Here is a 144,179-nt window from a genome sequence, read left to right on the forward strand (position 1 = left end):
ATCAGTATCAGCATCACTTAGGGAGCTCTGAATGTATAGATGTTGGCCACACCTCCATAGATTTTTTTGCAATTGGTTTGAGGTAGGTTCCAGACAGTGTTGGTCTATATAAAACCTCCCAGGAGATTGCAGTGTGCATCCAGGATTGAGAGCTGATAATGTAGAGAATCTGAATATTATTTTAATAAGGTTAATATCGTAACTATAAAATTCTGTATCCTGTAGAGGATAACTTTTTAAAAGAATACCCACAAATTATTTATAAAAATTGCTCATAAAACCACAAAGAATCTTTAGTAAAATCTATGATGTAAAAAAGGTGTAGTGTATATTGTTAAATAATTTTAACATATATAACATTGGAAATAAAATAAAAAATATGTTTCAACAACTCGACTCAAAGCAAAAATTGAAAGTATTATTTAATACAATGTTTAGAAAAGAGATAAATTATAATTATTAATCATATAATATTGATTAATGATTATAATTATTATGAGCACATATAGAATATATGGCTAACATATATCTCTAACAGAGAAAAAATAATACTAAGTTATTTCATTACTAAATAAGATAGAGAATGGAGAGGAAAGAAAGCATCTGGCTCGTGATTTATTCACTCCATTTAGTGGAGAGACGCACCCAGAGGGGGGAAAAAGGCAATTTATCTGGTTAATCTCTTAAACTAGACCTCTGAGTAAACAGACTAATATTTGCAAGGAGAACCTTATCTATAGAATTCCCCTTAGGAGAATGCCACCAGCTAAAGTGTTACTCAGAGTAAATAAAGACAAAATCTATGGAGATATGTGCATGGCTCACTGGAAAAATGGCTTATAAACTAATATAATTCTCTGGGTATAAAACAGAGATTTTGCCTAATTTAAATGCTCCCCCTGCTATTTGAAGTAATTTGTGAACTCTGTTGAAAGATATCACCTATTTTTAGGACCAGAAAGTGTATGTTTGACATGAGAAGAAAGTGTGTGAGAAATTGTCCTTAATATCTCAGACCTTGGGGTGCCTGGGTGGCTCAGTTGGTTGAGCGTCCGACTTTGGCTCAGGTCATGATCTCACGGCTCATGAGTTCGAGCCCCCAGTCAGGCTCTGTGCTGACACCTCGGAGCCTGGAACCTGCTTCTGATTCTGTGTCTCCCTCTCTCTCTGCCCCTCCTCCACTCATGCTCTGTCTCTGTCTCTCTCTCTCTCAAAAATAAATAAACATTAAAAAAGTTAAAAAAAAAATCTCAGACCATTGTCTGAGTCCTTTGGAGTCCTATATCCTTAAAATTGCTAGTAAAGCTTAATCCTGAGCAAGATTTTTGATCTGGGTACATCAGATATGACAATCCAATTATTAGTATTAGCTCAGAAAATAAATGAAGAGAAAATAAATGAACTATTATTATTTTCAAGTTAATAGAAATAGAATAATGTATTAAGTTTAAGGAAAGTGAGAAAAGAAAACTAATGTTGAAAATTTCTAATATTTGTGAATAAGAAATAAATATTAGGGGTGCCTGGGTGGCTCAGTTGGTTAAATGTCTGGCTCTTGATTTGGCTCAGGTCATGATCCCAAGATCATGGGATTGAGCTCTGTGTCGGGCTCCATGCTGAGTGTGGAGCTTGCTTAGGATTCTCCATCTCTCTCTCTGTCCCTCTCCCCCTGCGTCTCTCCCCTGCTTGCATGCTCTCTCTCTCTAAAAACATTCATCCATTCATCCATCCATTCATTCATTCATTCTATATTTAAATAAGAAAAAGAAAACAAAAATTAGTTGCACTGATAAATCCAAGAGCTATTCTCTGAGGAAAATTATTAAAGTAATGAGTGATCTACTTACTGACTCAAAGGGATCACTGTGGAATTATTTTTCTGTGTAGTTCCTTTATCTCCGCCCTTCAGATTTCAGCTGCCTCAGTTTGCCCAAGCTGTGATCTCTCTCTGCTCAACTCAGCTAGTCATGCTCTGCTTGGCTTCTCCATCTCTGCATTAGGATCTAGAAAGTCCCTCCATGCAGTAAGCTGGGCTATCTTGGGACTGGCCTCCTGTGCTTCCTTTTTCTCCCAGCACTAAGTACTTCTGTCCAATGTCCGAAAACAGAGGTTTCATTTGCTTTTCCAATTTCATAGTTGTTTATGATGGGAAGATGGGTCTAGTACCATTTACTTATTCATGGCATGAGAAAGTATATTAAAAGCAAGGATAACATAAAGAAGGGAGCAGGAAAAAAAAAGATCTTTTGGAAAAAAAAAGGAAAAAAAGCAAAAAAGAAAAAACCCTCAAATCCAGTAATGAGTAGAAGTATAAAATCACACATTCTAATGCAAATAAAGGAGTAAAAAATGCCCTCAAAAACAAAAAAAAAAAAAATAGGATTTAGAAATTCAACTCAAGGGACACATGCACTCCTATGTTAATAGCAGCATTATTGACAATAGCCAAACTATGGAAGCAGCTCAAGTGGCTATTAATAGATGAATGGACAAAGATGTGATAAACCTATATAATGGGATATTTTTCACCCATAAAAAAGAATGAAATCTTGCCATTTGCATCAACATGGAGAGAGCTAGAGAGTCTAATACAAAGTGACATAAGTCAGTCAGAGAAAGACAAATACCATATGATTTCACTCATGTGGAATTTAAGAAACAAAACAAAGGAAAAAAAGAGACAAACCAAGAAACAGTGTTAACTATAGAAAACAAACTGATGGTTACCAGAAAGGAGCTGGGGGGAGGGATGGGGGGTACGGGGGGTGGGGAGGGGGGGAATTAACGAGTACACTTACGATAAAAATAAAATAAAATGAAAAAATTCAACTGAAAATACATTGCAAAAATTAATAAAAAAGATAATCTACCACTTAGTCTCTTAAAAAAACAGAAAAGAGAATTTGAAAAATAGAGGAAGATATAATAGCTGATATATGAAAAATCTTTTAATTATATATTTTTACAGTTCTGTATTTATTTAAAATGTGGATAAAATTAATTTCTACAAAAATACAAATTTCCAAAATTAACCCAAGAAAGGGTAGAAATACAAAAGTAACAACCTTGGAAGATACTGCAAACATTATAAAATTTTTTAAAAAAACCAGAAAAGCCTATGTTCTTATCCCTTCCGTTTCCTTAACATCATAATCTCAGATTATTTTGTAGACAACTTCATTCAAACCTACAAAAGAACTCCAAATTTTAATCAATAGTTCAAATGAATAGGGAAAAAAATGAAAACTCAAGAACTTATTTTTGCAAAGCTAGTAAATATCCAATCATGGTTGATCAATAGAGTAAAATGACTAAGCTATCCAAAATTCATGAAACAGAATAAATGTAAAGGTTTAGTTGGGAAATTTTACAAAACAACAACAGGGTACTGACTAAAATTCTTAAAGTATATATTAATTCTATAATAAAAAATACTCCATATAAATAATGTTAGAATATACAAACTCATTAATGCATCAAACTTGTGTATCTTGAAAGAGACCTAAAAATACTTGTAGAAATAAATTAAGAGTGACATTTTTTAAACAGAAAAGAACGAATTATTCAAAACTGGTTTGAGACTAGGTAACACAAAATAGGTACAAAAATCTCATCTCACCTCATACTTTACAATAAATTCCTAATGGCTTAAAGATTATATTAAAATGGAGTTTTTGAAGCTCTAGGAGAAACAGAGGAGAATATGTATATAATTTTTCAGGCATCTGATAATCCTCACATATTAGAGACATACCTTGGCTCTCTTGTTTGTAAAACTCGGTTTAGGGATGGCAGTCTTGGAAACTGACAAATATTTACAGAAACTGAGTTAAAAGGATTTCCCTTTGTGAATAAAGCACAGGATGTATTTAGGACTTAGACTTTTCTCAAACCTTATCCTAAAGAGCAAGTTTTCAACCAGAGGGGTACTGATTATTCAAGAAGTGGTGAAAACTACTAAATAGCTTAGTTCTGGGTCAGGTCTCTTTGTATTGCAAGGGTCTTTAACCTAACACACTACCAATGGATATTTCTTTACCTGTCAAGTGCTGATGCCAAGGTCAACTGATGAATAGCATTGGGGTGGGGGGAATGGGTAACACCCAACACCTTAGAAAGTTGCTTTTGGTGAAGTCAGTTTTGATACATGTGCAATTTTTCAATGATCAAAAAGAGAAATGGCAGATGTTCCGTAACTGCTTGAAGCTTTTAGTGTTTCTGGAGGCATGTTTAATGACTTCATCAATTTAAGTGGTGAAATACATTATTAATAAATTTTCAAAAATATTAATATGTACAAGGAATACATAAACAGAGGTTATAGGCAAAATTTAAAATAACCAAATTGGGCTCAAAAAGGGTACATCCCTATAAGTTACCAATACATTTTTTAAAGTAATTTCTTCTAATATTCAAGTAGTTTTCGTGCTATATAAAATTGCCTTTTCACACATGATATCTTATTATTAAATAATTTCCTATTTGACATTAATCAGTGATAGCTCTTTTTCTTGATAGATACTGTCCAGATTTATACCACAATTAATGAAACATATACTCTGCTCTCAGTGGCTCTTCAAAGGGGCACATGGTCAATTCATTTTAAAGAAATATTATACAAAATAAAACCACATGTGGATAAGAATTAAATGAGCTTTAGTCTTCTCACATACTGTGTTTATTTAATTAGTGAAGAGAGATACATATTATTATTTTTCATGCTTTAATTATCAGTCTCTTCTTTCTAGGATTAATCCTTAATGAAAAACTTATGAAAGAGATAATTTTGAAATACATGGTGAACTCATTTATTTTGTCTTTGAATACAGATGAGGTCAAAACTCATCCTGTATTCTGGAAATTTTGTTTATCAACATCTTCCTGTGTGTTCCTTGCTGTTCAGGTCTATTGCCTATCAGTAATAAAGTTATTGTGCACTAAACAGACTTAAGGCTTTTTGTTTCCTTAGCTCTGAAAATAAACAGTGATTTTCTTTTTTCTCCTCAAGAAACATGCTTGCCACAAGATAACAGTTTTACAATGTAAGAAATAAAATCATTAATTGCTTCCTACCTCCCGTCTTTGTAACAGGTACAAGGGAAAGAGATATTTGAAAACAAGGCAAAAAGAAAGTCCTCCAATGCAGAGTAAGATCAAGTTCAACTGACTAGGGTGTCTCCCACTTGTTTTCTATAAAAGTATTTTCCCTTCCAAACTTATCAAGAAATGCATCCCCCTAAAAATCTATCTCCTACTTATGTCAGACTCAATGTATTTTTTGCAGTGAGAGATGTTGGAAAAATTGAAAGTCAGAATTAAAAGGAAGGAAGGAGGGAAATTAATATTTTTCCTTTAGGATCATTCATAAAATCTTTGCTTCTTAGCAGAATTATAAAAAAACAGTTTTGTTTCACAGAATAGGAATTCAATATCAACTTATGTTGAATGCCTTAAAAACAACAGAGAGGACAAAACCATCTATCACGTATAACCCGTAATAAAACTTTTAAAGTAATAAGAAGAGCATCTGCTCAGGTAGTCATCTGAATGGGAGCTGAAAAATAAAGAGAAACTTGAACCAATCACTAAATAAATAAGACTAATGCTTGCACATCAACTTTTTAAGTAACCAAATGCCACTTAAACCATGTCTCTGGAAAATTGCTTCAGAATTAAAATCCGTGAATCCAAACAAGCAAGAAATCAGAAAGCCTGGACCATCTGAAAATGGTATAATTTTAATACTACTACACTATAATAAAAAGTTCCACAAAAGAACCATAAGTAAGGCCCTTCATGACACTCAAGTCATTTTATATCATGCAGTGTGCATTATACTCTCGAAACATTGTTCTTGAGAGTACAGAACCTCAGCTTCTATTGAGGGGAGTTTGGTGATAATTAAAACAATCATTTCTGTCCTTACATTTTGATTTAGCAATCCCACATCTAAGTATTTATACCAAAATATGCTGGAAAATCTATGAAAAGAATCATGCTCAAGTATTTTATTTTGCTATTATTCATAAGAGTGGAAGATTGGAAACAACTCAAATGTGCATGAAATGGACAATGAACAAATTAATGTACATTAATACAGTGAAACACTATGCAACAGGAATGAAATATACAGAAATGAAGATCTCCATGCACAAGGTGATCTCCATTATATACTGTTAATTGAAAAGAGCAAAGCATAGAATAGCATATGAAATATGCTACCTTTGGTGAAAGAAAGAAGTTATATATAAATGCATATAAGCATATTTTTACAAAAATGAGCACTAAGAGCATGAACCAAAAGTTAGTATGGATGTTAACCTATAGAGAATAGGAGGAAACATAGTAGAAGGAATAAGTAAAAAAGTAAGATTGAACAACAACAAACTTGTTACATAGTTTTGCATTCCTAAGTGTTTTAAAACACCTAAAATACTAAAAATTAGGAATTTAGGATCTAAAAATTAAAAACCAAACCGAAGATCTTAATTGTAATAAACCACACAGGGATAAGAATTAAAAAATAATAATTTTAGAATACATTATTTTGACTGTATAGACTTAGTGGAAAATGTTTAAAGGACAAATAGAACTACAAAGAAATCTTGGACTTTAGTCAGTAGTCTAATGCAGAGTAGCAATATTGATATTATAATTTTGAAACTTCTTTATATACATATAGATTAATGCAAATAATTTTTGTTGTTGAGAAACAAAATTCAGCTTAGAAGAAAAGTGATACAATTGTAAAATCCAAATGTTGAACAAAAGTATGACAATATTAAATTTGAATTGGAAATATTAAGTATGAACTCTTGATATTTTTTATTTCTCAAGAATACTTAGGACAGCTAGCTATTGCAATAGCAATGAGCACATATAGTGCCCGGACTGTGGTCTTTAATTACCATGAGAAGCCAGAGACCCTTGGAATAATTCTTGGAATGTTTCCACATCTGGTTGAAAAATGCACAAGGTGAGCTTGAAATATCTAATTGTAACAGAAAACAAGAAAACTATCAAAGAAAAATGGATTCTGTCAAAGGCATGCAGGAACAAACATAGAGGGAATGTCTTGGCCAAGTTTGAGACAATTTGCACATAAAAAGAATGATGAATGCAATTAATTGTAATAGATTGAATATATAAAAATTCATGTGTTCCTAATGTTACTTCAGGGGGCAGGGAAGACAAAATTGAAAACAAAACCACCAAGGACACAGCTGGAAGCAAGTAGGTGATCAGCCCCTTTATCAGAAAATTGACAAAAGTAAAAGTTTAAATATTTATTCTGCCTTTTCATTACCAACTGTATTTCTTAGGAACCAAAAGCCAATGAGGGACTCTGTGTATGTTGGGGTGGGGGGTGGTGGTAGGGTAATGTGGAAAGAATTAAAAGAAAAATTAGAAAATACTAGTTTTCAACTACTCATGAAATAACTGATTCAAATGATCATTATCAACAGATGAAAAAATATGAAAAATTGATAGTGAACCTCATAATATTGGGATCAGTGTACTGCCACCTGAATCCACTGATCAATCTTAGCATTACGCAAAGTGGGGACAACAGATATTTCTTTTCTCTTTATAGGAGACAACATGAATTCATAACATCAGTTTTGAAACATTATTGACAAAAAAAAAAAGGAAGCGGATCTAATCTTGATTCTATCATTAACTGCTATGTGTAGGAAATTTAAAGAACAGAAACAAATTAAACCACAATGAAGTTAATGGACAAATCTAAATAGCAGACACTCAAATAGGGAAACTGATTCAGCTTCTGTGAAGAGACAGTAACATGGCTAGTGGGAGAAGGGAAGAGGCAGGAACCAGCTTTTGATTATGACATGTGAACACTATTTTCATCTTGATTGGAACCAACAAAATTTCCTATTAAAAAAAACAATTATGGAAATATAAGCATGAATTACACATTAATGTTAAGAAATTAAGACTTTTTTTATGTTCAACAATGGCATTGTGATTATGAAAGAAAATGTCCTCATGGATGCATACTGAAGAATTTATGGGAGAAATGTCATGAAGTCTGTACTTTTAAATACTCTAGCAAAGAATGAAAGAAAAAAGACAAATGAAGCAAATATGGGAAAATCTTGATAATTGTTGAATCTGAGTGATGGATTCATAGGAATTAGTTGTACTAATCTATCTTTGTGTTTGTTTTTAAGATTTCATAGCAATTTAAGTTGCAAAAACATTAAAAATCAATGCAACTAATTCATTTTTAAAATGTTGCCATTGATTGGGTATGGTTAGATAAATTAATGAAAGATCTGGAAAATAGTGATGCTCATATTTTGGGCTCAGTTACTGTGCCATTCTTTGTTCCAGGTGAAGTGAAAGCAAAAATGTAGATCTCATTTAGTAAGCATATACATGGAAGTCTGTGTTCAAAATTTCTCACAAGACAGAGACTGTCAGAATTTCAAGCAAATTGGTTCATCTTATACATTAAATACTAATATGGACAAATAAATATGCAAAAAAATGGACTACCCAAAGAATCACATGATAGAGGTAAAAAAATTTTTAAGTTTTATTTTTGAAAAACTTTCTGCCTTTCTGATTAGTAATTAATGTACCAACATAGAAAAACTGAATGTTATCCCAGTATTACCTTAAAAGAATCATGAATTTAAAGCTATAACAACTTAAAAAAAAACACTTATTGGGTGTCTACACTGTCTCAGGGACTGTTATCAGCCTAGGAAATACATAGATAAGTATTTTGTGGTGTCTACACCAGAGAAGCTAGTAATTTGATGGGGAGCATAGAGATCTGAGCATTTAAGATGTACAAACTGAGTCTGGACTAATGAAGAATAGATGGACAACTTAAAGAGACCTGGTGAGTGTATTCCCAGGAGGAAAAAATGTGTGAATAAAGAAATGCATAAAGTGAAGCTCCAAATAGGAATTTATGAAGTTATAGGAAAAGGTCAGTGTGGCCAGAGCCATAAGGCAAGTGTCAAGTGGATTTTACTTTGAAAGAAAAGACAGCATCAAATGATTAGAAAAGAAATGTGAGTTTGTGAAATAATGTGATCACAGATAATGATACCAAACAACCTAAATTCATTGACCAAAAAGAACAAAAAGGCAAAACACACATGAGTTAGGTACATAGTAATACATTATTGAAGAAAATAAAACCATGTTAAAGTCAAATGGCTTTTTACAATTTTTTCTATTAAATTCCAAACATTACATAAGTTTATTGGTTTGTGTATTCAGAATACATACTTTGTGTTATAAAATATGGAACTTAGATACTCAGAAAAAGTATGCCACTGCCTAAATAGTCACATGATGGCTGGGGTGGAGGTGTTTTGTAGTTTTAGTACTTCCTGATCAACCACCTAAGTACTAAACTCCCTATTTTGAAAATCATATGTTTGTAGATGTGTTTATAAAAATGAATGAATAGGTATTGTACTTCATTGTTTTTGAAATTTTTGCGTGTTGTATAACCTTTGAGCACATTTAAGAAACCATCATATTTTAATGAAATTCTAGGGTGTATAAATTTTACAAAGTTAAAAATCCTATCATCCTATAAATGTCTAACCTTTCTCACACATTTAAGATAAGTTTATCTTTGCATAAAATAGATTTTCTTAAGTTGTTTCCACCTCCACTAATAATTAATTGGACATTTCCTCAATTTTGCAACTGTGGGCTACTTAAGACTGTACATTTCTATACTCACATAAAAAGCTTAGGACATAAGAGTTGTCACAGCACTGAAAATAGTTATTAAATCTCGGAAGGCAATGTTCCAGAAGTTGGTTTTCTAACCAAAGCTGACATACAAAAATATTAACTGATATGATAACACTATCAATTTCTTCAAAATACCAGTATGGGATTTTTAACATGGAAGCATAGTTAGGAAAAAGGTAGAAAATCAAGAAGCAAGAAATTAGGTATTTTTTACAGCATGAAAAACATTTTTAAGTAAGGATCTCATAAGGTATATTTTTATTATATTTAATCTTTTATCCATTTCATATTGATTGTAACCTTTTAAAGATGACAAATTCACACTGAGTATAAATTTCTCAAATTCTAGTCCTATTCACAGAAGGCATTCAAGCAATGGATTACTTGGCCTAAGTCTCAATAAGTTAACTATAAAATCATATTGATAACTAATGTTTTCTACTTAACTCAAATATTCTTAACATTCAGTCCACAAAGAGTACAGTAGTTGAACATGTATTCCTTTGTTTTTTTTTTTTTAATTTTTAAAATGTTTTTATTTATTTTTGAGACAGAGAGAGACAGAGCATGAGCAGGGGAGGGGCAGAAAGAGAGGGAGACACAGAATCCAAAGTAGGCTCCAGCCTCTGAGCTGTCAGCACAGAGCCTGACGCAGGGCTTGAACCCATGGACTCGGAGATCATGACCTGAGCTGAAGTCGGATGCTTAACTGACTGAGCCACCCAGGCAACCCAAACATGTATTCCTTTGAATGAAAGGATTTAGCAGGTATATTTAGCAGCCTTAATATAGAAAGAATAGCTATACATTAAAAAAAAAAAAAAACTCATTGGGTTGGTTGGCATCAAAAACTGAGAAGAACATTATTGTAAAAGATGAAGTTAATGGCTTAGAGGAATTCAGTTGAGGGAGAAGATGGAGAAGCAAATTAACATGTAATAAAATTAAGACACTCAGGATCAAATGAATTTTGTTGTTTTTATTTTATTTTTGCTATGACTATATAGGCTTGCTTTCAACATTTTACACAGAATTGTCAGTAAAAGTTTTAGTGCTTTAATATAAAAAGCCTGTGGTCTAAGATAAACCATATATTGGTGATAAAATAGTGAGCGAATTTCCAAATGAACCTAATGTTAACTATGAGATAATATGTTTTGCTGCATGCAAAGGCATTTACAGGTTTAATATATTTGTTGTTGGATGTCAATCTTGTGAAATCGATCATTGTAAATTATCTCACAAATGTACCTGCAATTCAATGGCAAGCCTCAAATGCAAAACTAGCAAGTTTTATTCAACAAAAGTAACAAAGAAATTTATCTTATCATTGCTCAGGAAGGATTCTCAAAGAATATTTAAGGATGTCCAGCTATGATAACCAATACTCATTACACTGAGCTTCCAGTGCCTCTATACAGTGCCAAGTGGACTCAATAAAGACTACTTACTTTTTTTAATATTTTATCTTGAGAAATACACAGAGAGTGAGCGAGGGGGTGAGGCAGAGAGAGAGAGAGGAAAAAAGAGAATCCCAAGCAGGCTCCACACTGTCAGCACAGAGTCTGATGCGAGGTTCAATCCCACAAAACTGTGAGATCATGACGTCAGCCAAAATCAGGAGTCAGATGGTTAACTGACTGAGCCATTCAGGTGCCGCAATAAAGACTAGTTATTAAAAAGATTTTTAAAAACTTGCTAGATGCTGCTCTTGCTTATTGTAAAACGGTTTCTTCAGTCTGACAATTCACAGTTCTCTTCAATGTAAGTTTCTGGAACATCACTACATCCTGACAGAGAGGAACAATTTTCATACTCTCATGAAAATAAGAAAAAGGAGTTCTATTTCTAGTTTTCATCTGTAGACTTCCATTAGCAACAAATCTTTTAATGGTGAATAAAGAGTATAAGGATATTCATGGTACCTTGAAATGATACATGTATGGTTCTTTGATTTCTGGGGAATTTAAGCTAAAAATTTCCTCAGAAAAGAGGAAAACGGCCTCCCCTGAAAATGGAATGACTCCCTTCCTTCCCCTCCACCCCAGGCTTCAATGCCTATTCATTTTGCCTACTTATCAAACATCTCAAAGGCCTCATCAATATTCTTCAACAACATTCCTGAAGGAAGCCACTTCTGTTATGAAAATAGAAATTTCTTGGTGAGAGGAATCCTTTCACAGTGTATACAAATATCAAATGTCTTGATATACACTTTAAATACCTTACAATGTTATTAATACCTCACTAATTCCAGACTTTTGGGGAAGATGATGGAGGAGGACACTATCTCTTCCCACAGATATAACTGGATAATGCCCACACCAGTGTAAATAACTCAGAAAACCATCCAAAGACTGGTAGAACAGACTCTCCACAGCAAATTGTAAAGCAGAGGCCACGTCAAAGTGGGTAGGAAGGGCAGAGACTTGGTCAGTAGCTAGATGGACCAGCAGGACTATCTGTAGGAGGTAGGAACTTCATAGTGGCGAGAGAGGAAAGAAACAGACCTGCACCGGAAGATAAATCTCCATAACATTTGGCTTTAAAAACCAGAAGGACCCAACAATCAGTGTGGCTTAATACCTATATGTGGGGAATAAGCTTAGAAATTCCCTGGGCTTACACCAATGGGTTAACAAGGCATAAAAAATTACAAAGCCATAGGATGCCCACACCCAAGTTTGGGTAAACAAGATTAGGCAAATAAGTATACAGAAGATGGGGCAGAAGGCCCAGTATAGAGAGAGTGGGGCAAAGGCCCCAATATAGAACATAGGGATATGAAATAAACAAGATTAGGTATTCAGGGTGGAAGCATCCCCCAATTTAGTACTATAGCAGAATACTGCTTTTATGGAAGGAAGGACCAAGTTAGGTAAACAGGTAAATAGGGCTATAAGACCACTGTGCTGTGGGTGAAGCTGCCCAGAGTGGAGATGATTAACAAAAGAAAGGTGCCCTGTTAACCCGGAGGTCATGTGTCCTATCTGTCTCATCACTTAGGCTAGCTAAGATAAACAGATGTGGTGGCCTCATGTCTACCATAAACAACATCCCCCCCCACCCCCAACCTGCTGCCTGGCTCCAGGATTTTGTTTTTTATTAACCCAAACCCCTAACCCCAAATATCTTCAAGACCCCCTTTCCCTCATGTCCGTGAGTTAATGTTCACAGATTTATTGTCTCTTTGTGCACATCCACCACCATGTTTGTAAGCCTTCTGATGCTAATAAAAATGGGGCAAGGACACTTATTTGGAACTCTTGTCTTTTCCCAGACATTAGCCATCTCACACATTTTAATTGTGCATCCGCTTTCTTGCTAGACAAGAAAGAACTTTAGACTTAGAGTCTATGACACCTATAACTTTAAAAATTAGCAGACCTGGCTCTGGAAGAGCCAGAGAAAGTCAGGAAAATGAGTCTCTGCCCTTAAAGAGAGAGTACAACGGTCTCACTGACATACACCATAAAAGTAGCAGTTTGAAAAATACCTGGGCTATAGAGGAAGGTTTGTTTACTAATCTAGATCTTGTGCTGGAGAAGCAGGGGTCCTTGGGAGACTTCTCCAAGAATGAAAGAGCTGGCAGGGCCATTTCTCTTCCCTGCCCCTGAGCCTAGATACATGGACACCTGTGGGAGCCAGCACAGCTCCAACATTTGCTACCTAAATTGTTAATACCATGCCCTGCCCCTGTGTTTTCCTGTGGACATGCCCCCCCCCCCAGCCAGACTTTGGCTCTAGGTCCCCTCCAACAACAGACCCGTACAAACCTTGCTAACACTGCCAGCATCTCCCCAGGTTCTCCTGGGGATCTAACCCTTTCAATATACTCTTGGATAGAGCCTATCCAAAGTGGTACCATAACCAGGCAGGGCACAAGCAGGTGCAATAGGAACCAGCACCACTCCCAAATGACTCTTGCCCCAGGGAGAGTGTTAGATAACCACATGTACCAGTCCTACTGCAGCCCCAGCAGTGTGGTGGTGGCAGACATAGGGTATGACTGCAGGGCTCAACCACCAAAGCTTCTCAGGACAACACAGGGCAAGTGTTCAATGGTTTGTTGCTACCACATCTCTGGCAAATGCCTGGTCTGATTCACTTCGAGCCCAACATGGCCCCAGACTGGCCCACTAACAACACAGAGACTAAACTCTGGCCACAACAGGAAAAGGGAACCATTGCAGACAACTGGAATGAAGGCAAACATGGCTCAGCCATAACAGTAGAGCATGTGCAACATACATAGGATATACCCTTGAAGAACTAGGTTCTGGTGAATATGGGACATTTAATTTCAGGGCACCACAGGACCTCTTCTTCAAAAGGCCACTATTTTCAATACCAGAAGACATAGCTGACTTTCCTAACACATAGAAACATACCCAGAGGGTTAGACAAAATTAAGGAGACAGAGGAATATGTCCCAAATTAAAGAACAGGACAAAATCACAGCAAGAGACCTAAGTAAAAACAGAGGTAAGTAATATACCTGATAGAGAATTTAAAGTAGTGATTACAAAGATATACCCAGACCTGAAAAAAGAGTGAAGGACATGAGTGAGACCCTTAACAAAGAGATAGAAAATATTAAAAAGAATTAGAGATGAAGACACAATAATTAAAATTAAAAATACACTAAATGGAAAAAATAGTAGACTATAGTAGAGGAAGCAGAAGAATGTATTAGTGATCTAGAGGACAAAGTAATGGAAAGCAGTCAAGCTTAACAACAGAAAAAAGTAATAGTAAATGAAAATAGACTTAGGGAACTCAACAACAACACCAAGTGTAAAAACATTGGTATTATATGGATCCCAGAAGGAGAAGAGAGAGAAAAAGGGACAGAAAATTTGTCTGAAGAAACAACAGCTAGAAACCTCCTAGAAACAGTAATCTAGATCCAGGAGGCACAGAGAGCCCCCAAGAAAATCAAGCCAAGGAGATCCACACCAAGACACATAGCAATTAAAATAGCAGAAAGTAGTGATAAAGAAAAAAAATTAAATCAGTGGGATATAAGACAACAGTTACATACAGATTCCCCTAAGGCTATCAGCTCATTTTTCAGCAGGAACTTTGCCACCAAAAGGGAGTGGCATGATATATTCAAAGTGCTGAAAGAAAAAAAAAAAAACCTGCAGACACAAATACTCTATCCAGTAAAGCTATTATTCACAATAGAAGGAGAGATAAAGAGTTTCTCAGGCAAACAAAAATTAAAGGAATTCATGATCACAAAACCAGCCCTACAGGAAATGTCAAAGGGGATCTTTGAGTGGAAAGAAATAACATAAGATGAAGTAAAAATAGGAGGAAGCATAAAAACAGTAATATTAAGTATGTCTATAAAAATCAGTCAAAAAGATTCACAGAATAAAAGGATGTAACTTATGACATCATCTACCTAAAACATGGGGGCAGGGAGAGGAAGGAGCAAAGAATGGGTTCAAACTTAAGCAATCATCAACTTAATATAGACTGCTACATGTACAAGATGCTATATAGAAACCTAATAGTAACCACAAATAAAAAACCAGTAACAGATATACAAAAAATAAGGAGGAAGGAATTCAAGGATATCATTAAACAAAATTAGCAAATCGTGGGACAAGAGAGCAAGAGAATAGAGGAACAGAGAACTACAGAAGCAACTATAAACAAGTAACAAAATGGCAATAGGAACATACCTATCAATAATTACTTTGATTGTAAATGGACTAAATTCCACAATTAAAAGACCCCAAGGTGACCAAATGAATAAAAAAGCAAGACCCATTTATATGCTGCCTACAAGAAAGTCATTTCAGACCGAAAGACACATGTAGATTGAAAGCAAAAGGATAGAAAAGCATTTATCACAAAAATGGAAAGTGAAAAGAAAACTGAGGTGGCAATACTTTTATCAGACAAAATAGACTTTAAAACAAAGACTGTAACAAGAGACAAAGAAGGACACTATATAATCATAAAGGTAACAATCCAGCAAGAAAATCTAACAATTTTAACTAGGCACCCAATATGAGAGCTCACAAATACATAAAGCATCTATTAACAAACATAAAGGAAGTAATCAATAGTAATAACAAAAATAGTAGGGGACACTTATCTCAATAGATACATCATCAAAACAAAAATCAACAAGGTAACAGTAGCTTTAAATGACACATTGGACCAGAAGGATCCATCAGATATATTCAGAACATTCCATCCTAAAACAGTACAATACGCATTTTTTTTCAAGTGCACACAGAAGAGTCTCCAGAATAAATCACATATTAGGCCACAAAATAAGTATCAACAAATTCAAAAAGATTGAAGTCATATTGTGCATCATTTCTAACACACTATGAAACTAGAAATCAATCACAAGAAAATAACACAAATACATGGAGGTTAAATAACATGGTATTAAGCAATGAATGGTCAACAAAGAAATCAAAGAGAAAATAAAAAAAATACATGGAAATAAATGAAAATTAAAACACAACAGTCCAAAATCTTTGGGATCCAGGAAAAGTGGTTCTAAGATGGAAATTTGTAGCAATACAGGCCTGCCTTAAGGAATAAGAAAAATCTCAAATAAAACATCTAACCTTACACCTAAAGGAGTTGGAAAAAGAAGAAGAAGAAAAAAAAAACAGTGAAAGGAATGAAATAACAAAGATTAGAGCAGAAACAAAGTAGAAACAACAACAAAAACAAAACAAAACAAACACAACAGAAATGACCAGGGAAACCAGGAGCTCATTCTTTAAATACACCAACAAAATTGATAAACCTTTATCCAGACTCACTCCCTCCCCCGTAAAGGGAGAGAGAGAGAGAGAGAGAGAGAGAGAGAGGGGGGACTCAAACAAAATCAGTAATAAAAGAGGAAAAATAACAAGCGACACCAACAGAAATACAAAGGATTACAAGAAGAAATGGATAAATTGCTAGAAACACATAACTTCCCAAAACCAAATCAGGAAGAAATAGAAAATTTGAACAGACCAAATCCTGGCAAGGAAATTGAATCAACAAACAAAAAATTCCCAACAGAAAGTCTAGGACCAATAGCTTCAGAAGGGAACTCTATGAAACATTTAAAGAAGAGTTAATGCCTATTCTCAAACTATTCCAATAAATAGAAGAGGAAGGAATGCTTCCAAATTCATTCTATGAGGCTAGTATTACCCTGATAACAAAATCAGGTAAAGATACTACAGAAAAAGAGAACTACATACAGGTCACTATCTCTGAGGTACACAGATATAAAAATTCCTAACAAAATATTAGAAAACTGAATCCATTAATACATTAAAAAATCATTCACCATGACCAAATGGAATTTACTGCTGGAATGCAAAGGTGGTTCAATATTCACAGATCAATCAATGTGATCACATCAATGAGAGAAAGGATAAAAACCATAGAATCATTTCAATAGATGCAGAAAAAGCATTTTACACAGTGCAATGTCCATTTGTGATAAAAAACCCTCAACAAACAAAAAAGGTTTAGAGGGAACATACCTCAACATAATGAAGACCAAAGATGAAAAACCCAAAGTGAACATCATACTCAATGGGAAAAACTGAGTTTTCTCCCTAAGGTCAAGAAGAAGACAAGGATGTCCACTCTCACCACTTTTATTCAACATAGTACTGAAATTCCTAGCCACAGCAATCAGACAAGAAAAAAGAATAAAAAATCATGTAAATTGGTAAGGAAGAAGAAAAACTTACTATTTGCAAATGACATGAGACTATATACAGAAAATACTCAAGAATTCAAGAAAATACTAGAACTGATATATGAATTCAGTGAATTCAGTAAGTTCACAGGATACATACAGAAATCATTGCATTTCTGTACATTAATAATGAAATAGTGGAAAGAGATATTAAGAAAACAATCCCATTTACAACTGCACCAAAAATAATAAAACACTTAGGAATAAATTTAACCAAAGAGGTGAAAGACCTATACTCTAAAAACCATAATACATTGATGAAATAAACTGAATATGACACAAATGGAAAGACATATCATAATTATGAGTGGAAGAACAAATATTGTTAAAATGTTCATCCTACCCAAAGCAGTCTACAGCTTTAATGCAATGCCTATTAAAATATCAACAGCATTTTTCCATAAAACTAGAATAATCCTAAAATTGGCATAGAACCAAAAAAGACTCAAAATAACCAAAGAAGAACAAATCAGAAGACATCACAATCCCAGATTTCAAGATATGCTACAAAGTTTTAGTAATCAAAACAGTATGGCACTGGCATTAAAACACATACATTAATGGAACAGAATAGAGAGCCCAGAAATAAACCCATAATTTATATGGTGAGTTAATCTTTGACAAAGGAGGCCAGAGTATGCAATGGGAGAAAGGCAATCTCTTCAACAAATGGTGCTGGGAAAACTGGACAGCTACATGCAAAAAAAAAAAAAGAAGAAGAAGAAGAAGATGATGAAGGAGGAGAAGGAGGAGGAGGGGAAGGAGAAGAAGAAGAAGAAAAGAAAAAAGAAAATGGACCATATTCTTACACAGTACACAAAAATAAACTCAAAATGGATTAAGGACTTAAATGTGAGACCTGAAATAATAAAAACCTCTGAAGAGAGCACAAAGAGTCAATTTCTCTGACATGGGTATAGCAATATTTTTCTAGATATGTTTCCTGAAGAAAGGGAAACAAAAGCATAAATAAACTATTGGGACTACATCAAAATAAAAATCTTTTCATACCAAAGAAAACAATCCACAAAACTAAAAGACAGCCTACTGTAATAGTAAATGACTTAGCCAATAAAGAGTTAATATCCAAAATATATGAAGCATTTATACAACTCACCACCAAAAAAGGAAATAATCCAATTAAAAAATGGGCAGAAGACATGAACAGACATTTCTCCTAAGACCTCCAGAAAGCCAACCGACACATGAAAAGATGTTCAATATCACTCATCATGAGGGAAATGCAAACCAAGACTAAAATGAAGTAGCACCTCACACCTGTCAGAATGGCTAAAATGAAAAACACAAGAAACAAGTGTTGGAGAAGATGTGGACAAAAATCAACTTTTGTGTATTGCTGTAAACTGGTGTAGCCACTGTGGAAAACAGTGTAGATGTTCTTCAAAAAAGTAAAAGTAGAATTACCATATGATCTACTAATTCCATTATTAGGTATGTACCTAAAGAATACAAAAACACTAACTAAAAAAGATATAAGTGCTGTATGTTTATCGAAATATTATTTACAATAGCTACATTATGAAAGCAGCCCAGGTGACCATCAATAGATGAATGGATAAAGAAGAAGTGGTAAAGATATACAATATTACTCAGCCATAAAAAAGAATGAAATCTTATCATTTGCAACAACACGGGAGGAGCCACAGAGAATAATGCTAAGCAAAATAAATCTGTTAGAGAAAGACATACCATGTGATTTCACTTGTTTGTGGACTTTAAGAAACAAAAGAAATGAACAAGGGAAAAAAAAAAGACAAACCACAAAACAGACTCTTAACTATAGAGAACAGACTGATGGTTACCAGAGGGGAGGTGGATGGGAGATGGGTGAAATAGGTGAAGGAGATTAAGAGTACATTTATCATGAGGAGCACTGAGTAATGTATGTAAGCACTGAATCAGTATATTGTGCACTTGAAAATAATATAACATTGTATGTTAACTATACTGGAACTTAAAAAAACACCTCAATCAACCTGGGAAAATTAAAAATTATATTTGGTTTTTAAAAATACATATAAACATAAGATTTTCTTTCTCCCACAAAAACATAAAATATATGTGTGTGTGGATACGTATGTATAATTCTGTATATATCTTATTAGTGTAGCAAATATTACCTTTCAATTCATTGTCTTTTGTACTTTCCCTTAAAATTTAAGCTGATTTCAACAGAAGATATATTTCAGATTTGGAATGAGTATTGAACTCTACTACTACTGTGAGTTCTTTCACCTACGTTCCACTTGAAAAGCAGCCTTGGCAAAAGCATGCATATTCATACAATGACTTAGTCTAGGTGTGTGTGTGTGTGTGTGTGTGTGTGTGTGCGCGTGCACGTGTGTGCACGTGTTTGTAGTTAGACTTAAACTTTCTATTTCCCTAATGTGTAAATCTCAAAAAGTAAGGGAAATAATAAATATGACTCTCCCTTGGTATGCTTGGTAATGTAAATATTAAAAAATAATTATAGTAACACAGTAATGAAAGACATCTTCTTCGATCAACATGGTGACATACTCTGTCTGGGTGTTCGACACTGTTCATTTCTCCATGTGGCTTCCATTGGGAACTGGTGCCCCTGGAAGTCAGTAAGAGTCTTCTCTGGCTGAGATCATGTTCCTCTGACATTTCAAATGGTCATCTAAAATGGCTGTGTGTTGGGCTGGCCAGGTGACTCTTGGTATGCAACCTCTTTTAGCCTATTACAAGCTAATTTTAACTAATGGGCTTTCATATCAATCTGCCCTTCTAGGCTGCCTTCTCTTCCCACCCTCCTGCACACCTCGCACCCTGAATTCGTCATCAAAGCCAAATAGTTAAAAAGATTATGATACTACTTGAAACTACTTACATTTTAATTTTGTATAAAACTTTTATGGACAACCTAACAGCCCAACTTGGCTCCTGACAGTATCATAATAATGTACAATATAGCTAAAAAGGAATTCCATTTTTTTTCTAATTGGCCTTCATAGGAAAATGAGGTAAGGCTTTCAACCCACTATATTATTCAGTGATGATAGTATGCATTCTCTAAATTTATTACTCTTGGCTGATCTATAGTTTTAAACATAAAATAAATGTTAGAATCTGAATTCAAAAAGCAGTAAATAAAACTGTCTTTATCAACTGTGGCTATAAAGAAAATTCCATTTTCATAATTCACTAACATTGACTATATATCAAATTTATTTTGATCAAAAGTTTAACAAATAAAGTGAGAGAAACATGTCTAACTAAAATAGCATTCAGTACACTAAGTTCAGGACCATGTGGGGGCAAGTAATCACATATTTTTGGTTAATTACTTCACACGTATTCCTGTTTTTAACACTTCTGCAGCCAATTAGACAATACTACTAAATGTGTTATGAAAGTTATGTCAAAGATCACATGTTCCATTTAGTTTTTGCACTACTGAAATGTTTTTTAAAGATAAGCAAATGTAGTAAGAGTAAAATCAGATGCAGAAAAGCAAATTTTTAATTTGACCAATGCCTTCACCCTTTTTTGAAATTATTATTTCAACAATTAGAGATACTTCCTATCTTATAGTCCAACATTTTCTCAACCTTCACATACTTTAAATTACTGCATCCTCTTACAAAATTGTCTTTTTTCCCTCTTGAGGCTTTTAGTACGCTCCCTTAATAATGATGATGATGCGACAATAGTAATAACAAAAACTATAAAGAATATTTATTGAGCATTCGCTATGTATAATGCATTGTGTTAGGAGCTTTACACAAATTGTCTTTTGTAAAATCTTTACATCCCTATAGAATTATAATTAACCCCATTCTACACATGAAGAAACAGATCCAGCAGTTAAGTAACCTGACAAATGTAGGTTTATGAATTCATACAGAGACACCTGGCTTTAGTGCCACACACCTAGCATTTTAAAACAAGTCAGGTATTATTCCTGCTCAGAACCTTTTACCAGTTTCTCATCATGCTTAGAAAATCCAGGCTCTTGCCATGTACTACAAGCTTTATGATCTCAACAAAATAAGCTTTATGTGTTATGATCTTAAGCCTTGTTTCCGACTGTACCTCCTCCAATCTCTCAATCACTCTCGTGCAAGCTACACTGGTTTCCTTGATTCTACCAACATGTGAAGCATACTCTGACCTCCGGACCTTTGTATTGCTGTTACTTTTGTCTGAAACATTTGCCCTCATAAATTTGCTTGGCTTACTTCCTTACCTCATTCAAGTCTCTATTGAAATGACATACAGAGAGGAATTCCCTCAATACCCCAACTAAAATGCTACTTCACTCCTACTCTTTACCTTTAGTTTTCTTTTTTGGACTTCCTCTCTGTCATCATGCTACATGACAGTATATATATTGTTTTTCTTTCCCACAACAGTGGACGCTCCAAGAAGGCAGAGACTTTGTTCTGTTCGCTGCTGTATCTTTGACACCTGGTGTAGTACATGGCACATGGTGGGTTGTCAACTAACTGTGGAAGGAAGCAAGCGAGCAAGCAAGCAGGAAGAGAGGAAATAAGTTAGGGATCACAAGCAGGATATAACTTTGTACCCAACTCAAAGCAATGAATCAAATTCCTCAGAAAATAAAGCACGCGCGTACACACACGCGCACACACACACAATCAAGAAACCAAAAACAGCAACAAAAACCATGACTGTAATCTTAAGAAAAAAAAAAAAACAATCCAAGGAAGAAACTTTCTCAAAGCACATGATTATTGCTTATTATTATGTATACATTCATAACACCACATCTGGGTTAAAGTAAAAAAATATGAGATTTATAGTTATTTAATTTCATAAACCTAAGAAATTGTTGTCTGGGAATTGTTAATTTAATTGTCTTTTGAAATTGATTGTAATTCTACTCTAAGGTTGCATATATATGATGCTAGATGTTTACTTGGAAACCATAATACTTAATCACTATCCAGAGGTTTTCAAAGAAATGCCCCAGATGGTAGACAGTGTGTCTGAAAGATCCAGTTTGGGAAATTTCAGAATTTTTATTAAGCTAAAACTTCTATCCAATGCATAAAAACAAGTAAGAATGAATAGTATTCTGTTTTCATTTTTCCACCTGATCTTGCTTCTTTCTAGCTGGCACCACCCTAAATCAACCTTCTCATGTTCCATTTGTAATATTGTGATAAATATTCTCTCAACCATTCACACTATCATCTCTAATCAACTCTTCAAACTAGCTCCAAATGGAAGATACACTGTCTTTCTAAATCCTCAGACTTTCCATTGTGTACAGCATAAATTACAAATTATTTAAAATTATTTAAACCAACTTTAAAGGCTCTAAAAATTGGATATTACCATGCCTATAAAATGTTATCTCTCAGAATCTCCCCAGAGAAGAAGCAGATGTATTCATTGTTCCATATAACCTGAACTTAACTCTTAGGTTAGGTTAAAGTATGCTGCCCCCTAAACCTCAATACCTTATCATGGAGCAGCTGTGTCTATATTCCACCATATCTTTCTTCTGAAACCAAGGTTTCTAGAACTGTCCTAAACATTTCAGGGTGGGTCTGCATAGGTCACAGGGTCAAGCCTGCTGACAATAAGAAGTGGAAGTATCCCAGTGAGAGGCAGTGAATAATTTGAACAAGAATACAGTCTAGCATAAAGAGAAAGTCATTGTTACTTTTCTAAAGAGATAAAACAAATTACTCAAAAGACACATAAAATTCTCAGGTGTATTGTTCCTGAGACACAGCCCTTTTAAGACAAGAAACAAATTCCCATCTTCTTGGCGATTTCTATAGTTCCCTGACTTTTCTTCCTACCTACCCTGTAACACCTAACACTGTGTTTTCCACATAGCATGTACTGAAAACCTGTGTCTAAACTGGAGTGACTTTACCTATTAGCTTGTGGTAAGATACTGTGTTTGAAAAGTATATTCTTGGTGAGTTAATTTTTTCCTTCCTTCCTTCCTTCCTTCCTTCCTTCCTTCCTTCCTTCCTTCCCTTCCCTTCCCTTCCCTTCCCTTCCCTTCCCTTCCCTTCCCTTCCTTCTCTCCTTCCTTCTTCCTTTCCTTTCCTTTCCACCGTATCATTTTTCCCCAAAATGAAAATTACCTTTAGAAGTCAATAAGAAAAAAAAAGACACACATCATAAATGAAAACAAATGGCCACGGAGTTCACTGAAAATAAACACAGAATGCTAATAAACATGAAAATATGCTCAACTACTATTTTAAACAAATTCAAAACAAATTGGGAAAGTTTCTACCTTTAAAGTTATCAAAAATATAAAAATTTTATAAGGCCAGTATTAGGCAGGACACAGGTATGTGTGCACTATTGAAGGCAATATAAATTGCTGTAACCATTTTAGAAGTATCTTGGCAATATCTATCAAACATTTTAACAGATATATATTTAACTCAGGGCTCCATAGCTAGTAAGATGACTGTGCAATATGGTTGACAAGTGATCCCAAAACAAATAAACATAATGTTTATGTTAGCACAGTTTATAGATATAAAAAACCAGGACTACCTAAATGTCCATAATGGGTAAAAATTAGAAACGACCTAAATGACCATCAATAGGGATATACCATACAATAACAAAGTGTGCATTTAAAAAATACCCATTACCTCCCTATGCACATGTATTTAAAGATTTCTAAGATACAATGAAGTGAAAAAACAATCCATACACAAACATAGACATATATAATGGAATATGCATAAAATTATTTGCTGGCTTTATATATATGAGAAGTTGTGACACCAGGGGTTACCTTTGGAGACAGGTGATGGTACAACATTTTTACATGTTATTTGTGTATTTCTGTTGCTTAAACTTTTGATTTAAAAATTTTTTACTGTTTATTATTGAGAGACAGAGAAAGAGCATTAGCATGGGAGGGGCAGAGAGAAGGGGAGACACAGAATCTGAAGCAGGCTTCAGGCTCTGAGCTGTCAGCACAGAACCTGATGCGGGGCCCGAACTCACAAACCACAAGATCATGATCTGTGCCGAACTCAGACGCTTAACTGACTGAGCCACCCAGGTGCTCCTGTTGTTTAAACTTTTAAAGAACTAGTTTGATTTAAAAATATGTCACCAGACAGAAGGGAGGTGGGTGAGGGGATACGGATTAAGGACTGCACTTGTGATGAGCACTGGGTGTTGTATGTAAGTGATGAATCACAAAATTCTACACCTGAAATTAATATTACCCTTAACTAATGGGAATTTAAATAAAAACTTGGAAAAATAAAAATAAGTAAATATCATCAGATATTATTTGTGTGTAGGATTTATAGGCCATTATCACATCTTTTTTTACTGTTGTTAAGTCTTTAAAAAGTTAGTGTTATAAATATAGAAATAGATTTATTGTTTTGTTTATTTGTAAATATATCCTTGTAAAAAAAACCCAGGCAACAGAGAACAAAAAACAATGAAAAAGAAAATAAAACTAGCATAGAATCCCACTACCAGGATTACAGTCTTTTGAAAGTATAGAATATACAGAAGAAGAGTATCAATTACAGGTTAATCATGCAAGGTAGTAGTGACAGGAACCGATGACCAGTGTATCCCTGACTATAGAATATATGCACCTGTACTTCTGGCTTACCTGATCCATGTGTGTGTGTGTGTGTGTGTGTCTATATATATATATATATATATATATAGACACACATACATACATACATACAGTGATGGGAGGTGATGGGAGAAAGTTTGCTCAATATTATCAGGTGGCCTTGCTTAAAATACCTAAATCTGAGGTTCAGATTTTATGTACTCTTGCCAATGGCTTATAAGAAAATCATAAAAGATTATACTTATGGATAGTACTCAGGGATGACAGTAAGTGTGGGCAGCCACCTCTTGAACTAACTGAAAATAAGTTAGGAAAGTCTGTTCTGCCCCAACGTTTCACCTAAGAACATTCAATCCAGCTGTTATCTGTCATTAGGACTATAAAATAGATTTATCATTTCTTTCCAAAGAATCACTGAAGATATATGAAAAGAAATGGTAAGCTAAGGGGAGGTTAATATAGGCATGGAAGATTTTTTGGTGCACTTTTGGTGATGGTATTTCTGTTTCCATCCATTATTACAGAAAGCATTTGATTTCTTTCTGACAAACGAATTCACTTTATTGTAATTATGACTAATCCTTATTGCATATACCTTTTCATTTTCTCACTTTTATTGATGTTCCTGTGTCTGAAGTAGGAGAACTATGCAAATTTTAGGTTAAGCCCTGCAGTGTGCTGACAGTGAACTCATTGAGCCTAATGCTTTGCCAAATAAAAATGATGAAGAGAAATATACTGCATTCAGATTGGTGGGAGTACAGCCAGGCCCACCCACTGGGTAAATGTGACCACCACCTGAAATCCAGGGAATTCTGATGAATAAAGATAATTATGAGTAATTCTGCACACCTTGCCTAGTTTGGAGCATATGGCAGTGGTCGTGCATTGCCAAGAAAATACTGTTTCTGCCTGCATAAATTCTGATGTTTCACTCAGAAGCTTTACCTACATGTGACACAGAAACATAAGAAGGAGTTAGATGCACAAAGCTGACAGAGTCTCCTATAAGAGTTGTTATTCTAAACAAACTCATCAGGAGTTGCATGGAATTAAAATGTATTCTGATGCTGGAACTACAAAAGTAGTTCAAATATGTACACTATTTCTAAAGACTATGCTTTTGCGTACACAAATGTGAAACACTGATGACCAGCAGGAATCAATTGCTTGACTTTCTTCCATTAAATTATTGGAGAATTTTTTCAAAAGTTTATGTTTTTCTGACTAATTATTACTCATTTTTTCCCCTCAGTATAGGTTTCTTCCTGCTGTTAGGAAATACTCATTTTGGGGAGATAAATTAACTCTTTCATTTTACCTATACAGAACAATGAAGTAAATAAAATATACACTCACTTGCTCCCCTGTATTCTCTGCTCAAATCCTCCCTATGTGCACCTAATGCCCTCAAACTACTCCATACTCTACTAGCTTCAACTAGCAATAGTGCATTCTGGCAGTGCCTCATGAGCCCCAACTTTTCCAATCACTTGTGCCTTATCAAAACATTACTGTTTTCTGTCTCAATTCCTTAAGACTCCCCTTCATTAAAGAGATAGAGGGCTCATTTTATCCAGTAATGATAAAATTGTGAAAGATTTAACCTCTTATTCCTCTCTGTTAGGCTGTTACTGTTCCAGTAATGCTATATAACAAACTACTCCCTGAACTCATTGGCTTATAATAGTGAGCATTCATTTTTCTTACAAATCTGAGGATCAGCTGAGGTGTTTTGCTTCAGGGTAGACTGGACTTGGCTCTGCATTCTGGGAGGGTTTAGATCTGCTTCACCTAACTTACTCTGGGATGGTAGCTTTCAGGGACATGCACTTCTCATGACAATCAGAGGACCACAAGATATGAAGTCAAAATTGTGCAAATACATTTAAGGCCTCTGCACACATCATGTCCACAAGTATTTCTTTAGCAAAAGAAGTTGTATTGCCAGTATGGCAGGGGTACTGAAATATGCTCCATGCATTAGAGTGCACTGCTAGGTCCCGGGGGAAAATAGTGAATTGACAATCTACATAGCTTCCAAGGAAACATATTTTCTCTTTACTGGGAATTTACTTGAGATAATACTGTACCTTAAGTGAAAGTAGAACTTGTATTGATGCAAAATGATATTATTGTAATTTAAGAGACAGTTGAAGAAATGTAATATCCTATGAATCACATCCAGTAGATGTTCTTCTATCGACTATATAATGGAATAAAATCTAACACGGTGCTAGGCAGTTTTAAGGGCTTTATCTCATTTAATTACTAAAATAACCTCATATATTAACAACTCTTCTAATTCCATTTGACAAGTTAGAGAACTGAGGCACAGAGGTTTACCAGTTTGCCTAAGGTCACATATTAGTAAGGTTTGTACTCTAGCTCTGGACACTATGCTTCTAACTGAGAGACGAAATCTGCAAATAGACAATGAGACCATATATAAAAATAGAACTCTGACCCACAACTTGTAGCAACCTGTCCAGGAAGCCAACCTATTATCTACAATAACCAGACTAGGAAGCTAGCTTGCTATAAAGGACATCTATAGGAAGTCACAGTACTATCTTGAGTAGCAATCCAGGAAGCCAAATAATAACCCCTGCAACAATTGACCCCAAAAGGCTATGATTTGACAGCTTTCCAAATATTTATTCCAACTGCAAGCTGAGAACCATCCAGAGAAGGCCAAGCATGTACATAACCAATCACATAGAATGCCCTGTTTCTAGTTAGTACACTCACAGCATCCCCAATTGCAACAACCTCCAATCAAGGCATACATGAAGCCTTCCTATTTTATCACCATAAAACTTTGCCATCTCTCTGCCTGCCTTTGAGTCTCTGCCAAAACATAAGTGATGGTGGCTGACTCCCTTGCTATGGCAAACTCTGAATTAACAACTTCGGCTTTTCTCATTTGTTTAGTTTTTATTTATTTCCACATAGCCAGAACAATATCCATTATAGCTAATGTAATTGAATTTGTGCATATCTAACATAGATTCTAAGACTGTAGCTAAAACTGCTGAAAGGCCAATAATCAACTCATTTCATCACTTCATTTTCGTAATATGGCCCCACTAGTATTTGATATTTAGAGGATTTCATAGATCTATAGAAAGTCCAAGTTAATGATAATCACAATAACAGTAGTAACAAAGTATAAGTCAATGGTAAGAACAATAGTAATAATAAAAATAAATGTGTTATTAAGTACTTATAAACACCACACACATTATTAAAAACAGTATTTAGATTAGTTTGTTGCATGCTCAAATTAATCATATGAGCTGATTACTGGCATATTTCATTTTACCAGAAAACAGAGAGAAGAAACTTGCCAAATATCCACGTTGTTTACATATTATACAAACATCATTTAATTTTGCCAGCTTACCTCCAAACTTTAATTGCATTTATATTTAGTTCAATACATGGCACACAGTGGGAATTCAACTTAATAGAGAATAGATTAATTAGATAATAACCAAGATTCAGTAAAACCTACACTAACCCTAAAGACCTATTCACCAAATTTTTTGGAACTTCCTTAGGTTTTCCTCAGCAGCTTTTTTTTCTACGTGAAAAAATACATATGGATAAAATAACTACATTTCCCATTTAGATAAGAGTATCTTAAGAGCATACTATCATTTTTGCTTTTTCTCAAGGTTTTAAGTGTGTGCATGCTGTGAACACTCAGACAATGCTGGAGAGAAGCAGACACTGTGCTACCCACTTACCTATGTGCCTGGTGAATCTACTGTCAACTGTTGATGGCAGTAACTGGCCCCTAACATCACCACATCCAAAGGTCTATAATTTCCCTATTAAGCAGCCATCAGATACTGGCTGAGTACTATGTATGTGAAAAATTATGGTTAGGCAGTGACTTCCTGACAACCAGGTCTCATGAGAATACTCTCAGCAAAGAAATGTTGGAAATAACCTGTTTTTCAATTCTTTAGCGGGACAGTTAAGGGGGTTGTAAACTTGATGTACATATGAGTAGAAGGCCTAATCCATTTTCTTCAAAACACTTGAGATCCTTATAAAATGACAATGAAATTACAATACAATGAAATACAATACAATGAATTACAACTTAAAATACATTTCACTGATAAATACCAAAGCATGACATAAAGAATGTATTCAAGTAAAAAATGTTTAAAGATAAAAAATATATATCTGCAAAAATTAAGATATTGGCAATTATGAAAAATGACTATGGGTTTAACTAAAGGCAAGGAAGAAGAGAACATTCCAGTTGTGGGGACTAGTGTGGCCAAAGACAGTAGTAGGAAAAAGAGACACGTGTAGGCATGCATGAGTAGATCAGTCCACTAGGAAAAAAAAGTGTTCATGTGAGGAAATAGTGGCCCTCATTTCTGTCATGCCTTTAATGTCCATGAAGAATGTCTGACATTTAGTGGAACATTGAAGACTAACAGGAAATAACACAAGTGCTTATTTTGCAACCAGAAGTTCCCAATGGCAATTCTACAATTTACATTTTTAGAGAATGAGTTATGACTATATGCCATTTTTCTTCATATGTGGTATCTGTTCATGTGACAACACGACATTTTATAAATAACACATTGTACCATCCTGTACTCTTCCAAAGGAAATATGCCTGCTGTCCACCCCACTTCTTCCTTGATATCTCACTGTTTTACCCCTCAATAAATTATGCACTATTCCAAGGAATTATACTCACAGTTTTTTGTCTTTTCCTTAAAAAGGCCATGAAAAAGTGAAATCTGTCTAGTAGACCGTTGAACTCCCAGGCCTCTATTCTGAAGTCTCATGGGTGAGCTCACAGTCCATATTATCATAGAACCTGGGAGGATTTTTTTCACTTATTTGTTAACACACTGAAATTATCCCTTTATTAGTCTCTTCCCATCCCCACCTTTTTTTTCTACTTGGGTTATGATATGTCTCACAGCAAGCATCACCCTATTATTATCTCCAGTTTTGTTGTCTGGATTTATTTTCAGTCCCTGGCAGGGTATATGAATATCCATGAGATGTTTCCATAGACCTGGCAGTGGACTACTCAAGTGCTTCCCTCTGGGAACAAACACTGGAGACGAAGGCTAGGAGTGTCCTCCTCCATTCATACAGCCTGTATGGCAGAATGGCCTGAGAGATAATTTGGGGGCCAGTTTATCATGGCCTGTAAAGAGTTTTACCCAGTAATTGTTTTTATCTGCCTTTTTTCACAAGACCTTGTGTTAGGTACTAGACAAAGATACTGTACTTGCCATCAAAACCTTAAAGTCTAACATAAAATCAGATCCTAATTGTATCAGAGGGTGATAGATTTTCTAAGAAAAGTACAGAGAAGGGGCAATGGGAGTTCAAAGAAGAGGATTACTTCTTACTTGTGAAGGGTCAATCATGCTTTCTGGAAAAAAAAAATGCAGTAATTTATTTCTGTCCTAATAGTTAGGCAGGGAGCACATGACAATAAACCTCTATATCTAGGCACTTAGAGCTATAGAGAATTGGTCAGTATCATCATTCAAACTTTATTTTCTCCTTCCTAGGAGCCGTTCTGTTTAAGTTCACTGCACCTGATCCCAAGGAGCTCAAGCAATGTAAAATAGCCTGCTTGATTAAGTTAATTTCAAGGTTTCATTTCTGATATATTGCCTACAACCATTTTATTCATTGTGATAACTGCATAAAAATAACCTAAAAAAATAGTTGAGTAAGTAATAGTGCCAAAAGTTCCTTTCCACTACAACATTCTAGTTCTCTCATTTCATCATAAATCTTAAATTTGCCTTAAGACACTAACAGCACTTTAGTGAGCATGAAATGTGATTATAATTGTGAAAGTAACTGGAAAAGAAAACATCGGCTTGCTAGATACGTTATTCTAAAAAAGAAATGCATAGGGATGAGGGAATCTCCAATATGGAAATGAAAAGATTCTGAGGATATGAAATTCATTATCTAGTTGCTGAACTTTTTTTCTTTTGTTACTTCTGTGTTGCATTAAACTGTATGCCTCTATTATGAGATAGCCTGTACTTTTCCATTTCAAATTTTTTAATACATGCAAAGTAATTAACCTTATAATAGCTCTAATATTAGATGTCCAAACTGCCCTTTTTCTTATTATTCATTTTAATTTGTTCAACATGTACTGGGAAACTGACAATAAGGAGTCCAAATTATTATTTAAATAGACTACCATCTGCGCAGAAGAGAGAACTGTCTTGATATGCAATAAAACACTATAATTTTTTAAATGTATGTGTATTGCTGAGTGGTAGAATACCTGTAGTTCACCCATTATGATCATTTTTTTTAAAGTTTATTTATCTATTTTGAGAAAAGAGAGAGTGCGAGCAGTGGGGGCAGAGAGAGAGAGAGGGAGAGAGAGAAACCCAAACAGGCTCCATGCTGTTAGTGCAGAGCCCCACACAAGGCTCAAACCCATGAACTGTGAGATCATGACCTGGGCCAAAATCAAGAGTTGAGGTTCAACCAGTTGAGCCACCCAGGCGCCCCATCATGATCATGTTAAACAAAAGTGTACTATCATTATTTTGTACACTATAAAAAATATCACCCAATACACAAAATTTATTTTTTTCTTTTCTTCTAGCACTACAGAGATATAATTGACATGTAACATTGTGTAAGTTAAGGTTTCCAATAGTTGATTTACTTATTTATTGCAAAATAATTACCACCATGGTATTAGCTAACACCTGCATCATGTGACATAATTACCATTTCTTTTTTTTGCAGTGAGAACATTTAAAATCCACTTAGCAACTTTCAAGTATATAATACAGTATTACTAACTGTAATCACCATGCTGTACATTAGATCCCCAGAACTTACTCAACTGTAAATGCATACTTTTTTTTTAATGTTTATTTACTTTTGAGACAGAGACAGAATGCGAGTGGGTTAGGGGCAGAGAGAGAGGTAGACACAGATCTGAAGCAGGTGAGGCACACGGGCACTTGTACCCCAATGTTTATAGCAGCACTTTCAACAATAGCCAAATAATGGAAAGAGCCTAATGTCCATCAAATGACGAATGGATAAAGAAATTGTGGTTTATATACACAATGGAATACTATGTGGCAATGAGAAAGAATGAAATATGGCCTTTCGTAGCAACGTGGATGGAACTGGAGAGTGTTAATGCTAAGTGAAATAAGTCATAGAGAGAAAGACAGATACCATATGTTTTCACTCTTATGTGGATCCTGAGAAACTTAACAGAAGACCATGGGGGAGGGGAAGGAAAAAAAAAAAAGGTTAGAGAGGGAGGGAGCCAAAACATAAGAGACTCTTAAAAACTGAGAACAAACTGCGGGTTGATGGGGGGTGGGAGGGACGCGAGGGTGGGTGAGGGGTACTGAGGAGGGCACCTGTGGGAATGAACACTGGGTGTTGTATGGAAACCAATTTGACAATAAATTTCATATTTAAAAAAACCCAAACAGATCTGAAGCAGGATCCAGGCTCCAAGCTGTCTGCACAGAGCCCAATGCGGGGGCTTGAACTCATGAGCTGTGAGATCATGACCTGAGCTGAACTTGGCTGCTCAACTGACTGAGCCACCCAGGTGCCCCTTAATTTTTTTTTTTTTTTTTGAAATGCATACTCTTTGACCTATGTGTCCTTTTCCCCCCTCATCTGACAGCTCCTGGTGACTACTTGTCTCTGTTCCTCTGAGTTTTGCTTTTTTAGATTCCACATATAAGTGACATTATGCATATTTGCCTTTCTCTGTGTGACTTATTTCACTTAACATAATAACTTTAGGATCCATCCATATTGTCACAGCAGGATGTCCTTTCTCATAGCTCAATAATATTCCATTTACATATGAGAGTTCAGTTATCCCTTGAATAATCTGTTTTCATTTCCTTTGAATATATACCCAGAAGTGGGATTGATGGATCATACAGTAATTCTGTTTTTAATATCTTGAGGAACCACCATACCATTTTCCATAGTGGCTGTACCAACTTACATTCCCACCAACAGTACTATATAAATATGCTCTTTCCTCCTCAAACCTCTAGTTATTAATTTTAGCATCCATTGATGATTGTTGCCTGAATCATCAGTTTTTACTATTTGAATCATCAGTATTTACTATGATGGTGGCCAAGTGGTGCATTTCTTCTCTATTTATCAATTGGCATTTTATTTAAAAAAGAGTTTTTTCATTTATCTATGTATAATTTTTTTAAAGAATCAGTTCTTTTTAAATATTTATTTTGAGAGAGAGAGAGAGAGAGAGAGAGAGAGAGAGAGAGAGAGAGAGAGAGAAAGCGTGAGCAAGCACACAAACAGGGGAGAGGCAGAGAAAGAGGGAGAGATAGAGTCCCAAGCAGGCTCTGGGCTGTCAGCACAGATCCTGATGCGGAACTCGAACACATGAGCTGTGAGATCATGACCTCAGCCAAAATCAAGAGTTGCATGCTTAACTGACTGAGCCACCCAGGTACCCCTATAAAATTTTTTCAGTTTGGATTCATGGACTCATTTTAGTTAGGTAAGTTCTATTTTGTGTGATCACAGAAATGTACCATTCAGATCTTTAACAAGAATCTGTTCTGAGGATGTGGGTGTCTGACAGCTTCCAGTTGCTGCCCCTGAAGACCTGCCCACTGTATGTTCTGCCAAAGCCTTCCTTCCATAGGGCTGCTCCTGGTCAGTGCTGGGCATAGGTACTATAGTTGGGGCGTTTATGCCCAATACTAAATTCTCTAAGTATGCAGTCTTCTTCTGGGCTGGACGTGAGCTGGACAAGACTTTCTCAGAGCTGCACTGCAGTATGAGACTTTCCATCCACCTCCCTTCCATCTCCCCTTCACAGGAGTCAGTTTTTCACTGCATGTGGGGTTCTCCCTGCCTACTTCTGCTCTGTCTCTTCTTTAACCTTCCTAGGTACTTCCCCTAACAAACTATTGCACTTTTAATTCTGTATTACTGTTTCTCAGAAGACATATTCTTTTACTGTCATTATTTATTCTGGTGTTTGAATAATCCCAGATTTGGCCAGTAGGAGATATTTCAAGCTGGCTTCTACATTCTCTTTTCTTTATCTTTTTATTTAGAAAGAATTTCAGATTCACACAGAAGCTCAAAATATAATATAGACAGTTCGTGCGCTAGAGCCTTCACTCAGCTTCCTTCAAGGATAACATATTCCATAACCATAATACAATTATCAAAATCATAATAGTGGTAATGGCATACTAAATATACTGCACCCCTTCTTCAGATTTTACTTGTTTTCCCACGCATTTATGTGTATGTGTGCGAGGGTGAAGGATTCTATGAAATATAGATTTGTTTAATCACTACCGCAATATGGATCCAGAACTGTCTGATCAGCTTAAAGAAACTCCCTTGGGCTATTCTTTTGCAGTTCTAGTATCCTTCCAACAACCCTGACCTCTGGAAACCATTGATATTTTCTCCATCACTGTAATGTTGCCATTTTGAAAATGTTACATAAATTGAATTACATAGTATGTAACCTTTTGAAATTTGATTTTTCTTTCATTCCTTTAATGCCAATGAGATCCATCTAAGTAGTTGCATATATCAACCGTTCTTTCCTCTTAATTGTTGAGTAGTATTCCATGGGATGGATATGCCACATTTTGTTTATCCATTCACCCATTGGAGGGCATTCATGCTGTTTCTGCTTCGGGACTATTTCAAATAAAGCTTCTAAGAACATTTACTTGCAGGTTTTTGGAATGTGATCTTACGTTTTCAGTGTTGAGTAAATACCAAGGAATTATATGGTAATATGACAAGCATATGTTTAACTTTATAAGGAAGTATAAATATATATTTCACCATCTTTCAATTTTTTTAGCCCTTTTCTCATTTATTTGGAAGAGCACTTCATATATTCTGTATTCCAGTCATTTGATAATTAGGTTTTGCAAATAGCTTCTTCTAACTGGTTACCTTTTTTTTTTTTTTTAACTTGTTAAATGGTGTATTTGGGTGGACTAAAATAATTAATCTACTTACACTCACCACTTTTTAATTATGTTTTATCTTTTCTGTGTCTTGGTGAAGAAATTCTTCTCACAAAGGTATTTCCTTAAGTTATATTCTAACATTCACATTTAGGTTATACAATCACTTTAAACTGATTCTTGTTATTATATGAACAAATTCTATTTTACCTGTATGTCTTATATTATTCTACAACAATTTTCAAAATCCTTTCTCCAATTAACTGTGATACCACTTATTTCATAGGTCAATTTTTCATATATGTGAGACTTATGTTTTTGGGCTTTCTATTCTATTTGTTTATTAATCTACTCTTCTATCAATGACCCCCCTCTTCATTAAAATGGGTTTATAATAAGATTTATTAAAAAACAAGTCCTCCTACTCTGTTCTTCTTCAGGAATGTCTTGTTATTCTTGAATTTTTTTCATATTAATTCTAGAATCAGCTTGTTCAATTTCATTAAAATCCCTGTCAGGATTTCTTTGGATTTTTATTGAACATATAGATTACTTTAATGAGAATTGCTATTTCTATGATATTGAAACTATTAATGGACATGATATTTCTTTTTTATGTAGGTCATCTTTAATGTCTTTCAATAAAGTTTTATGATTTTCTCCATAAAAATCATGAGCATCTTTATTTATACTTATTGTTATAATTCTTTTATATTTGGTGCTGCTAACAATGATAGATATGCTTCTAATGTTTAGATTATTATGATTTGCTGTAGGGTTTGTAAATACACTTTACTAGGAAAAGAAAATTTCTCTTGGTAGCTTCTTTAATTTTTTCTTTTCTACTCATGAATTGGTGTTAAATTCTATAGAATGCTTTTTTTTTTTTAGCAAATATTGAGATGATCATGTGTATTTTCTCTTTTAATCTGTTTATATGGTAAATTACATTAAAAGATCCTTAAAGCTAAATTCAACTCTTCATTCCCAGGATAAAACAAACATAGTTTTAAAATGTATTCCTAGATATAGGAGCTAATATTTTGTTTAGGAGTTTTGCTTCAATATTCATGAGTGATATTGGCCTAAATTTTCCTTTTTAGTAAGTTCTTTTCTGTTTTGGTTTCAATGTCATATTAGCCTCATATAAAATTAAATTCTCCTTCTTTCTATTCTCAGCCTGAGTCAGCCTCAGTGTGACTACACTTTACACAGGTTTATTCTTCAGTATTGGCCCCTGTCCTTCCTTTTTCTAAAGCAATTGCTTTAGAAAGGTACAACTGTAAATTCTTTCCCTACCCCTTTGAGCTGTAAATTCTCTGCAACCCAAAAATGTCTTTTTCAAGAACCAGAGAGCTATCTCTTTGAAATAAAATAAATAATAAACTTATATCGATACTTCTTTAGTCATCAATTTTCAACATTTATAGTTAATCTATGCAAACTCCCCAGTACCATTTACTCATATCACTTTTCTGGTCTTCTCAAAAAATTGTATCAATTTTGGAGAGGTAAAATTTATGAAACTCTTGTTAATATGGCCAAACATCAAGTTATCTCCATATTCTGCTACTTCTCTCTCTCTCTCTTTTTTCTTTCGGATCATATCTCTAGAGTCTTCCAACCTTGTGTTCCTTCTTGTCTGGTTGCTTTTTAGGTCTGATGCACAAGTGGTATCCTGGGTGGGTCTTCTCTTTCCCTTCATCTGGAGAATTCCTCTCGCCAGTCCTCTACATCAGGGACCCTGGTTCTTAGGACCTGTACTTTCTCTTCCTTGACTTGCAATAGCTCTGCCAAAGGCATAGCCACAACTTCAATTAGGAAAATTTTATTTTATCTTCCATAATTTCTCTAAGGAAATGTTCTTGAAACAAAGAGGAAACTAATTCCAATATTGCCTATTGATCTATGAAATAAGCTTAGAGGGAATTTCATTTGCATATCTTACTTAGGGGCTCTGCCACTATATATCAGCTCATTAGCCATCCATTGCTTCCCTCTGCCCAGGACATGTGTATTACAGACTGGGTTTAAATTGATCATTTCCTTCTTCAACTCACTCCAGTTCTAATATTAATCACAATTAGAACCATCATATTGTGAAATTATAAAAACAAAGTGAAGGGAGTCAATATTTAGTGAATATCCACTATGACCCACTCTACTAGGTACTTTACATCCACTATAAATGATTATATTATCAAACAATCCTACTAAGTAGGTATTATTTTAGGGGCACCTGGGTCACTCACTCAGTTGAACATCTGACTCTTGATTTTGGCTTAGGTTATGATCCAGGGTCATGGAATCAAGCCTCTCATTGGACTCCATACTGAGCGTGGAGCCTGCTTAAGATTCTTTCTCTTTCCCTCTCATCACCCCTCCCTTTACCCCTTCCCCACATACATGTGCATGCTCACTCTCTCTCTCTCTAAAAGTAGGATTACTCTAATTCTCTAATTTTTCTAACTAGAAACTATGGGCATAAGGAACAGGGTCTTACAGATAGCAAGTTGTGGTCCAAATATTACAATATGTTTCTATTACTTTAAAGCCCATGTTTTATCCTTTTCATAGCCTTGCATCAAGGTCAGCTTGAAGTAAAAGACTTTAATTTCCTGAGTAACCTCTTGAGGTCTGACTAATTTTACAATCTGCTCATGACTTCTTATGGGAGAACTCTGTACCCTATGAATGAAATGAACCTTAATTTCCTTGCCTGAGCAAATGGAAAAGTTATAATTCAGTTTGTAAAGACTACAAGAGAACTCAAGAAAAATCTCTGACAAATACACCCCCCCCCCACACACACACCAACTTATCCCACAAAGTGATTTATTATAGTAGATTTGAATGGGATCTTCTTTCTGTTCTAAGGGCAGAAACAAAGCCACATGGTAGATTCTGGCTGTTGTAGATTAGACATGGTAGGTTAGACTTATGTTCTCTTCTTGTCTTGTGTTTACATCATGAAAAATATCAATAATCAATCTTCAAGTTATTATAAAAATTTCAGTGAGTTAGGTAGGAGTCAAAAAAGAAAAATCCTAAAAGTATTAGTGCTGTCTATAAGTATTGTTAGATTAATATATACTAATGCTTATTTTCCCAAGGCTTTCATTGATAAGTAAATATATTAAAATATACATATATGTTTATTAGCAAAAATAATTATTTTTAAAGCATAAATGATTTTATTAGTGAACTTACTCCTCAGTTTCTGGAAAGGCCAAGAAACACATTACTAAATAAGCATTCTCTTTTCATTCAAATCTCTCCCCTAATGCCCTATACTTCTTTGGCAATGAAATTGCTGGTCCTTCAACAAGTTCAATAAGACAATTAACTGGGCCCACTTCTCCTACTAAATAATAATTTTATTTAAGTTTTTTAATGTTTCTTTTTGAGAGACAGAGAGAGACACAGTGTGAGCAGGGGAGGGGAATAGAGAGAGAGGGAGACACAAAATCCCAAGCAGGCTACAGGCTCCAAGCTGTTGGCACAGAGCCCCATGCAGGGCACGAACCCAGGAACCACAAGACCATGACCTGAGCCAAAGGTGGAGGCTTAACCAACTGAGCCACCCAGGCACCCCTAACTAATAATTTTCTCAGAGATGAGTGAATTAAAAATGAGAAACTAAGTTGACTACCCACATTTGGTTTTAGTTTTTGGTGGAGAAATAAGAAATATCTAAATGGCCTTTTGACCTACCTCCTCTTTATTTAGGTAACAAAATCAAATTGTCTAGGTTGTGACGCATCACCTAAAAAATGCACATCAAGTTCATATTGTTTAACTATGAAGGAAAGGAAAACACAGACACACACACAAATGCACAGATGTGCAGACACACACACACACCGAGGATTTAAGTCAACTGAAACTTGTAAAGTCAAAAATATATTTTAACAGAATTTTTCATAAGATGGAGATTATATTTACAGGAAGTACAGATGTTTACTCAATTTAGTAAGAACAATCATTCTATAGTTTTGCTACTATTGTCTTAAAATTTCATAATTTTTAAACATTCTATTAGTGTCCCTGTATTTGATAATCTAATCTCAATTTTTCTAAGAATAAAATGTTCTTTTTACTCAAAAGTGGAAGTAAATAGAGATATATATACCTCACATTCAATTTATCTTTATTAAAAGATATTAATTTTTAAGATATGACTATGACTTTGGCCACTAAGAAATGTTACATTTATGTCCTGCTTTAAATCTTCAATCAATCTCTCCCATCTGTCAAATTTTTATAGCTACTAAAAGATAAAGGCTCTGTTGCTATGGTAATTATTCTATTACCTAGGTGACAGTGTTCCAATGATGTCATTGTTAGTGATCTAGCTCATAAAACATTTTTTAGTTTTAGTATAGTTACACAAGGGGGAACATTACCAATGATACAAAATCAAGAGGGTCAGAAGAATGCTGCTCTTCTTAATAAACAGGGTGCTCACAAATGAAAATTAGAAGGTGAACGCTCAAATGAATTTCTCCAATTATCTCTGCTTTTAGTTGGGTCAATGCCCTCATCAGCATTTTACAAAGCTGAATGAAAAAGAAGAGTTTGTGTGTAGAGAAAGATAAAAAGAAAGCAAGGTGTTCTAGGGGAAGAATTGTGGAAATGGCATCCATTGAAAAAATGTATTTCCTTAACTCTTTTCAGTTGAATCTCAGGCTTGATCATTGGCAAGGGGAAAAAATGCTGTGTGCTTTCATTTTAGTGCCATAATCTACTCCTTAACCAGAGACCTGTGTACAAAGAAATGCAGAGAAAGGTATAAAGGAGGAATTGGAAACAGGAAATTAGGTGGAGAAGATAGTAAAAAAGATCAGAAACTGAGTTGTCGGTCACTATTCAGATTATGATAAAAGAGGAATTAGGGGGGAAAAAGGTAGCAAGAAGGGTGGATAAGACTTTGAAAAGTTTGTCCAACTTCAGTTGGACTTGTTAAGAGGTGACTTCCCTGTGCTGATGCTATCTCCTTCTTATTTAAAAGACTTTCAGATGTTGGCAAAGACATAAAGCATGCCACTCTCCAATATTACCTAACAGATGACAGGGAAAGTATCCTTTGAGTTCAGAGGATTCTATAGGCATCCACGCTCTAATGACTCCGGATGAATTATTACCCATCAAAGAAAAATGAAACCAACATCTCCTTTATAAAGGTAGTAAAGCCAATTCTTGAAAATCCTTTTTTCTCTTTTCCTCTTATCATGTCTTCTACATATTTGCCTACCCTATTCTCTCATACTGTAAGACTTGAATTAAGCTTGAAGAGAATGAAGAAATCCTAGTAGTCTATTTTATAGGTAAGGCAAAGGTTCAGAGAGTTTCATTGACTGATGCAATGATAGAAACTCAGAGTTGGAAGAAAAGTGTATAGTATTTGGTGGACTCATACCAATTCAATTCCTGAATGCTTGCCAACATCCTCTAGACTCTTGTTTTGACACCTCAATGTAGAAGAATTCACTACAGCTGGAGGCAGTCCATTCCATTTTGGCCAAGTTGACATAATTCATTGAGGGCAAAATATTACATAAGCCTGTGAAAACTTCATCTGTTAGTCTCCCCTACTGCTAAAATTTTTTAGCAGGAGCATAAAGAGAGCAAAACTATTTCCAAACCTCATGTGGCAGAACTCCAGACATCATGGTATTTGGGCTGGTGTTGGGAGGATGGGTTTGGGGGAGAGCAAATGCTCCTGCAGACCCCACAAATCACACAACTATGGGTTACTGCCCTCCTTATTTATGTGTAAGGCCAGTTTAGGGTTTTCGTTTCCCTTGGGATGTACACTCTGTGTACATATGCATTTTCTGGCAACAGTATGAATCAGGCAGAATAACCTAATGATAAACCACAAGCTCAACCAGGGAAGCAACAGCTGCTGAGACATCACCTCACTTTGTGAAAATTGGTAATGGACCTATTAATTGTGGTATTTTAGGCAACTCCCAGAGCAAACATAAAGCCATTCCACAATTAATAATTTGTCTTTATTCAATTAACAGTTTCATGTGTCTTGTTCTTAGTATGTATTACAACTTGACATTGCACCTAGGAGAGAGTTTTTACAAGAAAATGTGGTATGTGAATAATATTACCCCGTTGGTTTTAGATTCTAACAGGTTTCTTTCTCTCCCCTAAGGGATGGGGAAGGAAATACCAAAGGCTGGAATGTAAATGTCTAAAACCCAAAATAACTTGTCAGATTAAACCACCAACATCATAAATCAAGCTCATTAACAGCAACTGATAAAGCTTATCTGCCTCACATCACCAGGGAGGCACTTGCTAGCAGGGCCTTTGCAGAGAGAATTTTCAGTAGATATCATCATTAGAGCTCAGTGAAATAGCCATCTACAGGAACAGCTTGCAGCACTAGCTTCCATATCATAATTACAGAAATGATTACAGTAGCAAATATTAAAAACTGTGCAGTTATGCATAATTTCTACAACATGCAATCTAATTTACCAGCAGTAAAAACAGTAATAAAAGCATTGCCCGGTGATGGGACAAAGCAATTTTCAGTCAAGATGCCTAAAAATAACATACGTTTTCTTGGAGCTGGATTCATTGTTAACATGGTATGCTTAGCATCCTGCTTGAGGGCGCTTAATCAAGACCAGGGCAGTAACCATGTTAACTAATGCATGATACTAATAGACTTTTCATACAAAATAGTAAGAATTCTGGCTTCCATGGATAGCTACAGTTTTGGTAAAGGCTATCCATAGAGGGTAATAAAGTCTCAGAAGGAAGGGGCCCCTTCCTTTATCCACTTACATCAACATTCCTTATTCCTTTGAACCCCCATTTCCCTCCCTGGAGCTTCATGCTTCTTTTAGCATTCACCTGTCTCTCTTCTTATCCTACTTATTTGTATCCATATCAATATCCTTGTTAATTTAAGCTCTTAGATGGAAGAGACTATAACTGATTCATATTCTTAATCTTTTCCTCCCCAGGGAATCCATCCCTGTGCTAAGCACAAAGTAAATGATACACAAGTTTGTCAAATTAAATTGATGGACTTGAGGTGTAAAGTTGTACAATATAAATCCAACATCACTCAGAAACGTCACAGTAAAGAAAACATAATCTGCTATATCTGAGCCCTGGCAGGATTAAGTTTGCTCATTTAAAGCAATAATTTTCAACCCTGGCTGTAAGGCTTTAAGAAAAACCTAGTTGCTAGGTACTACTCCAGAACATTTTAAAATCAGAATTTCCAACAGTAGGATCTGGGCATAGGGATTTTTAAATATGCCCAAGAAGGAGCCAGGGTTGAGTCTCGCTGATTTAAAAGGTATGAGTAAACACACACTGAATGTAAACATGGAAAATATTTGATTCACTAAATGTAAAGAACTAGTTTCCTTTGCTGTGTGTCTTTGGGCATATGCTTCATACTCAGGGCTACATTTGGTTCCTCTATAAAATGAATGGAGTTAATGATACATAAAGTAATCCCTGAATTACTTTTCATAACCAAACTGCATAAGTACAAAACAATGCCAACACCAGCACCACCAGGTCAGTGAGTCAGTTATGAGTCAACTCCCAATAGTGGAGAATGGAAGTTCATATACTTTAAAAATTCTCTAAGTCATAACTTCTCTTTGGACAAGGATGATAGGAGGATGACCTTTCTGGTTTGTTCTTAGAATACAAGATAAGCAATGGAAAACTGTTTTCAAAAAGCAGGGTCATCAAGATCTTGATTGTTAAATATCATTCTCCAACACAAGGAACCAGAACTCCTTGGAGAAATGACTAATTGTAGGGCAGGGGAAGAGATTATACAAGCTGAGCTTGGAACATCCTGTAGGGTCATACAGTAATGAAAGTGTTAAAAAAAGCAAAATGATTTGGGCATGCTAAAGGGAACAGGAGCCCACAGAAAGAATTCCGAACGGCCAAACATGAAACAATTTGATGAACAAAATAAGACGGTATTAGATTAAAACCTGAAGTATAAGGTAGATATCCATGAGTCCATATGGATATAAATGTTTGAATAAATAAATAAATGGGGGCAGAGAAACAAATCCTCCTTAGAGAAGAATTCCAAATAGTGTACACAGATATCTCCTACTCCAGGAGGTGAGGCATGTTCCTTACGTTGGATGTGAGCTATACTTAGCAACTTCTTCCAAAGAACAGAGTATGGAAAGGAAGAATAATCACTTTACAGTGGAAAATCATGGCAGATACTACCTTAAAAGTGATTATGGTTAACATCATCAGTGAGAGGTCATGTTGCTATCACAAATTCCCTGATAGGATACCACAATTCCACTTCACTTCTATGGTCTTTATTTCTCCCAAACCCATAACCCCAAAGTGATCATGAGAAAAACAGACAAACCCAAGCTGAAGAACATTGTATAGAATACCTGAACAATACTCCTCAAATGCTCAAGATCATGCAAACTGAGAATGACTGAGCAACTGTCAGAGTAGGGAAGGCATGATGATTAAATACAGTGGTATCTTGAATTGTACCCAAGAACAGAAAACAGACATTTGTGGAAAAACTAGTGAGTTTAGTTTAGTAAAGTCTGTAGTCAAGTTAATAGCAACATGCCAATGTTAATTTCTTACTTTTTACAAATATAAAATATAAAAATGAACATTAGGGAAACTGGATGATGGATACATGGGAACTCTCTGTGCTATCTTTGTATACCTAAAAATATTCTTAACTTTATTACAAATTGTACATAGAAAGCACATATAGGCATGAAAAGAAATATAATTATAAAAATTTCTTATCTTTTGATTAAACATATTTAAAATGTTCTCAGACATAAAAAACTTTGCTGTTTCCCTGTTTGGTCAATAATGAAAAATACATTTAATATATTATGTATTCAACTTTAGTAATTTGCATTTCTCATTAAATCAGTCTGGACTTAAAATCTCCAGACAGAATTAGCAAAATGTACATTGTACTTGACATGGTATCAGAATGCCTTCCTGCACTACTTACCAGGAAGCTTTAACGGAAAGCACATTTCCTCATGTGAAAAATAAACCATGTCAGGTACATCTAATCAAGGGCCCAGAGGAGTATCAACTTTTTTTTTCTTTAATTTTTTTAATGTTTATTTATTTTTGAGAGAAAGAGACAGAGTGAGAGTGGGGGAGGGACAGAGAGAGAGAGGGAGATACAGAATCTGAAGCAGGCTCCAGGCTCTGAGCTGTCAGCACAGAGCCTGATGTGGGCCTCGAACTCACAAACTGTAAGATCATGACCTGAGTTGAAGTTGGGTACTTACCCAAATGAGCCATTCAGGCTCCCCAAGGAGTGTCAGTTCTGAATGAACTCGCTGTATGGCTGCAATGTGATGTGAACACTTCATAATGACTCACACAGTGTATTTTTCTTGGGGCCTAAATTTTATTCAAGAGCAGAACAGCACTCTTGCTTACTAGTGAATGTTTAGCATCCTTTTGCTGTTTAATTTACAAAGTTAAAATTTCTCCAAGCGATAAGGAAATCTGTTAGCCAAAGATGTGATGTTTAAATAAATACAAATTAGAAATTCCAGTTGCTGATTTTTGCTGGTTTTACTTACTAAATGTTTTTGGGATGTGGCCTTTCCACTCATTTTATTCGTTTAGTCTCAAGTCTTTTAATGGGTCTCTGTTTCTCTGCAGTATTCTGCTTCTTCCCCATCTCCAGTACATCCATTTCATTCTACCCAGAGTGGTCCATTCTAAGTTGCAGATATGACTTTACCACTTCCCTCAGTAAAACCCTCTCATAGTTACCTGATTATTATATGTTAAGTTCAAACTTCTCATCATGGCACACCAACTGTCCAGCGCATGGCCACAACTAATCTTCTAGAAGCTGTGCAAAGGAAGGTGTATACTTTCCCATTAGAAGAAGTTATGCTCTAATATTACTGAAGTAGTTATTTTCTATGCACACCCTACAGCTATATGCTTTAGTGGCTTCCCTCTTGTGGTTCCTTTTTCCCCCTTCTTTAAATGGTAAATCTCTCATTATATTTCAGTAGTCATTGGAGGTGTCCTCTCCTCTATGAGGTTTTCCTTAATAATAATTTTCCAATCGTCTTCATTCCCCTGAAAACAAGCACTGTCTCAGTGTTCTGTTTCTATGTCACTTGATATACCACTATCCTAACAGCCACCGAACCCCCTTTGCCCTGCACTGTACAAGTGTCTTGCTTTCCACTAGCTGTAAGCATCCTTCTTACTCATCTTTGTGTCCTGGGGAAAAGCAAAGGGCTTGTATACAGAGGACACTAAAAATGTTACTGAGCAGCTATAAACAGAAATTCCTGCTCATTTAAATTAAAATAAATATCCCTCAAGGGACTAATTATGGAGTCACAGTATATCTGCAGGGCTAGATTTCTGCATTACCTCTCTTCACACACCCCCTCTCTGTAATCAACAAGGGTTCCAACCTGTATTACCTGCCAGCTTTTTCCACTTAGTGTCAATCTCACATTTGTATTTCTACACGGCTGAGAGGTGTCTTTAAAAAGATCCATTTTTATAATTCTTTTTCTGCTTCTTTCACCATGCTCTTGTAAATGAGATCTTCATTTGTCTATATGCTAGGTTCTATCTTGTGAGCTCAGCATACAAAATCAAGTAAGATAAATTCCTGACCTCAGGGAGCTTATAGTTTGATAATGAATTACATGGAGGGAGTTAAGCACCAGATGCCACTGGAGAAGAGGGACAGAAATCCTAAATCAAGGAAGGTTTTTTCAAGAAGATGGTGCTTAAGCCAGGATTTGAAGGATAAATGGAAGGTACTAGCTGAGGAAGGAGGTGAATGGCATCACAGGAGAAAAGAAAAACAGCTGGGAAGGGGCTCCAAGGGAAGGGGTGGTGGCCAGAGGTAGCTCAATATGTTTGCAGATTTTTTTTTTAATTTTTTTTTTACGTTTATTTTTGAGACAGAGAGAGACAGAGCATGAACGGGGGAGGGGCAGAGAGAGAGGGAGACACAGAATCGGAGGAAGCAGGCTCCAGGCTCTGAGCCATCAGCCCAGAGCCCGACGCGGGGCTCAAACTCACGGTCTGTGAGTTCATGACCTGAGCTGAAGTCGGACACTTAACTGACTGAGCCACCCAGGCGCCCCTGTTTGCAGATCTTAAACCAGTTGATATACATGGGATGAGGATGCATATGAGATGGTGCAAGGAGATTAGTGCAGAGGTAAACTCTGAAAGCCCTGTGACTAAGATTAGGTATTTGAATTTGAAGCTTGCAGAAACCAGAGAAAACTAAAGAACTGCAATCACATTTATGTATTATAAAGGTCTCTGCAGATCCTGAGTTGGGCGGGGGGAGGTGGAGAGGAGAGGAGTAGGCATAGAGAAGACAAGTTATATGGCAGCTACAGTTATTCAGTAAAGACACTAAAAGCATGAGTAAAAAAAAAAATGGTAAAGGGTGTAGAAAGTAGGGAAAAGGTGAAATTTAGAGCATGTGGTCACTAGGGGGTGAGCAAATGGGAGGTGTCCAAGATGACTCTCAGGTTTCAGATGTGGACAGTGGGGTCAATTGGTGTTCTTATTTCCAAAGACAGGGAACAAAGGAGGAGGAACAGGTCTGAGGAAAAAGATAACATCAGGCTTTAAACATGTTTGTATTAAGTGTACATTTATCTTGATGAGCACTGAGTGATATATAGAACTGTTGAATCACTATATTATAAACCTGAAACTAACACTGTATGTTAACTACACTGGAAGTTAAAAAAAATGTTTGGATTAAGATCCATCTGGGCATTCAAGCAGAAAAAGCAGTTGGATACTTTCTAGGTTTAGTCAAGTGGTCCAATTAAAAATAACTCATTGAGAAGCTATGCATTTAGGTAAGACCACCCCCTACCCAACAGTGGAGAGGAAAAAACAAAAAAGGGAAGGAGAGCTAAGGATGTAGACCTGATGAACACCAAGATTTAAGGAAAGAGAACAGAGTGTGGTGAGAAGGCAAAAACAGAGAAAACCAGGACATAGTAAATTAGGATCCAAAATGTAAATATAAATAGCAGTTTTGAAAATGGAAGATGTGTAGCCAACAGTGTCAGAGATCACAGAAAAGTTAAATGAGTAAAGGCTAAAACTATTCTCCAGTGACATAATATTTTAACCATTTATTGGTTTGTATAAAAAAATAGTAAGCATTATTCAAATTTTGAGATTGGCTTTTATCTGATATGTATAATGGTGTTTATGACTAAAAAGGAATTAATGTCATTACTTTTCTCAACTCACTATAATCTAGACACCTAGCCATACCTTAGAGTTCCCAGTGTTGGTATGTGAGAAATCACTTAATTCCAAATCCCAGTTCCTATGTATTATGTATCAAAAAAATGCCTTCCTAGAGAGACTGACAGAGGGGTTTATTACAGTTCAAATCATCCTAACCTTAAGATATCCCCCTCTTTTTTTATAACCACATTTCAGTCAGGAAATCTGTATTTTAGACCTAAAGATGTTACTAACTAATTGTGTGCACTAGGGAAATCACTTATACTCTGCACATTTTTATTCATAGGTAAATTTATAAGATTGGGGTCTTCAGTTATGGATAGATTGAGATAAATCATGGTCTGGGAGAGCTAACACATGCTTCTATACTGAACTTTCACTGGGTACATATATCCTTTCTTAGAGTTGCCTTTATACTTTTGGTATGAGTGGGCCTTTTGCCAACACAGTTTACAATGTCTGACTCCTAAATGCTGGTTTCATCTTTGCTTCACTCCTCCTACTCTATGTGTTAGTCAGAGTTCCTTCTTCCTCTGTACTTCCAAAACATATTTCATAAACATCTATTATAGCATTTAACACATTTTACCCTAATTACAAGATGACGTGGTCCTTGGGACACAGAGTTTAATTATATTTAATGAACATCCCAAACATACAGACTGTGTCTGACACCAACTATTATTTGATAAATGTATAAGAATTCTTCAAGCAAAGGAACCAGATAGATCATGGTGTCTTCAGCTGGAAGAGAAGTGGCTAGCTTAGTTCATCCTGAACTCTGAATGAAACTGAAAGTCTACATATGTGTCACAGTGTACAGAATGGCAAGATCTCATGTGGCTCAGGACTCTACAAATGGCTTCCAGAGAAGCTTCATTGGGAAGTTCTATTTAATTAAATGGTGAGGCAGGATCACCAACAATGAAATCCTAGAGGACAGCCAGTCTATCCACTTTGAAGCAATACTTACTGAAGCATAACTCTTCTGGGTAGGGCAGATGGGGAGATGGATGATAACAGAATACCTAAACAACTGCTGGGTGACAGGCTCAAAGGCAGCAGGAAGGATGCTTTATTAAGTGCCTGCCACAGCACAATTACAAACAGGGCAGAATGACTGTGCATACAAAGAGCAATGACAGCAAGCTGGCTTACCTAGGGAAGGTCTGAAAGGCACCAAGAAAAAGCCCAAAACGAGATCTACCAGGCTAAACAAAGGCAGCCTTGACATGCACATGCTATTTTGAGATCATTCTTTTCTTGATCATTGCTACAAGACCCTAGGTGGTAGATGGATACCTACTTGTATCAATGCATTGTGCATTGTTGTGTGTATATCAGGCTGCTAATAAATGTTTATGCATGATGATATACTTATCTGTTTTATAACCCCCATATAAATAGATAATAAACTTTATAGTGTTATTTTCATATGAACAATGGCATACTGAATAGATATGCCATGTGAAATGTAAACTGTGAAACAGATTTAAGAAATATATTACAACCTTCCAATTCTTGATTATTTCATCAATTAGAATTTTATTTACCAATAAACTGAAATAATATGAACTCACTTCTCATAAATATTCTCATATATGTCAGGTATATTTTGGCTATAATTGGAAATCTAGTTACAAGGACTTAGTTCTTTAGATAATTATTTGTAATTAAATATCACTCCCACTATAAATGAATTCTGGTTAATCAAAATATTAGTCAATCTTCCTTTTATTTATTTTTTTAGCGTTCATTCATTCTTGAAAGACAGGGAGACAGAGCATGAGTGGGGGAGGGACAGAGAGAGAGACACACACAGAATCCGAAGCAGGCTCCAGCCTCTGAGCCCTTAGGACAGAGCCTGACGCGGGGCTAGACCCACAAACCGTGAGATCATGACCTCAGCCAAAGTCAGACACCCAACCAACTGAGCCACCAAGGCATCCCTCAATCTTCCTTTTAGAGAGAATTTATAATGATGATAATGGAAACATCTTTAAAATACTAATTATAATTATAACAATAAGATCAATACAGAAATAAACACAGTCAAATCACTTAATAGATCTTGAGCATCTGCCATAGCCAAAAGACTGCACAAATGCAGGAAAAATGTAAAAATATCAATACATGACCTCAATGTTTAGTAGGGAAGAAAAAGCTGGAGTTACAAATAACAGTGATACAAGGTAGAATGAGGTACACGTGATAAGAGCTATGACAGTGTGCTAAGTTAATAGTGTATCAAGTTACAGTGACTATGTGAAGTAGTATAATTAGGAATTAGGTAACCATTCCTAGTTAAGCATTTGTTTCCAAAGCAATACACAAGACTGTGGGATGAGACTTGAAAATATGAGACTTATTCTCATCCTTCAGAGACAAATTTATCTTGCAAGTCCCATTTTAATAAATAGAATCCCCAGGAAGTAGTCTTGATGCTCTAAAATTCTGGAAAATAGTAGACAGATGCTCTGTTTAGAATCTAAGCAATATTTATTGAATATTACTTAACCCAGGAATTATACTAATTTCCAGAGTATTAACTCTGAATCTCACCCCATATAAAGTAGTTTAGCAGAAAAAATGAATAAAATGCCATTTAACACAGGAAGTAACAAATTTGTAAAACTTGATACCCTGACTAGCTATGAAATGAAAATATTAATAAATATAAAAAGGGACTTGACCTAATATACTAGAGCAGAATACTGTACCAGCATATGGCAAAAGAATAAGATTTCGCTCAGGGATCACTGCTTATCATTATCTCCCCTTTCTTTGTATCTCAAACCACACTTTGTGAAGGAAAATACCACCCAGTGCTAATACACCTGCTCTTTGATTCTAAGGATCCAGGGAAGTTCAGCATTAAAAATCAAATAGGCAACATTTCCTTTTTGTTATTTTCAAAGAAAGGGTGACAATTCTACCTCTTCCTAAGAGCTCCTCAGCTGCAGATAAAGACCGTTTCAGACCAGGGGATAATAATTACCACTTCTAATCTTTTGACAGCCCAGCCTGCAGCTAAAATGACTGGCAGAACTCACTTTTTGGCTGCAAGGTAGGAGGTTCTCATACCAGTCTATACTCAAGCTGTTCTACATGACAACCCAAGGTCTGGAAGCAACCTGGAAACTATATTCAATAAGGCAGATGTTTTTCTATCTGATCTGAAACACTCAAAATCTTCAAAATACTATGAAATTAACAAAGTTTTCCCCCATCTTCCCATGTCAGGATCATTTTGTAGACTTGCTGTAAATACTGGTTCCTAGGTTCCATCTGATTTCTACTAAATCAGGCATTCTAAAGGGGGAGACCAGGAAGTTGAAATTAATCTGCTTCATATGTACAAATTTGGGACTCACGCATCTAAGTTGGGGGATGTGCCGTGGAAAGATCAAAAACATCCAGAAAATAATTGGAAAATTCAAATAGTGTTGTCAACTAAGAATGTCAAAAATCATATGCCAATAGCAAGCAGTTATCATTTCTTGAGTATTACTATATGTACAACATTGTTCATATAGAAATGACCCTCTAATTACATTGCAGATAAACTAAATTGGAAAGGGCTCCTTAAGAGACTCATGCTTATGAAATAGAAACACTGCCACAATGAAGGAACATAATAGATGGTTTCCACACATAAATATGGTTAATTACTGCATCAGAGCCTTGGAGCCTGTGAGGATGAAAAGAAAATCTAACAATAATCCAGGATTTCACACAAGCTGCCTTCTGACACAACCAGAGCTCACCTGCCAGGCCCCATCTCTGTCTCCTCAAGATATTACTTTTATATCTATTCTGAAATCATCACCTTCTACAAGTGGCATCTGACTATTGCCTGCTGGGATTTTGTGGTCGATTCATAAAGAGTATATGGAGAACTGTATTGTAAAACTTATAGGGTTTATAAGCTACTTTTGAAAAGTAAGAAATTCAGACTATTTCAAACTATCCAGGAATAAATTTCCCTTATGATACTCTGAGAAACAGGGAATGGAAACAAGTGAACATCTCATCACATCTCAGCAAAGCTCCACAAGGTAAATGCTTTCTGTACAACACCATTGTGAGAAGACCCTGTGCACATGAACTTGTCCTTAAATTTAGGATCTGAAAAGGGGTAAATGATATACTTAGGTAGGACTAGCTATAAAAATGAGACAGAATAGGGGCGCATGGGTGGCTCAGTCGGTTAAGCATCCGACTTCAGCTCAGGTCATGATTTCATGGTCCATGAGTTCGAGCCCCGTGTTGGGCTCTGTGCTGACATCTCAGAGCCTGCAGCCTGTTTCAGATTCTGTGTCTCCCTCTTTCTCTCTCCTTCCCCACTCGTGCTCTGTCTCTCTCTTCTCAAAAATAAATAAACGTTAAAAAAAGAATTAAAAAAATGAGACAGAATACATTCACCCTGAAATTTCAAATAAACACTGCATACATATATTTTTGTTCTTCATAAGGAATAAAGAGAAAAAGGAAAACAGCAACATGGAAAATGTAAAATATTTTATAATAAAAAATGAAGGAAGTTGTATAGGATAAGCATACTGGAGAACATGATCTACAAGAAACCAAAGACAATTTTATATATGCTTTGCATTCTTAATGAAATTTAGGAAAAAATTCAGTCTAGTAAATAATACACAAAATCTTACATTAAGAGGTTTTCAGAATTAAGAAAATAATGCAGGAAAGCCAAAAGCACCAAAGGAGACTTAAAACTCTGTATTGTGTATATTACAAAGAAATTTCTTTATTAGAGAAACTTAAATCAATAAGGAAAAATTTAATCTTTCAATAGTGAAAGAAAACTTGAGAAATGTACTGTTGTGGGTCACCTCAGTCTTTGAGAGATCAATTATGCCAAAGATAAATAAGAAAAAGATAAGTACAAGGTATAATGAGAAGCTTTACCTTGCTGCATTATCATGATATGCTGTAGACTAGGAGTCAGAAAAATAAGTCCAAATCGGGTTTGACACCTATTTTTATAAATAAGGTTTTATTAAAACAGAGGTTCACTTATTCATTTAACTGTTATCTATGGCTGCATGTATAATACACTAGCAGAGCTGAGTAGTTGTGATACAGACCATATGGACCACAAAGCCTAAAATATTTACTATCTAGGGGCACCTGGGTGGCTCAGTCGGTTAAGCGCGGACTTCAGCTCAGGTTATGACCTCACGGCTCATGAGTTGGAGCCCTGCTTCAGGCTCCGTGCTGACAGCTCAGATCCTGGAGCCCGCTTCAGATTCTCTCTCTCTGTCTCTCTGTCTCTGTCTCTCTCTCCCTTCCTCCCTCCCTCTTCGGCTCATGCTCTGTTTTGCTCTCTCAGAAATAAACATTAAAAAGAATTAAAATATTTACTATTTCTTCACAGAAAATGCTTGCTGACCCCTCCCCTATACCACTGGATAAATAGAAATGTTAGTGAAGTAGCAGATCCTGAGTTTTCCTAACTTTTAGATGTCACTCTGTCATATACGTGTCTTACAAAAGCATTGAAGGTGTTTATTACCCACTGCCACCAAATCTAATCAGCATATCACCAATATGGTGGTGAGAAAAATGTCCTTCTGGATATTAACAAAGATCCTGTTGAAATTGACCATCACATAGAGTGGGAGAGTTGGCATAGTTCTGAGGTAAAAAAATAAATAAATAAAGATAAATTGCTGTTTATGCCAGTTAAAAGACTGTTTCAGGTAGGTTTTTTTTCTAATTGGTATAGAGGATATGTGCATTTGACAGATGAAAAAGGCAGCTTCAATTGGTGACACTTTTAAATTAAGTTTATGATAACCTATTGTGACTCTTCTATACTAGTCAAATGGGCATATTCAATGAAGCTGTTTGAGGAATCACTGCCATCTGCATCGTATTTGATGAAAATTCTTCCTGGGATATAAATAGTTCTGATGTAAAAAGAGATTATTGTGATGGATTACTTCCAGAGGATGATGTCAGCAAGATGGTGATGAAGAAAGCCCCAGACCCTCCTTCCACCCACAGAAATACAGACTTAACAATACATGGACTAATTCCCTGGAGAAATGGAGAAAACATGTTAAGAAGCTCCTGTAACCCAGGTGAGCATGAAACCGGAGACATCAAAGCATGGTGATCTGCAAGAAAATTCCTAGTACCTGGTTCTACCCTGAAGATGGAAAGAGAAGACTAAAACATGTACCCAATATTTTGACCTGTGTGGAGGCAGGGAGGGGGCTACCCAAAGTACTGGCTTCTGTACTGCCTGAATCTAAGCACTGACAGGACAGAAAGTCATGTTGGGGGCTACTAAGAATAAAGTTGATGGTTTGGATTAGCACTCATTTACTAGCCATAATCTTAGCGTAGAATGAAAAGAAGAAAACTCCTGCTTCTTCCTGGGAAATGAAGGGCTTGAAACATGAGTCCAACATTCTATCTTTACAAGGAGCTTGCCAAGGGACTGGTTTCTGTCATGACTGTTTCAGAGCACTAAGGGGACCCTACATACTCTAGATGCCTGGGAGCCACTGAGAAAGAAATCTGGGAGAATTGATGCTGCTCAAATGTTCCTAAATCAACAAACTTGAAAACACCAACAAGGCATATTCTAAAAAGGTAATTGACAAGGTAATCCCATTACAATAGCATCAAAAATAATAAAATACCTAGGAGTGAACTTATGAAGGAGATGAGAGACTTATACACTGAAAACTATAAAATGTTGCTCAAATTGAAGAAGACACAAATAAATAGAAATACATCCTGTGTTCATGGATTCGAAGACTAAATATTGCTAAAAATATCCATAGTACTCAGACTGATATATAGGTTCAATGTAAGCTCTATCAAATCCCAATGGCATTTTTGAAGAAATAGAAAAAATGATCCTAAAGTTCATATAGAAACACAAAACACCTTGAATATCCAAAACAATACTGGAAAAGAAAAAAAGCTGGAAGCCTCATGCTTCTTGACTGAAAAACATATTACAGAGTTACAATAATCAAAACCATATTGTACTGATATAAAATGGACACATAAACTGATGGAAAAGAATAGTGATCCCCAAAACAACCCCACTCATATATAGTCAAATGCTGTTTAACAGGACAGAACACTGGGGAAATAATAGTGTCTTCAATAAATGGTGCTGGAAAAATTAAGTATCTACATGCAAGAGCACAAAATTGGGGCCTAACCTTACAACATACATAAAATTCAACTCAATATAAATTAAAGAGTTAACATAAGACCTGAAACTATAAAACTACTACGAGAAAACATAGAAAATAAGCTTCATAATATTGGTTTGGCAAGATTTCTTCAATAGGACACCAAAAGCACAGGTAACAAAAATAAAAATAGACAAATGGGACTACATCGAACCAAAAAAGCTTTTGTACAGCAAAGGAAATAATCAAAAGAGTGAATGGCAACCTGTGGAATGGGAGAAAATATCCACAATACATATATCTGATAATGGGTTAATATTCAAAATATCTAAGGAACTCCCACAAGTCAATAGCAAAATAATAGTTTTCTTTACTTAAAAATAAGCAAAGGACTTGAATAGACATTTCTCTAAAGAAAACAAACAAAAAAGAACAACAGCTATATAAAAAGATGCTGAATATCACTAATCATCAGGGAAGTGCAAATCGAAACTACAAAGAGATATTATCTCAATGAGATATTATTAAAAAAACAGAAAATAACAAACATTAGTAAGGATGTGGAGAAATCAGAACTCTTGAGTACTGTTGGTAGGAATTTATAATGGTGTAGCCACTATGGAAAATAGTCTGGAAATTCCTCCAATAATTCAAAACAGAGAGGTACTATATGATCCAGCAATTGCATTTGTTGGCATTTGTCCAAACAAACTGAAATCAAGATCTTGAAGAGATATTTGCACTCATATTAATTGCAGCATTATTCACAATAGCAAAAGGGTGGAAACACCTAAATGTCCATCAAAATAAAAGAATAAACAGATTACACACACACACACACACACACACACACACACACACACACAAATGGGTTATTATTGTGTCTTGTAAAAGAAGGAAATCCTGTCATAAGCTACAACATGGGGAAACCATGAGGACATTATACTAAGTGAAGTCAGTCACAGGAGGACATACTATGCATAATTGTACTTATACAAATATCTAAAATAATCAAACTCATAGGAGCAGAAAGTAGAATGGTGGTTGCCAGGGACTGGAGGTGGAGGGGAAACAGAATTGCTCTTCAGTGGATATAGAGTGTTAGTCATGCAAAATGAAAAAGTTCTAGGGGGTAGGGGGACTGGGTGTCTTAGTTGCTTAAGCATCTGACTCGATCTTGGCTCAGGTCTTGATCTCAAGCCCCGTGAGTGTGGAGCCTACTTAAAAAAAATGTTCTGGAGTTTTGCTTTATAACAATGTGCATACAGTTAGCAATGCTATAATGTGCACTTAAAATTTTGTTGAGAAGGGAATTCATGTTACGTGTTTTTTACCACAATTTTTTTTTAAGTGGATCTCACAGTTCCCAGTTCTGCTGAATATTGTCACTGGTTACCTGTGGGGAGCTGCATGGTGTGATATGAGGGGGGAATCAAGACTATAGTGAAAGGTATTTTTATTTTTACTCTCTATATAATGATGTTTTCTTAAATATGCAAAAATAATCATGTATCTGTTCATGTATTATTTTGTAATGTGTAAATAAAAGAAAATGGATCTCAGTTTAAAGAAAAAGAGAGGTGTATTACTTCCAGAGTATTTTACTTGCCCCTTCTAGGATAGTAGACTTTATTCTTTGGGTGAGTGAGATAATGTAAGGATCCTCCTCATGGATGAGTATGTTTTGGATGTATCCAGAAATTGAGGAAATGACCCTTAGGTGCTTTTGCACACTCACTGGGTCCACTGTATAATGGTTTTAGGCCAAAATTTTGCTTATCTCACTTCCATAAATGTCCTCTCTGTGGGTAGGCCAGAAAATATTTCACTTTTCCAAGGTTTATCTCAGTTCGAAATTACCATCTATCCTGGAAAAGTCTGTTTCCCTCTTTCTGGGATATAGTCAGTGTGATGAATAATTGCAGATGAATAATTAGCAGAAGAATAGAAAGAAAATTACTGGCTATACCTATGGAAACAAGATCAGGCTGCCTCTTTGGGTACAACATTCCAGGTATACAAATTGGCTCAGGTTTGAAAATTGGATGAGAGGCTATGAAAGCAAAACTATAGAACAAAACTGTTCTCTTTCCACCAGAGTTATATTTTTTGTTTATATGAATCATGCAGGATTACATTTGTTAATTTTCTAGTGTTAAACCAGTTTTCATTACTAGAATAAACTCAACTTGGTCATATATTATTAGACTTCTCATATCTTAGAACTATTTTCTTCTATGTTCACAAGTGAAATTGGTATGTCATTTTTTTTTTGTTGTTGTTCACAAAATGTTCTTCTTAGGTTTGGTACCGAGGTAATACCAGCTTCATTATATGAATAGAGTAATTTCCTCTTTTCTTCCAGGAGAGATTGCATAGATTTTTTTTTCTTTAAATATTTTGACAGAACTCTGGGGAATTTACCTCTGGCTTAACTTTTCTGTGCACAAATATTTTTGACTAATTCAATTTTTCTAATATCTATAGGTCTATGAAGCTTTCTGTTTTTTGAATTACTATCAGTGATGTTAATTTTTATAAGAATTTGGTCCATTGCATTTGAGTTTGAAATTTACTGGAATGACATTTTTCATAACATGCTCTTATTACTGCTTCATATGTGCAACATCTGTTGTCTAAATATTAACTTCTGATTTTTGGTCTTGTCTTCTGTGTTTTAATTCAATTTTACCAGAGGTTTGTCATTATTATAAGTCATTTATAAGATACAATTTTGACTTATGTATTTAATATATGTCTCTTATTGTTTTTATTATTTCCTTTGTTCTACTTTCTCTGTATTTATTTTGGATGTCTGAACAGTTATTGGGAAAGATATAAATACCTCTATTTTTAACTATTCTATTGCTAACATTTACAAATTTGTGTAATACAGATGGTACCCAGAAGAGCAATGCTAAAAGAAAAAAAAATACCAAGCAATCCAAAATGTGTGGCTGTCTTTTTGTGATTGTTGGAAATCAGCAAGGGGAGGCAAGCTGCAGGGTAGCAGACCTTTGTTATACAGACAAATGTTTCATTACACTGCTGCTTAAGATACTTTGAAAAGCAGACTTGAAAAATTATAGACCTGCAAGTTATAGAGCTTATAACTGTAGAATTGACGTGAAAACCTCAGAATATAGGTCTGTTAGTTTCTTTTTGTTGATTTTTTTAAAGTTCTACCAGTGACAGTACAACGTAGGCTAGTTAGAACAGGTTTCTCTGAAAAGGTAGAGTTTGTAGCAGATAAGACTGTAGCCTCATGTTTTGCCAAGCAGTTCCTACCAAGAGTTTTCAGCCAGACAATGAAAACGAGCTCAGGGGCAAAATTGAGATTCAGATGTGGAGCGCTGAGTCCATTCAAGTTTGAGAGAAAAAAAAGCCAGTAAATTAAAGACCAGTATGTTTAAGTATAAAAAATATCTTTTTATGACATTTTTACTTATGATTACCTGCAGACAGAATTGACTAGAAGCCTACTAAAAATTGTATTTCCAAAGAAACAAACCACCTACAGAAGCTTATTATTTTCCTAACCTTAAAGCAAAACCCTATCTCGAACCTGCAATCATGATGTGGACTAAACTAGCTTCTAAAAAAATACTTTTCAATATTTTCATTATGAAGGGTAAGGACAAGGAAAGTGTCATAAAGGACTAAACCAAGGACCATAATCACAAATATCCAGAGGGCATTATAATGAGCTACTTGGGTTATCCAAGGAACTTAATTCAGTACAAGACAGATTTTTCTCCACTTTTGCCCAGTGAGATTTGATGGTTGTGATCATTCAGTAACTGCTATGAATTTCCCATGCTTTCTTTAAAAAAAAAAACAGTTTTAATCAGTTTTAAATTCTTGTTTCACCATTTTATATTGGCATAGAGGAGAGAAAAAGACATTTCCTTTATGTTTTAATATCCTAAGCATGATGAGCCACATCAAGAAGAATGGTCTCCTTTGGGATATTCACTCCCCCTAAAAGGGAAACAATTCCAAAGTTGCATCCAGGTCAAAGTCCATCTCTGGGTAGGTAATATTTGGCCCTCTCCATCAGGTCTTGATGTGGCTCCTTGTGTTGTGGTTTGATGTGTAGGAAGAAAGGAATTGAACCTATAGGGGAGAGACAAGTGGTGGGCAACTTGGTTTTTTGTGGGGGTTTTGTTGTTGCTGTTGGTGTGTGTGTGTGTGTGTGTGTGTGTGTGTGTGTGTGTGTGTGTGTTTAGGGGAGAGACAAGATTGAGAGCAGATCATCACATACCCATTCTACCCTTCTTCTATAGAACTTGAATGAGGCATATGGCCGCACAGCTATAAAGACAATTTCTAGTCTCCCCTGCATCAAATGTGCCTGTGTCCTCACCAATGGATTACAAGTTGAGGTAATCAGAACTTCTTTTAAAAGAAGCATCATGCCTGCCCCTTTCCCTTTTCCATTACCTTTTCCTTCTGGTTGGCTGAATGTAAATGGCTTAGCAAGAGCTGAAGAGAAGTTATGTAATATTGGCAGATATATAATGACCTAAATAAAGGGTCTTGGTCTTTGCTACAATGAAACCACCATATAAGCCCTAGGCCATTTATTTTTTGGATTACTATGTAAGAGATATACAAACTTTTACTTGGGTCTATATTATCAGAAATGAATTTATTCAGTGACTAGTATAATGCTAATGGCAGTAATTATGATGTCTGTGTTTATGTGACTAAAATGTTTACCATTCTTTCTTGCACACATTTAGCATCTTTTTGTTTAAATTTAGAACAGCACTGGAAGCTGGTGATGAAGAGGAGCCCTTCTCCCTTTTGATGTGAAACAGATACAATGTCAAAAAAAAAAAAAAGACACCACACAAACAAACAAAAAAAAAAACAAACCAAAAACCAAGATTACTCCTTATAGAAACTGATCTGTCCACTGCATTTCTTTCCCTGGCATTAATAGTTCACCAATATTATTTGAGGCTATGTTTCAGTGGTTATTGTAGTTATTGTTTTCTCCCTTATCTCCCTGAATTTAGTAAAATCTTTGCTCTACATGGTACTGATATGATAAATCACATTATACTCAAGCTCTCTGGAAATGAAACGGCTTGCCTTTAAGATATCAAATTCTACAGCAAAGCCCTTCCCCCATCTACCACTAACCTTTTGGCTTTCCTCAGTCTTTGACTAGTTGGAAATAATATTTCTCTGGTGCTGACACTGCAGAGGATACAGAAATTCAAACTGCATGAAGGTTGATAAAAATGAATTTTATCAGGAAAGTGAGAAAGTGTTCATATAAATGAACTTTAGATAGCTATAGAGAGATAATCTGGATATTTAGCTGAGAGATGAATACTTAGATTACTATACTAGAGCAGAAGAAAATTCATTTTTTCTTCTTGGATTTTGTATTACATGTTGAATTTCAAAACTCTTGACCTCCAAAGAACTTCCAAATGCATCTTAATACCTCATGATTTTATTTGGCTTATTTTCTACTTCCAAGAACATTTGTACTCTTTAGGAAGATAAAAAACTGAGTTACAAGGCATGTACAAGGTCATATTTTGAGCCACTAGTGGAACTTGGACTGAATTTTTGAACACTTTCTCAAACCAGTTGAACTCAATTTTCACTGCATTGTACATGCCAAAAATTTTTCGATACTGTATAGGAAAAATTATTTTTCTTATCTTGTTTTTAGTTGGTGTGTTTCCCCCCACCCCTACACAGTCTAACCTTTGGCATCCCATTTCTTGCCCTTAGGTTGTATGTGTGCACTACACAGCTTATCACATTTAAGGTACATGCACATGGTGAGTTCAAATCACTGAAGCTTACTGAGCATGTCAGTGTGAAATGCTGCAAAAGAGGAAAGACAGCAAGAGATTATTCCTGATGCTGGTGAGCCCAGATGTGTCCTCTAGATGTCCTACAGATGTTACCTAATAACTTTAAGAGGCTATTTGTAGTGATAACTGTGATAAATTAAATGTGATCAATTAATATTTTGATCAATTCTATTTAAATGAAATGAAAACTCATTTTATAGCCAATCATCCTGGTACAGATCGGATGGTATTAAGGCATTAATTCTCTTTTTTTGAGCAGTTAGCAACACACCTGCCATTTCCTTGCTATCATACTTTTCCAGCATTTGGCTACTCTTAACAAAAAGCATAAAAGGCTTCTCTATTCTTTCCCAAATTAAACCTTCCTTCTTCATACGTCAAAGAAAAGAGAGTTCAAATTCTTTTCCAGCTCTTTTTTATTAATGCTTGAGCAAAGATATATGTTTTCACAAGCACCAGTTAAACCAGAAAGAGAAGAATTTCCCAGTGATTCAGTGGATCCATCAATCAATGCTGTAAACTTTTTCAAATTTATGGTATGTTAAATTACAATTATAATTATTATTAAAGAAGGCTCTCTGAGACCAAATTTTTGCTTTATTCATTATCTATCCTTGTCTCTCCCACAACCATTCACCCACTATTTAGAAGACCTACTTCTATGCTCCTCTGCTCTATTTGTAACTAATAATAATTAATTATAAAATATTTTGCTACTAATGAGCTAAATCAAACTCATCACTTCCTCTTTCCTGAATCTAGCTTGCTTGTATTTAAATTACTCTCTTGCTGCCTTTCAAATCACTTGAGGCTGGAAAACTTTTCAATGTTCTATATGCATTTATAATATATATGTGTACAAATGACTAATACATGTAATACATATGTATGATACATATGTAATACAGATGTAATATATATAGGTATGCTTCTATCCCTCCCCTCCCCCTCTCTACTCTTTGTTCTGGTATTATACTAATTTTATGAAATTCTTTATCTTCCTTGTTTGTTGAGGTACCTTAATTTGGGGGGGGGGCTTTGTTATGCTTACACTGTGCAAAGCTATAGTTAAAAATATGTAAACATCCTGCATGATTGAAATACACAAGGTTCAACTCCTTGTTTTTCCTCCTCTTACAAAGATAACTATTGATAAGGCCCTGTAAATCCTTAATTTAATTCCTTTCCCCGTTGGAACTTCCATACCCTTACTTCCATCCCTATTGGGATTTCCTTTGTTTTTTTTGTTTTTTTTTTTTTTTCCTGTTGGGACTTCCAAATTATTTTGCTCACCTCTGATTTCTCCCCTACTCTAGTCCATCATCCAAGTCCTTAAAAGTGATTTCTAAATATAGATTTGATCATGTTACTACCCTACTCAAACCCAGCCTTACCGTGTTATTCAAAGTCCATGATGATTTGATGGCAGCCTACCTTATCAGCCTCATCCTTGCCACTTTCATCTGTTAGGTTTGCATTGTGCAAACTTCTCCATTTGTAGGGCACTTTTCTTCAAAAAGAAAATCTGTTTGGGAGCCTATTGAACTAATGAGGAACCAATAGGAACAAAACCCAATAAGTTTTTATTCTAAAACTAATAAATTGATGCCTCTGGTTTCTCTTCAAATCGCATAAATCTTTCGCCTTTTACTAAAACTAATAAATTGACACTTTCCTCCTCTTATCAGTGCCTATTTAAAAAATAAAATAAATATGAGAAGTATGCTGAATTTTAGGATACTCCAGTACTATAAACTTGACTTGGACAGGATTTTCTAGATCAACTATTTAAAATACTATAGATATACATAAAGATAATTATTTCCATCTTGAAAATTGTGTTCAACAATGTGTTGGTTTTTAATTCTATTTTAAAATTATAAGAAAATTGCCCATGTTAGATGCTATTATTCAAGGAACCATACATGTGTGCATGCACGTGCACAAACACACACACACACATACACACACACACATTTATCAATGCTTTGTTTCCCCAATTACTTCCAAAGTTATTCAACTGTGACTACATTAGATTAGACAATTAACTTGCAAATACCTCATTTGGCACAAATGCTTTAAGAATATTATTATTCAGAGCTATTTTTGTTTCTCTATTTCTCTAGAGTTTGGAATTACCCATAGCTTTAAAATTACTAGGTTTTTGGATACATTTTGAATTTAAAAGCCACCTGTAATATTGCGTTAGTCCCCTTTGTTTCCCAGTGTCACGTAGAAAAAGGTGCTCAAATGACACTTCTGGAAGGCAAGTGAATTCACTGTAATGCAGACATATACCAACAAATCAGCTTTCCATTAAATGACTGTTTACTGTATTTAAGGCAATAAGAATGGTAGAAAGAACAATGTTGCCAACCAGGTACCAAATCCATGTTGTCTAGAGAAAAGTAGACTCATACATATGCAAAGAACAGATAGCACATGCCATGTAAATGACAAAATTACTTACACATGAACACTACGATAATAATGGTAATAAAAATGATGATTAATATTTATTGAGCATTTACTATATGCTAGGATCTGTGCTAAACTCTTCCAGACATTTTATCATTGAATCTTCACAAAAATTCTATAAGGCATGAACTAGTACTATACATTTTACAGAATGAGAAGGATTTAAAGAGTTTTATATACACTTAGTTTTACCCAAATGGTAAGGGGTAGAAGTAGAACAGGTTTTTCTGAGTTTATAACTTTCTAATACTCTAAAATGGACAGTTTACCCTGTTAGGGGCATCACTAAGATGGTAGAATTAAATGATGAATAAAATCCAATATATTCCCTAAAAAATAGAATTTAAAAATATTTTCTATGTTACAGCACAATGAAGACAAAATTCTGTAATTGAGCTCATAGGAAGACATAGATTTCCCCAGGAATTAGAGTTCACCTCTGGATAGAATTAGCAGCAGCCAAGCATATTTCTACAATGTTTTGAAGCTTTGATATATTGAGCTATCTACAGCATAAACATTGGTAAATTTAGTGTGGCATATGCTGGATATTTCAAGTTTTAAAATTCCAGCCTAGATGATTTAACAGGATTAAAAAAACCACTGTTCTCTAATATTGCAGAAGTTACCATGGTATATTTCAAGTCACAGTTTCAAAACAGCATCAGCATACATGATCATATTACTAATTGAGTCCATAGCAAATATGGAAACAGGTGCACACATAAAGATCTACTTTGATAATTGAAATTTATTTTGAATAAGCAGTAAACAATATATCTTAAGTTGTCATTACTAAGACATTCAAATGAAAGGAGATTCATGAATGATTATGCAAATTTCAAAGCCACATTCAAAATGCAGCTTAACAGCAATGTGCAAAACATAAAAAGATTCTGTTTCTTGTTTTGTTAGCTGACTTGATCTACTTATATTTCAGAAATCTGATATTTAAAGAGGAAGAAATTGTCAATTTAGTTGTCATTGGCACAGATATAGCTATGGGAAATCCCTATAAGTATTTTTAGTCAATTAGGATTGGCCAGGAAGTTTGAAAATTCATTATACAAACAGAACAATTCATAGGGGGAAAAAAAAAACAAAGAAAATGGATTTTCAAACAATGAAACAGTATATAAATTAAAGTGATAAAACAAAGGAAGATGAGATTCATTCATTCATTAACCATTCACTCAATAGGTTTTTATTAAGAATTTACTGTGCAATTTGTGGCACCTGGGTGGCTCAGTTGGTTAAGCACCGGACTTTTACCCAGGTCATGATCTCATGGTTCATGAGTTTCAGCCTCGCTTCTCAGCACAGAGCCTGCTTCAGATCCTCTGTCCACTACCCCCTCTGGCCCTCCCCTGCTCTCTCTCCCCCCTCCTTTTTCTCTCTCTCAAAAATAGACATTTTATAAAAGAAAATGTTACTGTGCAAGATATATCAATAGACAATGACCTCTGCCCTCATGGCACTTTCTAATGAGAAGTACAGAAATGATAAGACTAATAGTCCAATTCATTTTTAACTATAGCTATGATAAATGCTCAAAGGGGACATTAGCATGAACTCCAAGCATAATAAAAGAGCTTGAATTAGTGAAGGACAGAAGAAAAGGGAGATGTGGCAGGCACACCAAGATAAATTCATTAATGAAGCAGCATTTGGGGCTGAGATCTGAACTAACTAGGTCAACCAACTAGCAAAGGAAATAAAAAAAAAATCAGATAATTTTGTGTTGTGATTGTTCAGCATTTATGTGAATTTCTCTATCAAAACTTTTCATAGTATAGTAAGGTAGTTCTTGCAGAACTGAGTGTGATTTATGTTAGAGTAATGTTCAAGAAATATGCTTTATTTGGAAGCGAAAGTACATGATGGTTAAGTTTACTCTAGAATCACACAGCCACAATTTGACTCCTTGCTCCACACTTCCTTCTACTCTTTGTGAAATTGGGCAAGTTTCTTCAGCTTTCCAAGTAATAAATAGCTAAAAAATTGGGATAATAACATTGCCTTTATTATAGTCTTGATATGGGGTTTCCCTGAGATGATAAACATCCACCATATCCCTGGTACAAAGTAATTATTCAATATATCCTAGCTATTATTATAAGCAGAAAAAAGATTGAAAATAAATGTCAAAGAGGACTTATAAGATTACAGGCGTTATTCCATAAGTAACAGGAAGCCATTGAAGTTTTCTGAAAAATTACTTAAGCATACACATTAAATTGTTAGTGACAATCTATAGCTTATATAGTGTTTCCAAACTCATTATTTAATTTAATGCTCATTAATCTTGAAGTGATGATATTTTGATTGACATTTTACAGTTTAACAAACTAGAACTTAAAGCACTTAAATGACTTGCCCGAAAGCTCATAAGGACTTAATAGCTATGATTGACGACTTCAAGCCAAGAATAGTGTAAGTTTTACCATGACACAGCTGGCAGATGATTTTAAAAGACACTGTAAACAGGTTACACAGAAAAACCAAGGGACACCATTATTTTGGTTATTCTGAACTGGACGTGGAAAACTTTTATTTTTTGGAATGTTGTTGGGAAGAACATAGATATCTGATAAATGTTTAAGAATCTGAAAACTTTGATGTTGGCCCCATCTTTGTCACTTCACTTTGCAACAAGTCACAAATCATTTAACCTCTGTTGTTGTAGGGTCCCTCATTTAAGAAAAGAAAAAAAAATCATCCCATTTCTTGGGATTTCCTAATGGCTCAAATGAGACACACTCCTCCCCCCAAATGCCCCAACAAACAAAACAGAAAAATCAAAGGAAAAACATACATGTATTGCCACTTTAATAACAAAGGTCTCTATTCTTACCTTGAACTTAAAGTCTCAGAGGAAAAGTAAAGTCAGAGTCACTGAAATGCAAAGACATAGTGGCCACTCTGGTTGTTTTCCATTTCCTTACACTGCCCACCAGAAATTTTTGGGTGCTCTGTCTCTTCTAGTTTCAACTGTGAACATGCAGACTTGTCTTAGTTTGCTATATATGTCATATGTACTGAGGGACATTTTTCCAAGTCTACCTCTCTATCCAGATGTTAACGAATTGTTGCCTTTATGGCTTTGCTTTCTTTGTCCCATCGTGCTTCAAGACATATAATTTTTTAATTTTTATTTATTTTTGAGACAGAGAGAGAGACAGAGCATGAGTGGGGGAGAGGCAGAAAGAGGGAGACACAGAATCCGAAGCAAGCTCTGGGCTCTGAGCTGTCAGCACAGAGCCTGACGTGGGGCTCGAACTCACGAACCGTGAGATCATGACCTGAGCTGAAGTCAGATGCTTAACCGACTGAACAACCCAGGTGCCCCGTGGCATATAATCTTCTTTTATAAAGAAGGAAGAGTAAAAGTCAAAGATCCTGATGTAGTCTTCTCATCTTTTATTGTTCTCAAGGTCTCTGAGGCAGTTTTTTACGGAGGCAAAGGGGTTGGAACTTCCTACTCATTCTCTTCTTTTTCTATTCTGACCTTATAGTCTCTTCCTCTTCTAATTATCCCCAACTGAATTTTATACCTTATTACATCTTATAGAAAATTTGAAGATTTCTGAAAATGTCCTTAGATATAATTCCATGCATACTAGAAATTTCCTTAGTGAAACTCATGTTTTTGGAGAGTTTAATATGGTAACATATTGTAAAACTTTATAAAACTACCACTTAAAAAATTGGACTCTCACCTACAGAACTTTTGTAAAAGCTAGTATCTGAAATAATCTAATTGCTTGAAAGAATAACTTCCATTAAGAATTCCCCCTTTCCTAGAGTAGATACTCGGATATAGTCCTACACATGGTTGTAAGAAACTAATGTAAAGATTTTTCATGTAACAAGAGGTTTGCAGAGTGGTGAGGTGACAGACTGAAATATGTTATAGCTTGGTTTTGTTGGAGGGTCAGAGACAACATTGTGTTTTATATACTTCAGAGACAATTTGGGCCATAAGATAATATCTGTATTATAGAAAAGCAGTCAGCATATAAAAGAATTTTACTAGTCTACAAAGGTAGCTTTGATTTATAACAATTAATGTTCTTTGCCACAACAGCTTAGAAACTTAGACTACTAGAATAAGCATTTGAACTACCCAGTCCAATATCCTTATTTTACACAGGAGAATGCTGAGCCCAGAAGAGAGGTGAAATGGTTAATTAAGGTCATACTGTTAGTTAGAGGCTCCAACTACAACCCCAACATACTGATCCTGGTGAGGTACACTATGTTACACTTCATTTTTTTTTCTGTGTGCTCCATGTTTTTTTCACCTCAAAAGAGAAAGACTCTGCCTGAGATTGACTTGTCAGGTATAGGCAAGAACAAAGCAAGAATCCAGCCTACTTCTCAACACATAAGTCAATTTCAAGAAAATTGATATATGCTGACAAACAATACTATTAAGGAAGAGGTGTTTTCTGGACCAAAGAAATGACCTTCACACAGGTGGAAGTAGAAGCAGTGTTGAATGCCCTGTATGATGGAGAAGCAAATGAATTATATATAAAGATAGTTCAAATTGATTACGGCGGCAAGAGACTAGTCAAGGACATTCATAGGCAACTTTACTAAAACATTTCTCCATCCGTCCTCAAGAACATATCCCAAATCCTTGGCCTGGAAGAAAACAGCATCTGGACTGAGAACTCCTAAACCATCGTACTTTGTCAGAGAACAATTCCACTGCTACTAAAAGCCCCCAAAATTTAAAGACTTAAAAACTAGGTAAATATGCTAAATAGAGTTCATGTGACATTACTATGAAATACAGGCAGTGCAGATGATGAATGCAGGGCGAGATTACAGTTTGCAAATCTGAATAATGAATGATTCTTCACATTAACCTAAGCAAAGAAGAGAGAAAGCCAATGACCAACTGAGGAAGGCTTCCCAGGAGAATGTAGGAGAGAAATATGCTGGGTGTAATTGCCAAGTTTTACCTCAGAAGCTGAAGGGCACTGGGCAGTGACTGTGAATAAAGAGTGAGATGCTATTTTAGAATTTGCTCCTGGGAGAGAATACTAGCTGTAATGTGGAGGGCTGTATTCACAAATATAAAAAACATGGAATGTGTTAAGTTATACTGATGTGAAACCCTAAGAATAAACTCCAAAGATGACCTGGAATGATTACCCTGAATGCTTATATTTTCTTTCACTGTATACAGACATCCCTAAAGCAAATGAAAAGTAATCACCATAAAGCTTATGAAGTAATGTGGTATGATCAAAAGTCACTCTGCTGCCTCACCGTACTCACATAAATGTTCTCACTGAAGTGAAATTTCTTACAAGTTGTTGGTTTGTTGTTTTTTTTTTTTTTTTTTTTGAGAAGAGGGAGGGACAGAGGGAGAGAGAGAATTTTAAGCAGGTTCCATACCCAGCACAGAACCTGACACGGGGCTTGATCTAACAACTGTGAGATCATGACCTGAGCCGAAATCAAGAGTCAGATGCTTAACCGATTGAAGGGTAAGCCAAGGTTCTCCAAAGCAAAGTTTTTCATCCCCCTCATCAGATGGCCATCCATGCTCTCTGAGGCCAATTTTATGTTTATATTATCACAAGTAAAATGACTCCATAAATAATGGAGGGAGAAGAAACAGGTGAAGAGTAAAGACCACGTGTGATGATAGATGAGCAAATAAATCACCAAGGCAACTGAGAAAAGACACATGTGTAAGTCCTAAAAGAAGCCAAGAATGCAAGGGCTTTACTTTTCCCCAAAGAAGTGCACAGTTTCTATCTATCACCAAACCTTCTGTGGAGTTTTCACTGTTTGGGAAATGGCAGTAACTATACTCTGGTAAAACCACCTTTCTGATCATGGTGTCTCCATGAGCAAACAAGACAGGAGAACCTGCATTTAAAAACACATTTAAGAAGCTAGCAATCCAGAAACCATCATGTAGATATAAGGAAACAAGTTATATGAGATTAAGATGAATGTATTAGTTGATTTGGTGAAACACAAGGTCTTTTCCATAAAAGATAAACAGGCTATGGGATTATTTAAGGCACCCCATGGCCATGGGTGGGAGGCTAACATTATTTAGGTTAGGCTACTCACTCTATGAAAATTTATTCAAAAGTCTGACTGTAACCTTAGGAAATGGTTTTGCATGACTGGAATATGCTTATGAGACTCACCAATGACTATTTTATTTGGCCAAGAAATGTGGACACAAAGATGAATAATGACTGCCCTCTCTATAAGGTGCTCAGAATATTTATGCCCTTGTTTCTTCATAATCATTCATTAATAATCCCCTTACCCTTTGTCACATAATGAAATGAATCTCCTACTTCCTTCAATTAAACATATGCAAGTATTCAGAATATTTCTGAGAATTTTGACAGATGTTTATTATTATTTTTTTGTAGAAGCACAAGATTAATGTTGGAGCAGCTAACCAGAGGCTTCAGGCAGACTCGGTTTTATAGAGAATATACAAGTAAATTTTTCAGTGTGACATGTGCAAATGATCACGTATCCCTTGTAGGAGGGGGAATCCAGATGACAAAGTTTGTCTTAAGGCCAACAAGCCAGGTTAAACTGAGAGAAAGATACAGAGTCCATTCTCTTAAGACATGGGTTTAGAGAAGAGGCTGAAAAAAAGTAGAGAAACCAAAGAAAACTACTTTACTATGAGCTCTACAGAATAACGGTTTCAGTTTCATGAAGAAAGGTCTATGAATTGCATCTTTTCCCTCTTTCCAGAATTCAAACCCAAATGAAGATGATGCAAGGGGGAGACAGAGACTTAAAAACAAACAATTAATAAAAAAAAAAAAAAAACTTTATTATGGACTAGACCTGGAATGGAAGACCAGATATCTAGGTGTAGCCAAAGGGCCTTACTGAGGCTTTTTTCATTAATTAGGCAGACTGACCCAACCAACTTCTGGATCCATGGGACCACAGCATGATACCTTTTCAGGTTTAGTCCACTTGCTGCATCTCAGAGACCAGAAAGCAGCCTCAGAGATAATTTTTCAGGGACTGTGCCACACAATCCCACTTCCTTCTGCCAAACTCACTTATCAGATAATTTACTTCTCTTCTCCAAAGGAGAGAAAATGCATTGAGAGCAGGGAGGGTGGAGCTGGGTGTGCTATGCTTTCCTTCCCAAGAAAAAGTGGTAAGTTTGGAACACATGGTTTTCCCAACAATACAGAGAATATAAGGAATCAGCAGCTGAGTAGCTAGAAATGAGGGAGATGATGGAGATAATGCTCTTAGCAGACTTTATCCTCCCTGCATTTGGTATAAATAACCATGGTACATATTTTTTTTTTATCCCCAGACATGGCCTGGAAGTATTCACCTAAGGCCCACAGCATCCTGGAGTACATGCTTGATATTAATAAAATGTAAAGGTGGGACACCTGGGTGGCTCAGTAGTTGAGCTTCTGATTCTTGGTTTCAGCTCAGGTCGTGGTCTTGAGGTTCGTGAGTTAAAGCCCTGCATTGGGCTCTGTGCTGGCAGTGTGGAACCTACTTGGGATTCTCTCTCTCTCCTCTCCTTCTGCCCCTCCCCCACTCATATGCACTCTCTCTTTCTCTTTCTCTCAAAAATAAATAAAAACTTTAAAAATAAATAAAATGTAAAGCTATGTTTCAAATATTTTTATTCCTGTATGTAGATAATTGTATGCAATTGGACAAACATTATAATCAATTTTATGGTATATAGATTACTAGGTTAATTAGAATATCAATTATCCTGAATGTATCCCCACCCCATGTCCACCATTTGAATCAATGAGAGGTATTTGACTAAATGAATATTTCTTTGTAAAGATCCACTGTGTTCAAGGCATGTCTTGATAACAGACATAAAGAAATGAATTAGACACATTCCTTGCCCTGAAAAGTTCTTATCACATAGAAGTTACAGTCATGTAGCTAATTAGGTGCAGCACAACAATAATGCATTGTTAGAGGCAGTGCAAGAAGGAACTAAAAAGCATATGCAGATCTGCCTAGTCCTCAGTGAAGGCTGGGATTTGAACAAGGCTTCTGAAAAATAAGAGCTAAATCACCAGGTACTGAAATTACAGAGGGCATTCTAGTTAGCAAAGGAGCAGTTCTGACAATAATAGAACCTTTTGTGGAATTACAGATAATGCCATTATTGAAGAGTAGAATTCAACTGTAGGGTTGATAAGTTAAAGGTCAAGATGTAGGTTGAGGCAAGCTCTTAAAAGTTATTTTGTGCTGTATTTGTGTTGTTATTGTGTTTTTATTGCTTTGGTTTGTTTTTATTCTCTTCTTTTGAAACAGATATAGCCATTTTTGCTAAAAAATAAATGGGGATTAGATGTCATCTTAGAACCACTGACATTTGCTAAGCTTCAAAGGGTAAACAAATGGGAAAAGTCTTAGTACTTCTGGGAGAAAAGGGTGGTTTTACTCTGAAAGGGGTTTATCACTGGGGTTGGTGATTGTTCTTCTGTGATGTGGTAGACAATGTACTCAGTTTTTACAGCATCTGTTAGGTTGATAGAGTTAATGTACATGACAAATAAATACATTTGTAGATCTATAGTACTTTCTTGAGGGTCTATAATTGACCCCATTGTTGGAAAGTAATTGTTCCCCCCATTACTGTTACAAAGGAGCTTGACTCCTTCACTGGTGATACCTCAGGAGAGAAAGAACTTGGCTCCACTACTGAATTTTGGACCAAAATTATAAGGGCAGCCTTACCTACTGGGGGAGTGTCTCGCTTTTAAATATTCCAAAACTTTTACAAAAGAAACTAGTTTCCCTTCCTGTTCTACCAGAAAGACTCACCATTCCTCAACTATTTTGGTGCAGGAGCACTTGTTGACAATAACTGATTATCTCTGCCACGTCATCTCCCTGAGGCCAAGAAGATCAAATGAGTTTAAATCAAATGTCTCCAGCTAGGTTGGCTGGCAACTATCCATGAAGCAAATTACTGGAGAGTAAGTATCCTTCTCCATAATATTTGTTATTATAGATGATCACACTGTTTTAGTATAGGTAACTGCTATGCAAAATGGGATTCAGTCCATTTCTTTGCTTGGACACAAATTGTCAAGCTAGTGAAGGGTAGCAGAATATGCCATCCCCAAATATGCTCCTTCAGCATACTGATTATTTTCAGTTGTAGTCACTTTAAAAACAGCTAATACAGGAAGAGGCTTTCTCTGAACTCCTCCTATCTGCCTAAAGATAGATCTTCCAAAACAAACTCAACTGTCCTAAACTTCTTCCCAGAGGGATTTTGTTAACCAGGGAGGACTGACTCTTACCACAGGAGGGGAGTCTACACCGAGGCAAACTTTGTCATGAACTGTCATACCTCCCATCTATTCTTCTAAGAGCCTATTTATTTTTTCCTAAGAATCATTTACTCTCCCCAAAGAGTCCTAAAAACCCCCTACCCTTCCCCTGTTGAAACTGTATTTAAGCCTGAATTCTAAGCCACCTCAGGAAATTACTCAGTTTCCCCAGGAGGTATACATGTTAATAACCTGTTTTTTTCTTGCTCATCTGTCTTTTATTATAGAAGTTTCATCTAAGAACTCAGAAGAAACACAATTATTTTTCCTCCTCTACATTAGTTTGTATTAAGCCTCTGTCGTTCATTCACCACATAATGTGTAATGACATTGGACTGATCCCATGGTGCTTTCCTCCATCACTTGATGTGTGTATAAGAACCCCTAGGCTTCAAGCAGGAGGGAAAAGAATATCCTTAGAAGAAGGTAAAGTGGACTTTGGATGTCTTGCTATTACCTGTTTGGGGAGAGAAGTCAAGGATTTTGCATTTTGGGGACAGACTAGAACAAGTTTTGAACTCTTTCGATCTGTAGAACTTCACCCTGGTTTTATGAAAGTGCTAGAGAAAGAAAAAGTCTGTGGTTATAATCAAGGGAGACAGACATGATCAAATATGTAGCAGTCCACACTGGTAATGGTATGGGATGCTGGAGCTACCTGACTAGCAAGGAAGTTACAGCAAATATTCAAGCCCAGACTAAGAAATGCAAAGATAGCACTGGTGAAGAGAAAGGACAAAACCAAGGTTTCCTCACAGAGGAGAATACATACATCCACACACTACTAATCTATCTTTCATTTTTAGGGCATTATTTCTCAGGAGACATTCATTCTAATACAAGTACCACAGGTTGGCTCATGTTCAATGTATTATTTATGTGAAGGAAATGGATTAGGCCATGTCTAACCGTTAATGACGATTTGAGGCCTTGCTCTCTGGGGGATGTCAGCTACTTTCCTGCTCTTGGCTTTATTACTTGTATGTAAAAATGAATCCTCCACCTGTGCGAAGTTGTCCTCCTCCTACTGTCCTCTTCCTGTGTGAACAGTGTGTTTTCACCTTAAAAGAAGTATCAGGTGCTGGTTTTGTGTAGAGTAAATTGCTGCAAAGCTAAAGAAGCTGCCCAGAAGCAATAATTGAAGGGGCTGACAAGAATGGTGTTAAGTGTGCAAATGGTGTTCTTATGAAATACTCAGGAGTAACTGGCAGTTAGAAAAAGTTAGGGTTGAAGGCAAAACCTAAAGTGTAGTCTTGAGTTTCACACTCTGATTACACATATATTTCCCTGAGCCTTTAGTAGCCAATATATTTTGTGGCAAAATATTTTTCTGAGGTATATACTTGTAAAACAAAGACATGTAATTATTTATTTAAAAGTATAACCCTTGGGACACCTGGGTGGCTCAGTCGGTTAAGCGTCTGACTTTGGCTCAGGTCATGATCTCATAATTCATGAGTTCAAGTCCCACATCAGGCTCTGTGCTGACAGCCCAGAGCCTGGGGCTTGCTTCAGATTCTGTGTTACCTCCCTCACTGCCCCTCCCCTGCTCACACTCTGTGTGTGTGTCTCTCTCTCAAAAATAAATAAAACATTAAACATTTTTTAAACAAAATTAAAAAAATAAAAGTATAATCCTTTATTTTAAAGATGAGGTATTTTGCACCATTCACTGGAGTGAGCATAGAGTGAACAAATGGCTAAGGAAGTACAGTTTGAAGTTACCCTGTAACCACATCATAGCATTTTCACTGTTTCTGAAGCTATACATTTTAGGAAAGAGCACCACTGTAATCCACTACTGTCATAGATACAAAGCAAACAGAAAAGAACAAAACAAACAGAAAATACGACCAACAAAAACTCTAAAATGTATCTCATTTTCAAAGGGATGAATAAAGGCCTAATAACCCCACAAAAACTTCCAAATAAAGTTTCAAGTAGATATTAGGCTGACATTTCCTTAGCAGAGACTTCAGTTAGAAATCTTCTGTAGGCGAAGGGTGGGAAGGCATGAGTAGATGAAATTTAACTTACTTCTCCAGCACATGCTGTGAGCCCTACATTCTCACCTCCACAAAGTAGCAAATCAAAGGTTTTGAGGATTCAAGCATTTTTCTTCCAGCAGTGGGTGGTCCAAGTGCCTCAACCCAGCTGTCTTTTCATATGAGAAAGAAACTGAGATCATTGTCACTCATACAACATCCCGTTTGTTCTGCTGCTCTTCCTGAATTTTCTGAATTTTATATGGGGTCTCTCTCCCACTAAGAGGATGAACCCGTGCCGCAACTTCTCTGTTTAAACTGTGGGATAATTCCTTCTTTCAGAAAAAGAAAGAGTAGGAACATTCATTTTTACAAAGAAGTCAGGCATTAAGGGACGGTCTGCAATACAGAAATAAACTGCAGATCCTTCAATTGTCACATTTCAGAGATTTGCACGGCAAGCCTTAAAATAGTTTCTCTTGTTTTTTAAAAAAAAGATTTATCAAGAGTGATTACTAAATCATATGATTTCAAGGGACTTTCTCCAGAATGGCCAACCATTCAGCAATAAATTCCAATGACATATTCCATATGAGGGCAAGTGTTCCTTCTTCATGGGAAATATGCCTTCTGTGAAGTGTTGTTTGCAGTTCCTTAACTCTGTACCTGGGGGTTGGGGGAAGGCAATGGAGGAAATGGAGGAGAGATAAATGGAAATCATCTCAGAATTATGGGAAATTATTTTGAAAAGTATTTTTGAAATCAATAATAATGCAGAATTATTTAATTACTATGTCGCACACCTGAAACTAATGTAACACTGTATGTTAACTGGAATTAAAATAAAAAGTTAAAATAAAGTAAAATAAAATAAAATAAAATAAAAGACACAAGTTGTCCTCCTAGGAATTCTAGGACTGTGCTGGGTGGGGCTAGAAAGAGGAACAAAAATAAATTTAAGAAGGCATTTTTCTACCATGAAACTGTTTCAGGAAAGGGATTTAGATACAATTAGAAAGCAGTATACAATAAGCTAGGGAAAAAAGGAAAAGACAGTCCATGAATGCTTCCAACTTTACCTTCTTGCCCCCTCCATCTTGGTATTTTAACTAATGTCTTTATAGGATCTCATTAAACTACGCATATTAATTAAAAGTCTCCCATTCAGACAAAAGGCTAGATTAAGCAAAAAGAAAAAAGGACTCTAAAAATAAAATAGCATATGATGGAGTATAAAGACCAACTAGAGTTGGGTCTTATGCAGGCCCAGGACAACTAGAAGCCTCTCTGTGTCTGCCTCTCCTTTGTTCTTACAAAGATCTAGACTATCCCATGCATCCTAAGTTTCCATACTCTGCCAGTGACACTGAGAAATGAAGGACCTGTTCTTGCTCAATCCCAATTCTCAATTTCTGGGAAATAGAATTAGATTGTCACAGCTTGGGTAATCAGCTATGGCTAGGGGATTCAGAATCACAACTTAAATGTAATCATGGTTGGTGAAGAACCAAACCATGGCTCAGAGTTCAGTTACTGGAGAAAAGCAGATAGCTCTTGAACTGAAAAGGTACCCCCCAAAGAGAGTTTATTGTACTCATTTGTATAATGTACTAGAGTTTCAAAAATGCCATGTTTTATCAGGAGCCACATATACTTCATATTTCTCTCTTACATTTCCAGGAGAAATAAGCATGTCACTCTGCAACTCAATAGATACACGGTTTCTATTTTTCAGTTAGTGTGTGCATGTGTAAGACCAAATAATTTGACTTCCTTTTATAAAAGAAAAATGGAAGGGCAGTGAGCCCAAAATCATCTTCTCATTCTTGACTCTACCACTGTATCTACAAAATTCTTCAGCCATATGCTCTCTTCAATGTTTAGGCAGATCTCAACCATGGGGAAGCCATATGTTGACTTTGCAAAAGCATATCTTCTATTTAGCAGAAATGAGCCCACCGTATTGTGGATGCAGGCATTAGGAACCTCAATACCTTTCATCTGAATGCAAAGAGGGCATTAAACATGTCTCTAAATGGTGCAGCTAGAGGTATGATTGCTTGATTCGAATAAATGAATGTGGATTTGTGACAGGTGATCTTTACCATGTTTAGAATTCCATAAAGATATTTTAGAATCCAAACCCAAAACAGAGGTTCTTCACCACACTTTGATCTCCACTTAAAGGTTCTTGCTGTTTTCCTCATGGTTTACAACTTGAAGATGTTTTGGAACTGACTTTCAAAAGGACAATTTCCCAGCATTCTTGGAAGAAAAAAGTAAAGGACAGCTTAACAAATTACATTTGAAAAACTTAAAGATGTCATTTGGAAATTATGATGGATTTTCAACTAAACCTATTGCCAGAGATAAAGCTTTAATTAAAATAAAACTAATAATTGCTATCCTTGTGTTAATAACCTATATGCTCCATGTATTCTCATACATTTAACTTTATTTTTTTTATGTTTATTTATTTTTGAAAGAGAGACAGAGTGAGAGGCGGAGGGGCAGAGAGAGGAGTCACAGAATCCGAAGCAGGCTCCAGGCTCCGAGCTGTCAGCACAGAACCCGACATGGGGCTTGAACTCACGGAATATAAGATCATGACCTGAGCTGAAGTCGGACACCTAACCAACTGAGCCACCCAGGCACCCCCATACATTTAACTTTAGTAGTAGATGTTTCTTTTAAAAGAAATAAATTATTCTGTTTTGGTTGGGTGCTTAAAATGAGATCATTCTTTTCTACCCTAAAGGGTGTATATCATGAACTAGTGTGGAACAGTGAACATTCTATGTTTTTGAAGCAAAAGAAGGTAATTCACAGAGATTTTTTTAAAAGGTCTTTTTTAAGGTTTTTAGAGAACTTGTTAAAAAACACCCACAACCATATTTCAAGTCATATTCCCTCTCCTGTCTCTTCTCCCCACAAAATGCTCACAGACTGCCAATTTAAAGAAAAAACATAGTCAAGCCAGATAAAAAGCATCCAAATGAAGAGAAGGTTAATCGTGGAAGGAGATGGAGGTGGTCTGGACAATCTGTTGATTTCTTCGCAATAACCGTATTTAGCCATCTCTTCCCCAGCCCCCCTGAGGATGAAAGGTGGCGTTCATTAGCCCCCAGACTCTAGGTTATAACAGTGTTCATCCCCAGTCATGTATCTTGCACCTTCATCATCAACCTTCTGACCTAAGAGTCTTGGGAGGGGAGCCTGGGAAGGACACCTTGGGAACTCAAGTTAAGAAAATAAACAGGAATGTGAATAAGAGTGTGAACACTTAGAAATGGTAAGCAGTAAGCTAGGTCTTTTGTCTTTTCATCTAACCCAAATAAAACCAGGTAAGGATATGACCGCCAAAGGCATTTTCAGCCTCATTTTTGGCTCCTGGCATGACAGCCCAGTGAGTAGTAATGACAGACATAAATGAGAATATGAATTTTAAACCTGTTTAACTGTTGCCTTTTAGTCCTCCCATCCCCCTTTATGATAGTAGAAATTAGGCTCTCATACTGAGTTATGACCATCTCTAAGGTTTTAATCTTGGTAGCTACTTACAGTTATTGTAATGCACAAACTGCCAGTGTCCTTATCTGTAAAATGGGAATGATAATACTACCTATTTCTTGGAATTATTCTAAGGACAGAATGAGACACTGGATAGATAATAGTCTAGGGTCTGGTCTATAGTAAGAGATAAAAGAACATTAAGTACCTTCATGCTTATAACTTTTGTTAGAAATGTTAATTATATACCCATAATGTACATTTATAAACACAATTATATTGTTATGAATCAGAAGATTTGGGTTTTATTTCTGGCTGTGTCACTAAGAAGCTAAGATCCTTAAGTCAGATACTTAGCACCTCTTATCTCAGCTTATAAAATTAGACGTTTGGATTAGATGACTATTAAGGTCACTTTTGGCTCTATTATTCTACGTTTGATTTTCCCATAGCAACTGTTTTCTTCAATGAGACTGGCTGGCTAGAGATCTGCTCTCTACAATGTAGTTCTCTTTTTAGAAATGTACAGATCAGAATTAAGCTTTTCTTCCAGGAATCCATATGATGGTCAGCACGGAGTGTCACTTTCTTGGGATTCCTGAGCCCATACCCTGGGGAAAATGCTCATTTCCTTACCAGTGAATATTTTTCTAAATATATATGTACAATGAAAAATAGTCCTGGATAAACAGTGGGATCTGATGGAAATATTTATGTATCAGATTCCAGGGCATGGGGAACAGCAAAATGGTCGCCGAAATGGAGGACTGAATTGGAGAAGACCTCCGTAGTAATCCAACAATAGCATTCCTTCCATGCTGTCCAGGCACCAAATCCAAGTTGATATGTGGTTGTGGCAATGGAAGGGTATAGGATCCCAAAAGGATACTGACAAGGGACAGCGATGGCAATGTTGGCTAGAAAGTAGACGGGCAGTGGCTTTCATTCAAGAGGTTTACCCACAGGGAGCTGATAAACAGACATGAATGTGTTTCAGGGCCAAGGTAACTCAAAGCAAAAGCCCAATCCTGGAAACTGGGGCAACATGGACAGGAAGGATGACAAGTTACAGTGGCAAATTCCTAGACTCCACTGATCTTCATTGTGACAACTGAATGTGCAATTGCAAAAAGAAGAGAAAACAATTTGGAGTCACTCCTTGTTTCAAGAGGCCAGTAAGAATCCTAACAAAAAGCTCTATACAGCAGATAGTGGTCCAGAGCCATTGAAATATGGGGTGTGGGGAAAATAAATGTACAGAAAGATAGTATGCAGTTTTTCTCTGGGTTGTTTAAAGGATAAACACCATAAAGCATTGAAAACATTGATCTGTATCTGATCTGTGCCACAACTTTTCATTTTGTTCTGAAGCCAGCAGAAAGAAGACCAAGTAACATCTCTAATAGGCTCTTTCTATTATGAATCAAGATTTCAGATGGCACTAGACTTAAAACAGTCATAGTGGTCCCATAACCATTATCTGCAATGAGGAGGTCAGTAGGATGTTTGGTATAAAGTTAAAAATAGCTAACTTCTAGGGAAGGCAAAAGCCCAAGGATGGTTGATGATCCTAAGAGAAAAGCAAAGCATAGTTGGAATCAACTCTAAACAGAAATGTGGCAGGACGAGGGAGAAAAAGGAAAAGCAGAGGGATCAAGTGGGAAATATGCTAATGCTCCATTTCCAAAATAGACTTTTTACTATATTAGTATGCCTCTCTCTACATTTCCACTTATAGCCCCCAAAGAGAAACCTGTTCCTCAGTAGACCTAGCTTCTTACATGGAGCCCATAGTAAGTTCACTGATTTAGAAGAAAGGAATGTAGGAGGAATGGACAAACCAAATGAGAGATAACCAGAGCTATTTACCTATGTCAATCAACATGGTTCTTTATCCTAAACATTAACAGACAACCAATGAAACCTGACGCTTGATAAAAAAAAAAAAAAATTAAACCAACAAAAGAAATAGGACAAAGAGCCAAGATGAACAAGTGGAGCAATTAACCACAGGGATAAAAACATTGAATTCATGGAAAATAATTTTCATTTAAAAAATTCTGATTAGCATCCACAGAGTAATTTTAAGCAAGTTGTATCCAAGTAAATAAGAAGAAGCTGCCATCTTATATCTAATCAAGCAATAGGAAAAAAGTTCTTGAAAATGAAAAATATACTTAAGGACAAAACAAACAAGCAAAACAAGTATTCTAGCAATGATGAAGGAAATATTCCAAGATAAACAAGAAAAACACACAGCCAGGAAAAAAAAAAAAAAAAAAAAAAGGTATGGAGAATGAATCCTGAAACAACCGTATCTATTTAATAGGAGGTCCAGGAATGAAAAGCTATGGAAACAAATGGGAAAAAATTATCAAAGAAAAACAAAACAAAACAGAAAAAGCTTAGGAAAGGCACAGAAAATGTTCACTTTAAAAGGATCTGCTTAGCGCTGAACAAAATGAAATAGTATCCAGTATTTACTGCATTCTTCAAATGTGTTGTTTTAATCTTTGCAACAATTGTACAGTATATTTGATTGTTGAGTCTTCACTTTACCTTAAGGGTTAAACATGCTTACTTTATGACTGAGTAAAAGGAAGTGTGATTCAATCTTTAACTTACACAAATGCCTACAATTAGGGGCACATCCAGCTTTAGAATCAAATCTTGCCTGAGAGACTTTCCCCTTAGTCACAAATTGAACCTGTAGACAAAAAAAAGACCTACGCCTAGATAGTGTTACGATGATAACAACTATCAACAAATTGTGCCCAACCCAAATATCAATAAATTTAAGACAAAAAAGATATTTTCAAGTCTCTAAAAGCTAGGAAAGTTTATTTCCTATGTACCTGTTTCTTAAAAACAAAAAGAAAAATTAAGAAGCTACTGTAGCAAAATGAAAGAAAAATCAAGCAAAGGTAGAGGGTTTAACAAACAGTAGAAGTAACCAAGAGTTTCAATGGCCCACAGGATCATCGTTGTTCAGAAAAACCAGAAATCATTGGTTTACATTAGAATAAGGAGTGTCCTCAAGAATAAAACTGATTCTTATCACCAGAAAGTGCAAGATGTTAGTATCTTTTACCAAAATAGGGAAAAAGGCAATTAAAAACTTGGCAAAAGTGGCAACATGGTGAAATCATGGTTTTTGCATGAAGCAAACTGTGGTATTTAACAGTTATTTTCAGGAGTTTGGAGCATTGAGTTACAGAATCCATTGGATCTTGATGCTTGGAACATTCTTCATGTGGTACAGATTTAGTGACCTAAGATATTTCCTTTCTTCACAGATCCAGTCATACCATTTGGTTGTATAATTAGTAATCCTTACACAATCATGTCATATAGTCTAATAAGTGGTATTTAAGGTCTAGAATAAAACTAAAACCAAACAGAAGACCTTGATGTATTTACAAAAGGAAATATAAATGTTATAAAACTTGATAATTTAAGATAAAGACACAACTAATAAAGTCAGGAGATAAGAAAGGAGAGGTATAGAAATGTGGATGTGTTTGTTTTTCTTATCTTACAATGTGGGAATCCAACTGATAGTAAAGGGAGTGGACCCGAAAATACAGGATTAAGAATATTATTGAACATTATAAATGTAAACATGAGAAAAATTAAAAGATAAGTTGGAGAAAGAAGTGTAGAGACAGGGTGGTAGGGTAAATGTGCTCAATTCATCATATATTAGGGATGAGAATCAATACACAGAATCAAGAAGCACTAATAAAATAATTAAAAGCAATAGTTAAAAGTGCAGAATGAGGAAGAATGGAAGTCAAAAATGGAAAACTTGACTTTTCTTTTGATCTTCTTCTGTGAGTATATGTTTTATCCCTTTTCTGTGACTGCATATATTACACTTCCAAGTAAATATTTTAAAAGGCATGTTACAATGTGGTGCAAGAATCAGTGACTTCACAGAGGACAACATATTACTCAGCTCATTCCTCTTAAAGTAGAAATGTTGACCATCACCCCTTTGATATTTAATTCTCGAGATCTGCTGTTACCATTGAGTTTCACATATTTTAACTAACAATTTAATACTCGTGCCATGGAGAAAATACAGTGATTGTAAATGTAAAGAAAAAAAATCTGGCCTATCAGGAATCAATGATAATATTTTATATCAAGTCCAGACTGCTCTCTCTACCATTTCCACTGGTTCTCTCTCAATCTGGATTGAATTCGCTCTTCTGGCTTTCAGTCAAAATCACCCTAGAAAATTGAGATGATTCTGACTCATGACCATTATATAGGTTTTAGTCGATCTACATAGAACTTAATTCTGTACCACAGATAATTTTTTTTTAAATCTATGCAAAGAGTTTATTACTGTTCATATGGATTTTTTTATTTTTTGTTTTCAAAATAATCCGTTATCTAAGATTATTTGCCTCAGGTCTATAGATTGAACATAAATATTAAATTTAGTATTTGAAGTATTTTTTAAAGGTAAAGGTTTATTTTCGGTAGTCTTGAAAAGAACATGAAATCTATGCCACACTATATGCAGTGACAACTATGGATGAATGTTTGCTCAATAGAGACTTATTTCTGTTTTTAAAGAAATGGTTCAGTAGTTAGGAGACTCAGAACCCAAAGCAAGCTCCAGGCTCCGAGCTGTTAACTTTTATCACTTATGTTCCATCCATATTTATATGATGATATTATACCATTAATTGTTCTAACAAACAAAAAATTGAGTAGTCACAAGTCTGAATTCTTTGTACTTCAATAAGATAAATTATTTTCTAGGGACAAAAAGCTATACTGCTTATTAAGAAGCAAAAGATCATGTTTTCAATGATTGCTATAGAGTGATACAGAGAAAATTATCTCAATACAGAAAAAAGATCAACAGTGGTGTGTATTGCCAATCTTACCAAAAACGTTCCTGGTTTTTTAGCTTGCTGACTGAATGACTATTTCACTCCATAGACAATGAGGCTAGAGAGCCACTGAGAAGGGATCTGTAAGTTTTGCTGGGTGATGACCATGCCAGAAGCAAAGAAACCTGTTAACAGAAAGAGTTTCCAATAGATTTCCATCCTCTGGTAGAAATTTTCTGAGAAACCCACTGGGAAGTTATGGCCCTTTTCTAAAGATTATAAAGCATGGAAATAAATATCTCAAGGTCCAAGTTCTACAACATTTGCATCCCACCAAGTCCTCCCAAATGCCTTACCCTCTGTCTGATGTTTCTGGCATGTGAACTATTCTGACAATTACTTATTTCCTATTTCTTCCTCAACAAGTGGGATAAATGGAAAATGTAATAGGGGTAGAGAAGAAGAAATGGAATCAGTCAACTCGTTGTTCATGGCAGTTCAGCATAGAGCTGGCAATGTCACAGAAAATACGCATTTTAAAATGTATATTAAAAACTATTACCAGAAGATTTTCAGGTATGTAGTAAAGAGATAGACTAGGTTCTAGAGACAGGGAATTCTCATAGCCTCTAAATTAACAGGGCTAGAAAGATACTGAGATTTTTCAAAAAGGCACTGGTACAGGGGGAATTTTAATTTTTAAAATTTAATTTTAATTTTGAGAGAATTTTAATGCATTTGCATGCAGTGAGTTAATGTAACAGAAAATCTAGTGTCATTTGGGTCAATAATTCAGGCACTCTTGTTTAAAAATGACATTATTAGAGCATTAGAGCTTGAGTCTTTTGAAAATGTTGAATGTAATGATAAATACAGTGATGAACCCAGCATTTGCTTATCATTAGTCAAGTAGAAATATGTTAAAAATAATTTTATCCTTAATTTAAGATCAGATATATCTTTATTTCCAATAAGTATAGATGGTGGCCTAAAGGAAAACTCTGGGAACCTCCAAAAATTCTCTCATCACCCTACTCCACAATTCAAAAATAGCTCATCAAGTAGCCTCTGGATTATAGAAAATAAATACAAATGTTCTTGGGAGATGTGGCACATATAGTCTGTGAATATCGCTGTTGGCTGAGGCAGCCGCCTGTTGGAAGAGATCAAACTGGCAACTGTTGGAAAGAGCAGCTGATCTGGTATGAAGTTAGGAACAGAGAAAAGAAACTCCATTATGGGGAGTGGGAGGGGCAGGTCTCAGGGGGCCCTGAGAGCTTGTAAAAAAAAAAAATAGAACTAGGGTGAATGGAACTGCAAAGGAAGGCAGGTAAATGGATGTCTGACAAATTTTCCTGCATATGATATTAAGTAAAATAAATACACTGAAGTATACTAAACATATGTAGGAACATATATTCAGAAGCACTGATTCTTAATTCTTACAGTACAAGTCTATGCCTCAAAAACATGCCTTCTTTGTTTAAATGAATGCATACCAGTTTCTGAAATCCCTTATGGCCTTTGTTAATGTCTTCTTTTTTAAAAAAATTTTTTTTTTCAACATTTATTTATTTTTGGGACAGAGAGAGACAGAGCATGAACGGGGGAGGGGCAGAGAGAGAGGGAGACACAGAATCGGAAGCAGGCTCCAGGCTCTGAGCCATCAGCCCAGAGCCTGACGCGGGGCTCGAACTCAGAGTGCGAGATCGTGACCTGGCTGAAGTCGGACGCCCAACCGACTGCGCCACCCAGGCGCCCCTGTCTTCTTTTTTTCTGAAGATGAAAATGATAATATTAATGTATTATATTCTCAGTCCTTTGACCTATTGACAAAACCTGTGCTTTGTTTCTATTCTCAACTGCTACTATAGCTCCAAGCCCCAAATCAAAGCTATCTATCACAGTCCAGAGTAGATCCCAATCAATGCCAATAAATTTTAAAAGGCAGCAGCTATGGTACAAGATTATTAATTTTTAAACAGAAAAATAATACAGCACAAAACTGCAGCCCCTAGGGCCACTGTTAATGGTATTCACATTATGGTGCTTTGTTTAAGAAGAAATCATTATATTCCCTTAAACATGAGTTTGTTTTCATTAGAAATAAATAATACTAACTGTTTTTTCCATCAATCATACATATTTATTGAATACCAGGTGTGCATAAGATGAAGAACTAAGCATATAGTGGGTACCAGAAGATACAAAAGACAGAACACAAAAGAATGCATTTTTTTTTTTCAAAGAGAAAACCTGGGGATAAAAAAAGTTAACTGAATAAAAGAAATGATACCATTACTGAATGACATGTACAGACAATGAGCACTACAGTATCTGCAAAAGGGAAAGATTGATAATGGGTCAGGGTGGTCAGAGAAGGATTCAGGATTCACCTGAACTTGGTGTTGGAATATGGTCAGATTTGGATCAGTGAAGATACCAAAGGATGGAGTTAGAAACAAAGATACTGGGAAGAACAAAAACACAAAGGCGGGGAGGTACAAGGAAAGATCAACAGACAGTAAGTGATAAGACCACCAGTCTGACTGAAGTGGAAGATTCACAAATAGGAAGAAATAGATATAACCTGACCAATGTAATTTTAGAAGGGATGGTGGTAAGTCTCTAACTTCAGACGATCTATTGGGAGATCCTGCCTGGATTTGTGTTCAGTCTCATGAGGAATCATGGTTATGAATATCTTAACCTTTGTATTTCATCTGGCTTTTACCATCTGTCTATCCTTTTTAGTCTAGTGATATAACAGCTGCCTCCACTATATACATTTTTAAAAAAACAAGTAAATAAGTTATTAGTTCTGGATAAACCATCAACCATATGGTCCAAGTACCTTGGTTTTGGGAGTATGTATTTGATTAAATGCTTAAAAATGACGTCTGGACAAAGTGGCAGAACCTCGCAGAAGAGTGGCAGGGGACAGTCGCAATGGGGACGGCTGAGTCCAGCTGTTTTGAGCATTTAAAAAGGAGATTATTAAGTGTACTCTGCCAACAACTTAATTCTTCTAAATTTTCTCTGATTATTCCAAAGTTCTAGGCTATTATGCTTAATGCCCAGAGTCCAGCCTATTTTCCTTCTGTAGGATCCAGGGAATATTCAGAATTTAATCCTAAAAAGATCTCTCCTCATCTTAATTATAGTACAACCTTAACTCAATAACCACAAACTCAACACTTAGATTTTTTTTTTAGTATACTTTTGAGAAAAAAAGGTAAATCATATGAAAATGAACATATGCTATTTATTTATCACCACAACCTGCTCTATCTTGGACTAAATACATACTAAACTCATTTTCCTCTTCCTGCTTTATCTAGAGCACTGATGACTGAAATAGATATTCAGATTGGTGACTCCAATAACTTTTACTACTATTTACCATCAATGAACTCTTCAAATCCTCATGGAACAAATGACGTTTCAGAGAATTGGAATGGCTTCAACAACTACTTCTTTCAGAACACTGACCTTCCATGGTTTCAGCCCTTTCCCCTTCTTTACTTACATCCTGGACCTGGCTTCATTTCCAATTCCACATTTCTACCTGCCTACTCCCATCCCCAAGCTTCCCTTTCATCACAGTGAAGGAAGCAGACCAACTTTTTGCCTTCATACAGTTCTTGTGTTGGTTGAGAAACAGATATTATATACATAAACAAATAGGTTTACAACATCGTATGGTGATTAATGCTAAGGGAAGTACTAACTTAGATAGGGTTATCTGAGGAGACCTCTTAGATAAAGTATCAAAATATAAATATAATGAGAAAGAAAAGCATGCAAGTGTCTAGGAGAGAAATTTTCCAAGGAAACAAGATGCCCAGAGGCCCTGAGGTAGGATATACTTTCAAAGTTTTATCATTTTCCTTAAACTACTCTGTCCTCATACTTTTATGCAACCAATCCTAACTCCTACACATTCTTCATGAAGATTTCTCCAGTTATTGCCATACATGCTGAATGATTCTTTTTCTGAACTTCTGCAGAAATAATGGCCTTCAGAACACATTCTTTAATGCAGTGAACACTCTCCACATACACCCATTTTCTCTACTCACACTGTGACTTCCTTAATACAAAACACATTTATTGTACTCTATTAATTTAGAGAAATAAGATTCAGGGAACACTATTACTGATAACACATAACATATGGGATACTTTATAATATTACTATAATAATGTAGAAGAATTTTACCTTTACTTAAAAAGAAATGTGATTCATTACATTTACATTACATTACGCTCCCTGTCTTTATGAAAAACATCAAATTGGTAGGGATTTAATAATGTTAAAATTGCTTTGAAAAGAGAAATTTGGAAGAGTTACATTTCCATTATATGTATACATGTGTTGGGAAACATCATCAAAAAGATGTGACCATCAATTGACCAGTAAATTGGACTTGGGCATTTGGAGTCTCCTCTCTCCCTCCCCTGTCCTTGGAATGTGGTTCCACTTGCCTTTCCTGCTCCCAGATGCTGCTCCAAAAACAGAGCCTTGAGATGGTGGTGTGGTTTTGAAAATACTTCTGTGGTATACATGACTAAGCCCAGTTAGGGCCTCTTTATAAACTTAAGACCTGGTGGACAGGTGCAGGGATCCATTCATCTTGGTGCTGCTCAATACTCAGTATGTAAATTCCCTTTGTTATTATAAAAATTTCCACCTAGAAATATAGTGATATGACTTTCTTTGGTCTCTCCCTGCCCTCTGGAGTACAGGGGCCAGTTTCAGATTATACCTGGGAAGCTGCCAGGAAGGTTAAAAGCCAACAATATGCTATACATACTTATTTATAATCATATATAACAAATATACAAACACATTTATATAATTTTGATATTTATTTTAATATTTTCCAAATGAGGCAATATCTAACATTTACTAAGCATTTGATAGCTTTCAAAAAACATTCACATATGTTATCAAATAAGAGTCTCAAGGCAACCAGCGAATTATTAAGCAGGGTATTATTTTGTTATCATCAGATGAGTTAAGTGACTTGTCAGAGATCCTGTACCTGGTAAGTGACAGAAAATATGGTCCCTAAGCCATTGTTCTTTCTACTATAAACCAGAAATTACCTAATGATCTGTTTCTTCTGATTACTTTATCATTCTGCCTTTTCTATTGAGAGACAAAGAGAATGAGAGAAGGAGCGATAGTTAAATATTGAGGCTTATTTTAGATAATACTTACAGTGTCTGTAGTGGATCAGGTGTACAATTCTTACTCAGTTCTTGAACTGAGTATGGAAAATCCAGTTGCTGGCAACTCATAGGTTCTTAATAACTATTTGCTGATGAATGAAAGTGTTGTCATATTTTTCTAACTTGAGTGTTTTTTTAAGATACTCTCTCATGTTAATGAAAGAGATTTCACTTTTTTTCACCTTTGATGGACTAAAACCTAAAGGCTTCACAAAAAACTATTAGAATAAGTGAATTCAGTAAAGCTACAGAATACAAAATTTAAATACAAAAATCAGTCACATTTATATACACTAATAATGAAGTAACAAATATAAATTAAGACAACTGTCTCATTTACAAATGCATCAAAAAGAATAAAATACCTAGGAATGAATTTCACCAAGGAGGTGAAAGATGTGTACTTTGAAAACTATAAGACACTGATGAAAGGAATTGAAAATGACACAAAAAGAAAGATACACCATGCTCATGGATTGGAAGACTTAATATTCTTTTTAATTTTTTTAATATTTATTTATTTTTGAGAGAGAGAGAGAAAGAATGTGAGTGGGGGAGGAACAGAGAGAGAGGGAGACACAGAATCTGAAGCAGGCTCCAGGCTCTAAGCTATCAGCACAGAGCCCGACACAGGGCTTGAACTCATGAACCATGAGATCATGACCTGAGCCAAAGTCGGACACTTAACCAACTGAGACGCCCAGGCACCCCTCAGACTTAATATTCTTATAATGTCCATACTACCCAAAGCAATCTACAAGTTCAGTAAAATCCCAATAAAATACCAATAGCATTTTTTTTTTTACAAAACTAGAATAAATAATCCTAAAATTTGTGTGGAACCACAAAAGACCTAGAATAGCCAAAGCAATCCTGAGAAAGAAGAACAAAGCCAGTGGTATTACAGTCCCAAATTTCAAGATAAACTACAAGTCTATGATAATGAAAACAACATGGTAGAGGCACAAAAATAAACAAATAGATAATGGAACAGGATAGAGAGCCCAGAAATAAATCCACGATTATATGGACAATTAATCTATGACAAAGCAGACAAGAATATACTACGGTGAACAGACAGTCCCTTAAATGCATGGTGCTGGGAAAACTGGACACCAACATGCAAAAGAATGAAACTAGGATATTTCTTTATATCATACATGAAGATAAACTCAAAATGAATTAGAGGAGTACCTGGTGGCTCAGTCAGTTGAGCGTCTAACTCTTGATTTCGGCTTAGGTCATGATCTCACAGTTAGTGGGATTGAGCCACATATGGGCTCCACGCTGACAGGGTAGAAACTGCTTGGGATTCTCTCCCTCTCTCTCTGCCCCTTCCCCTATTGTGTTCTCTCTCTCAAAATAAACAAACATTATAAAAATGAATTAAAGACCTAAATGTGAGATCAGAAACCATAAAATGGTTTAAAATTTTAAAAAAGACGTAGGTTGTAACCTCTAGAGACATCAGCCTTAACTGATTATGAGTATTTATGGATACGGTTCCTCAGGCAAGGGAAACAAAAGTAAAAGTAAACTGTTCGAACTTTACCAAAATAACATGTCAAGGCAACTCACTGAATGGAAGGGACTATTTGCAAATGATAATATCCAATAAGGAGTTTATATCCAAATTATATAAAGAACCTATACAATCTAATACCAAATAAATAGTCCAATTAAACAATGAGCAGAGGATCTGAATAGACATTTTTCCAAAGAAGACATACAGGTGGCCAATAGATACATGAAAAAATCTTCAACATCACTAATCATCAAGAAAATGCAAATCAAAACCACAATGAGATATCACATCACAACAGTTAGAATGGATAATATCAAAAAGACAAGAAATAACAGCACTGCCAAGGACATGGAGAAAGGTGAATCCTTATGCACTTGGTGGGAATGTAAACTGGTACAACCACTGTAGAGACAGTATGGAGATTGCTCAGAAAATTAAAAATAGAAAAATCGTATGATCCAGCAATCACACTGCTGAGCATTTACCCAAAGAAAATGAAAACACTAATTCAAAAAGATATATATATCCCTATGTTTATTGTAGCATTGTAGCCAAGATATGGAAGCAATCCAAGTATCCACTGATAGATGAATGGGTAAAAAAGTTTGTTGTGTGTGTGTATTTACACACACACACACACACACACACACACACATACAATGGAATGCTACTCAGACATAAAAAAATAGTGTTGCCATTTGTGACAATATGAATGGACATAAAAGGTACTATGCTAAGGGAAATAAGACTGAGAAAGACAAATACCATACAATTTCACTTACATTTGAAATCTAAAAATGAAAGTGAACAAAGAAATAAAAACAGACTCCTAAATGGGCAGAATAAACTGGTAGTGCTGGGGGTTGGTTGCAAAACAGGTGAAGGGGATTAAGAAGTACAATGTTCTAATTATAAAGTAAATCACAGAGATGAAAACAGCAGAGGGAATACAATCATCAATATTTTAATAACATTGTATGGTAACAGATTGTGACTACAATGTCACTATAGAATTGTTGAATCACTATGCTGTACACTTGAAGTAATATACCATTGTATGTCAACTATACGTCAATAATAGATTAAAAATATATTTAAAAAACAACCACGTGTAAGTTAAAAAGGAGACCCTCATATTCACTGAGGTTTTATGAGAAAGCTCAGAAAATATGCTTTTGATTACTGCCTGACTGCATCATGTCAAACATTGTGGTTACATTCTAGAAATTAGCAATGTCAGTGTGGAATTGCAAGATGCAGCAAGATGCAGCCAGTGTCAAATTAAAATAGCTAAGCATGATGGATGATAATAAAGGGGAGACTTTGGGGGAAGCTGTTTATAGGTTGTTCTCAGAACTGACTGCCTAAATAGAAAAGAATACTCTTATACTGTCATATATTACACACGAAATGCAGTCACCAATATTTGATAATTACATGAATATATCAACAAACTTAAAGTTGTAAAAACTTCTCCCATCCTCGGGGATGCTAGCCTCTTCTACAACATTCAAGAATCTTTCCAGTGAATCATTCGATATAGACTTATGGTAAATAAGTTGAGACACAAGACTAGTGTTTACTAATTTCCCTCCTTTCCCAATATACATAATTTCATCATTAGAACCCAGCATAATGTTGATATAACATTAATATTTTTTATAGCTAGCTGAAAAGTTCATTAAAGAAACTCTTATCTGCTACTTATTTGACCTACGTTCTGCATCACTGTCAGTCCTGCACAGCCACATACATTATTTTGTGTGGCTTTTTACCCTTTCACTCTGTAGCACAAAAGCAGGTAATTACTTTTTTACTTTACTTTTCCATATGTCTACAGATTCTAAAAACAATAATGACTTTCAGGTTAGACCCTACTGGCAGTTAATAACCCTTTTAAAAGGTCTGAGGTTGTATTTCAAGGCCTCTGCCAATCGGGCAGGCCATCACATTCTTGAAAATAGTATTTCCATTGGTCATTATGGCCTCTCTGGAGAATGTGAACTATTGGTACACCTTCCATCAAATGCTTAAGCGTAACTTCTGAGCTTGTATCTTGGTCAATAACTTGGGATAGATCCACATTTGATAGCACAACTTTCAAAAATTTTCAGTCACTAAAGCTCTTCTCTGAGCCTTTAATGAAATATACATCTACTGACTCTTCCATCGATCTACTTATATATCAATTTATTCACCTCTATATTGTCTCTAATTTCTTCTCCAGCTGAAACTAAACTGGGCTGCAGTTTGTATAAAGAATTATTGGAGGTAGAGGATATGTTTTTACAATCCTTGTTTCATTCTGCTCAGGCTGTCAGAACAAAATACCATAGACTGGTTCCTTAAACAACAGAAATGTATTTCTTCTTAGTTCTGAAAGTTGGAAGTCTTGAGACCAGGATACCAGCATAGTCAGATTCTGGTGAGAACTAGTTCCCTTTCTGGAGAGCTCTTTTGTTGTTTCTTATCAGAATAGTAATTCTATTGGATCAGTGACCCCACCTTTATATCATTTAACCTTAATTACTTCCTTTTAGGCCTTGTCTCCAAGTTCAATCACATTTGGGATTAGGATTTCTTTTGTTTTTAAAAATTTTTTTAACGTTTATTTATTTTTGAGACAGAGAGAGACAGAGCATGAATGGGGGAGGGTCAGAGAGAGAGGGAGACACAGAATCTGAAACAGGCTCCAGGCTCCGAGCTGTCAGCACAGAGCCCGACGCGGGGCTCGAACTCATGGACCGCGAGATCATGACCTGAGCTGAAGTCGGGCGCCCAACCCAACTGAGCCACCCAGGAGCCCCTGGGATTAGGATTTCAATGTATGGTTGGGATGGGGTGTGAGGGGACACAATGTAGTTCATACCAGTCCCATATAGTTTTATACTTTAAAATGTTAGTTCATAACTATGAGAAAAATTATCCAAACAACATTCTGAAGAAAATTAAATTTTCTTCTCACAACTGAGATGAAGAGCAGAAGACAGCTCACTTTTATGTTTATGACGATTGCACTTTTGTTTGCTACACTATACAAAATGCAATTATTTTTTCCCCACAATCATGTAATTGTTCTATTGGTAAATTTGCTTTGAAATATTACTTCTGGCTTTTTTTCTTTTAAACCTACCATCTATCAATTTTAAATGCACAAATGGATTCAGGGAGACTTTCAAGATGCAGATTACATATAAAGTTACATTAAATGTATACATCAAGGGATTAACACATTGTTTAAATTTAATATGCACGACTGTCTACCTACCCATCTATATCCAGAACACTTGTATGCAGATAATATATGTCAAAATGTGCCCCAGAGCTCCTCAATTATAGCATCGTGCAGAATTTAGTATAAATACATCAAATTTTAAACAAAATTATTGTAATAAATTCCAAGTTTAAAAAATTATAAGTTATGTAATGAACACTTATGTTGATAAAACATGGCACAATTTTTCAAACTGTGTTCTCTACTGCACCTTAAAAATGACACTTGAATAATTTTCAAAAAGCTAATCGATTTAAAAATAAGAGTTAAGAGACATATCTATAACTGACAGTTATGGGTGCCTTGTACTCTCTCCTGGCATTTATTAGATGTCATCTAAAAAATAATGACAGTGTCATGGAGTCAAAAGAATTGCAAAGACCTGGATATGAATTCTGGATCTACCAGTTGATTTGCCATGTGCTCCTAGGCTTCTCTAAGCCTCAATTTATTTATACATGAAATGGTAGTTATTAAAAAAAAAAAAAAGAAAAAAGAAGTCAGGGAGCTGTTGGGTGGGTCAATCTTTTTAAAATCTGTTTACAGGGGCGCCTGGGTGGCTCAGTCGGTTAAGCGTCCGACTTCGGCTCAGGTCATGATCTCTCAGTCTGTGAGTTCGAGCCCCGCATCGGGCTCTGGGCTGATAGCTCAGAGCCTGGAGCCTGTTTCAGATTCTGTGTCTCCCTCTCTCTGACCCTCCCCAGTTCATGCTCCGTCTCTGTCTCAAAAATAAATAAACGTTAAAAAAAATTTTTTTAATAAAATCTGTTTACAGTACCTAACACGGTGCTTTGCAATAGCAAGTACTAGACATATGTTAGTTCTCTTCCTTTCTTCCCTCTGTTACTATAGTTCTGACTTTAACAATAAGCCATGAGGTATTTCAGAGCTTTTAGATCATCAACAGTGCTCACATATATAAGCTGAGACCACCTGAGTCTGTGGTCATAAAAATAGGTACAGTTATCCAGAAGGTGTGGGTCCAGAACACCTGTTCCGGCCTGGATAGGATGAGCTCACTACCAACCTCAGCTCTTCCCAAATAGGCATCATGTCTAAATGTCAAATTCTATTGCTCTAGGTAACTGATGTTACAGAATAAAAGAAGTAAAATCAAAGGGGGAAAGAAAGGTTTGAATATTCTCAAAGTTTAAATATTCTCACCCTGGTCTAGAGTAAGCTCATTAGGTATCCTATAAATAATTGGTTAAGAGCCCTTGTGGTATATATCTATACATATAGATATACACACAAGTGGATCCTTAAAGCACTGTAGAAGCTTTAGCCATGGCAACATTTAGTCCAAAAAAAGGAAATGATGTTGTAGTGTTTCAGGGCAAATGAAACTATTCCCAAATCATACCTTATCTGTCAAGATTTAGGAAGAGAAGGAAAACTTAGCTGAATTTTGCATTGTGTAGAGAAAGGGATAAGGTTGAGCATTTGAAAATACATATTTTGTATCTTTACTGAGTGTTTGTTACATAATAAACACTGTGCTAGGCACTGGAAATGAAATGGTGAATAAAATGACCATGATCTTCAGCCCTCACACAACTCATAGTCTATAGAAAAGATGTATTTTTAAGTATTTCCTGATGCTGATACAAAGCTCACTTGACTATTAAAAAATGTTTCCTGCTGTTTCCCCAAATGTCAGACTCATGTCTTCTCATATCCTTCCATATGGCTCCCAGCCTAGCTCACCTCAAATCCCTTATCCCATTCTCACCTTGACACACACTCTCTGTTTTTTTATTTTTATTTTTTGCTCTTGGTTTTTGTTTGTTTTTGTTTGTTTTTTGTTTTGTTTTTGTTTATTTAGGTTAAGGGAAAGTATTTCAAAATTATTTGTATTTGGGCTCAAACCAAAGTGAATCACTCTTTTCCCCAGAAGTGAAGTTCCTGAATGTATTCCTTCTACAAACTACCCACTTGCCAATTTTGAATTTTCTTTTGAGAAAAAGGACCAATCAGCAAATGTTTTGGGAGAGTTTCCATTTTAATTGTATTACCACAAAAGTTTAAGGCCTCTACTTAGGTACTTTTTCCCAACTCTGAATGATATAGTACCATTTCAGGGATCCTCAAGTTAAACTAAATTTAGTGTCAGGATCCAGCTGGGGAAGCAAATTGATGAATTTAAATAAACTGCCTTGATAGAAGGCAAAATATAAAAATGTGCTACTCTTCCTTGCCCCATGCCCAAATACCCTGATCCTGATCAGCAGGTTCTCTTGACACTATCTGGCCAGAGATTTCTTCTTAATTCATACAATTTCTTTGAAACTCCAATCTTAAGAACATATATTTACTTCTCCTGACAGCCTGTAGCCTCTGAAGTACACTCTTCTTAGGGAAAGAAATCAGTCTGGGAGGGTGGCAAAGCTAAATGAGGTCTTACATAGGATTTAGGGAGCATGAGTCGGTGAATAATAATAATGGATTTATTAAACAATAGTGAGTATATGTTGAACAGCAGTCACTGCATGCTGTAAGCGCATAAATACACTGAACCCCTACAACAACACTGTGAGGCAGCTACTAAAAATACCACATTTCACAAAAGCAGGCATAGAGACGTTAAAAAACTTACCCAAGATCACACAGCCAAGATGTAGTTGAGTGAATCTGAGTTCAAGTAGAGTAGCTGCAGAAACTGCCCTTCAACACTACACTACAGACAAATGCTTTAATGTAAGACTTAGAAATAAGACTAATTCACTCGATACTAATAGGTTTAAAATTCTTTTTATCCTTTAGTACTTGCAAGAGAGAGATCAGCCTTTAGTAAAATTTTTTCAGCTGCTCAGACTGTATTAGGGACCATCAGCCAAATAGATTTCACATGCACGGATTAAATAACATTTGAAAAACATAGCTGATAAAGGACTTGAATGCAGAATATAAAAAAATACCAAAACCAATAATAAAAAAACAAACAACCCAATTAAAAAATGGGCAAACTATTTGAACAGATTGCTCACCAAAGAAGATGCACAGATGGCTAGCAAGCACAGAAAAAGATTCTCAACATCGTATGTCATAGAGAAATATAAATTAAAGCCACAATGCTATATACCATTACATGCCTGCTGAATGGTTAAAAGCTAAATAGACTGATCATACCAAGTGTTGGTGAGAGTATGGAAAAACCGAAATGGTACAACTATTTTGGAAAACAGTTTGGCAGTTTCTTAAAAAGTAAAGTGTGGGGGCGCCTGGGTGGCTCAGTCGGTTAAGCGTCCGACTTCAGCTCAGGTCACGATCTCACGGTCCGTGATTTCGAGCCCCGTGTCGGGCTCTGGGCTGATGGCTCGGAGCCTGGAGCCTGCTTCCAGTTCTGTGTCTCCCTCTCTCTCAGCCCCTCCCCTGTTCATGCTCTGTCTCTCTCTGTTTCAAAAATAAATAAACGTTAAAAAAAATTAAAAAAAAAAAGTAAAGTGTGCACTTAATGTATTAAAAAGCTATTCTAATCCTTGCTATTTTTAATGACTATACTTTTCTATTTTTTAAACATTTATTTATTTTTGAGAGAGAGAGAGTGAGCGAGGGAGGGGCAGATAAAGAGAGAGACACACAGAATCCAAAGCAGGCTCCAGTTTCTGAGCTGTTAGCACAGAGCCCGATGCGGTCCTCAAACTCATAAACCATGAGATTATGACTTAAACTGAAGTTAGATGCTTAATCTACTGAGCCACCCAGGCGCCCCTCTATTCCTTCTATTTACCTGAAAGAAATCATATAACCACATAAAGCCTTGAATACAATGTTCATTTCTGATTATTTGTAATAGCCAAACCTGGAAACCAAATGACCAATAACTTGTGTATGGCCAAACTGGTATATATATACAGTGGAATAATGTCAAGCAATAAAAAGGCACAAAATACTGATAGACAAACACAGATGAATCTGTCAAAATAATTATATGAGCATAAGAAGCCAGACACAAAAGATCACCTAATTTATTACTCTAATCATATAAAACTTTACACAATGCAAACTGATCTATAGTAACAGAAAGCAGAATTGTTGTCTGGGAAAGAGGTGATAAGGACAAATAGGACAGAGGTATTGCAGAGGCATGAGAAACTTTGGGAAGTAAGGGATCTGCTCACTATTTTGATTGTAGCTACGGTTTTTCAAAACATATCCAATCTCATAGTTTAAAACATGAAGTTTATCGTATTTAAGGTATATCACAATAAGGCTGTCCAAAAAATGGCAAGACTACCCCTAGTGATGCAGAAATTCCTCTAAAATTTCCACTGATGGTGATTTGTGGTATGAACATTTCTTAGGCTATTTTTATGTATATTATGGTGGGACTTGGGGATACTTGAAATATTCTACTTTTGATATATAATTCTAAAAACTTTGATAGGTCTAGAGAAATGTCTTTGTTTGCAGGGAAGTCTCCCTTTTGTTCTTTACATCTACCATGTAGTTTGGCTGCTTTTTCCAGACACAGATTTGTGTCCTCCATCCAAGCTTCTCCTGCATCTCCCACAAGTGTGGGAGATTATCTTCCTGAGAAGTGGTCTCATGTACGGATGGAGCCACTTGATCAAACTGTTCCCCAGGAGATGTACACCTGGATCATCTCAGGATACTATTTAAAATTGTCACTCATTTCAGAATGTCAAAGAAATCGGTTTTTCAAGGGTATAACAAAAGGACTTCTATTTAGGTCTGTAAAATCTCTTGCTTGGTTCAACTTCATTCTCAACTTCTGCTTGCAAATGCACATTACAACTCTACTTAGTGCCTATGATTAATTCTTAGGGGTTCTGTTACTGACCAAAAGAAAAAAAAATAGTTACGTATATTGAAGGCTTGATGAGTGCCCAGTTACCAAATTATTTCTACCAGGGACTATTCAAGACTCAGTAAATAAATTTATTATTTAAGGATGTCACCACTCTTAGATTTTCAGCTACGACATTTCAATATTTGTCTGGGAGATTTATATATATCAAGAGTGAACCAAAGCTGTCACAACCATTTTTTCCCACATTATAGTACTATAAATTGAAGAATTTCTGTGATGGATTTCATACATTTTTGAAGGTGTATCAGAGCTTTGTAATATTCTGTGTGAAAAAGGTTTGTGAAATAAAATCAAGCAAGTTATGAGCATGTATTGCAGATATGTTCATATCAAAGTCTATCTTCTCAATTCTACCCTTGTGAAGTACTTGAATTCCTCAAAAATAGGGGTGACTGTCAGACGATTTTATTTTACATTTATTACATAATACATTACTTAGATATGCTATTATAAATGAACATGTTATATGCATATATAATATATATCTGTACACACTCACATACAGTTAATGGCTATTAAATGTGGTCTGTTCCTATTTTTACCAAACTCAAACCTTATTATAATTCAGCATGCCTACTTTTATAAGTGTATTAGTAATCAAACAAATTTTATTTTTCACATTTCATAGGTATGATTCAATTTCACATTGCATTATATTTCACATCATGGATTCAGCCCTAGGCAGCATTTAATTGATACTTGTAATAAACTCAGAGGTTTTTATGAGCTAACAAATCCTAATCCTTCAAGACATGAGTGTAAACAGGACCAGCATTTGTGAGTTACCTAATTGTTTTGCCTCTGCTGAAAATATTATTTATTTGATCTACAGCCATATGTGTACCTATATTTATTTACATACACACTCAAATCCACTCACATACTCCTATATACACACTCAGATGCAGAGGGTCCATTAACTATAGTATTCACTTGTAATCAGAGAAACGTTCATATATAGTTGCGTTATTCAATCAAGAATATAAATCTTAATTATTTTTTCTGGCAAAAGAAAGTATAATGATTTCTATTTTGTGGACTTAGATGCCACACATTTTTTTAAAAAATTATACTGTGCTGGGGAAAATGTTTGATAATATTCAAAATGCTGATGGAGTTTTTAAAACTATTTTAAATAATTTACATGAATATTAGAGATTTCATGTGCACGAGAGACACTATGCTTATAGTGCTTTTTATGGACAAACCATTAAGTAATACTGTGATTTTACTCCTAAACTTTATCTCCCAGCAAATGATGATTTATCCTATAGCTTGCTGTTCAATTTTCAAAATAGCATAAAAGAAACCACCTTCTTTTAGGATTATACAACATCTGGGGCAAATTAGTAGGCAGTCCAAGAGAGTCCAAGAGAGAGGTTGGTTTGACCCCAACCTCTAGGTGCCACAGCTCCACTAAAAGTAAATAATGTTTCCTACTGTTAGAGCTCTGGTTCTTGTAGCCTTCCATTGCTGACTACTGTCACTGCCACTGATATCTGCACCATGGAATTTTCTGGTGACTGGAATGTGAGTGAACAGAAGGGGAGAAAGTCAAGGGATTTCCTCCACTCTGAGTGTTAGGATTCCATTTCACACTCCTGCATCCAAGCTTTTCCTGCATCTCTCATATCTGTACTATGATGCTCACTTCCACCTTTCAAAATGCATTGATTTCAGACTGGGGGCAATCTGCAAGGAAAAAAATGGTAAACTCACTCCTGGTTCAAGGGTGCATCAAATTATGCTATCCTTCTCTGATTCACCTCTTGCTCTTTACTATTCAGAGTTTTCAAATAGCTGAGCCATGAATTCTACTCAGGTTTTATAGTTGAATTCAATAGGAGAAAAAACATTGACTCTACCTGTCTGGAATTAAAATTGCATAGTGCATATAATATGTAAATATGATTTAGAAAATATGTAATGCATGTGATGTGCAGGAATTACTTAGAAAAAAGTGGTCTTTCCTAGAATCCTGAAAATAATATATCTTCTTCCAACATTGTAGAAACCATGGCAATTATTGGTCATCATCATCCTATAATTTTCAAAGTTTCACCTTACCAGAACTTCTTTAGCCAAGTATATGACATGAGATAAAATTTTAAATAATAAAAAGATAAACATACCATAAACATCATTTATTGACGTTTTGACCAATGACCCAAGCTTGGGGTTATCCTGGAGGATATAGAAATCTACAATAAGATATATGCCTTCAAAAAATGTTTTAAACGTATCAGGGAAGCAATATAAAATCGCAAAAATGTGTGTTACAGCAAAAAAAAAAATGAAACAATAGTTTCAGATAACAATGGCAAGAACAGAGGACAGCAATGCATGTCTAAACTGACAAACTATGCATACAAGATGTTCTCTAGGCCACAAAGAAGGGTAAAGTGCAGGCTTTTAGCAAAGGTGAGACTTTTGCCAGGTCAAGAAGGGCTGTCAGAATGTACACTGGGGGTAGAGGAAGTGGGGAAATAACACCAGGTGAATAATGAGGCACGAACACAGTATGAGACAGGGAACTATAAAAACAGCTATGACAATTTGGCTGAAGTTAAAGGTTTGTACAAGGAAGTAGGTGAATATGGCTGGAGAGAGAAAAAGAAATCAGCTTGGATGTAAAGCTTAAAAATGTAATTTCCAGTCTATATTTATTTATTGGTTTTGTTTACCTTTTAATACTATATGATTCAATAAAAATAAATATTTTCAACTGCTCAGCATTACATGCATTCTTTCCTTGGTGAGATGAGGAGGACTATTTCTCAAGGCACCATGGGGGCAGGCGGTGATATATGGCAAGGCCAGTGCAGGGATCATACATGATACTGTGTGCTTCTCGTGACAGAGCTAAGACTACAGGATGTCAATCTGGCAATGTCAAGAACAGCCTTGCCAAAAATAAGCTTCAGGTACTAAGCCAGTTCTTGAATAAAAGCAGACTAATTCTAGGGTCTGAGAAAGGAATCCCAAGCAATCCTATGGTTTGGAAACTGCTCTGACAAGTTATTGAAATAAATTATTCCATTGGATGTATGACACCAGCTACACTTAGAAGCAGAGATATTTTACTTTTTAAAATTAAAAAAAAATTAATGTTTTTATTTTATTTTTGAGACAGAGGGAGACAGAGCATGAGCAGGGGAGGGGCAGAGAGAGAGGGAGACACAGAATCTGAAACAGGCTCTGGGCTCTGAGCTGCCAGCACAGAGCCTGATGCGGGGCTCAAACCCACGAACCGTGATATCATTACCTGAGCCGAAGTCAGACGCTTAACTGACTGAGCCACCTAGTCGTCCCTTTTTTTAAATTTTTAATGTGTATTTATTCCTGAGTGAGAGAGACAGAGAGTGAGCAGGGGAGGGGCACAAAGAGTGAGAGATAAAAGAATCTGAACCAGGCTCCAGACTCTAAGCTGTCAGCACAGAGCCTGATGTGGGGCTTGAATTCATGAACCACAAGATCCTGACCTGAGCCAAAGCTGGATGCTTAACCTACTAAGCTATGCAGGCGTCCCAGAAGCAGAGACGTTTTAGTTATGAAGGAACAGAGTTTGCTGCTAACGCTTATTTAGGTCCTCAGAGTGGCACTCAAGATCTGCAATTTATAGGTTGCGCATAATGCCCTATCATCACCTATATGTGTACTCTGAATTGGTGTGTTCCTCGTAGATTCTATGGGGGTTCTGCCCTCATGTCCTTAATTCTCATTAAGTTCTTATTCTTTAATTCTAATGCTAAGATTTATCCAGTTTGGCTGATTGTTTCCTTTCTTCTTTCTTCCCTTTCTCTCTCTTCCTTTTCCAATAACTACTCTGTAATATCTTCTTACAGGAAAGACTGCACAGTCCTACAATGATTTTCTGACCTACTGGAATGTGAGACCATGAGGGCATGGAACAACTTTTTTCTATCTCTGTAACACAAATGCATACAACTGCTTAATGGTCTACCTGATAATTATGACAAAAAATAAACTATGTGCCTTTTGCTGTACTTAGAGAAGATAATAGAATAAATGCAATGAAAGAAATCAGATGACTGAAATACTAAACAAGGGACAAGAAAAAAACACATGGTGATAAATAACAAAGCAAGATCCCTAAACATCTGTTGTGCATGACCACCCTTCCTACAAAAGCAAAAAGCCAGACATTTTGTTTGCATGTTGATTATTGATTATGTGACATTGGAAGGATCCCTTCTTGTTGATTAGGTGACATTGGAAGGATAAAGAGCAAATTCAGCCCCATCTGAGTTTACCAACCTCTCCTTGGTGTGATCATTTTAGTGCATTTTATGGAACTATGTCAGTTTGTGACATTCAGTTCCAAAGCAAATCATGTAGGTCTTTGAGTAACTAACACCTTACTGTGTCTGATAACTTTTAAACAGGTGTTTTCCATTTTAACACAGTCGTGTTTAGAGTGTTGGTTTAAAAACTTGGCTTTCCTCCTACCAGATGAACATAGGAGAAAAGGAAAAAAGAAAGAGGGAGGCAAACCACAAGAGACTCTTAAATAGAACAAACTAAGGGTTACTGGAGGGGAGTCAGTTGGGGGAGGGGTGGGCTAATGGTTTATGGATATTAAGGGGGGCACTTGTTATGATGAGCACTGGGTGTTACATGAAAGTGATGAATCACTAAAATCTACTCCTGAAACCAATATTACACTATATGTTAACTAACTAGAATTTAAATAAATGCTTAAAAAAAGTAAACTTGGCTTTCCTCCATGCTCATGACTAGATCCTCCAAAGTAATCACATTCCTTACACAGCCTATTCCTCTACTCACTGTACCACCTTCATTCAGATGCCAATTATCTCTAACGAGCTATTAGATCCATATGGATCTGTAGTCAATTAGAATCAGCACTGCTTTAAAGGTAGTGACTCTTACTATTTTGGACATAGGTGTACTGAATTGCTCATTGGCCAGCCTCTTCAAATGTTAGCATGATACCCAGATGTTCCATGTATCTCTGTTTCTAATATCCCCCTAGCAACTGGTATTCTGCTTTCTTGATTTTTTTGTTTTGTTTTATTTCCATTTCCCTGTGGGAAATCCAATCTGGTGTTATCATCAGTGACAAAGAAAGTGCTAATTAGCAGATGAACGCAATTAGTAGTTACCTCAAATGTTTTCAGGTAACTTCTGTTTCTGACATATACTTACAGTATATGTCAGCATTTTTCATTTTACACGATATACATTCAACAAAACAGTAAAACAGAGGGGAAAAAAACTATAAACCAAAACAATCCAAAGTTAGTATTAGAGAGGTGGAGAACTTAGGCCTTTTCTCCAGCTTAGAGGATGTATACTTGTCCTCTCTGCCCAATTGGTACTGTTCCCTCTCAGTTTCCAGAGGAGGTAAAACCTCTTCTCTTCAATGGAGCCATCTCCAGCCATTTCTGACGCATCATCATGTTCACTCTGAAGTCCAAATTCTCACCAGACATCCTAGCCATTCATGAACTATTCTTGCCTCTATTGCAATGTCCTCTATTATGTAATTATGTCTGTTCCACAATTCTTTCTGTATTATACTATATACTCCAACTAGACTGGAAACAATTTGAGTAAAAGAACTGTTGTTTCCTTTTTTTGCATATACTACTATGGCTAAAATAACGCCTTGTATTTGTAGGCTCTCAAAAACACTTGCTGACTTAGGATCCAAGTGCCTCAAGCATCTAACCCAGTGATGGAGGAATGGATGGATAACCGGAATGAATGGTGGATGAGTCATACACATTAGAATCCAAAGAAACCTAACAATGGCTTGATGCAGACCCCTCATGTTTCAAATAAGGAAAATGTGACCCAGAAAGAAATGATCACCATCAAAGACAATGCTAATTACTCCTGTAATTTTTATTCTGCATTTGCTGAGTCATCTGGATGTAATGGTTTTCCATTCGTTGTGTGTTTCATCTTTTCAAACAAATTTTACCTCTGCTGTGTATATATCATTGGGATTATCAGGAGTCTAAGCATATAGGAAGTGCTCAATATTTGTAAGAATTGTGGCAGAAATATTTGTTTTATCTCCAGCTCATACTACTTATCTTCTGGGGGAAAAAAGACAATTGCCCCTCTTTGAGCTCTGTATATCTCTCTGCTCTTCACCTGGTTATGATGAGGACTGATGAGGAAAATGCTTTGCCATTATGGACCTGTACTCTGGACAGTTCTACCAGATGTCTTTGCAGAAATTTTTTTTTACCTTGCAAGTGAGGGGAGAGATCACCTCCCTAGGGGTACAGCTGGGAAGACATGGGTCCAGGAAGAGTAGGGGAGCCTGGCTTCTAGCCTAAGGGAGAAAGTTGGATAAGGAAAATGAAATCTGTATTCTGAGAGAGGCAAAATAAGGACTGGAAAATTGGCAAAACATTTCATGAATGCCAAGAACTCTTTCGTAGTTCTACATACCATCTGTTTTTTTTTTTTTTTAAATGTTTATTTGGGGCGCCTGGGTGGCTCAGTTAGTTAAGCATCTGACTTCAGCTCAGGTCATGATCTCACAGTCTGTGAGTTCGAGCCCCGTGTCGGGCTCTGTGCTGACAGCTCAGAGCCTGGAGCCTGCTTCAGATTCTGTGTCTCCCTCTCTCGCTGCCCCTCCCCTGCTCATGCTCTGTCTCTCCCTGTCTCAAAAATAAATAAAAACATTTAAAAATAAATAAATAATGTTTATTTACTTATTATTGAGAGAGAGAGAGAAAGAGCGCCTGCAAGCCTGCAAGTGGGGGAGGGACAGAGAGAGAGAAGGAGAGAGAGAATCCCAATCAGGCTCCACACTGTCAGCACAGAGCACGATGTGGGGCTCAGACTTACAAACTGTGAGATCATGAACTTAGCCGAAATCAAGAATCAGATGCTTAACCAACTGAGCCACCCAGGCACCCCTCCCTACCATCATTTTTAACTCTCATAAGAAATGGTAGGAACAGGGTCATCTTATGAGCTAACCTATAATAAAGTACCTTTGTGACCATTAGAAAAAAAACTGTTCCTCCAGACAGAGATAGTCCTCTGCCTGGGTGCATGTCTTGTTGAGTGGTAGGGATAGATTTTAGTCCACATCCACCCCTCAGCAGGTATCTCATGCAGTATGAAGCCTGCACAAGTGTACGGTGGCTATGAACAGAGTTAGGAATATGATTTCCATTTCATGGATGAGAGATTTGAGGTTCTCATAGGTATCATTTTTTTTAATGCAGGGGATTTTTGAAAATGCCTCATTCCCACAGCTAGTAGGTAACAGACCTAGGATTCACACCTAGGTAATCACAAAAGTCTGTGCATTTCTCATGGAACTGCTTGTATCTCTTGTTATCATGTGTGTTCTCTCCCTCCCTCTCACTCTCTTTCTGTAAAGTATACATATTAATCAACTCTCTCCTCCACCCCTGTTCCACCAACAGTGAACGCTAGAGGCACAATCAGGTCTTTTTTACTGAAACAGAGACGACCCTGTTCTCAATATTTACACAAGGCCACTTAATCCAGTATGGATTGCCCGCAGGTTCTCTGAAATAGGCAGACAGAAATCAATAAAAGTATAATATGTTACTGCTTACACTGCTTCTTCTATTCTTAGTCATTTTACAATTTCCATTTGTAAATGAGGTAAAGAGAGGGACAGGAGGGTTGCAAAGAAAGTCTTTTCCAAAATAATGAAAAAGCATGCCACCAAAGAGATTCAAACACCAGTTTGTACAGAGCTGGGGATTTCTACTTCTGCCAAAATGAGTCTAAATTCAACAGCAACACAAGGAGCTAAATCTGTTGGGTGAGTTACACATTACCTGGATAAATTAGATTTTCATGGGAGAGGTATTCATTCTTTCAAGTTGGTAGGACAAATTTCATGCATTGGAACAATTATTTACTAAATGCTAGAGGCCTAAAAGAGTTAACACAGCTTCGAAAGCAGCTGCATCTAATTGAAGGCATAGCTGGTGAAAAATCATTGATCAAGGGTCTTTGGGTACATGATTATGTGCTATATTCACATCGTGAAGAGACTGGCTCCTGCCCTCTGGCAGTTTGTAATCAAAGCATAAAGCAGTGCCTGCTTTTCAGGAGAAGTGGAGAACTAGGCATGTTTTCAGGAGAGAATCAGGCCCAGGGTAAACTGTAAATAACCAGTGACGAAACTGTGGAAGGAAGTGGAGACTTGATTTCAGAAACAAAACAAACACCAGTGCTTTTAAACTGTGAGGAACAAAGGTGGAAAAGGAAAACTTGATGAATATGCACAAGATCTGGTCCATAGAGTGGGGCAGGAAAGACCCTGCAGGAAGGTGTTATAAGAGTGGAGGTGTGAGGAGAAGGTAGACTAGTAGCTCCAAATAAAAGAAGACCTCGGGCACCTGGGTGGATCAGTTGGTTAGGTGTCTGACTCTTGATTTCAGCTCAGGTCATGATCTCATGGTTTTTAGGACAGAGTCCTGCATGGGGCTCTGCACTGGCAGCATGGAGCCTGTTTGGGATTTTCTCCCCTGCTTGCTCTCTCTCTCTCGCTCTCTCTCTCTCTCTCTCCCCCCCAACCCGCCCCTCCCCCACTCATGCTCATGCATGTGCACTCTCTCTCTCTCTCAAAAAAACCCAATAACTTGATCTCAAGGTGTTTTTATTCCCTTGGGAAGCCATACATACATACATACATACATACATACATACATACATACACACATACATACATACACTCAATTGCATTGTGGAACCAACATGTGTTATATCAGAATTTCTCAAAATTTAATGCAAATATAAAATTCTGAGGAGTTAAAAAATAGAGATTCTGATCCAACACGTTAGGAATGGTACCAAGACTTTGCATTTCTAACCATCCCTGCTGATATTGATGCTAACAATCTGTGAGCCTCAGGTTGAGGAGTAATAGAGGAAATTGAGGAAACAGGAAGGTGCTGTGGGAATGTACAGCAAGCAATGTTACTGGGGAAGAATTCTAAGATGGGATACATGAACTGGGCTCTGGAAAATGAGAACCAGAAAGACGTGGGTTTTGCAATAAGGTTCAGTAAACTGGTGAGTGAAAAATAGATTTCATTCATTCAATAAATACTCGGTGAGGTGCAAGGCATCCCATAGCAAAATAATTGCTGTTTGAAGCTCTCATATCAATTTGATCCCAAGTAAAAATAAAACAGCTGTAGAAGCAATGGAAAATGAAAGGCCATGGCTCTATTTCAGAATACCAAATTTTAAAATGCTAGTATTGTTTCACCTTTGAAATTTTAAATTGTATTTTGTTTTTTAAAATATGAATTTTTGGAGATTTTAACCTCAAAATTTTATGCACACTTCTTCTTGGAATGGACAAGCCAAAGTAGTTGGGTGTTCATTCTGCTGGGCTTGTATTTTGCTTGCCTATTATGGTAGGCAAATTAAGGACAAAGACCTCATTTCCATTGACTCAGCACCAAATGACTTGTTTCAAGATGAGAGTAAACAGTAGTCATGTAGGCAGCCTTTAACTATGCAGCAGGTGTTGACACCTGTAGCTACTTAATTCTAGCCAAGATAATCACCTCTCTCTCAAGGCAGCTGGCCCATGTAAAGCGCTGTCCACCATTACTGAAACTATTTGGAGATATTAAGTCATGGTCTTCCTTCAGAAAATGTAACAAGAGAAGGGAAGGTTGGGATACCAGGGAACCACTTTGGTCAATAATGCATGTAGTTTAGGCTACACCCACTAGTACTCATGCAGCCAAGCATGGAACTACAACACCTGGACAGTCCGGTCCTGAGCCAGACAACATCAGCTTGCAAAGGGCTCCACCTGCCAAGGGCTACATCTAGAATTGGTTAGAAAAGTGCTAATGTAGGAGGAAAAAAATGATAAGGCCTTCTCAGACAGGAAGTCACTGCATCATTAGAATTCTCTAGTAAATTTAGCTGTAGTTAATTTGACCTTGCAATAGATGAATGTATTATTTGAGATTCAGGGTATATATTTGTGCATGTCTGTATGCATGTGCATGATGTATGGTAGAAAGCCCCCTCCCACACAAACACACACACCCTAAGTTCTTTCAGGTTGTAATCACTACAAATGGTTCCCATTACACTGGAGGTTAGCAGATGCTCATTACCATTTATCAAATTGGGCATAAGGAGAGCAAACTGCTAGGGCATTAGCTCTCCCTAATGATACCACTGTGCCCTCACGCTTCAGCAACACCGCCCTCTTTCATATTTCTGAAGACTCTATATTTCAGCCTTTGCTCCAAGGCCTCAAACAAAAGGCCTTTATATACAAGGCATGTGTTTTTAAGGGACATTTAGGCCATCTTTTAAATGAGATAACAATACAGTAATATGCAATCATAAACTTCAAATATTAGGATAAATTGCTGGAGGTCAAACAGTTCTGCTGTCCTTTAAGCAAGAGGGTATCTGAATAATTCTGGAAAGATGAGTCCTCATTCTGTTTTTTAAATACCTCAGGGAAAGAAACTCTACGTTTGCACTTGATAATCCAATTCTAATATATTTTTTTAAATATCATTGTACATTTATTTAGTCTATTTCAACCATTTTTTTTTTTTTTTTTTTTTTTTTTTTAATTTTTTATTTATTTATTTATTTTTGGGACAGAGAGAGACAGAGCATGAACGGGGGAGGGGCAGAGAGAGAGGGAGACACAGAATCAGAAACAGGCTCCAGGCTCTGAGCCATCAGCCCAGAGCCCGACGCGGGGCTCGAACTCACGGACCGCGAGATCGTGACCTGGCTGAAGTCGGACGCTTAACCGACTGCGCCACCCAGGCGCCCCTATTTCAACCATTTTTAATGGAACAGATACTCCCTCGGTCCAGGTTTATATGTTAAATTTAGGACTTTAAAAACTGGAGATTACAATCCTGTAAAAATGTGTTATATTTTTAAATGCATTATTTCCTATTATACATAATTTTATTAATAGAAAACCGTTACTGGCAGTTCATATACAAATCTCTAAAGCTTCCTGTATCCTTTCCTGAGTATTCTCTCAGTTTGTTCTACCAAAACATTAATCCCAGAAAATGTCAAAACATCATTAAAAGCCCTTTTCACCATAACACCCGTCTCAATTTTTTTAATCTGCTTTCTCTAGTGTGTCATGGGCAGGAAGGGACTTCTGGAGATGGCCTAGATGGATTGAGAATGTGGACAAAGGAAATTTTCTGTCTTCTTGGACATATCAGTCTGTCAGAGGTGAATCAAATTCTCTCTCTTTCAAGGAGGATCAGCATTGTGTAATATCACTGCAAGATGCAAGCTTTTGTTAAATAACAAGTCATGAATAAGAAATTGGGGCAGTGTTGCAGCTCTGAGCTTTATCACCAATTTTTTTAAATATGCTGAAAGCTTAATTTGGTCAGCTATTTTCCCAAAAAACATAAAAATAGGAAAATAGCAGACGTAGCAAAACAACCTATGTCTACTGTCAGGCTCATGTGAGAAGAAAGGACTGACACCAGCAAAAGCCACAGACCACTCCCCAGCTATAGTGTAAGAATCTAATTGTAACGTCCACATCATGGTTCTCCAGAGTTTTAAGAGTCTTGGAGTGGCTTTTCATTTGCCAGAGAACTACTGTCCCCACACATATTGGGACACATACAGTGATGGTTGCTAATCAATATACTACTGGATAGCTAAGATCCCAGAGATAAAAATGAATGGTAAAACTCATGTTTAGGGCACCTGGGTGGCTCAGTCAGTTAAGCATCCAATTTTGGCTCAGGTCATGATCTCGAGGTCCATGAGTTCGAGACCCATATCAGGCTCTGTGCTGACAGCTCAGAGCCTGGAGTCTGCTTCAGATTCTGTGTCTCCCTCTCTCTCTGCCCCTCCCCCATTTGCAAGCACTCACTCGCCCTCTCTGGCTCTCAAAATAACTAAATGTTACAAAAACAATCACGTAGATCGATCATTCATTTTACAGCTGGGGAACTAAGCTGCAGAGATACTCAAAAACATGTCTGGTGTCACTTTCCTTGAACTCAGATTTCCTAAATGCCACATCAAGGCTGGATTGTGTATATCAAGAAAACCCAATATTTAATTAGAATTTGATTTCCAGAAGATATAAATAAGACTCAAGAGATAAAAGATCTGATTGCAAGTCAATGTTAATCTTTAAGTATTAAGAAAGATATATAACAAAATTGGCTGTGGAGCCAAAACACTGGATTCAAGTCTCAACTGTGCAATAAGGCAAGTATAAATGGGCAAGTTGTTTTTCTCACCATTAAAGTAACAAGATTAGCGTACATGCTTTGGAAGATCTCTTCCAGTTTTAAGTAATAATTCTTAATTTATTGTACTCTGTGTTTACCTATAATAAAGCATAGTATCACTTATGGCTCCTTTCTAGATTCTTCAGTGGCTTCTTTTTCTTCTTCTTGGTCTCTTAAATACTGGGCTTTATGTAAGTTCAGCCTTAGCCTTTTTTTCTTCTTCTCACTTTATGTTTCTGTTTAGAATCTCATCAACTCTTCTATCTTTAGTCATAATCCATATGCATCTGATTGACTAATTCCATACTTGTTTGGTAAGATTGTTGTCAATTCTGTCTCAGAAATGCTTCTCAAATATTTCCTCTATTCCCATTTCTGCCGCCACAGTTCACAACTCAGTATCCTTGGAAAGTTGCAAAATTTTCCCCAATTGTCTCTCTGTCTTCAGTCTTTCCCTCTTCTAATCCATCCTCTCCATGGCTTTCAAGGTCATTATTTTAAAACATAACCTGATCATTTCTTATTTCTTGCACTCCAATTCAAAACTCAAATTATTCTCTCCACTGATCTTCCATTAACAGGAAATTGTCTTATAACTCTTCAAGCTTAATTTCCTACATTTCCTTCATACTTTTTGTCCACAGCAATCACACCAAAGGATTTGCCCTTACCTAAACATACTACTATTTCCTGCATCACTACAAATAACTAAATGATTTTCCAAAAGACTGTGAACTCCAACAGGGCAGGGGTTACATCACAGTCATTTTACATGTTCAAAGCCTGCTGGGGCATTTTGTACTTAGTGGGAACTCAGTAAATGTTTTTTTGTTGTTGTTGTTTTGTTTTGTTTTTTAATGAGTTAATTCAGGAACTAATTGGTGAGGAAAGATGAAATGAACATGGAATGATACCTTATAGAAATGTTTTTAAAGCACTGAAAATGAAGAATGCAAAATGCAAATTAACTTTTTCTATGTTTGATACTGTTCTAATGTAAGCTCTGGTATCAAATAGAACTATAAATATAGACAGATCTCTGATTCACCTATCTATGTACTCTCCTGTCCTAAAATAAAGCAGAAAAGAATATAAGCCTCTATAGGAAGACATCAATATAGTTGTGCTGAATCCCTATTGTGAGACCAGCATTTACAGCTCTGTGTATTAGTTGTCCTAGATTATAAATCCTACCCTGGCTCTTAATTATTCAGATACCAGGGGATTCATTTACTACAGCTACCGCTGCATTATAGCATGCTAATCCAAGGCCAGTTTAACATTTCTTATATTTATTTTTGCATGTGTTCCATTTCTTAAGGGGTTTTAAACATTTTAAATCCTATTTAGAAGGCTATTTATTTTCATAGAATTTTCTATGACTTCAAGAGTGTTTATGTTTTTTGCACTGTTACCTAACATTCCCAGTTATTCACTTAACAAAAGTCAGTAGACATGTGTGCTGCATATTTGAGATAGCAAATCTTACACCATCTGGTTTAGGTACCAGGATATCTTAGTAGCGAGCTATACTTGCAGATAATTTTACATAACAAGAGCTTTTAAAGCTGTAACTAGACCTATCTTTCACACATGTGATGCTAACTCTTAAGCTGTGGTCATGTATTTCAGGGAAACCATCTAAGAATGAAAGGTTCCTATTTGATCTTGTGTGTGTGTGTGTGTGTGTGTGTGTGTGTGTGTGTGTGTGTGTCTTTTAAAATTTATCTCCCACTCTGTCAATACCTACATAGTGTTAGATACAGTTAGGAATTAATCACAGAGTTTTTCAAGATATCTTTATGGACACTGAAGTATCTGTTCTGGAAAATGGCTCAGTAGGTGGATTCATCACTGATGGAATATTTATAAGAGTTGACTGCTAATGGAGTAATAGACTATAAAATATTTCTAAGTTTGTACAACTCTCTAGTGGAATTCTATTTCATATCCTCACTGTGAAATCCCTGAAGGAAGGGCCCATATTCCATTCATTCAATCATTCATTTATCAAATATGCTTGGAAGTATCTTATCTACTAGTTACTATGCTTGGCTTTGAAAAGGGAACATTGTACAAAACAATAGCATCTTAATTTATCTCTTTATTTCAGATTAGGGCTTTGAAAACTATTCTTACAACTGATAGGAGGCTTTCCAATAGATTAAGATAATGATGGCCCCTAGGGCACATTTCCCTATGGTGAAATTCATACTTATTTCTTCTCCTCCTCTCCAAAGCTTCCCTCACTATAGGGAAAAAATTTTTTTTTCCCTACCAACTTCCAGTCACAAAGATTCAGAGACCAAACACGTGTAAACCAAACAAAGAGGCAATTATCAAATATTTAATGAACAACTATTAGGTATGGATCCTTCATTTACTAGCCAAAGGTTGGTTGGGCACATACTGTGTGTCAGGTACCAATCCAGGCACTGTACCACAGTTAGCTGGGGATAAACAAGTATCAAGTGAATAAGTCCTGGCCTCAAAACATGTTCATCTAATTTGAATGTGTCTCTCCACTCTACCAACTGGAGACAAATATGCTGAATGCTGTCTAATCACTACCACACCTAAATCCTCCAAAAGAAGCTGTGTGTACTCTTCAGCCTACTGCTCAGTTTGTCCATTTTAATATCCTTTGATTTAAAGAGAAGGAAAAGGTACACAAAAAGCAACATACGCTTAACTATACTTTCTGGCCTTTGGGCTGAAATAACAGAGGATTATTAACGCTGCCTCATTTAATAACTATTAACCTAATTACCTGGAATGGAGAGGTGCATTTGGATAGTCCAGGAGCTGGAAGAACTTTTCCATCATAAAGAGCTGCCATCCCTTACTGGGGATTATTAATTCTGCTTCTTCATCATCTGAGGGTCTAGCAGAAAGCTGTGCTGACTGAGCATGTCCCATTTAGGATATTTTCCATCAGCACATTGGGCTTGATCCCATTGTGTTTTAGGTTTTTGTTTTTGTTTTTGTTTTGTGTGTGTGTGTGTGTGTGTGTGTGTGTGTGTGTGTGTGTGTTTCCTTCATGCCCTGAGGAACAGTGAGAGTAAGATTTTGGGTTTAATAACAAATGTAAAAGCTCAGTAAAATGCAATGCAGTATCCAGGTTCCTCAGCTTCCCTAGAGCACGATAATAGCTTTTACACATTATATAACACTGCTTTCTTTGTGCCATTCTTCTGTTGCAGGAATGACAAGGACTTTCCACTATTTATTAACTTATGTTCAAATTTATCCACTCCACATCTGTGGCCTTTGCATAACCTCAACCCACTCTACCTATTCTGATTATCTATTTCCACACTGGGCCACACTGATTCTCTACTTTGGAAAGCTCACCTTCATTGTCTTTTTTTTTTTTTTTTTAATATAGCTAGAATTTGTTTCTATACTCCTTCCTCTCTTAATGTAGTTGGAATTTCTATTGCATGCTATGTATGTTTTACACATTTGAGTACTAAATTACATACTATCATTGAACTATGCAGCAAGAATCCACCAGAGAGTGATGAGTGGACTATTTTCTTACCTTTACCTGAGTGATATAATAATGTTCTTATACTTTGACCCATTGATTCCACCCTGATGTAGTTATATAAAGGAAATCAGTAGAAGAAGGAAAATATACATGGATATTCATCACAGCTGGAGGTGGGTGCTGGGGCTGTTGGGGACTGGGCAATTCAATTATTGTATATCAACTCCAAGAAGTATTATGTTGGTATTATAATTATACAGTTTAGCAACATGGAAACTTTTAAAATTTAATATTAAATAAAATAATTAGAATTCTGATTAGTGTTCATGCAACTATGTATTTTATGTCTACATAGAAAGGAGAAATGGAAAGGAGTGAAAACAAAACAAAAAAAAATTGAAAGGTGTATGGAAGTTCTTTGAGGGCAAGTATTTTTGTATGTTTTATTCAGTGCACAGAAACGTAGATCAACACTAGGCAAATAAGAGATGTTTAATAAATACTTGTTGAATGAATGAATAAATATTTATTATGAGTGGTGGGACTGTAGGTGATATGTCTTCTTTTAGTATTTCTTCTTCCATTATAATGATCTCTGAGGGGGAAAAATGGACGTGTGTGGGGAAAACATAAGGAAATATGCATTTGTAACTGAAACATATCCTTGATTCATACATGGACACTTCTGGGGTAACCCCAGGTGAATGAAAAAGAAGACAAGTTAGACAAGTTAAAGTGACTCATATTATCTTACTTAGTTCTCATAATACTCCACTGAGGTGGGTGTTATTATCATCCTTTTATATATAATGAGACATATCAGATTCAGAAAAGTAAATTACTTAAAACACTGATGATGTATCAAAATCAAACATCTTGGAAGGAACTGAAAAAGTAAAATTTTAAATGGTGAGCAAGAGGCAAAAGCCAGAGTGGGTACAGCACCCACATCAATGATTCTCTTTCTATACTTACAGAATGTATAAAATAAAGGAAAATAAATTAGAAAAAAAAAATACAACTTTGTGAAAAGCAGCCCAGTCCCTTGAGCAGTATTTAGGTTAATATACAATCCCTCCTCTAATACTGGAGATTATGGCTACCATAATGGATAGCAAAGCAGTATCACGGCACTGAATTGTGTTGTCTCAATTTAGGAAACTGCAATCTTCCATGTATTTGAATGCTGATGGATTGTGCTAAGTGATTGGATTTAAAGTGAGCAGAGAAAGGTAATCAGCATTACAATTTCATGCGAGGATGGCCTTTTTATCCTTCTATGTGTGGAAGTAAATGACAGTAATGGGATCTCTTTATTATTTAGTTCATCTAAGTGTTCTCCTCTATCAGCTTTAGATCAAAGACAGACAAAGGTTTAATCTGCGTGGAGGATGCGCAGTGGAATGTGTTACCAGCTGAAGCCAAGCAACTGTTTCCATACAAAAGACACCGGTTACTTGGGCATGAGAGAGACAGACAGACAGACAGACAGAGGGGAGAGATAGGGGAAGGTAGGCCTGGGGGTGGTTAACAAGCAACATTTTTTAGTCTCTTACGTATGCCTAGACTTGTTTGTGTCTGAAGACACATACTGGTGGCGGCAACCTTCTCAGGTCATTCTCCCAGAACTCTAGATAGAGTTTCAGATCCTTTTGCAATATAAGAGACTCAGATTGAAAAATATTGGGCAATACTATGGACAGCTTATTTGTGTTCCTCCCAAATTTGTGTGTTGAAACTTAATCCCTAGTGTATTTGGAGGTGGAGATTTTGTGAGGTGATTGAGTCATGTGGGTGGAGCCCTTGTGAATGGCATTAGTGCCTTTGTAAAAGAGACCTCAGAGCAATCCCTTCCTCTTGGGCCCTGTGAGGACCCAGAAGACTGCCATCTATGAACCAGGAAGCAGGTTCTCACCAGAGAATGAATATGGTAATGTCTTGATCATGGATTTCCCATCTTCCTGAATTACAAGAAATAAATTTCCATTGTTTAAGCCACTCAACTCAGTCTTTGGTATTTTTCTTTTTCTTTTTTTAAATTTTTTAAAATTTATTATATTATTATTTTTTTTTTTTTTGAGAGAGAGACAGAGCATGAACTGGGAAGGGTCAGAGAGAGCGGGAGACACAGAATCCCAAGCAAGCTCCAGGCTCCGAGCTGTCAGCACAGAGCCTGACATGGGGCTTGAACCCACGGACCGCAAGATCACGACCTGAGCCGAAGTGGGGCACTTAACCAACTGAGCCACCCAGGCGCCCCTCTTTGGTATTTTTCTTATTGAAGCCTAAATGGACTAAGATAAACACTAAATTGAAATGTCCTTGTTTCAGCCAGTCGGGCCCCTATAACAAAGTACTACAGACTAAATGGCTTATACACAACAGAAGTTTATTCCTTAGCTCTCTGAAGGCTATAAGTCTGAGATCAGGGTGCCAGCATGAGCAGGTGCTGGTGAAGGCCCTCCCCTGAGAAGATGGCTATTTTCTCTTTGAATCCTCACATAGTGGAGATGGTACCCAGAGCTCCTTGGAATCTCTTTTATTTGTGAATTTGGAGGGGACCAAACATTCAGCCCATCACAGTCTTTGAACTTTTTTTTTTTTTTTTAAATCAATGGGTATTTGCAAGAGGAGAGCAAAAATTGTAATTCAGAGCATTGTTGGTGATTTCTCATTAGGAGTGAAGGCAGAGCCCAATGACTTTTAATTTTATCCTTAAAATGAGGCTTAAGGTTTCTTCTGCATTACTTTAAACTTTTCTAATTCCATGTCTTATATTTTAAAATAGTCTGGCATAAAATGACAAATAGGATAAACTTAGTCTCTTCCATTCTTTTTTTTTTTTTAATCTTCCCCTTTCTGTGGCAAGATTCTGTCTTCAGCACTCCTCACCACTCATTTTCACTCAACCCCTACTATCCAATGCTCAACACAGGATTGCTTCTGCCTCTGAGAAGCTACATAAACCTATGTAATCCTATCATTGTCACTTCTTCCTTCTTAATATTTCTCATCTGGAAAAAAAAGTCTTTGGGGATTACTGTAAATATTAAAGTAGATAGTATATAGAATATTTTGAAAATGTAAAGAGCTATACCAGTGTGATTTTTATTATAGTGCCCCATAGATTTAGGGTTCCAGTCTCCAGTGCATTTCCACCAAAATCCCTTTAGGACCTACCAGGTGATAGGTAATAAACAGAAACATTGACAGATGATGAAAAGGCAAATAGATACTGAAAATCAGATAGTATAGATGAGTCAATCTAGAAGAAGACTGAAAACTAGTCACTGGATTTAGTAAAGCAGAGGTTGTTGGTGAGTTTGAGAAAGTGGTGTAAGAGGCTACTGAGAGCAAAGCCTGACTGGAGTCATTTCAAGAGAAGAATGAGAGGCAGAGAAATTAGACACACAAAGTATAGGCAACTCTTTTGAAGAGTTTTCATGTAAAGGAGCAAATAAATGAGTTGGTAGCTAAGAAGACACCTGACAATCAGGTTTCTTCATAGACTGAAGAGAAGGACTCAGTAGAGAAGAAAAAAATGATAATACAGGATGAGACTCTGGAATGCCTTTGGACAGGCAAATAGGGTAACATGGGGAGCCCAAAATAGTTGGCATTGGCTGCACAGACATTTCATCCACCATAATAGGACAGAATATAGCAGTGATGCTAGCAGCTGGATAGGTATGGTGGTGGGGCTTACCGGACTTTTCTTCTAAATGAATCCTTTTTCTTAGTGAAATAGGAAGCATGGTCATAGCACTGAGAATGAGTTGGAGTTCAAATAAGAAAGGAAAAAGCGTAGAATATTTATTTAGGATTTTGGAGGAAGAAATGGACTAGAATGCTGTGGTATGATTTCTGGGTAGTTTTGAGAGCTCAGATGAGGTTAGAGGTTATAATTTAGAGATAGGCTATAGGCACAAAGTAGAAGATAATTTGGAAATCAACATGGCTAAGGTTTTGCTAAATGAGTACAGAGAAGCAAGAAGGGGCAAGAGAATTTAGGATAAGTGTTAGGGAATGGTAATAATAGTTGACCAGGAAAGCGAGGGCCTGAGGAGAATGAGAGAGTGAGAAGGAGCTAAGATCAACATCAGGTCCAAGGACTATTGGAGTCAGGGAGAAGGAGAAGAGAACTGAAAATAAAAGAGATAATGGTCAGAGTATAGAGTTTAAATGTGATAATGGAGGGACTGCACTATATCAGGATATATGGTATAATGAGAGTCTTCCCCCAGACACCTGCATGGCTTGCTCCTTAAACTCCTTTAAGTTTTCTTCCCTAAAGCACTTCTCAGGGAAAACTTTCCTCATTGGCTTATTTAAAATTTCAATTTCTCTCCAGACTCACTGGTGCTTACCTTTTCTTATATTTCCTTAATTTTTTTTTTTTTTTACCATTTCAGACTCTGTATATATTCATTTACTTATTTTATTGTATTTCCTTCCTCAATTGGTCCTGAGCACCAAAAGTTATGTCTGTTTGATACCTATAGCATGTTTAGTGACTAGAATACTCCTTGGTACATAGCTTAAGCACTCTCTATATTTTTGTTGAATGACCTGAATAAAACAATTTAATTTTTTAATGTGGGAATTCCAAAGAGCCAGGAGAAAAAAATCATCAAGTTCTCTTAATTTCATGGCTCTTCTGGACATTTGAATTTCCTGAATAGCTGAGGTTGAATTCATGCAATTCCTATTAAGTGTAACTATTCTTGAAAAGAAATCTAAATAAACAGAGAATATGGAGCTGTTCTTCCCTATAAGTTGGATTAAATGAAACACTATTTAACCAGCCTATGTCATTATTATAAAATTAGCTATTTAGATTCTCCTGAGGGGTGTGAGTGTGAATTTTGTTCTCTTGCCAAGGGTTGCTAGTGATCTGGATATTATAATACATTTAGTTATGTCTATTCCTTTGTCTCTTTTCTGTCATGCCACGAGCTATTACTCTGGACTACATGTGTGTGGCATGTCTCTAACAGCTCATCCCGCCACACACCTGCCCCTACTCCTTCATTTGCTGTCTTCATACAATTGGACCAATTTTAAGCGATTTGTGTGAAATAGGAGAATATAGACATTAAGTAACGGCATGAGTGCCACTGATGAAATTGAGCTCTAGGTAACAGAGTTTTTCTTCCTTGGTTATGTACTTCTAGATTCTTAACTGTATGCTAGAAAGGGGAAGTTGATAGACTTGAATTAACAAAAGGTAAGGAGTTACTGTAACTTGGGTCATGTGGTACTTTGGTCCCTCAAATCCCCTCTTCTTATGTGATGGCTGCCTCCTCCAACTCTTCATTGGCCAACTCTACAGAAGTAGAGCTAAACACTTAATACCTCATAGAAATGGGTGAGAAAGAAGAAGGTCACCAATTAAGATCTTCTGGGTGGAAAAATTCTGCTCTTAAAATGTGCCCATTAATAAAATTTCCATAGCCCCCTAGGACAAATTTCCATTTGAAGATACATTCATGTAGAAACAGCAAATGGGGAAATATTTTAAAAAGACAGAAAAAAAAAAAAAAAACAGCAGTGTTCTCTAACGGTTTTAAGAATAATGCAAAGGTCTATGATAAATCCTGAATAATTCACCTGACCTAGATTTAAATAGCACAGGTAATTCATGCAGCAATAGACATTTGGTTACTTAACAAATATTCCTATAGGGACAAGTAATACATTTATAGTTTTAGTTGTGTGCTGTGTTCAGAGTCTCAGTTCTACTCTGTACTTTTGGAGGACTATTAGCCATGTAAGAGTCTGGAAAGCAGAGTTTTTGTTTTTTACTGGTCTCTGATATAAATTGTCAAGAGTCACAGCCCTGACCATTATACTTTCTGGCTTTCAGCTTCCTCATCTGTAAAATAATCCCTCAAATTTCAGAGTCAAAATTCCACAACACCTTGGGACTGGATTAAAGGACTGAGGAGGAGTTCTGGTTCCACCCAGTAGAGGGCAGTGTTACCTAGACAAGATCTCAGCATGCATACAGGACAGAGGGAGCAATGGAAGCTGAATTCGGAATAGAGAATGGGTAGCTACCTATCTCTCAGTCTTGAGTCACCAGACCACAAATGCTTCTCCACAAAATGGCAATTTCAAGCAAGTGTAGAAATGCACTCCTCCTCAATCATTTGCCACGATTCCCAAAATGGACACATTACTCATTTCTACTGGAATATGAACAGGAATTTAAACTCCTACAATCTGTGTTGTTTTCTGAAATTTAAAGTTTGTTCTATGAATACATTCATTTATATAAAATACAGCAGCTTGTCTATACATATTGAGCATTTAAAAATTACAGTTGAAAGTGGCAGATTTTTATCCTGCAAAAATATTTAAGAAGTATTTATAAAGTTTGATTATGTTTAATATGCTAAGAGAGGAAAATTTAATTGTACTTTTTAATATACAAATAGCCAAAGTCGTTGGCTGGTGACACATAGATGATTTCAAAGTTCTAAGTGTCTAATCCGTAGTTACAATATTGGATGAAGAACTGAATCTTGAACAGTTTGCAAAGTTCACAGAATGCCTCACATTAGAGCGGCCCCCTATGGGACACAAGAGCTGTCTAAGAATATATTCTCTAATAGCCAGACCAGTCTGGTGGGCTACGACCGGTGTATATAAAGTAAAATAGTAGCAGAATTAGATAGTTTAAGATAAAATAGCACAAGTAGATAGTTTAAGATGCTGTCTGTACAATACAAATGATAATTCAGTAAGAGGTATAGCAGTATTTGTTGAAAACTGACAAAATGGATCAATCAAGACATCAGTATGAAAAATGGAGGACACTTATTGGGATGAGCACTGGGTGTTGTATGTAAGCGATGAACCATGGGAATCTACCCCCAAAACCAAGAGCACACTGTACATACTGTATGTTAGCCAATTTGACAATAAATTTTATTATTGAAAACATGGAGAAGTCTTCATTAAGGGGGTGCCATTTAACAACAGAAAAATTAGGCAATGCATGTAAAAATATGTTAAAAAGTTAAAGGCACTGTGCACATGTGAGATAGTATTGTTATCATTACTACAACTTTGGAGTTCATGTTCATCCTGAAATCCTGTACTTTGTGACTTATAAAGGCACTTTAGTACAACCTAGCAACTTCTGCTTCTTCTTTGATCTCTATCACTGATGGAGGGCCTACTTGCTTTTTTTCTTCTTCTCTCAGTATAAATGCCTAAGCCTAAAAGGAAGGAGTTAATTTGAGAATGATGTAATCCTACCTGGGCCCAGCATTGTGACCTGGGCAAGTCGCAGCCTAGAGAGCAACCATCTGTCTTTCTGTGCAATGCCCCACCCGTGCTATTCCTGGCTAAAAGACTGTTCCCTCTCAGGGGGAGTTAACAGTTTCTCAGATCAGGAGAAAGCCTGGCTACTTGAAAGAAAATAAAATCATGCTCTCCCCTCCCCACTATCTTTTGCCTGTAGCAACTCTAAGTGCAATAAAATGTGAGAGTAGGAACGCATTGCTATGGCAACAAAGTGTACTCTAATAATGAAGATGGTATCTAACAAGCAGGAGCAAGAAGAACTTTAAGGGAGAGTGAAAGGAAGTGCACTGTGAGGAAGTAGGAAGGAAAAAGAACATAAGAACTTTAAAGTTTTCCATTCTTCAGCCTACACATATTAGCCCATTTAGAAAAGGTGGATTTCTGTTTTGGCCAACTTCCTCCTTAGGGTATTTGGTATCCAGTACTTCCTATAAGTAGGCAGAAGGAGAGATGAGCCCATTTGATGCAGAGACATGGAACAATAGACAATTGTTCAGGTGGTCCACAGAGGTGTATCTTGACCCTCTGCTTCACAGTCCAGCTTCCCATGGCTAGGTCCAAATTCTTTGATATGATAATTCTCTTCGCCACTGCCAACTGAATAGGGGCCGAGAAACCCTCCTGTACCCATTATGCCTCCTTTGAAAAGGAGTAAAAGAAACCTCATTTAAAATGGAGCCTGGGAGCCCTGAAGGGGGCGCTCTCCAAAGTGTACCACTCTCGGCAGCCTGTGAAAGCAGCAGGGAGAACAAAGATCCCTCCCTGCCCAGCAACAATGCACTAACCACCTTTTGCAGTCAGTAAGGAAGAGCCACAACCTCAAAATCTTGTTCTTCTTCAGTGAACTTTGGTTCCAAACTACCCTCCGCAATCTTCCCCTAGAACCTACTAAAAGCTTACCTTCCGTCTGTCTTGTGAACTTGCCTACAGTCCTTCCCTAGTTTGCTTGTCCTGAATTGCTATTCTGGAATAAACTCATCTTTGCTAATAAAATAACTGGCTATTGTACTCTTGAAGTTAACACTAGAACGAACATACAAGTCAAGGACTCTTAAGGAAAATAAAGAGGGGCAGGTAAGAATCAGACACCGACTTGAAGTAGACTGAATTTATCTCACCTCTTCTTCCAAAAAATGTTAAAGTCAGGTATTCAGAATTGGCTAGGTTATGCCACAAACAAATTAACTCCAACATTTTAGGGGTATAAGCAGCAAAGGTGAATTTCTGAGTCACACTATCCATTAACCACACCTAGAAAAGAAGCTTAGGTCCATATATCCCCCATTCCCGAAATTAAGATGGATTTTGCAAGTTGTCAGGGCATGGTGAAGAAGAGTATCTGAGGGTCTGTATCAGAATGAAATGCTCTGATCTATAAATGACACATGCCACTCATGTCACCTCTTCCTAAAACCCATTGGCCAGAACAACCCTATTCATTTTAAGAAGGCAACAATGAGTGACAATCTTCCCAGGGGTCTGGAAGAAAAAACATAGATTATAAACATTTTAGGAGCCTCCCATAATATTAGCGCACCAAGACTTTTTAGATAGGTTGTGTATAACAAAGCTTTTACTTAATATACATGTTTATTTTCTTTTGGAAAGTAGTAGACCATTGTCTTATATAAAATCTGTCCTATTCCCTACAAGAATGTGTCTATATGAGGACCCAGAAGCATTGGTACAGGGGCAGCATGATCATTTAGACTCACATTGAAAACTGAGCAGTTGGCGGACTCACTACTGGCAAGACTCCAGTGGCAAAGTTTTGCGAGGGGGTAAGTTGAAGCTTTGTCATCCATCTGAAGGTGAGAAGGTGGATCTAAGGTTAAGATTTTCAAAATCAGAAAACTTCCAGAGCCTCATGATGGCTGTACTGACTTGATCTCTTTCAGATCTTAAAGGTGTTCCCTATCTTAAAACAAAAATGAAACAAACTAAAACAAAGCCAGTTTTCCTCCTTTCTCTTTAAACTCTTTAAGCTCAGTTAAAGCCCCATTTCTATTCATTCCATTCTTTGAGCCTCCATTGCACTTATAATCAGCAAGTGTTTCTTCAAACATTTAATAGTTCTCTAACATTCCAATTTTTCTCCCCACTCAAAAGAAGCCTTGTGACAACAGTAACCTTACCTTTTCCCTTTAGCAATCCCTTTTAGCACTTAGCACAGTGCCATTACAAAGTTGGCAGACAATACATATTTACTGATTATGCCAGTAATTGGAAAAGGAAGAATTTTTATTGAGAATAATGGACCAGGCTAATGCAAATATACTTTGGATAACTATGTTGTCACTGAAAGCTTTATTTTTAAAAGACAGCTCTGTGATGCGGAGTTGACTGACAGTTCAGTTCCTTTAAGCCCCTTCCAGTGAGGTGGGAAAGCCATCAAAAGGGAGAGGGAGAGGGGCGCCTGGGTGGCGCAGTCGGTTAAGCGTCCGACTTCAGCCAGGTCACGATCTCGCGGTCCGTGAGTTCGAGCCCCGCGTCAGGCTCTGGGCTGATGGCTCGGAGCCTGGAGCCTGTTTCCGATTCTGTGTCTCCCTCTCTCTCTGACCCTCCCCCGTTCATGCTCTGTCTCTCTCTGTCCCAAAATAAATAAAAAACGTTGAAAAAAAAATTAAAAAAAAAATAAAATAAAATAAAATAAAAAAAAAAGGGAGAGGGAGAGAGAGAGAGGGAGACAAAGGTGGGGGGGGTGGGGAGAGAAGCTAATGTTGGGAACAATATGGTACAGGAAAGTAAGAATTGAATTAGAACCTGGACCTTGGATTCTATTATTGGCTCTGCCACTCACCAGCTTATGTAAGGGGGGCCTCAACATCTTCATCTATGTAAAAGGACACCTGCAATTGCCTGGCCTACTGCTCAGAATGCTGTGAGAATGGAACAAAATCATGTAAGTCAAAGGAGTGTGAAACTTTTAAAATACTTTACAAATATAATGTTAAAGTGGGGTCATTAAGAAGGACCCAACTTGTATCTAATGTCTTTTGTGCTGCTGGAACAATTTAAGGAAGCTTAGGGGATATGTGATAAACCCCTGACAACACATGTTCTGAACTCTTTGAAAGCCTTGTATCTAATCAGCAGAAGGTCCTGTTGCTAATTGCAGGGGGTTTCTCCATGGGCATCGAGTTCAGTTTGTAAAGTGTGATATTTATAACTTTCTGAAGCCTCAGTCCCTCTCAGAATCCCAGGAAATAAGAGTGTGATCTGATTGTGACTGTAGATTGCAGGTTGATATTGCCAGGCTGGTGGTGATTTCTAACAAAAGCAGAACAGCAGGTATCATTGAGAGGAGAGCACTAAAGCTTTCCATATCTCTAAAAGGACCTGCTTCCCCTCCCTTCTCCCTTTCCTCCCTTCCTCCCATCTGAAGAGGAAAAGACCATGGCTGGAGCCAGAACAAATCGGCTCACCTGCAAAGGCAGACACTGACAATACTGGTGAGATGGGGTACTGGGGGCTCTGGCAGTAGAGAGAGAATTACTAATGGCAGGAGAAATTCACATGGCGTTGGAACATGTGGGTAGGAAATCACAAGGATCTTTTATGAATGGCAGGGATTCTATGGAGGAACCATGTTAATACTTGAGCCCAGCAGCCACATGCCCAAGAGATGCTGCTATGGGGGGAAGCGAGGCAGATCCAGCACCTGCAAGGCAGATTCAGTTTTGGCCCCAACTCTTAATTCTATCCTTAGCTTCTGTGAACATTAGTTTTCTCACCTGAGAAACAGCAACATAGCAAAAATAAAAGCCATTCAGAGCTTTGGTGTAAGAATAAAATAAGAATACTTACAGGAAGGGCCTTCCTTTTAATTAGAATAATTGGTATATCATTTGTAATTATGAAAAGACTTTATGGCAGTATCCTGCACCTCCTCAAGAGACCTAGACCAGGAGGATTATGATTGATCGTGATGCAGAAGGAGAGAAACAGACCTGGGAGCTAAAGAACTTATATCCAGCATCATGGACCTAACACAGCCTGAATGCTCAAAAATGAGGGAGGCAGATTTGGTCCCATGATTGCATCATGGAAATCCTGAGATTCTGCTCGTGAGGATATTCAGCAAAATATCCTTTTGGCCCTATGAGGCTATCCACATCCTAGTCCCCAGAGCCTGTGAATATGTTATTTTGCATAGCAAAGGAGGGAATTAAGGTTGCACATCAGGGCATATTAAAATAGGATGATTATCCTAGATTATCCAGTAGACCCAATGTAATCAAAAGAATCCTTGGAAGTGGGAAAGTGTGGAAGAAATGCAATGACAGAAGCACAGTGGGAGTACTCAACCAGCTATAGTTGGCTTTGAAGATGGACAAGGGGGAACATGAAGGATTGAATGTGAGGAGCCCCGAAACACTAGTAAAGGCAAGAAAATTATTTTCTCCCAGAGCATCTAGAAGGAACACAGCTCAGCCTACACTTTGATTTTAGCCCAGTAAGATCCGTTCTGGTTCAGACCTGTAACCTATAGAACTAGGAGGTAATAAATCTGCGTGGTTTTAAACCAGGAAGCGTGTGGTAATATATACAGCAGCAATAGAAAACAAATACTCAAAATAAGCTATCTGACGCTAAGTAAGTTCTTTTGAATGTTAATATCAAGAGTTAGCACATCAGAAAGGTGAGTATCTAAATGAAACAAAAAATTCAGAGAATGTAAACTGTAAAACAGACATGAAGTTGCCACTTTTAACATCTGTAACCACAGTCTAAAGAAACAAGATTAAATCTGAGACAATCACAGAAGCTCACTCTCTTCACTGAGGCCCAAATGGTCTTTCGAGAACATTAATCTGACCTTGACAAGCCCTTGTTTAAAATGCTTTGTAGACCCCACATCACAAAACAATACATTTAAATTTTTATTTCTGTGATCTTTTTCTTATTTCTCCAGCTTCACCTCCTTCATCTCTTTCACATGCAGACTACAATCTCACCATAGCAAATATATTCCTGTTACTGAAAGCACTGGGCTTTCTGTGTCTCTGCATATATTACATTTTCCACTTAAAATGTTCTTCATTTCCTTCCATTTGCAAACCCTGACTTGGCAGTTTAAATAATACTTCTTGTATTCTCTACTTCTATTATTCTCTAACTGAGAAGACAGACGTCAGTTAATTTTTTGGCTGATCAACATCCAAAATCCTAAGCTTTCTACTAGCATATTGTTCTCCTTTTAGGATAATTCACCATCATGCATAGTATTTTGGGGAGAGGGATCCCAAAGGCCTGCTTCTGTCACCTCTCACTCTTAAAACTTGAAGTTAGCAGGCCAAGTTCTCCTTGTCTCCACCCCCGTAGACCAAGGACTAGTATATGATTAAAGACTGATTAAGCTCCCAGTTCCCTAGGTTCCCAGCACTTTGGATTTTGACTGAGGGGTGCAGACCAGATCGACTATCAGGGTAGCAATTCCCAACAGACCAGATTTTCTTCTGCGGCATGGTCTTTGCATGTCTGTGTCTGGCCCAGTTTTCAAGCTTTGTTCTCCAGCCTTTACCTTGTCTCACTCTCTTCTGACGTGTTTCCCCCTACAGCAAAGCCAGAGTCAGTTTCTGTTCATACAATGTCCTTGCTGATAAATGCTCCTTTCTCTGGGCTCCCGTAGCACACTGTTGATGCACATACTATACTTGCTACTGATACTGTTATACTTTATTTGGTTGCTCATCAACCAAATATAGCTCTGACCTTCTCATGGCCAAGCTGGATACAGCAAAGTTGTGCTTTATCCGATCAATCCAGTTAGATTTTTTTCATAGGGAATGACTTTTTGGAATTTTTAAATAGGATATTAAAAGGATATCTTACAGAGAAAAATCACATTCACTTAAGCAGATGTAGTGTGATAAAGCCCATAAAGGAAGCATGATATGATCTATGGAGCCAATCAAGGAGGGGGAGATAACAGAACGGGGAGACAGGGACTTGTGAGGCAATAGATTGAAGCATAGAATGTTGAGCTTAGATTTGATATTCACATCTAAATGCAAAGAAGGACCTACAAAGTCTACTGTGGTGTGTAATAGGATCATATTAAGAAATTAAGAGTCCCTAAACCCTGACAGGATTATGGGACAAAATCTGATACTTAAAAAAACATGCAGTTGTAAAATAAATATAAGAAAACCAAACAAAAGTTTGAATTTTCCTGTGATCATTTCTTTCAAAATCCAAAATATCAGTATTTTGGAAAAAAAATGTTTTTGTTATTTTTTTGGTACTTCTGAACTGTTCATCCCTTCATCACTGTCTTAGTCCTCCTATGTAGTACTTAGTCTGATCTAGTACTGCATGTGCTACATATTCAGTGAATAATAAAACCCATGGATTTGACCATCTTCTGGTGAAATAAAGGAAGCAATTTACATAACACATAGAGCTCTTGTTGCTGTTGTTATTTTTGTTGAGGAGGGTATGGGGTTGGAGACTAAGGAATGGAACTTTTCAAAATACCAACCATGAACCACCTAAGCTCATTTTCTCATCCTATGGCCCAGTGGCTATATCTAGTTCAGAAAGCTCAAGAAAAAAATAGATCATGGATGAGTTAAGTCTCCCATGCAGCTATTTAATAAAGAAACTTTTGTGTTTTCATGGTATAGGTAGCAATATTCTTTTCAAATGGTATTTTTGGAAAGAATTTTTCTGTAAGCTCAGAATGAAAGCACCTGGACCTGACTGTGAATGCAGAAGGCACGTTTCGCCTCAGGTGTTAAAACATTTGAATCAGGACATGTCCTATGGAGCAGTTGTGTGATATCAAATGCTTTTGGAGAACTCTCTTGAAGAGTCACATTCACTGGCCAGTTCTTCAGAAGGGGTATCTTATTTTTAGTTCATTTCCTTACAACTTTTCATGAAGAAAATGCCACTATTTTGTAGAAGCAGAATTTAAAAGATGGAAAACTATTTTTCTATTACATGGCCATTAAGCCTCCTAAGCCTCTCTATATTAACCCATGTAGTCTATCAAGCCAGAAAGACATGGGTAACATTAAAATTGGCCATAAATAAAGTACCCACATTGAAATATTTGCCTTTCTACTTCCGGAATTATTGCTAGGATCTATTATTGACAGAGAGGCATTACTAAGGCTCACAAGGTGTGTGTGTGTGTGTGTGTGTGTGTGTGTGTGTGTGTGTGTGTGTGTACGCACTTGTATGGCCAGTGGTATGACATCTGTAAGAGGCATTCAGTCCACAGATTCTAGTTAAGCAGTCACAGGAGGACTTTATAAATCTTTCCCTAAATGCAACTCAGCTATCAAACACAAAGTACAAACAGAGGATTACTCTTGCTCATGCCAACTATACACCCAGTTCTGAGCTTTGTAGTCTTTTCAGGTTCCCAGTGGACACCATTCATCTCAAATTATGTAGCTTAACTGTACTAGATGTTCCATTTGCCTGCCTCCACACATCACCTCCCAAATTTTTTAGATTTACTGGATTTTCCTGCAGCTACATGAAAATAACTGTTTCATTATGCAATGACTGAGCTTTTAGTCCTCACCTAGTCAGGGACTAATTCCTTAATAAGCTATGCCTACAGTAGTTTCTAAAGCAAGAATGCCAGGAACATTTGTTATCAAACGGAGCCCTTACCAGTCATTAGTTGCTGTTAAGCCACAATTAGATCAGTTTTCTACATGCTATAAAATCATTTTGGCATAACTGATGCTCAGGGAGATTTTGCACAATCTCTTGCTTTTTTATTTTTTCCAAGTGAACACTGATCTCATGTATGCTGGTGACCTTTGTTTTGCCTATTATTCAGTATAGATAAAGATGACCTTAGTATTACAGTTTACAAATGATTTCAGCTTTAATTTGTAGTCATTCCATTTGTACTACACACACACACACACACACGCACACACACACATATAAACATAGATATATAGATACATATAGATATATGGATACATATCTGGATAGATATAGATACAGATAAATGGATATAGATATCTAGATATAGATATATAGCTAATTGGCTGTGTGTGTCCAGAATATAAAAATGAAGGCTAATTAATTAAAATGGCTTACATAAAGGCAATATACATTTACCAAATGCTTGATGTTTTAGAAACCTTGGACAGGCTGCAGATTTTCATCCACTCTTTAAACCTGTAGAAATTATTTGGCTAGTATATCAGTTGTTACTAAATGTTAAGTTATAAAGATTTGAGAAGTTCCTAGGAAGAGCTTAATACTCCCAATTTCTGTATCTGCCAAGAGAAAAAGTGAAAGACTTTGAGCTATCGAGAAAGGAATGATAAGGTGTTGAAATAACATTTTCCCACAATTTCTTCCTGTGTAAAATGTTTAGGTTCTGAAAACTCCTCTACGTATTGGTTGTGTGGTATCCATTGAGTAATGATACATCTGGATTAGCCCACAGCAGCCCTAGCTCAGCCTAGTGTCCCTATGTAAATAGAACAACTTTTCACTTTCAGATGGATCGTGGTTTGAATAATCCAGGATATTAATCTTCTAGATGTTAAGGAAATTATTTAAACATTTTTTAAAATTGTTGTCCTCAGTTATGTAATAGGGAAAATGTTCACTCTAAGCTCAGTCAGCAAGAATTTTTTATGCAGCTAACCTAGGCAAACAGGGAATGCTGTGGGTATACATGACACGATTCTGTCTCACAAGGAATTTGCAATCTTTGTGTTCTTTAAATTTTTTTTAATGTTTATTTATTTCTGAGACAGAGACAGAGCATGAGCGGGGGAGGGGCAGAGAGAGACAGAGACACAGAATCAGAAGCAGGCTCCAGGCTCTGAGCTGTCAGCACATAGCCCAACGCAGGGCTCGAATTCACAAACTGTGAGATCATGACCTGAGCCAAAGTCGGATGCCTAACCAGCTGAGCCACCAGGTGCCCCAATGCAATCTTTGTGTTCTTAGTCCAACACAACAAATTTAACAGTACTCTACGAAAGAAATAAACATACCAATGGTGCTCGGATATGAAATGCTAACAAAACTTTCTAGCGTTATAACCTTGAACAATTTACTTCGCATGCTCAGCCTATTTCTCCATCCAGAAAGTAGAGGCAAATGTAAGATACTCTTTAGACAACTATGGTGAAGAGCCAATGAAACAAAGTCTGTAAAGTGATCAGCACAATTCTGGTCACATGGTCAAACTTAGAACATGTGACCACAAATAAATAGATGAAATAAGTAATAATTACCAAATAAATTAATATGCATGTAGAAAGGAATGCGGGTGGTAGGAGGGAAAGGGACAAGCATTATTAAACATCTATGTGCTAAGCAGCTTTATACTCTTTTCTTGTCCCTCTCTCCCTCTCCTGTCTCTCTCTCTCCCCACCTCATCGTTACCAATCTCTCTCATTCTAGCTCCTCGCTGTCATTTACCTGCTCTGTGACCTTGGGTAGATCACTTAATCTATCGGTACTTGTTTCCTCAACTATACAATGGGAAAAAAAATAGTACAATTTCTGTGAGGATTTAATACAAGTAAAACACTGGCTCATGGTAAATACTCATTAAACTTTTGTTTCTGCTTTTTCATTTAACTGTTATTTCCTGAAAGGCACCACATGGTAATGGGCACAAATGCAGACAGTACTTTGAGAAAAATTTGCAGATCATATTGTATCTCTTCATAACTAAGGGTTTTAAAAAGGAATGATTTTCTGGGTGAAATGTAGATCCCTTCTTGAGATTTGGCCCTGTACTCTTTCACTCAGTGAGATTGACTATTCACCACATGATTATTTGCCACAGTGACAACAGCAAAAGGGAATCAACAAAAAATCCTACATGATGTGGTTTAGCCAGATTTACCTATTAAACTATAGACAAGACATTCCTTCAAGGCCATATCCAAATGCTTGTAACTCAGAATGTTTCTTCAAAATTATTCATGAAAATATTCATGTAAGCAGTGCTTCAGTAACTGAGTCTTCTTTATAATAAGCACCTATTCCTCCTATCATGCCTTAAAAGGAAAATTGATGCTATTATTCTAGTTCAAAAGATAATGAGACAGAGGGAGGTGAATTGCCTGGACTAAGGTCATACATTAAATCAATAGCAGAGACAGACACAGAATGAAAAGTAAAAGTAAACAGTTTTTCCCCCCAACAATAGTGGTACTTCAGTTCTGAGACTATTATGTTTCATTGCCTTGACTTTAAGTTTTAGTACACTGAATTGCTTTTGAAAGCAGCACACTTTATTCTACCTACTTGAATGAGTTTTTCAAAATCACAAATTTCTACTCACTTGTGGTTAAACTTCAACTAGCTGTCAGAGTAGTTATTAAGGAATGCTTTGAGTCTGGCCAGTGTTCAATGGCCTAAAATAATGAAGGGAGTGAATCTATACCCCATCCACATTACCTGAGCAACCTGTCTCCGTCCTCTAGGGGCTTCTGACACTGAAACCCTTCTTCTCCAATTAACCAGGTGGTATGTGGCACTGGCTTCTGGGTCTTGTCACACATCCCTGTTATTTCATAAAACACCCTATTACATTGAATCATTATTTTCACTGATAATAAAAATGGTAACATATCATATAGTTATAGCTGAGCATCACAAGTCAATGTGGAACTGGGGAATATCAAATAAAGTACATTATCTCAGCAATTCACTTCTGGTTATCTAAGAAGGCAATCAATTCTAAAGAGTAGACACCAGTCCTAGAAGACTTTTCTAAGATTTCTTTAGCTTGACTTTATGAGTTTTACTTTATTTTGGTTTTGCCTCTTAGCTGTTTCTCTATAGTGATCAACACTGAAATGTGGGATACCTCTTCTTTCCTCTGATAGCAATAAAAAGAATTAGCAGGACAGCTGGGAAGCCCCCTTCCTTTCCTCCTTTCCAGGCTTCAGGGAAGAGTCATCCAAAGGGCACTAATGCAAAGCTGGCTGAGTCCCTGGGGTCTTTTAACAGAATGTGTCCTTTAAAGTGGACAGGAAGATTCTGTTTGAATTTGAAATGCGACCTTGGAGATGTGAATGGACAAGCCACATGTCAAGGTTTTATACTGAAGAAAATAAGACCTGCTTTTAGCAACTGTAAAGGACTCCTAAGGATTTTGCCCAGTGCCAATGTGGCCCCACTGCCTATGGAATGTAATCCCATGCTACCTGCCCAACTGTATTTCCTATGGTTTTCACTCATGCTCACCATGCTTTATGTCACCTAAACTATTTGTAGTTCCCTGCACAAACCCAAAGCACTCCTACCTTATGCAATTCTTTCCCCTCAAACCTGTTTTACTCTCATCTGTCCATCTGTTCCTCATCTCATTTATGAAAACTCCATTTACCAACACTGCTAATTGTTCAAAGTAAGAATTTCTAACCATTGTTGAATCCTTTTTCACACTAACCTGTTGGATCCATCCACAAATCCAGATTCCAAAAACTCTCACCGCTTCCATTACTACAAAGCTGGTGCAAGCAATGACCTCTCTTGCCTAGATTGTTGTAATAACCTAACCTTGCCCTCCTGCTATTTTCGACAAAGCACACAGTGATTTGTGTTAAAATATAAATACATGTCACTCCTCTGCTCAAAACTTTATTTTTCTACCAATCAGACCAAGGTCAATGTCCCAGCAGTAACCAATAAGACCTTCTAAGATCTGGGTCTCCCTTAACTTTTGGCCTCATTTTCTACTACTCTTCTCTCACTCATTCTGTTCCAGTCTGAATGGCTTCCTTGCTTTTCCTTTTTCAAACCAATCATGCTCACTGCTGAGTTCCTTTATACTTTTTCTGCATGCAATTCTTTTATCCTAGTGATGCAAATGCTGTTTCCCCTTACCTTCTTCAGATATCTGCTTAGCTACCATATTCTGTTTGAATATGTATGTGAAACCTTTTTTTTTCTGCACAGTGTCCATCCTTATCTAACATATTGTATATTTTACTTATATTATTTTCATATCTGTCTCCTACCATTAGAAAGAAGTCCTTACAACAAGGAGTCTTATCTATTTTGTTTAATGTTTTGTCCCTCAGTCCCTAGAAGACACGTAGGCCATATAGTAGATTCTCATTAGATATTTTTAGAATGGATGAATGACTAAAGTCCCTCTGTATTGCTGAAAGATTTCATAAGCATCTCAAAAAATAATTGAGTTATTTCTCCCTTGAAGGGCCATAGTTTCTACAGGGTCTGGAAGCATTCAACTCCTGAGTTCCAAATAGCAAGGATGCTGAAATCTTCTTTTCAAAGAAATGTCACTATTACTATTAGGTCCTGGTTACAATTCCCCAAACTCCCTGTGGGCATAGTTAATCTGAGGCCCTTTTGAGAAAAATGTCAATTACCTCTTGGTTTCTACTTTCTCCAGCACCATGACACCCTCCTAATGATTAATTCTCACTTAATTTTCTATAGCGTCAACTTTAGAACCAGCACTCATTCTCTTCAAACAAATTACTAAAGGCAACATGATAACCTGGCAGAATTGTCTTAACTTCACTTGTCTTTCTCCCTTTGAAGTTAAATCCCCTCTGCTCTTATCAGATTATCTGAGTAGATTGTATGTGATGCCTTATTGGTTTTGTTGTTCTATTTTAGCATGAACGTTTTAGTTTTAGTGTATTCTAATGAGAGGTGAAATAAATTTGCTAATGACATGAATAATTATAAGTGTAAACATTAGCTGGGTATGTGACTACTGGGAGAATGCCTCAGTAACAAGACAAACCCTGTGGAAGCCAACAAAGAGAAAAAGCGACAACTGTAATCAAAGCCTTTTTCCCCTTCTGGCAATTTATACTACAGATAGGCTCCTGATGCTGAGTACATGAGCTAATAAGAAGGAGGGGCAGGCTATAGACCAAGTTTTCACTTTGCACAATTGGTAGATTATTGAAGAATGGTGGGTGTGAGCAATGTTGGATTCTGAATTGCTCAGTGAGGAGAAGAATGGCTTGATTTAATTCTAATTGCCTAATACGTATCATGGTCTTACTTATTACAAGGCACTGCAGTAGGCATTTCCAAGGAAACAGAGATGAGTGAGAATCATCTCTGTTTCAAACAATTTTACACTTAATAAAGGGGAGAGAAGAATATAAATGACTGTATTGCAAAGAGATAGTCACAATTCAGCACAAAGATATAGGCACAAATAGTCACAATGATACAGGCACAAGATTGCTATGAAGTACAATGATGAAGAGGGCACAACAAATTCATCTGTGTTTGCTGAGAAGAAGAAGATGGGGAATGAGTGTGGATGTGTGTAAATGCTGGAAAAAAGTCTTTGTGCTTCTGTGAAGAGAGAATATGGGATGAGTTTTCAAATACAAATGATTTTAACAGTCAGGTTAAAACTAAAACAGGAAATGCATGTAACGTTAGGAAATTTCAGAATGCAGTAAGTAATCCATTGGAATAAAGCACAAGGATGTGATGGTAAACAGGGTGAAAAATGAATGGAGACGATATTAATAAAATACTTAAGTATCAAGCCACAAGTTTCTACTCTGTGGGAAATGGGGAGCCACTGAAGACTTTGGAACATGAGGGAGACATTATAAGAGTTCACAAAAATGTTAGAGATTTCTTTAAGAGTTTCTGGGGGAAATGTGAAGTGCTACTCTCTTTTTCCCTTTCTTAGTCTCTCTTGGCCTCTCTAGACCATTAGCTTTTAAGGTTTTTGTAGAGATAATCCGACTCATAAGCAATTTGGAGTTTGCAGTTGGAGAGTTTGATCGGTGTAAATTCTGGATTAGAGAAAATCCTCACAGCAATCATACTATTATTTTCCCCATTGTAGAGATAAGGAAACTGAGGCACCGAGATTAATTTACCCTCCCAAGAACATAATTAATGAATGGGGCAAGTGGGAGAGGGAGACAGAGAAAGGAAGAGAACCAAACATGCATTGTTGAATCATTACAGAAGAACCCCATTAGACTGTTGCCTAAATATATTACAGCCTTGAGTAAATTTAAAGCACTATCTTTTAATGGGAATTAATAAGTTGAATTAATAGTTAGAATTTTAAATATATGGCTGAATACTTTGGTGGTTTTAAGTATTTCTCAATTGCCTTATTATATTGATTGAACAGTTCTAATCAAAGATTACACAGAGATATTCCATGTATTCTGAGCTTTCAAGGCTGTGGTTCTCATTGAAGAAAAAACAGAGATATCTAAAATATAAACAAAGAGAAAGACTTCTTACTTTAATTGTAGACAAATAATTACCCTTAATATTTAGTGAATATTAAATAGATTTGGTTTTGGAAAGTAAGTAGAAGAGTAATTCTGCAACCTTTTTTTTTAAAAGAAACATTCTCATTAATGCAGCTAAGGTGTTCTTGTTTGCTCCATTTAACAGATACAGCTGTATTCTCACATGGTGTATGTGAAGAAGTCAGCTATAAAAAAATGTTGTAAGCACCTTTTTTAAGAGAAAGGTAGCACAAGAGCTCTTCTTCCACCCCATGATCTCACTTACCTGCATAGGGATAATTGCAACTACATAGTTGCTCAAAGAATTAAATACTGAACATTCAGGGAATATTCAGAGAAAAGCAATAATAATACCCGTTTCCCTCCAGGCTCCAAAAAAGGGGAAGTCATGATTTTTTTTAAATATATTTTATACTTCTCTTTCTAGTCAGCCACTTAGCCTAATAATAAATATTTCTACTCTATTCATCCTTTGTCTAGGCTCCCCTCCTGGTACCTGAAGGGACAAGAACCATGTTCCAAATAATACGGATTTTCCTCCTCTAATAGGGCTAGACTATAGTAAGGATACACCCATTATCATTTGCCTAAGTGTACTCATATGTATACATTTAATTTCCATGGTGAAACTGTAAAGATCCCCATAAACAGAAACCAGAAAATGTGTGTGTGTGTGTGTGTGTGTGTGTGTGTGTGTGTGTGTGTGTGATTGTTAAAACGGTATTTGTTGAATGAGAAAACAGAGAAACATTTACAGAAAAACCCTTTGGATTCAGAAGTCAGAAAATGTTACAATTCTGAGATACGTGAAACTGCTGGGGATCACACATTCATTATGCTTTTGTCAACCAACTAAAAAAGACATCATATAATCCCTTTTACTTCCTTTCCTTGAGGCTGAGGCTTCACTAGAAGTTAGTGTTGGGTCAAGAACTTTTGAAATAAAATTCCACCTTTCCCACCAATTAATCTTCTAGAAATATAACCTAGATAGATAGACTATCTAGGGTGAGGCTCCTAGATAAACTATCTTAAGTCAGGCTCCAGAAGCAGCCTCTGGAATAAGAATTTACATATAAGTGACTTTTTATGAAAGTGCCCCAGGAGATAGGGTGTCTGGGTGGCTCAGTCGATTGAGTGTCCAACTTTGGCTCAGGTCATGATCTCGCTATATGTGAGTTCAAGCCCCACATTGGGCTCTATGCTGACAGCTCAGAGCCTAGAGCCTGCTTCAGATTCTGTGTCTCCCTCTCTCTTTGCGCCTCCCCCACCCCACACTCTGTCTCTTTCTCTCTGAAAAATAAATAAACATTAAAAAAGAAAAGAAAAGAAAAGAAAGTGCCCCAGGAGAAACTAGGATGTAAATGCAGGAAGAAGAATAAGAAAGAAAAAGAATCCAAGCAAGAGTACAAACACAAAGTCCCGCTATGGTCATATCAGCCTGATGACACAGGGAAACTTTGCAGTACAAATTATACCTCAAAGTTTGTTCTCACCAGAGGCAGTGAGCTAGGCTGTCATAGCACTATACCTGCATTAGCTAAGGGCACTTCCAGCTGTTGGCTCCACATGGGCAAAGCAGCTTCAGGAGCTCAAGGACTGTTCAGAGAAGAGTCCCAGGTAGGAGTAGTGTAAGCGAAGCCCACTGAAGCTAGGAGAGCGGCACACATAACATGACAAAGAGATCAGATGTTGATCTGAGAGTGCCTACAATATAGATCAAGGCAATAACCAGAAATACACATACTTACTTATAAATTTGATGATTATAGTGACCTGAAAATCCAAATAAAAGATGAATGGCTTTATTCACAGCAGACATTTAAAACTTGTCATTAATTTATTTCACAAGTATTTTCTTGATTTTAACTTATTTCAGGCACTAGAAATACATCAGGCAAAACAGAAAAGACCATCTACCCACATGGGGCTGACATTCTAGAGGGGAAGTAAGAAAAAAACAAAACAAACAAACAAACAAAAAAAAAACAATGTATAAAGGAAATGTAGCATGGAGAAGACAGTAAGTTACATGGAACAAAACAGAACCAGGCATAGTTAGGCCTGAGTTCCATGGACAAGAATTCCAAGGGAGGGAAATATATGTTTAAAACTTAAAATGTAACTGAAAATGATCAATTCAGCCAAGATTTGGAAGAGATGAATTAGTATTGCCACATGCTTATCTGAGGAAAGATTTTTTTTAGTCAGAGGAAATTGTTAGTGCAAAGGACATATGCAGAGGGAACATGCCTGCTGTGCTTGAAGAATAGTGAGAAGGTTAGCCTGTCAGATTAAGAGACAGGAGTACTCTAAGTCATCAGGCCAGAGAGTTAATAGAGAGCCACATCATCTACAGCTTTATAGGTCATAAAAAGAACTTTGGCTTGAGGAAGATGAGAAGGTATTGGACGATTCTGAACAGAAGTGTGACCTGATCTGAATAGTTTTTAAAGGATCACTCTGGCTATGCATTGAGAATATAGAGGGGCAAGGATAAAAGCAGGGAGATAATTAGACACTACAGTAATAATTCAGACAAGTCATAACAATAAAGTAGAACAGGAGTATTGCACTGGAGATGGGTGAGAAGTACTGGATTAGGTTACAAATACAGACAACAGAATTCCAAGATGTGTTGGATAAAAGGTGTGACAACAAAAGGAGTGCCAAAGAGGACTTAAACTTTTGGCCTGAGAAATTGGAAAAATGTAATGGCAATAAAGATGCCTTTCGTTTCTACCTGAAGAAAAAGACAAAAGTATAAAATGTATCCATAGTTAGAAAAAGAAGAAAATAAGTAATATTAGAGCAGAAATAAATAGAAAACAGAAAAAATAGGAGAGACAATGAACAGAACCAAATCTTCATTCTCTAGGAAGAGCATTTAATTGGCAAACCCATACTGACCAGGAAAAAAAAAAAAAAAAGAAAGAAAAAACACTAATTCCCATTATCAGGACTGAGAAAGGGAAATAACTATTGATTCTAATAAAATATGAGCATATTAAATATTATTAAATTAAATACTGAAAATAAAAATAGAATATAAATTAAATGTAATAAAATTTAATATAAATATTAAATATATAAACTATTAAACATTATTAAGATAAGGAAACTCTATGCACAGTTTTATGACAATTAGTCCAAGTCCAATAATTTAGATGAAATGAACAAATTCCTTTCAAGACACACTCCCAAAGCTCATTCAAGAAAAAATAGAGAAGGTGAACAGCCCAAGATCTGCCAATGATCTAAACTGAATTTATGGTTTAAGCTTTCCCTCAAGATAATTCCAAGATGCTTTGCCTTCATGGATGATTTCTAACAAACATTTAAGGAAAAAAATAATACTGACACTAAACAAACTCTTCCAGAACTGAAGAGGAGGGAACACTTCCCAATTTATTTTATGAGACAGACTACCTTATTACCAAAACCAAACAAAATGAAGATCAATAGCCCTCATGTGCATAGATGCAAAACTCAAAACAAAACCACAGTGAATCAAATCTAACGATACACACGCACAGTGATATACACTCTATGAGGTGGAAAAGCAAGCAAACTACCTACAGGGCATGTAGACCTTGTGTACACTAAACTATTCCTTCTCACTCAGTAACGCCAGTACGATGAGCTTCTACTGCAGGCTCAGTTCCATGAAGGACCCAGCGATGAATGGACCATGGTCACCAAAGCATTCATCCACTCTGCTATTCTAAGACACTGCAAAAACCTTGCTATGGACTAAATTGTGTGCCAGCAAAATGCAGGTGTTGAATCTCTCACCTACAATGACTATCTGGAGATAAGTAATTAAAATTAAATGAGGTCATGAGGGTGGCACCCTGATCCTGCGTACACTCACAGGAAAGGCCATGGGACTACCCTGTGGGAAAGCAGCCTTCTGCAAACCAGAGAGAAAGTTGTCAACAGAAACATAACCTTGGCAGACCCTGATCTTGGTCATCGTAGTCTCCGGTACTGTTAGAAAATACATTTCTATTCCAGTCTATGGCATTTTGTTTTGGCAGCCAGAGCAGACTAATATAACTCTAAAAGTAAGTCTTCCTGCTAAGAGACTCTTCCCTGTAGGACTAGAGTGGACACACATGGTGATGGAATACACAGAAGTCTGTGGTAAAAACCCAACTCCTCCTAAGTGATAGAGCCTTCTTAAATGTTCAAAAGCAAGGCCCTCTGTGAACCTAATCACACCAACTTGCATCTGGGCTTATTCTTGTTTTTCACCTCCCTGTGAGTATTATGGTTTTGACTCTTCATGAAACTGGATTTTCAGGCAACAAACAACTTTATGTGAAAAGATTAATTGAAGAATATAGTCTTAAAAATAAATTCCTAAGTCTGATCAAATTGATTATCAACCTAGTTGATGCCTACAGCCCACATTCAAGGTAAAATTGCTAATGGGTCTAACTTTATATTAATGATCATTAATTTCAAATTGATGCAACAATCCTAGAGGACTCCTACTCTGAAACAATTGTTTCACATCTGTGTCAAACTCCCAAGAAAGATCTCTTGCTTCTTAAATCATTGAAAAAAAAAAATACAAGTGATCAGATCACCATCAAATCTATCAACTTCCTTGTATTGATAACCATTCTTTCTGACTTCCCTCCAATTACAACAGTTTTCTTGTCCTTCATTAAAGGCCCACATTTTTTCATTTCTCTTGGATTTCACCCCCACCTGCCTTCACAAGAACTTATTCAATTATCACCCTCAGTCTATTTTACTTATTTATCTCTAGTGGTTTATTCCTTTTAGTATACAAAAGTAGTTTTATATTTCTCATATTAAAAGGAAAGTTATGAATCCTATATTTTCCTTTACCTGTGTCCTATGTTCTTGTTCTCCTTCCCAACAAAATGCCTCCGATATACTTAACAGTATACCTAAATACTCAATAGTATGCATTTCCCTACTAGTTCTCTGACACTGTTCTTACCAAGGCCAACAGCAATCTCCATCTTGCCAAATCTATCTTCTTACCTATTATCACAGCACCAAAGGAAACTTAACTCTTCTTGTCTTCCATAATACCACAATCCCTTGGTTCTCTTCCTTACAGAAGTGTCACCTGCTAGGTTTCCCTCTGTCTGTCTATTTTAAATAATGGAATAATCAAGGGCATGACCCCAGAACCATTACACTTCCCTCATTTTGCTTCTCTGTGCTTTAGGTCTTGTGAGATATTTTTGAAGAGAGATTCAGAAATGAAATGAATATGAACAACTTTTCATGTAGGTCTCATCTAGATCTAATTATTTTATTCATAACATTTCATAACACAGATTTCATTATACATAGCATGTCATTTATTCTTAAATACTTGTGCAGCATGAAATATGTATGGTTGCACACTATAATTATAAAATCACACCAGAGGTCTTGAAAAACTCAGTTTTGTATACAGATACTAGGAATGTACATGTTAAGTACTGGCAGACAAATAAGTATTATTTTTAAAAAAGACAAATTCCTACCCTTTGAAAATTGTGGAATGGATTCCTCCATATTAGATGAGGAATCTACATCCTGACACAGTAAAGATGTATTAGCATCTTATAATGAACAAAGGAAATCTTTAACCTTAAAGTAACTGAGAAAATGTTGATAAAAATATGCACCCTGAACATTCTTTTTCCTCTCTTCTGATTTCAAGCAGAGAATATTAAATGTCTGCTTATCACTGAGGGCTGAGTCTTCTTTTTTCTTGTCTAGCTGACATTTAGTTCTGTTCTGCTCTAAGTGTGTGTGTGTGTGTGTGTGTGTGTGTGTGTGTGTGTGTGAGAGAGAGAGAGAGAGAGAGAGAGAGAGAGAGAGACAGACAGACAGACAAAGAAACGGGGGGAAGGGTGAGAGGAGCTAGATTTGGCCATATTGTCCATAAGTGAAATAACATCATCATTGAGAATGAGTTAGGCAACATTCCCTCTTGTTTTCCTTTCTCCTGATGCTCCCATAGTTCTTCTTGACTCTGATCTTCTTGACTTCGTTTGACAGTATGCAAGCTCTATCTCCTTCAAGCAGGTACAAGAGTTCACTCATACCCTTACCCCCACCCCATACATATTCTTCTGCCTAAGACAAGCCAATGGATGGGAAATAAGAACCACATGGATGAGCTGATGAGATTGGAAAAAGCGATAAAATGCCACCAAGCAAAATGGGTCAGGGCTCCTTTTGGAGACCACAGAGCTATTCCCTATGGAACAGGGATTGCAAAACTCCATCAGTTCCCTGGATAATCTCTTTGTTACTCAGAGGAACACTGAAAGTACTTTATTTTAGGGTGCCTCAGGCAGAACATCTGCTTTCTTACTCTTTCTAGGCTTCTAAAACTTATAAATACTCACGTGCATAGTTTCCCATTTACTACCCTGTCCTGCAAATAAAACACATGTTGGGGCACCTGGGTGGTTCAGCTGATTGAGTGTCCAATTCTTGATTTTGGTCCAGCTCATGATCTCACAGTTCATGGGATGGAGCCCCAATTCAGGCTCCATGCTGGCAGTGCAGAGACCAGTTGGGATTCTCTCTCTCTTCTCTCTGACCCTCCTCTCTCCTCTCCCTCTCAAAATAAATAAATAAACATAAAACAACAACACATCTTTGCTGGTCAGGCTTTAATGGCTCCTATTTCTTCTTTGACTCATTAGAACAAAGGACTTTTATAGGCAAGTCTAGTATTTCAGAGTTCTGGCTTTATTAAACATCTTCTTCTCAAGTGCCTTGGTTTGATGAGAAGCAACTCACCAAGCTTATAATCCAAATGTAGTTTTTATAAAGTCGAAGACATATAAGGTCGAGCAGTGCTCTAAGCTATCCATTTAGAACAATAGCCCTGGCAAGTGTGGCTTTGCACATGTTCAACAAGTGCTGAAAACCAGAAGAGATCGGGCCCCACACTTAGGTGTCCACAGGAGCAATTACATGGATCAGATAAGTGCCTATGCATATGTGGAATGAGGATGACCAGGGCATGCTACAGGGTGCGGGCCCAGCTCATGGGGGCAATATCTATTCATCCCCAATCCACTGTTGTTGAGTGGGAATGCAGGCCCAGGCTGTCTTCTACTCAAACTTTTAATAGGAAGCAGAAATATGCATTTTTCTGTGAAACTTCCTGACAAAACAATTGCCTTTGTGTTTCATTTGCCATAAGCCAGTTGAGTACAAAAAATTTTCTGGTTCCTCTTATTACCATGATGAATACCTCTTTAGTGATTAAGCAAAAATAATTTAGCTAGAATAACAAAATACGTAAGTATAACACAAAGGGAATGCAATCATGACCTAGAACTATCTGCATTATCTAATAATTATTTTAAGAAAAAAATGGAACTCATTTCTGACCTGGGAATGGCTTCCTCTATACAAGAGGAGTCATGACACAATTTTCTGGATGGAGGCAAGGAAAACATCATCCCTCCATCTTCTTGTCCAAACCCTGTAGAATAAGGATTGGCATCCCTTTTTTGTAAAGAAGTTTTCCAGGCCACATGGTCTCTGTTAAAACTTCTTAACTCTGCCAAAACAGATAAAAACTTAGCCACTGACAATATATAAATGGACAGGCATGACTGTGTTCCAACGAATTTTTATTACAATAACAGACTATGGGGGCTCTTGGGTGGCTCAGTTGGTTAAGCGTCTGACTTTGGCCCAGAGGTCATGATCTCACAGTTTGTGAGTTCGAACCCCGTGTCAGGCTCTGTGCTGACAGCTTGGAGCCTGGAGCCTGCTTCGGATTCTGTGTCTCCCTCTTCTTCTGCCCCTCCCCAGCTCATGCTTGCACTCTGTCTCTGTCAAAAATAAATAAACTTAAAAAAAAAAAAACAATAACAGACTATGGCCTAGCTTTTAGCCCAAAGGCTATAGTCTGCCAACCTCTACATTAAAAGAAGGCTGGAGTGTCTTGGCTGTAGTTTCCAGCTAAGCAGTTTTAAAGAAGGGTTAGGTCTTGGAGCAAGAGAGTTGAATCACTTGAAGCAAAAGGTGAATATAAACTTCATTCAGTATAAATCTATCTTTGGGTTCAAGGAAAAGGAATAACACAGAGGAAAAGAGCAAATATATCAGGCACTAAGTAAATGCAGGAATGAACGAACTAACGAGGAATAGAGGAATAGATGAGACAGGAAGAAATACCTAGGTTCATTTTCAGTAATACCAACAGGGATGGGACATAGAGTCTTCTTTACAAGGTCTGAGATAGAAGAAGATACTATGTTTCCATTCCCTACTGTTATTTGGCTACAGAAAGGAGTACTTTTTATGGTTCCTTCATCAAAAGCAGGACAAAGGAGAATATTAGACCATGTAGTAAGCCTGCAGTGATTCAATGAAATGGATGAAGAAATTTACCAACTGTCAAATTTCTCCTCTTCGTTAATCTCACTTAGAGGTGCCTATAATGCAACTCATCATTACACAAGAGTTAGTGTGAAAATCTGACTCCACTCACCAGGCTATGCAAGGCTGACTCCACCTCTAGACTCATGTAACAGTTCTCTTTGCTAAAAATACCTCTGCTGAGATGAAGCAAGATGGCTCTACCTCTATGTACCACACTGAGGTATGTGCTCAACTGATCCAACAAACCAACCAGCTAGAGTAGAATTCATTTTATTGCTAGTTTTGTATTACTAGTGTTTCTAGGAAGATTTTTATACTTATTTAACCCAAGATACTTTCAGGCATTTAGGTAAAATGCTTTTAGCTAAATGTGCATGATACAGGAAATTTTTTTTTTTCCCATAAAATATCCAAAGGACTGCATCTTCTGGTTTCAAGGCATTTATTTCTATTTTACTTCTCTTTCCTTAGTAGATACTCGTTTTAAAAATGGAATCTTGATTCACAGCACTGAACATGGGCTTCAGTACGTGAATTGTCAATTTTAATTCAGGCAAGAGCTTCTGGAAGAAGAACCTGGAGGTCAGACAATGTCAGACAGTGTGGACCCCTAAATGAATGAAAACGAGTAAGGGTACTTAAAAACAAGCTTTGACACATGACCACAGGGCATTGTTTGAACAAAGCAGTTGCAGAGGGCATATGTGCTGTCTATTAAAGGAGCAAGTACACAAGTTGCAGTTGTCATTTGATGACTGGATGGTCTGGCCCAGGTGAGTTATAATTGAGTATGTATTATTAAAAAGCATTAATGGACTTTTACCTGGTACTTAACCCGTCTGCACAAATGCTGTTTATCAACCTTTGCATTTCTTAGTGATCATCTCCTGGCATTTAAACCATTTATAAAAGGCATTCTCTACTCTGACCACAGTTTAATGCAGTGGGAAAAAAGAAAGACAAGAGGAATAACTTGAAACAGAAATGTAACAATATTTCACAGCCCTCAGGTCTC

General features: G+C 36.5%; 2 long non-coding RNA genes across 3 annotated transcripts; both read left to right on the forward strand.

The window, feature by feature from the left end:
- Nucleotides 1-29,851: 29,851 nt before the first annotated feature.
- Nucleotides 29,852-59,537, forward strand: LOC122237020. Its single transcript, XR_006215216.1, has 5 exons — nucleotides 29,852-29,922; nucleotides 30,665-30,715; nucleotides 55,928-56,026; nucleotides 58,863-58,961; nucleotides 59,343-59,537. It is a non-coding gene; the product is annotated as an uncharacterized LOC122237020 (long non-coding RNA).
- An 11,367-nt stretch (nucleotides 59,538-70,904) lies between these two features.
- Nucleotides 70,905-76,752, forward strand: LOC122237021. 2 transcript variants are annotated; one of them, XR_006215217.1, is made up of 4 exons: nucleotides 70,905-70,978; nucleotides 71,754-71,884; nucleotides 72,472-72,670; nucleotides 76,716-76,752. It is a non-coding gene; the product is annotated as an uncharacterized LOC122237021 (long non-coding RNA). The 2 variants fall into 2 exon arrangements; XR_006215218.1 differs by having other exon boundaries at nucleotides 70,934-70,978; nucleotides 71,720-71,884.
- Nucleotides 76,753-144,179: the final 67,427 nt, after the last annotated feature.

The sequence above is a fragment of the Panthera tigris genome, chromosome A3 (genome assembly GCF_018350195.1).
Source record: "Panthera tigris isolate Pti1 chromosome A3, P.tigris_Pti1_mat1.1, whole genome shotgun sequence".
NCBI lineage: Eukaryota > Metazoa > Chordata > Mammalia > Carnivora > Felidae > Panthera > Panthera tigris.